Source organism: Pelobates fuscus, chromosome 3 (assembly GCF_036172605.1).
Source record: "Pelobates fuscus isolate aPelFus1 chromosome 3, aPelFus1.pri, whole genome shotgun sequence".
Classification (NCBI taxonomy): Eukaryota; Metazoa; Chordata; class Amphibia; order Anura; family Pelobatidae; genus Pelobates; species Pelobates fuscus.
Genome location: NC_086319.1, coordinates 359,800,452 through 359,917,441, shown reverse-complemented (window position 1 = coordinate 359,917,441; position 116,990 = coordinate 359,800,452). Strand labels below are relative to the sequence as shown.

The 116,990-nt window shown below is 46.1% G+C and overlaps 27 protein-coding genes across 27 annotated transcripts; 17 read left to right on the top strand and 10 right to left on the bottom strand.

Annotated features, from left to right (window-relative positions):
- Positions 1 to 9,649: 9,649 nt before the first annotated feature.
- LOC134601375 (histone H1B-like) lies at positions 9,650 to 10,347 on the top strand. The gene has a single exon (XM_063445849.1). It carries the CDS (start codon positions 9,665 to 9,667, stop codon positions 10,304 to 10,306), a length of 642 nt encoding a protein of 213 aa, XP_063301919.1. The 5' UTR covers positions 9,650 to 9,664; the 3' UTR covers positions 10,307 to 10,347.
- An 819-nt stretch (positions 10,348 to 11,166) lies between these two features.
- On the top strand, positions 11,167 to 11,535 carry LOC134601835 (histone H2B 1.1-like). Its single transcript, XM_063446337.1, has one exon. It carries the CDS (start codon positions 11,167 to 11,169, stop codon positions 11,533 to 11,535), a length of 369 nt encoding a protein of 122 aa, XP_063302407.1.
- A 3,044-nt stretch (positions 11,536 to 14,579) lies between these two features.
- On the top strand, positions 14,580 to 14,964 carry LOC134601373 (histone H4). Its single transcript, XM_063445848.1, has one exon. The coding sequence runs from the start codon at positions 14,592 to 14,594 to the stop codon at positions 14,901 to 14,903; it is 312 nt and encodes a 103-aa protein (XP_063301918.1). The 5' UTR covers positions 14,580 to 14,591; the 3' UTR covers positions 14,904 to 14,964.
- Positions 14,965 to 15,683: 719 nt separating this feature from the next.
- On the bottom strand, positions 15,684 to 16,127 carry LOC134601372 (histone H3). Its single transcript, XM_063445847.1, has one exon. The coding sequence runs from the start codon at positions 16,115 to 16,117 to the stop codon at positions 15,707 to 15,709; it is 411 nt and encodes a 136-aa protein (XP_063301917.1). The 5' UTR covers positions 16,118 to 16,127; the 3' UTR covers positions 15,684 to 15,706.
- A 967-nt stretch (positions 16,128 to 17,094) lies between these two features.
- Positions 17,095 to 17,509, bottom strand: LOC134601371 (histone H2A type 2-C). Its single transcript, XM_063445846.1, has one exon. It carries the CDS (start codon positions 17,496 to 17,498, stop codon positions 17,109 to 17,111), a length of 390 nt encoding a protein of 129 aa, XP_063301916.1. The 5' UTR covers positions 17,499 to 17,509; the 3' UTR covers positions 17,095 to 17,108.
- Positions 17,510 to 17,767: 258 nt separating this feature from the next.
- Positions 17,768 to 18,213, top strand: LOC134601370 (histone H2B-like). Its single transcript, XM_063445845.1, has one exon. It carries the CDS (start codon positions 17,783 to 17,785, stop codon positions 18,161 to 18,163), a length of 381 nt encoding a protein of 126 aa, XP_063301915.1. The 5' UTR covers positions 17,768 to 17,782; the 3' UTR covers positions 18,164 to 18,213.
- A 10,279-nt stretch (positions 18,214 to 28,492) lies between these two features.
- Positions 28,493 to 29,190, top strand: LOC134601369 (histone H1B-like). The gene has a single exon (XM_063445844.1). The coding sequence runs from the start codon at positions 28,508 to 28,510 to the stop codon at positions 29,147 to 29,149; it is 642 nt and encodes a 213-aa protein (XP_063301914.1). The 5' UTR covers positions 28,493 to 28,507; the 3' UTR covers positions 29,150 to 29,190.
- An 804-nt stretch (positions 29,191 to 29,994) lies between these two features.
- On the top strand, positions 29,995 to 30,378 carry LOC134601834 (histone H2B 1.1-like). The gene has a single exon (XM_063446336.1). It carries the CDS (start codon positions 30,010 to 30,012, stop codon positions 30,376 to 30,378), a length of 369 nt encoding a protein of 122 aa, XP_063302406.1. The 5' UTR covers positions 29,995 to 30,009.
- Positions 30,379 to 33,418: 3,040 nt separating this feature from the next.
- On the top strand, positions 33,419 to 33,803 carry LOC134601368 (histone H4). Its single transcript, XM_063445843.1, has one exon. It carries the CDS (start codon positions 33,431 to 33,433, stop codon positions 33,740 to 33,742), a length of 312 nt encoding a protein of 103 aa, XP_063301913.1. The 5' UTR covers positions 33,419 to 33,430; the 3' UTR covers positions 33,743 to 33,803.
- Positions 33,804 to 34,522: 719 nt separating this feature from the next.
- LOC134601367 (histone H3) lies at positions 34,523 to 34,966 on the bottom strand. Its single transcript, XM_063445842.1, has one exon. The coding sequence runs from the start codon at positions 34,954 to 34,956 to the stop codon at positions 34,546 to 34,548; it is 411 nt and encodes a 136-aa protein (XP_063301912.1). The 5' UTR covers positions 34,957 to 34,966; the 3' UTR covers positions 34,523 to 34,545.
- A 961-nt stretch (positions 34,967 to 35,927) lies between these two features.
- On the bottom strand, positions 35,928 to 36,338 carry LOC134601366 (histone H2A type 2-C). The gene has a single exon (XM_063445840.1). It carries the CDS (start codon positions 36,330 to 36,332, stop codon positions 35,943 to 35,945), a length of 390 nt encoding a protein of 129 aa, XP_063301910.1. The 5' UTR covers positions 36,333 to 36,338; the 3' UTR covers positions 35,928 to 35,942.
- A 272-nt stretch (positions 36,339 to 36,610) lies between these two features.
- LOC134601365 (histone H2B-like) lies at positions 36,611 to 37,022 on the top strand. The gene has a single exon (XM_063445839.1). The coding sequence runs from the start codon at positions 36,618 to 36,620 to the stop codon at positions 36,996 to 36,998; it is 381 nt and encodes a 126-aa protein (XP_063301909.1). The 5' UTR covers positions 36,611 to 36,617; the 3' UTR covers positions 36,999 to 37,022.
- Positions 37,023 to 55,060: 18,038 nt separating this feature from the next.
- On the top strand, positions 55,061 to 55,745 carry LOC134601364 (histone H1B-like). The gene has a single exon (XM_063445838.1). The coding sequence runs from the start codon at positions 55,061 to 55,063 to the stop codon at positions 55,700 to 55,702; it is 642 nt and encodes a 213-aa protein (XP_063301908.1). The 3' UTR covers positions 55,703 to 55,745.
- Positions 55,746 to 56,495: 750 nt separating this feature from the next.
- LOC134601363 (histone H4) lies at positions 56,496 to 56,880 on the top strand. Its single transcript, XM_063445837.1, has one exon. It carries the CDS (start codon positions 56,508 to 56,510, stop codon positions 56,817 to 56,819), a length of 312 nt encoding a protein of 103 aa, XP_063301907.1. The 5' UTR covers positions 56,496 to 56,507; the 3' UTR covers positions 56,820 to 56,880.
- A 679-nt stretch (positions 56,881 to 57,559) lies between these two features.
- LOC134601362 (histone H3) lies at positions 57,560 to 57,993 on the bottom strand. Its single transcript, XM_063445836.1, has one exon. The coding sequence runs from the start codon at positions 57,991 to 57,993 to the stop codon at positions 57,583 to 57,585; it is 411 nt and encodes a 136-aa protein (XP_063301906.1). The 3' UTR covers positions 57,560 to 57,582.
- A 978-nt stretch (positions 57,994 to 58,971) lies between these two features.
- LOC134601361 (histone H2A type 2-C) lies at positions 58,972 to 59,382 on the bottom strand. The gene has a single exon (XM_063445835.1). The coding sequence runs from the start codon at positions 59,374 to 59,376 to the stop codon at positions 58,987 to 58,989; it is 390 nt and encodes a 129-aa protein (XP_063301905.1). The 5' UTR covers positions 59,377 to 59,382; the 3' UTR covers positions 58,972 to 58,986.
- Positions 59,383 to 59,660: 278 nt separating this feature from the next.
- On the top strand, positions 59,661 to 60,092 carry LOC134601360 (histone H2B-like). Its single transcript, XM_063445834.1, has one exon. It carries the CDS (start codon positions 59,661 to 59,663, stop codon positions 60,039 to 60,041), a length of 381 nt encoding a protein of 126 aa, XP_063301904.1. The 3' UTR covers positions 60,042 to 60,092.
- Positions 60,093 to 76,729: 16,637 nt separating this feature from the next.
- LOC134601359 (histone H1B-like) lies at positions 76,730 to 77,414 on the top strand. Its single transcript, XM_063445832.1, has one exon. The coding sequence runs from the start codon at positions 76,730 to 76,732 to the stop codon at positions 77,369 to 77,371; it is 642 nt and encodes a 213-aa protein (XP_063301902.1). The 3' UTR covers positions 77,372 to 77,414.
- A 750-nt stretch (positions 77,415 to 78,164) lies between these two features.
- LOC134601358 (histone H4) lies at positions 78,165 to 78,549 on the top strand. The gene has a single exon (XM_063445831.1). The coding sequence runs from the start codon at positions 78,177 to 78,179 to the stop codon at positions 78,486 to 78,488; it is 312 nt and encodes a 103-aa protein (XP_063301901.1). The 5' UTR covers positions 78,165 to 78,176; the 3' UTR covers positions 78,489 to 78,549.
- A 679-nt stretch (positions 78,550 to 79,228) lies between these two features.
- LOC134601357 (histone H3) lies at positions 79,229 to 79,662 on the bottom strand. The gene has a single exon (XM_063445830.1). The coding sequence runs from the start codon at positions 79,660 to 79,662 to the stop codon at positions 79,252 to 79,254; it is 411 nt and encodes a 136-aa protein (XP_063301900.1). The 3' UTR covers positions 79,229 to 79,251.
- Positions 79,663 to 80,633: 971 nt separating this feature from the next.
- LOC134601355 (histone H2A type 2-C) lies at positions 80,634 to 81,044 on the bottom strand. The gene has a single exon (XM_063445829.1). The coding sequence runs from the start codon at positions 81,036 to 81,038 to the stop codon at positions 80,649 to 80,651; it is 390 nt and encodes a 129-aa protein (XP_063301899.1). The 5' UTR covers positions 81,039 to 81,044; the 3' UTR covers positions 80,634 to 80,648.
- A 278-nt stretch (positions 81,045 to 81,322) lies between these two features.
- On the top strand, positions 81,323 to 81,754 carry LOC134601354 (histone H2B-like). Its single transcript, XM_063445828.1, has one exon. The coding sequence runs from the start codon at positions 81,323 to 81,325 to the stop codon at positions 81,701 to 81,703; it is 381 nt and encodes a 126-aa protein (XP_063301898.1). The 3' UTR covers positions 81,704 to 81,754.
- Positions 81,755 to 98,400: 16,646 nt separating this feature from the next.
- On the top strand, positions 98,401 to 99,085 carry LOC134601353 (histone H1B-like). The gene has a single exon (XM_063445827.1). It carries the CDS (start codon positions 98,401 to 98,403, stop codon positions 99,040 to 99,042), a length of 642 nt encoding a protein of 213 aa, XP_063301897.1. The 3' UTR covers positions 99,043 to 99,085.
- A 750-nt stretch (positions 99,086 to 99,835) lies between these two features.
- LOC134601352 (histone H4) lies at positions 99,836 to 100,220 on the top strand. The gene has a single exon (XM_063445826.1). The coding sequence runs from the start codon at positions 99,848 to 99,850 to the stop codon at positions 100,157 to 100,159; it is 312 nt and encodes a 103-aa protein (XP_063301896.1). The 5' UTR covers positions 99,836 to 99,847; the 3' UTR covers positions 100,160 to 100,220.
- A 679-nt stretch (positions 100,221 to 100,899) lies between these two features.
- Positions 100,900 to 101,333, bottom strand: LOC134601351 (histone H3). Its single transcript, XM_063445825.1, has one exon. It carries the CDS (start codon positions 101,331 to 101,333, stop codon positions 100,923 to 100,925), a length of 411 nt encoding a protein of 136 aa, XP_063301895.1. The 3' UTR covers positions 100,900 to 100,922.
- Positions 101,334 to 102,302: 969 nt separating this feature from the next.
- Positions 102,303 to 102,713, bottom strand: LOC134601350 (histone H2A type 2-C). The gene has a single exon (XM_063445824.1). It carries the CDS (start codon positions 102,705 to 102,707, stop codon positions 102,318 to 102,320), a length of 390 nt encoding a protein of 129 aa, XP_063301894.1. The 5' UTR covers positions 102,708 to 102,713; the 3' UTR covers positions 102,303 to 102,317.
- A 279-nt stretch (positions 102,714 to 102,992) lies between these two features.
- On the top strand, positions 102,993 to 103,424 carry LOC134601349 (histone H2B-like). Its single transcript, XM_063445823.1, has one exon. The coding sequence runs from the start codon at positions 102,993 to 102,995 to the stop codon at positions 103,371 to 103,373; it is 381 nt and encodes a 126-aa protein (XP_063301893.1). The 3' UTR covers positions 103,374 to 103,424.
- Positions 103,425 to 116,990: the final 13,566 nt, after the last annotated feature.

Below are 116,990 nucleotides of genomic sequence, written 5' to 3'. Positions count from 1 at the left end.
AATATACACACACACATTCACTGACAGAAACACACACACTAACAGACACACTCACAAACAGACAAACACACAGTCACTAACAGACACAAACTAGCACACACACACACTCACTAACAGACACACACACAGTCAGACACACACACTAACAGACACACTCACAGGCTAACACACACACACACACACACTAACAGACATACAAACACACACACACACACACACACTAACAGACATAAACACACATACACACTCACTGACAGACACACACTCACTCATCTCACTCATACTAACACATTTTTTTTTTTTTTTAATTCTTTATTTTTGTTGTGCACAAAAGTAACAAAAAGCCTTGGTGCGCCACAACAGCGACATCAAGAAAAATTGATAGACATTTGCAGTACAAGTCGTGGCATTCGTTTGTCAAGGCACATTTTTAGATTAATGAGATCAATATTTTGACAGCTTAGGTTCTCGTTTAGTTTAAATGATTTACCAAGATTTAACAAGATGCACACGTCAGGTAGGTGTCAGGGTACCTGAAGCCTCTACCTCCGAAATAGGTAGAGACTTAGTAGTTTACTCCTCCAGCAGGTCGGCTTCCTCCATCCCTCGCGGCTCCCCTAGACACTCTCACGCCGGCCGCGAGGGATCCGTCTCATTTTATGACGTCACGCACGCTGCCCGACGTCATGACGTCAGTCCGGACCGATCTGTCACTCAAGTGACTGGAAGCCACTCAGGACTCGTCGGAGGCGGGTATACTCACTGTAACCAGGGTATTTAAACCTGTTTCTCCCATTCACTCATTGCCCTGTCGTGGTTCTAGCCTGTCTAGTCACACAGTGCTCTGGCGATTTCAGTTATTCCTTTGGTTCCGACCCGGCTAGTTTGACTTACTCTGTTTCCCTCTGGTATCCTTGACCCGGCTTGTTCCTCGCTCACCTGTCCTCTCGTTCCCTCGACCTCGGCTTGTTTCTGACCATTCTCTTTACTCTCCGTACGTTAGTCCGGCCATTCTAAGGTCCGGTATACGTACCCTGTCCTGTTTGTACTTTGCGTGTTGGATCCCTGTCCCGATCCTGACATTACGACAGGGCCAATGGATCCTGCAGGTACAAACAGTCAGGTTGGTCCCTCTGATTCCAGGTTTGACGCCATGGAACACAGAATGGACCAGATGGCACTAGCACTACAGGCGCTATTATCTCGTGCCAATAACCCACCTGAGGAGACCCGTACTACTTCCATCTCTCCTGTAAGTTCTGGTCTAGAGGTAGCCACTGTAGGTGCCTCTTCCCGTATTACCCCACCTGTACGTTATGGTGGTTCACCGGAGAAGTGTTGTGGTTTTTTGAACCAGATTAATATCCACTTCGAACTACAACCCCGCTCCTATCCCACAGATAGGGCAAAAGTTGGATTTATTATCACCCTACTCATTGAGAAAGCTCTGAGATGGGCCAACCCACTATGGGAGAATGATAACCCATTGGTATATAATTATAATGCCTTTGTAGCTGCATTTAGAAGAACTTTTGACCCTCCTGGTAGGAAGGTTAATGCAGCCAGATTACTGTTGCGCCTGAGACAGGAGAACCGAACACTTGTGGATTATGCACTAGAGTTCAGGTCTCTGGCGGCAGAAGTCAAGTGGAATGAGCAGGCTTATATAGATGTATTTTTGAATGGGCTATCAGATATTATCCTTGATGAGGTTGCTACTAGAGAGCTTCCTGAGAATTTAGAGGACTTAATTTCGTTCATTTCTCGTATTGATGAGCGTTTAAGAGAGAGACAGAACACTAGAGAGAGGAACTTCAGACCTGCCTTTAAATTAGCTCCTACATTTCAAAGTCCTGATTCCAATACCTCACTGTATCCTGAACCTATGCAGATAGGCAATACTCGCCTCTCTGAGGAGGAGAGGCAGTACAGGAGAAGGGAGGGTTTATGTATGTATTGTGGAGCCAGAGGTCATTTGTGTCTGAATTGTCCTACTCGCTCGGGAAACGCCCGCACCTAAGTTTCTCTAGAGGACAGGCCTTGGGTGTTTCTATTTTGTCCTCTACGCATAATTATAAAGATCACAGGCTTCTGCTACCAATTTCTTTAACGTGGGAGAAGGGAATGCTAAAGACCATGGCCTTGATAGATTCCGGAGCTGCTGAGAATTTTATCGACCAAGTCTTTGCTACTAAACACACTATCCCATCCCAGTTAAGGGATACACCCTTGGCCGTTGAGGCCATAGATGGTAGACCTTTACTTGAGCCTGTTATCTCTCGTGAGACTATACCCATTAACTTAACTATTGGTATCTTACACGAGGAGAACTTATCACTTATGCTCATTTCATCTCCTTCTGTTCCATAGTCCTGGGTTACCCATGGTTAAAGAGACATAACCCTATTATCGATTGGGAATTAGGGGAGATAATCTCATGGGGCCAGGGTTGTCAGGAGAGGTGTTTACGCAGGGTGTCTCCATTGGCTATGATTAACACACCAGATAGTTCTACCCAGTCTACAGGGAGACAGATACCTCCTCTGTACATAGACTTAAAAGCAGTGTTCGATAAGAAGAACGCTGATACCCTACCCCCACACAGGACCTTTGATTGTAAAATTAATCTTTTGCCCGGCACCATGCCCCCCAGGGGTAATGTATATCCTCTACCCATTAAAGAGAATTCTGTTTTAGAGGAGTATATTCAGGAGAATTTAGACAAGGGATTCATTAGGAGATCCTCTTCTCTCGCCGGGGCTGGATTTTTTTTTTGTTAAAAAGAAGGATGGCTCACTCAGACCATGTATTGATTACCGAGGTTTGAATAAAATAATCATTAGGAATGCCTATCCGATCCCCTTGATTACCGAGCTCTTTGATCGGCTAAAAGGTTCTAAGATTTTCACCAAGTTGGACCTCAGAGGGGCATATAACTTGGTGAGAATTCAACAAGGTCACGAGTGGAAGACTGTGTTTAATACCCGCTACGGGCATTATGAGTACACGGTCATGCCTTTTGGCCTTTGTAACGCACCGGCAGTATTCCAGGATCTGATTAACGAAGTTCTTAGGGAATTTCAACAGGATTGTGTTATTGTATACCTGGATGACATTCTCATACACTCTAGAGAGATTGAGACCCACCATAGACAAGTCAGAAAGGTATTACACAAACTTCTACAACACGGCTTATACTGCAAATTGGAGAAATGCAGCTTTGACCAGACCCAGATAGATTTTCTTGGATACGTGATTTCTGGGGAAGGCTTTAAGATGGATCCTGACAAACTCCAGTCTATTCTAGATTGGCCATTGCCTAAGGGACTCAAGGCTATCCAGAGGTTTATTGGGTTCTCCAATTATTATAGGCGCTTCATTAAGGGTTACTCTTCTATTATTGCACCTATTACCAATATGGCCAAACAAGGGGCTGATACTAAGACTTGGTCTACTGAAGCTCTCGTTGCTTTCAAAAATCTCAAAGAACTTTTTGCTTCTGCTCCAATATTAGTCCATCCTGATACGTCCTTGCCGTTCCTACTTGAGGTCGATGCCTCTGAGACAGGAGTAGGTGCCGTTCTCTCACAAAGGTTGGGGGTGGATAAACCGTTACATCCTTGTGGTTTTTTTTCCAAGAAACTTTCTGGGCCTGAAAGCAGGTATGACATCGGAGACAGGGAATTGTTAGCAGTCATTAAAGCCTTGAAAGAGTGGAGACATCTATTGGAGGGCACCTTACATCCGGTTACTATTTTGACGGACCACAAGAACTTGTCCTATATTGGGGAGGCCAAGCGTTTGTCCTCTAGGCAAGCTCGTTGGTCCTTATTCCTGACTCATTTCAATTATGTGCTTACTTACAGACCTGGCTCTAAGAACTCTAAGGCCGATGCTTTGTCTCGACAATATGAACCTTTCACTGTATCTGAACCGATTCTTTCTTCTATAGTTCCTAAATGCAAGATTGTTGCTAATACGAATCTCAGGATTCATTCCCCGTTACTGGCCGAGATCATTAAGCTGCAACATCTAGCACCTAAACAGACTCCTGAGGGTCGACATTTCGTTCCTCCTACTCTTCAACTGGAGCTGTTGCAATGTTTCCATAACAGCAAGATGGCGGGACATCCTGGTATCCGCAAGACGTATGCTTTAATTTCTAAAGACTTCTGGTGGCCTGCTTTACGTAAGGATACTAAAGATTTCATCGCTGCGTGTGAAGTGTGTACTAAGACCAAACAACCTCATACGCTCCCAAGTGAATTCCTGCATCCCTTAGAGGTACCAGAGAAACCATGGTCTTGTTTGGCCATGGACTTTATTGTCGATCTACCTATCTCTAAAAAACAGACTGTTATCCTCACCGTGGTTGACAGATTCACCAAGATGGCCCACTTCATTCCCTTGCCTAAGCTTCCATCCTCCCCAGAGTTGGCAGAGATATTCGCGAGGGAGATTTTTCGCTTACATGGGATACCTTCCCAAATCGTATCTGACAGAGGGTCCCAATTTGTTTCCCGTTTTTGGAGATCCTTTTGTTCTCAACTAGGTATTAAATTAAATTTTTAACACTGCTCTCCTCTCCCTGTATTTCCCATTGCCTTCCTGGCATACCACTTGCTGCTGGGGGGCAGGAACAACTACCTCTGCCCCCTGTAACTCAGCCTGCCGCTGGGGAGGGAGGACGCTGCTCTCCTCTCCCTGCACTTCACATTGCCCTCCTGGCATATCACTCTGCTGCTGGGGGGCAGGAACAACTACCTCTGCCCCCTGTAACTCAGCCTGCCGCTGGGGAGGGAGGACACTGCTCTCCTCTCCCTGTACTTCACACTGCCTTCCTGGCATATCACTCTGCTGCTGGGGGGCAGGAACAACTACCTCTGCCCCTGTAACTCAGCCTGCCGCTGAGGAGGGAGGACGCTGCTCTCCTCTCCCTGCACTTCACACTGCCGCTGGGGAATGGAGACTGGGCTCCCAATTCCCTGCAGGACCGGTGGAGAGACCTCGCTCCCATCTCCACTGGCCACCTGGGGTTCTTCCCAGTAAAACTGTACAATATCTTCCCAGCTGAAGGGGTCTGGATCTGGGTCTGCGCTTCCCTGCTGAGCCTTCTCACTGGAGTGGAACAGATTTTGGTAGCCCTGTTCCAGCTCCATCTCCCGGGTCACCAGGTGGACCAGGTCTTGCTCAATCTTATGAGTGTCGTCCCAGTCATACCTGCTATCCCTCCACTCAAAGAGATCCTGGAACCGGGCTTGTGTAGCGCTCCCAAACTCAGGCTCTGCAAAAGTCTCCCATAACAAGCCAGGACCATCAAACTCCTCTCCCTCTGGCTTGTCATGCTCGGCTGTCCAGGGCAGGTACTGTGCAACATACCACCAAAGCGCTTGGTAGGCATCCTCCAGCCACATCTCCTGCCATACTAGGTGTTCCAATTCTCTCACCCATTCCTCCAGGGGCTGCTCTCCCAGGAAGGGCATCCGCAGGGCTACTCGCTTCTGCAACCGCTGCTCTTCCTTGGGGAATCTCCCGTCCTGCTGGTATTCCACAATACCCAGTGCCTGGTACCAGATGCCTTTGCGTACTGCATCTCGGTCATCCATGTCAGCCTCATCGAACTCCACTGCTGGTTCCATGCTGGTGCTGTCAGGGTCGCTGTACTGAGACATGCGTTGCCCTCAAATTGTAAAATCCAGAGCAATGGTGTCTCCTGTAGCTGTCCTTCTGGCTGTAGGAACGATCCCGCCGCTTGCCACCAATTGTAACGGACCGTTTCAGCAGACAAGGGGTTAAAATCTGTTTAGGCGATATGCCCCTTTCTGAGAGACAGGCACAGCTACTGTAAAATCACCAAACCTAACAAATTGGATATAGGTAAATGCATCAAACTCCCGAACTACATACAAGGGAATAAGGTAGCACTCCAAACTGGAACCTCACGAATAGCTGCTAGCAGACGAACAGGAAAAGCATATATCAGCTTACACTCCTAGCAATCAATCTCCAACAGCATACAGTGAATCCCCCCCAAGAACGAGACAAGGCTCCGTGTTGAGGGTCAAGCAGTGGTCTGTTTATTCAGGGCTACCTGCCCCTGTATTTATGCAGGTCTCCCACCTGGTGGACACTCCCCTAGGGGACCAGATGGAAGACTGTAACAGCACACAGACATGTATCATTTTCGTACACTCAGCCACAATACTTTCCCACAATGCATCCTGGTTTCCTCCTCTCTGTCCTGGAGATAATTAATGAAGTAATTCAATTATCTCCCAGGACAAAGGCAAGACTCCATTATGCACGTGGTGACACAGAAACAGACTATAACTTTAAAATACATAAAGACACATTTTATACACAAAACACAGACATGTAACATATCCCCAGATAGCTCAGGTCTGGGTGCACATTATTAGGTGAATGGCACCCAGACCACCCGAATACAGTTTAAGTGCCATGGAGCTAAAGTCTTTAATTATACGAACAGGCTCCATGGCATTGCTATCTGGGTTAAAGGATTCACATAAAACATAAAACACCGAATTTCCCTGCATTCACCAAATCCATACGAATTAGAACCAGGGGCTGGAGGTTCAGCGGTGCCTGCACGTAAAAGTGTCCGATTTTGGTGCATGAAAGCCGGGCAGAAAAGCGCTGGCTGCCCGGGGAGCTCCAGAACACCGCCACCTAGCGGCCGCAAAGTGTAACGGCAGGCACAAAGTTAAAGGGAAACTCCAGTGCCAGAAAAACGATCCGTTTTTCTGGCACTGGAGGGTCCCTCTCCCTCCCACCCACCAATCCCCGGTTACTGAAGGGGTGAAAACCCCTTCAGTCACTTACCAGGGACAGCGGCGATGTCCCTCGCCGCTGTCTCCGCCTCCGCGACGCTCCTCCTAGTGATTACGTCGGCCGGTGGGCGAGACTAATCTCGCTCACCGGCCGAGGAGACCTAATGCGCATGCGCGGAAATGCCGCGCATGCGCATTACGTCTCCCCATAGGAAAGCATTGAAAAATCATTTCAATGCTTTCCTATGGGGTTTTGAGCGACGCTGGAGGTCCTCACACAGCGTGAGGACGTCCAGCGACGCTCGAGCACAGGAAACCTGTGCTAGAACCCAGGAAGTGACCTCTAGTGGCTGTCTAATAGACAGCCACTAGAGGTGGAGTTAACCCTGCAATGTAAATATTGCAGTTTATAAAAAACTGCAATAATTACACTTGCAGGGTTAAGGGTAGTGGGAGTTGGCACCCAGACCACTCCAATGAGCAGAAGTGGTCTGGGTGCCTGGAGTGTCCCTTTAACAAGCAATTAAGCTGCGGTTAACCGCAGCTTCAGGGAGGTAAATAGGAGGCACACTCCAGCTCCTGGGTGGCCAATTAACAACGCCGGCCGGCTTCCCACGGCTCTGGGAAGGTTGGTGAACGGCTGTTTGATCGGTATATGAAATCTACCGAACTGCTGTGCAGAAAGGGAGAAATAAATCCTTCTGCACAGTAAAATTAACCCTTTAGCTGCCGGTCCATAATCCAAAGGCAGCAGGCGGGTGTTCTATCAAAAAACCCTACCCCGTGAAAATTCCCTACCCTCGTCACTTCCGGTGACGCGGCCGCACCGGAAGTGACCCTCATCCAATGGAGGAGGAGGGTGTGCGCCGCCGCGCAGGCGCACAACAACTAGGCTAGGTAGGGATTTTTCACGGGGTAGGGGAAATTAACGCCACCGTGCGCACGCGCGGCAAAGTACTCCCGTCGGAGGTACAGCGCGCGTGCGCACTAGTGGCAAGGGAGAGAGGCTTTAATCCGACGATCAGAGTTCGCGCGTGCGCAGTATAGGGGTAGGGAATTTTGATGGCTATTAGCCCTGTGAGATCTCCCTACCCCTATACTGCGCATGCGCGAACTCTGATCGTCGGATTAAAGCCTATCCCTGCTCCCAACACTCTCAGCCATCCAAGATTGAGGGTGAATTATGGTGGGACGGTGGGTGTTTATGTGCATTATATTGGGGGGGTTCTGAGCAGAATTGGGGGGTCTGTGCAGAATTGGGGGTCTGCACAGACCCCCCAATATAATGCACATAAACACCCACCGTCCCACCATAATTCACCCTCAATCTTGGATGGCTGAGAGTGTTGGGAGCAGGGAGAGGCTTTAATCTGATGATGAGTCCGCGCATGCGCAGTATAGGGGTAGGGAGATTTCACAGGGCTAATAGCCATCAAATTTCCCTACCCCTATACTGCGCATGCGCGGTTTGTGAAGTGCTCCCTTGCAACTCGTGCGCACGTGCGCTGTACCTCCGACGGGAGTACTTTGCCGCGCGTGCGCACTGTTGCATTCATTTCCCCTACCCCGTGAAAAATCCCTACCTAGTTTGTGTGCGCTTGCGCGGCGGCGCACGCCCTCCTCCTCCATTGGATGAGGGTCACTTCCGGTGCGGCTGCGTCACCGGAAGTGACGAGGGTAGGGAATTTTCACGGGGTAGGGTTTTTTGATAGAACACGGGCAACCAGGCTCCTCCAATACAATGTGGCGAGATTGGTTTCGTCACATGTGCATACAGTGCCCATCCAAGCACCTGACCGCTAAACTGATTATCTCCCGAATACAAAGTACTTAAGACAAAAACACCCCCATAATACAATAAAACCACACAGGCACCCCACATATCATACAACCCTGGATAGCTGTCATCCGAATTGGTAAAATAGTGCCAGGATCCATGAAAAAATGTTGAATCTCCACCGGGTTACATTTTGACTGGCCGCACACGAGGGCCAAGCCCAAAATAGTTCCAGCATAATTGTGTCTTGGTCTTGGGCCAATCAAAGAGTGGGAGTTCCTGCAGTCAAATGGAAGGGAGCTCCCCCTGGCTCTCAGGAAGCAATTTCTCCAATAAGTCTGAACCTTCCCTCCAAAAAGCGCTCTACTGGCAGGTCGGCAAGGGGGTCATCACACTACCTCAAGATGACCAAGGGACGCAAATTCACAGAGCAGAGTTTCCTTCCAGAGCATATAGAACTGGTTTTAGTTGCTGTTAGACTCAGAGGATAATGAATAAATAGATAGAATAAAGATTATGCAAATTAAATATCAACTATATGCTATGATCTTACTACATACTGCCTGAGTTTACTGTCTGAACAAACGAGGTGCAACATCCCTCTTCTCTGTTTCTTTATGACATGAGCTACAACACACCTTGATAACACAGGTCCCTTCCCTTCCCTGAATAAGATTGAGAAAGAAAGCCTTCAAATATATCATTTAAATAGTTCTGGAAATAATGTTTCTGGAAAACATCAAGCTGATCACAAACGAGTTGTGTCTGCTTTCCCCAGCTCTACTACATTGTGACAGCCCTCGGGAGCCATGAGACTGCTAATAAATTCTAGATTAGATAGTTTAGTACATTTCACGATGGATGACATCGACATCCGTTCTCTTATTTCAGTAAAATCTATTAGTTGTATCCACTCGGAAACACAGAGTGAGAGCAGTGTGTGAAAAGCAGGAGAAGGGAAAGTGAAGGGTGTGTCATAAGACTGTATCCAATCAGAGCAGGCTTAGATCAGCCTATAGGATGCCAGCTTGAGATCTATAAATGAGAGCCGGCAGTGGATGGAATTATTGACTGATCGGTATAGTGAATAGTGATCATGGCTGAAACTGCTCCTGCTGCCGCTCCTGCGGTTGAAATCGATTCTAAGAAGAAGCAGCCCAAGAAGGCATCCAGCGCCAAGAAAGCCGCCAAGCCGTCCGGTCCCAGCGTGTCTGAACTCCTTGTTAAAGCTGTGTCCGCCTCTAAAGAGCGCAGCGGGGTGTCCCTGGCAGCCCTGAAGAAGGCTTTGACCGCCGCTGGCTACGATGTGGAGAAGAATAACAGCCGCCTCAAGCTGGCTCTCAAGGGCTTGGTGACTAAAGAGACTCTCGTCCAGGTCAAAGGTAGCGGAGCCTCCGGCTCCTTCAAGCTCAACAAGAAGCAGGCGGAGAGCAAAGACAAGGCTGCAAAGCCCAAGAAGGCACCGGCTAAAGTCAAGAAGCCCGCCCCAAAGAAAGCCTCCAAGTCTCCGGCTAAAGTGAAGAAGGTAGCCGCGAAGAGCCCTAAGAAGGCCAAGAAGCCGGCAGCCTCCGCTAAAAAAGTCACCAAGAGCCCCAAGAAAGTCAAAGCCGCCAAGCCCAAGAAGGCAGTGAAGAGTCCGGCTAAAAAAGCAACAAAGAGCCCGGCTAAAAAGGCAGCCAAGCCCAAAGCCGCTAAGAGTCCAGCAAAGGCTAAAAAGGCAGCTCCCAAGAAAAAATAAGCCCTGCTCGTATCTTGTTTTAATTTATATTTAAAAGCCCCAACGGCTCTTCTAAGAGCCACCACCTTGTCCTTTAAGAGCTATATTTGTGATAGGCACGTGTTTATTTTATAGAATGTCACACACACCATTTCTCATTCGTAAAGCAGGATCTAGTGCTAGAAAATACCTCGTTGGGATGTAAATAGAAAGTACCTTGTCAGTGCTACTCTTTATAAAATGTTTTTATTATTTTTTGTGGGAAGTTGAAATTCCCTCCTTGCTAAGATATTGTGGGAGATTCATTAAACTGCAAAAGGCCAACTTTAGTCAGAATTGAGTGAGAAACGCATATAATCTATAGAATATCACCATCCAAAGTAGCCATACTGGCTTTATTTCCTGTTCAGTAAGATGATAAAGCAGAGACTAATTAAGGCTGTTGTCGAGCTGAATATTTACATGGTGATAATAAAGGGACTGCCATCGCCCTCTCTCACTTGGGAACCGGGCGCTTATTTAGATGATCAAACCGTAGGAAATAAGTGATTCCGTGTGCTGTGAATAAGCCGACTTTCAAAGCAACACTAAATACATGATTTAAAAAAAATAAAAATAAAAGTCACGATCTTGTTTCATCCTTCGTGTTTACACAACTTTATGTTCAAGAGACAGAACCATTTCAGGGAAGAGGGGGGAAAAAAAAAATGTGAATGAGGGCGCGACTTAACTCCGCCCCATGTGCTGCAGTTCTCCATTCGGTCCGCCTGTGGTGTATATAAGGAGAGCGTTGCAGTGTATCCCGTATCATTCCGGCAGATAGAAAAACAGAACCAATGACGCGCAGACCGTCATTGTATTTCCAGCAAACAGCGTAGATCATGCCTGATCCAGCCAAGTCCGCACCAGCCGCCAAGAAAGGCTCTAAGAAAGCCGTGACCAAGACTCAGAAGAAAGATGGCAAGAAGCGTAGGAAGACCAGGAAGGAGAGCTATGCCATCTACGTGTACAAGGTGCTGAAGCAGGTCCACACCGACACCGGTATCTCCTCCAAGGCCATGGGGATCATGAACTCCTTTGTCAATGATATCTTTGAGCGCATCGCAGGAGAAGCCTCTCGCCTGGCTCACTACAACAAGCGCTCCACCATCACTTCCCGGGAGATCCAGACCGCCGTGCGCCTGCTGCTACCCGGAGAGCTGGCAAAGCACGCGTGTCTTATAAGAGCCTTTGGGTTTATAGTAAAGTAGAAGAATGCCATTACTTGGCGCTGGTGTACTTGGTGACAGCCTTGGAGGGCACCAAGGCTGTCACCAAGTACACCAGCGCCAAGTAATGGCATTCTTCTACTTTACTATAAACCCAAAGGCTCTTATAAGAGCCACACACACTGTCTGTCAGAGCTCTAATCCTCGTGATAAACCCACTAGTATCATCTCTGCTGCTCTCGGTATTCACTGTTTAGTGAATCTCACATATTGCTCAGATTGTCTTGTACCACTAGGTCTGAATTGCCTTCCCCTGCTAGATGGATCGTAAACTGAAATCCGTCTTTAGAAAACCTGCTCCATTCATGGAAACCTGCCCAAATAGACCCCTTACTTAATATTCCTAGATCGTCGGGTAGCAATATAAAATATATATATACACTACAATAGTTAAAACTGGCTTTCCATAGACTATGTGCCAAATAAGTGATAAATGTAAGGACTGCTCCTGAAAACAATCAAACCTTAAGCGCTATGACAATACTAACTGTTGAACAGGCTAGTGAGTTACACAGCAGATCGTATCTGGAATGAATCTTCAATTCTGTTTATGAATATAACAAAGTATCTAAGTTTGGGCTCATACATTCTGGATAGCTATTTTGGATTACTTTATCCTACCAGCTAGCACTGTCTTGTGACATACATTTATAGTGATTACCCAGTGAAATTTTAATTTACTAGCAATATTTAGAAGACAATCCATTTCTTGCTATATTGTTTTTTATTTATTTTTATGGGTTGAGATTCTATGTGTGGCAATTCTATATCAGATAAATAGATTGTATGTAGATTGCTCTGGCTTTACGATTAGCCCTTAAAGGAACACTATAGTCGCCTAAATTACTTTAGCTAAATAAAGCAGTTTTAGTGTATAGATCATTCCCCTGCAGTCTCACTGCTCAATTCTCTGTCATCTAGGAGTTAAATCACTTTGTTTATGTTTATGCAGCCCTAGCCATACCTCCACTGGCTATGATTGACAGAGCCTGCATGAAAGGAACAAAAACGAAAATCTTAATTAAACAGAACTTGCAATAAAGAAAGCCTAAATAGGGCTCTCTTTACAGGAAGTGTTTATGGAAGGCTGTGCAAGTCACATGCAGGGAGGTGTGACTTGACAGGGAGCTACAACAAAACTTGTCTGCAACTCCTAATCGGATCGGGCAACCACCGTGATCCGATAAAACTTTGAACAGAGTGCTCTCACTCCCAGGCAGTGGTGTATCCTGGTTTTGTGCTGCCCAAGGCAGGACAAAACTCAGGCGCCCCCCTCCTCCCCCCCGCCACCCACACCCAACCCTTCCCTCCGCCCCGCATTCTAAATATACACACACACATTCACTGACAGAAACACACACACTAACAGACACACTCACAAACAGACAAACACACAGTCACTAACAGACACAAACTAGCACACACACACACTCACTAACAGACACACACACAGTCAGACACACACACTAACAGACACACTCACAGGCTAACACACACACACACACACACACACACTAACAGACATACAAACACACACACACACACACACACACACTAACAGACATAAACACACATACACACTCACTGACAGACACACACTCACTCATCTCACTCATACTAACACATTTTTTTTTTTTTTTTAATTCTTTATTTTTGTTGTGCACAAAAGTAACAAAAAGCCTTGGTGCGCCACAACAGCGACATCAAGAAAAATTGATAGACATTTGCAGTACAAGTCGTGGCATTCGTTTGTCAAGGCACATTTTTAGATTAATGAGATCAATATTTTGACAGCTTAGGTTCTCGTTTAGTTTAAATGATTTACCAAGATTTAACAAGATGCACACGTCAGGTAGGTGTCAGGGTACCTGAAGCCTCTACCTCCGAAATAGGTAGAGACTTAGTAGTTTACTCCTCCAGCAGGTCGGCTTCCTCCATCCCTCGCGGCTCCCCTAGACACTCTCACGCCGGCCGCGAGGGATCCGTCTCATTTTATGACGTCACGCACGCTGCCCGACGTCATGACGTCAGTCCGGACCGATCTGTCACTCAAGTGACTGGAAGCCACTCAGGACTCGTCGGAGGCGGGTATACTCACTGTAACCAGGGTATTTAAACCTGTTTCTCCCATTCACTCATTGCCCTGTCGTGGTTCTAGCCTGTCTAGTCACACAGTGCTCTGGCGATTTCAGTTATTCCTTTGGTTCCGACCCGGCTAGTTTGACTTACTCTGTTTCCCTCTGGTATCCTTGACCCGGCTTGTTCCTCGCTCACCTGTCCTCTCGTTCCCTCGACCTCGGCTTGTTTCTGACCATTCTCTTTACTCTCCGTACGTTAGTCCGGCCATTCTAAGGTCCGGTATACGTACCCTGTCCTGTTTGTACTTTGCGTGTTGGATCCCTGTCCCGATCCTGACATTACGACAGGGCCAATGGATCCTGCAGGTACAAACAGTCAGGTTGGTCCCTCTGATTCCAGGTTTGACGCCATGGAACACAGAATGGACCAGATGGCACTAGCACTACAGGCGCTATTATCTCGTGCCAATAACCCACCTGAGGAGACCCGTACTACTTCCATCTCTCCTGTAAGTTCTGGTCTAGAGGTAGCCACTGTAGGTGCCTCTTCCCGTATTACCCCACCTGTACGTTATGGTGGTTCACCGGAGAAGTGTTGTGGTTTTTTGAACCAGATTAATATCCACTTCGAACTACAACCCCGCTCCTATCCCACAGATAGGGCAAAAGTTGGATTTATTATCACCCTACTCATTGAGAAAGCTCTGAGATGGGCCAACCCACTATGGGAGAATGATAACCCATTGGTATATAATTATAATGCCTTTGTAGCTGCATTTAGAAGAACTTTTGACCCTCCTGGTAGGAAGGTTAATGCAGCCAGATTACTGTTGCGCCTGAGACAGGAGAACCGAACACTTGTGGATTATGCACTAGAGTTCAGGTCTCTGGCGGCAGAAGTCAAGTGGAATGAGCAGGCTTATATAGATGTATTTTTCCGGCAGATAGAAAAACAGAACCATGTCTGGCAGAGGTAAAGGCGGAAAGGGTCTCGGGAAAGGCGGCGCTAAGCGGCACAGAAAGGTCCTGCGTGACAACATCCAGGGCATTACCAAGCCTGCAATCCGCCGCCTGGCTCGCAGAGGAGGAGTGAAACGTATCTCCGGCCTCATCTACGAAGAGACTCGCGGGGTGTTGAAGGTCTTCCTGGAGAATGTTATCCGGGACGCCGTCACCTACACCGAGCATGCCAAGAGGAAGACTGTGACCGCCATGGACGTAGTCTATGCCCTTAAACGCCAGGGCCGCACTCTCTATGGCTTCGGAGGTTAAAACCCTGACTCGGCCTTACCGCATACCCCACTAACCCAAAGGCCCTTTTTAGGGCCACCCACCTTTTCACTGAAAGAGTAAATCTAATCATTTCAACCCTATATCTGACAAACTGCCTTCTACTGCTCAAACACATCGGAAAGTACAAACATGGTATTGGTAGAGCGAGATCTGAGTTTATAACATTCTCCTATGTAGAGTCAATGGTTATTGAGATCGTGTCATTATCTAGTTACACATCGATTTGTCTGCAGTTAGCACTCGATTTCTAGTAATTGTAGCGCTATATCACTCAACATTGCGATCTAGTGCAGTGCATTTAGATTAGACAGACTGCCAAGATTTTAGAAGTATTGAATATAGTTACTGTTGCTTACATTTTATAACATGCTTGCAGTTTAAAGCCATTTCATTAGAAACATTATGACCAGCTGTATATAAATACACATGTATTCTTTTCCTCTAAGCAAGCCGTAGCAAATATAAAGTACTCCTTTACCTGCTGCCAATTCACATGATCGCTTGTAAATAGAGTAATTCGCTTCTACTGTCTACTAGATGAGTTTATTCACTGAAAATCTGTGAAGGTAAAATTCCGAGTAAAATAGCCAAGCAGCTACTATATCTACCCGGGGGGCATTGTTTGTTGATTTATAAAAGAAAGAAACTGAATACGTCTAGATATTTAGTGATGTGCAGAGGATACAAAGACCGTGCATATAAAAGTGTTTAAACTCATTCCAGTGCAGATTTGGGGGCTCTTAAAAGAGCCTTTGTGGTGTTTGTGTGAGCACGTTAAGAGTTTAAGCTCTCTCTCCTCGGATCCTACGGGCCAGCTGGATGTCTTTGGGCATGATGGTGACCCTCTTGGCGTGGATGGCACACAAGTTTGTATCCTCAAAGAGACCCACCAGGTAAGCCTCGCTAGCCTCTTGCAGAGCCATGACGGCAGAGCTCTGGAAGCGCAGATCAGTCTTGAAATCCTGAGCGATCTCACGGACAAGGCGCTGGAAAGGCAGCTTGCGGATGAGCAGCTCGGTGGACTTCTGATAACGTCGGATCTCCCGGAGAGCCACAGTTCCCGGCCGGTAACGGTGAGGCTTCTTCACTCCGCCGGTAGCTGGAGCGCTCTTCCTGGCAGCTTTGGTGGCTAGCTGCTTGCGAGGAGCCTTGCCTCCGGTGGATTTACGGGCGGTCTGCTTAGTTCTGGCCATCGTAACAAAACGAGCGCGAATGAAGTCTGCGCTTACAAGACCGAGCTTTTATAGCCAGGCACGGCGTTTCCATTGGTTCATCAGGTGGGTGGAGTATTCTGATTGGCTGAACACAAATAGTTACTCATTTTAAAATACCCGCTCAAATCAACTGCTTATCCCCTCCCCCTCATTCAAAATACCCGCTCAAATCATCTGCTTCAAAGAAGGGATCTAGTCCTTCAGTGAGTCCTCCTGTCCTGACAGCATTTATTATAGACGCTACTAGTTGATAGGATTGGCAGTGGGCAGTAATGGCCGTATTACTCCCAATAGAATTATTAACTAGTGTGTAGGCTTTACCAAGGGGAGATGGGACATACACCTCTAACACATGCAGAGAGCCCGCTTCTTTACATGGGATTCTTAGTGTGATCACGTCTGATAAAGGACTCACAGTACGCCCAGCCGCCTTATAACCGAGCTACATGAGACAGAGCAGGGAATGTTACCAGGCAGCCACTCATTGAAACAATAATCCCCTTGTGCGGCCGTGAGTCCATGCTGTTGAGGCAGAGCTAACGCATCCAGCAGCCAGAGATCGGATCTGTAGAGCTGAATCTTATCCTAAGTTTCACGCAGCATGTTCAGACAGGGAGGGGGACGACCCTAAGTAAGCGAGATTCCCCCCCCCCCCCCCCTTAGCAATAGAGGCTCATGCAAACTATATACACTTGACCCAATGTTTAACTCGATGCTGCTGCACGTATCATGGGTATACATTGATTCTAGCTCGCGTTCTAGAGTTGGAATGTTGTATACAGAATGGGACTGAGTGCAGGACGAGAACGCTTCCTATTTGACTTGTTACACGTTCATGGGGTGTGTGTGTGTGTGTGTGTGTGAGAGAGAGTAGATACAGGAAGATGGTTGCGCTCTTTGTGGAGACTGTGGGCGGCTCTTAGAAGAGCCTTTGTGTTTTTAGTCTAGACCGGTGGAGCAGCTGTCCGCTTTACTTGCTCTTTGATTTATGACTTTCGGTTTTCTTGGGCAGCAGCACAGCCTGGATGTTGGGCAAAACACCTCCCTGGGCGATAGTCACTCCTCCCAGCAGTTTGTTGAGCTCTTCGTCGTTACGGACAGCGAGCTGGAGATGGCGGGGAATGATGCGGGTTTTCTTGTTATCTCTGGCGGCATTCCCTGCCAGCTCCAGGATCTCAGCAGTCAGGTACTCCAGCACTGCAGCCAGATAGACGGGGGCACCGGCTCCAACACGCTCTGCATAATTCCCCTTCCTCAGCAGACGGTGGACTCTGCCGACTGGGAACTGAAGACCAGCGCGGGATGAGCGAGTCTTCGCCTTTGCACGGGTCTTTCCTCCTTGCTTTCCACGGCCTGACATGTTGGTTCTAGAATTTCGCTGATAATAAAACCTCACCCCCCTTTACACGGGCTATTTATAGACACACTCTGCTCTGGGATTGGATGGCTTTGCAAGCAGCCAATTAGACACGCGCTGTACAGGATACCAATCAATTGCTGAAACTATGACATCGTTTCGTCACCTGTCTGTGTTGACCAATCCCATCACGGAAAGCGGAAGGGCTTAATTTGCATGGCCTGCCTATAAATAAAGCCGTCGGAGCGCGCAGACCGTCATTGTATTTCCAGCAAACAGCGTAGATCATGCCTGATCCAGCCAAGTCCGCACCAGCCGCCAAGAAAGGCTCTAAGAAAGCCGTGACCAAGACTCAGAAGAAAGATGGCAAGAAGCGTAGGAAGACCAGGAAGGAGAGCTATGCCATCTACGTGTACAAGGTGCTGAAGCAGGTCCACCCCGACACCGGTATCTCCTCCAAGGCCATGGGGATCATGAACTCCTTTGTCAATGATATCTTTGAGCGCATCGCAGGAGAAGCCTCTCGCCTGGCTCACTACAACAAGCGCTCCACCATCACTTCCCGGGAGATCCAGACCGCCGTGCGCCTGCTGCTACCCGGAGAGCTGGCAAAGCACGCCGTGTCCGAGGGCACCAAGGCTGTCACCAAGTACACCAGCGCCAAGTAATGGCATTCTTCTACTTTACTATAAACCCAAAGGCTCTTATAAGAGCCACCCACACTGTCTGTCAGAGCTCTAATCCTCGTGATAAACCCACTAGTATCATCTCTGCTGCTCTCGGTATTCACTGTTTAGTGAATCTCACATATTGCTCAGATTGTCTTGTACCACTAGGTCTGAATTGCCTTCCCCTGCTAGATGGATCGTAAACTGAAATCCGTCTTTAGAAAACCTGCTCCATTCATGGAAACCTGCCCAAATAGACCCCTTACTTAATATTCCTAGATCGTCGGGTAGCAATATAAAATATATATATACACTACAATAGTTAAAACTGGCTTTCCATAGACTATGTGCCAAATAAGTGATAAATGTAAGGACTGCTCCTGAAAACAATCAAACCTTAAGCGCTATGACAATACTAACTGTTGAACAGGCTAGTGAGTTACACAGCAGATCGTATCTGGAATGAATCTTCAATTCTGTTTATGAATATAACAAAGTATCTAAGTTTGGGCTCATACATTCTGGATAGCTATTTTGGATTACTTTATCCTACCAGCTAGCACTGTCTTGTGACATACATTTATAGTGATTACCCAGTGAAATTTTAATTTACTAGCAATATTTAGAAGACAATCCATTTCTTGCTATATTGTTTTTTATTTATTTTTATGGGTTGAGATTCTATGTGTGGCAATTCTATATCAGATAAATAGATTGTATGTAGATTGCTCTGGCTTTACGATTAGCCCTTAAAGGAACACTATAGTCGCCTAAATTACTTTAGCTAAATAAAGCAGTTTTAGTGTATAGATCATTCCCCTGCAGTCTCACTGCTCAATTCTCTGTCATCTAGGAGTTAAATCACTTTGTTTATGTTTATGCAGCCCTAGCCATACCTCCACTGGCTATGATTGACAGAGCCTGCATGAAAGGAACAAAAACGAAAATCTTAATTAAACAGAACTTGCAATAAAGAAAGCCTAAATAGGGCTCTCTTTACAGGAAGTGTTTATGGAAGGCTGTGCAAGTCACATGCAGGGAGGTGTGACTTGACAGGGAGCTACAACAAAACTTGTCTGCAACTCCTAATCGGATCGGGCAACCACCGTGATCCGATAAAACTTTGAACAGAGTGCTCTCACTCCCAGGCAGTGGTGTATCCTGGTTTTGTGCTGCCCAAGGCAGGACAAAACTCAGGCGCCCCCCTCCTCCCCCCCGCCACCCACACCCAACCCTTCCCTCCGCCCCGCATTCTAAATATACACACACACATTCACTGACAGAAACACACACACTAACAGACACACTCACAAACAGACAAACACACAGTCACTAACAGACACAAACTAGCACACACACACACTCACTAACAGACACACACACAGTCAGACACACACACTAACAGACACACTCACAGGCTAACACACACACACACACACACACACTAACAGACATACAAACACACACACACACACACACACTAACAGACATAAACACACATACACACTCACTGACAGACACACACTCACTCATCTCACTCATACTAACACATTTTTTTTTTTTTTTTAATTCTTTATTTTTGTTGTGCACAAAAGTAACAAAAAGCCTTGGTGCGCCACAACAGCGACATCAAGAAAAATTGATAGACATTTGCAGTACAAGTCGTGGCATTCGTTTGTCAAGGCACATTTTTAGATTAATGAGATCAATATTTTGACAGCTTAGGTTCTCGTTTAGTTTAAATGATTTACCAAGATTTAACAAGATGCACACGTCAGGTAGGTGTCAGGGTACCTGAAGCCTCTACCTCCGAAATAGGTAGAGACTTAGTAGTTTACTCCTCCAGCAGGTCGGCTTCCTCCATCCCTCGCGGCTCCCCTAGACACTCTCACGCCGGCCGCGAGGGATCCGTCTCATTTTATGACGTCACGCACGCTGCCCGACGTCATGACGTCAGTCCGGACCGATCTGTCACTCAAGTGACTGGAAGCCACTCAGGACTCGTCGGAGGCGGGTATACTCACTGTAACCAGGGTATTTAAACCTGTTTCTCCCATTCACTCATTGCCCTGTCGTGGTTCTAGCCTGTCTAGTCACACAGTGCTCTGGCGATTTCAGTTATTCCTTTGGTTCCGACCCGGCTAGTTTGACTTACTCTGTTTCCCTCTGGTATCCTTGACCCGGCTTGTTCCTCGCTCACCTGTCCTCTCGTTCCCTCGACCTCGGCTTGTTTCTGACCATTCTCTTTACTCTCCGTACGTTAGTCCGGCCATTCTAAGGTCCGGTATACGTACCCTGTCCTGTTTGTACTTTGCGTGTTGGATCCCTGTCCCGATCCTGACATTACGACAGGGCCAATGGATCCTGCAGGTACAAACAGTCAGGTTGGTCCCTCTGATTCCAGGTTTGATGCCATGGAACACAGAATGGACCAGATGGCACTAGCACTACAGGCGCTATTATCTCGTGCCAATAACCCACCTGAGGAGACCCGTACTACTTCCATCTCTCCTGTAAGTTCTGGTCTAGAGGTAGCCACTGTAGGTGCCTCTTCCCGTATTACCCCACCTGTACGTTATGGTGGTTCACCGGAGAAGTGTTGTGGTTTTTTGAACCAGATTAATATCCACTTCGAACTACAACCCCGCTCCTATCCCACAGATAGGGCAAAAGTTGGATTTATTATCACCCTACTCATTGAGAAAGCTCTGAGATGGGCCAACCCACTATGGGAGAATGATAACCCATTGGTATATAATTATAATGCCTTTGTAGCTGCATTTAGAAGAACTTTTGACCCTCCTGGTAGGAAGGTTAATGCAGCCAGATTACTGTTGCGCCTGAGACAGGAGAACCGAACACTTGTGGATTATGCACTAGAGTTCAGGTCTCTGGCGGCAGAAGTCAAGTGGAATGAGCAGGCTTATATAGATGTATTTTTGAACGGGCTATCAGATATTATCCTTGATGAGGTTGCTACTAGGGAGCTTCCTGAGAATTTAGAGGACTTAATTTCGTTCATTTCTCGTATTGATGAGCGTTTAAGAGAGAGACAGAACACTAGAGAGAGGAACTTCAGACCTGCCTTTAAATTAGCTCCTACATTTCAAAGTCCTGATTCCAATACCTCACTGTATCCTGAACCTATGCAGATAGGCAATACTCGCCTCTCTGAGGAGGAGAGGCAGTACAGGAGAAGGGAGGGTTTATGTATGTATTGTGGAGCCAGAGGTCATTTGTGTCTGAATTGTCCTACTCGCTCGGGAAACGCCCGCACCTAAGTTTCTCTAGAGGACAGGCCTTGGGTGTTTCTATTTTGTCCTCTACGCATAATTATAAAGATCACAGGCTTCTGCTACCAATTTCTTTAACGTGGGAGAAGGGAATGCTAAAGACCATGGCCTTGATAGATTCCGGAGCTGCTGAGAATTTTATCGACCAAGTCTTTGCTACTAAACACACTATCCCATCCCAGTTAAGGGATACACCCTTGGCCGTTGAGGCCATAGATGGTAGACCTTTACTTGAGCCTGTTATCTCTCGTGAGACTATACCCATTAACTTAACTATTGGTATCTTACACGAGGAGAACTTATCACTTATGCTCATTTCATCTCCTTCTGTTCCATAGTCCTGGGTTACCCATGGTTAAAGAGACATAACCCTATTATCGATTGGGAATTAGGGGAGATAATCTCATGGGGCCAGGGTTGTCAGGAGAGGTGTTTACGCAGGGTGTCTCCATTGGCTATGATTAACACACCAGATAGTTCTACCCAGTCTACAGGGAGACAGATACCTCCTCTGTACATAGACTTAAAAGCAGTGTTCGATAAGAAGAACGCTGATACCCTACCCCCACACAGGACCTTTGATTGTAAAATTAATCTTTTGCCCGGCACCATGCCCCCCAGGGGTAATGTATATCCTCTACCCATTAAAGAGAATTCTGTTTTAGAGGAGTATATTCAGGAGAATTTAGACAAGGGATTCATTAGGAGATCCTCTTCTCCCGCCGGGGCTGGATTTTTTTTTGTTAAAAAGAAGGATGGCTCACTCAGACCATGTATTGATTACCGAGGTTTGAATAAAATAATCATTAGGAATGCCTATCCGATCCCCTTGATTACCGAGCTCTTTGATCGGCTAAAAGGTTCTAAGATTTTCACCAAGTTGGACCTCAGAGGGGCATATAACTTGGTGAGAATTCAACAAGGTCACGAGTGGAAGACTGTGTTTAATACCCGCTACGGGCATTATGAGTACACGGTCATGCCTTTTGGCCTTTGTAACGCACCGGCAGTATTCCAGGATCTGATTAACAAAGTTCTTAGGGAATTTCAACAGGATTGTGTTATTGTATACCTGGATGACATTCTCATACACTCTAGAGAGATTGAGACCCACCATAGACAAGTCAGAAAGGTATTACACAAACTTCTACAACACGGCTTATACTGCAAATTGGAGAAATGCAGCTTTGACCAGACCCAGATAGATTTTCTTGGATACGTGATTTCTGGGGAAGGCTTTAAGATGGATCCTGACAAACTCCAGTCTATTCTAGATTGGCCATTGCCTAAGGGACTCAAGGCTATCCAGAGGTTTATTGGGTTCTCCAATTATTATAGGCGCTTCATTAAGGGTTACTCTTCTATTATTGCACCTATTACCAATATGACCAAACAAGGGGCTGATACTAAGACTTGGTCTACTGAAGCTCTCGTTGCTTTCAAAAATCTCAAAGAACTTTTTGCTTCTGCTCCAATATTAGTCCATCCTGATACGTCCTTGCCGTTCCTACTTGAGGTCGATGCCTCTGAGACAGGAGTAGGTGCCGTTCTCTCACAAAGGTTGGGGGTGGATAAACCGTTACATCCTTGTGGTTTTTTTTCCAAGAAACTTTCTGGGCCTGAAAGCAGGTATGACATCGGAGACAGGGAATTGTTAGCAGTCATTAAAGCCTTGAAAGAGTGGAGACATCTATTGGAGGGCACCTTACATCCGGTTACTATTTTGACGGACCACAAGAACTTGTCCTATATTGGGGAGGCCAAGCGTTTGTCCTCTAGGCAAGCTCGTTGGTCCTTATTCCTGACTCATTTCAATTATGTGCTTACTTACAGACCTGGCTCTAAGAACTCTAAGGCCGATGCTTTGTCTCGACAATATGAACCTTTCACTGTATCTGAACCGATTCTTTCTTCTATAGTTCCTAAATGCAAGATTGTTGCTAATACGAATCTCAGGATTCATTCCCCGTTACTGGCCGAGATCATTAAGCTGCAACATCTAGCACCTAAACAGACTCCTGAGGGTCGACATTTCGTTCCTCCTACTCTTCAACTGGAGCTGTTGCAATGTTTCCATAACAGCAAGATGGCGGGACATCCTGGTATCCGCAAGACGTATGCTTTAATTTCTAAAGACTTCTGGTGGCCTGCTTTACGTAAGGATACTAAAGATTTCATCGCTGCGTGTGAAGTGTGTACTAAGACCAAACAACCTCATACGCTCCCAAGTGAATTCCTGCATCCCTTAGAGGTACCAGAGAAACCATGGTCTTGTTTGGCCATGGACTTTATTGTCGATCTACCTATCTCTAAAAAACAGACTGTTATCCTCACCGTGGTTGACAGATTCACCAAGATGGCCCACTTCATTCCCTTGCCTAAGCTTCCATCCTCCCCAGAGTTGGCAGAGATATTCGCGAGGGAGATTTTTCGCTTACATGGGATACCTTCCCAAATCGTATCTGACAGAGGGTCCCAATTTGTTTCCCGTTTTTGGAGATCCTTTTGTTCTCAACTAGGTATTAAATTAAATTTTTAACACTGCTCTCCTCTCCCTGTATTTCCCATTGCCTTCCTGGCATACCACTTGCTGCTGGGGGGCAGGAACAACTACCTCTGCCCCCTGTAACTCAGCCTGCCGCTGGGGAGGGAGGACGCTGCTCTCCTCTCCCTGCACTTCACATTGCCCTCCTGGCATATCACTCTGCTGCTGGGGGGCAGGAACAACTACCTCTGCCCCCTGTAACTCAGCCTGCCGCTGGGGAGGGAGGACACTGCTCTCCTCTCCCTGTACTTCACACTGCCTTCCTGGCATATCACTCTGCTGCTGGGGGGCAGGAACAACTACCTCTGCCCCTGTAACTCAGCCTGCCGCTGAGGAGGGAGGACGCTGCTCTCCTCTCCCTGCACTTCACACTGCCGCTGGGGAATGGAGACTGGGCTCCCAATTCCCTGCAGGACCGGTGGAGAGACCTCGCTCCCATCTCCACTGGCCACCTGGGGTTCTTCCCAGTAAAACTGTACAATATCTTCCCAGCTGAAGGGGTCTGGATCTGGGTCTGCGCTTCCCTGCTGAGCCTTCTCACTGGAGTGGAACAGATTTTGGTAGCCCTGTTCCAGCTCCATCTCCCGGGTCACCAGGTGGACCAGGTCTTGCTCAATCTTATGAGTGTCGTCCCAGTCATACCTGCTCTCCCTCCACTCAAAGAGATCCTGGAACCGGGCTTGTGTAGCGCTCCCAAACTCAGGCTCTGCAAAAGTCTCCCATAACAAGCCAGGACCATCAAACTCCTCTCCCTCTGGCTTGTCATGCTCGGCTGTCCAGGGCAGGTACTGTGCAACATACCACCAAAGCGCTTGGTAGGCATCCTCCAGCCACATCTCCTGCCATACTAGGTGTTCCAATTCTCTCACCCATTCCTCCAGGGGCTGCTCTCCCAGGAAGGGCATCCGCAGGGCTACTCGCTTCTGCAACCGCTGCTCTTCCTTGGGGAATCTCCCGTCCTGCTGGTATTCCACAATACCCAGTGCCTGGTACCAGATGCCTTTGCGTACTGCATCTCGGTCATCCATGTCAGCCTCATCGAACTCCACTGCTGGTTCCATGCTGGTGCTGTCAGGGTCGCTGTACTGAGACATGCGTTGCCCTCAAATTGTAAAATCCAGAGCAATGGTGTCTCCTGTAGCTGTCCTTCTGGCTGTAGGAACGATCCCGCCGCTTGCCACCAATTGTAACGGACCGTTTCAGCAGACAAGGGGTTAAAATCTGTTTAGGCGATATGCCCCTTTCTGAGAGACAGGCACAGCTACTGTAAAATCACCAAACCTCACAAATTGGATATAGGTAAATGCATCAAACTCCCGAACTACATACAAGGGAATAAGGTAGCACTCCAAACTGGAACCTCACGAATAGCTGCTAGCAGACGAACAGGAAAAGCATATATCAGCTTACACTCCTAGCAATCAATCTCCAACAGCATACAGTGAATCCCCCCCAAGAACGAGACAAGGCTCCGTGTTGAGGGTCAAGCAGTGGTCTGTTTATTCAGGGCTACCTGCCCCTGTATTTATGCAGGTCTCCCACCTGGTGGACACTCCCCTAGGGGACCAGATGGAAGACTGTAACAGCAGACAGACATGTATCATTTTCGTACACTCAGCCACAATACTTTCCCACAATGCATCCTGGTTTCCTCCTCTCTGTCCTGGAGATAATTAATGAAGTAATTAAATTATCTCCCAGGACAAAGGCAAGACTCCATTATGCACGTGGTGACACAGAAACAGACTATCACTTTAAAATACATAAAGACACATTTTATACACAAAACACAGACATGTAACATATCCCCAGATAGCTCAGGTCTGGGTGCACATTATTAGGTGAATGGCACCCAGACCACCCGAATACAGTTTAAGTGCCATGGAGCTAAAGTCTTTAATTATACGAACAGGCTCCATGGCATTGCTATCTGGGTTAAAGGATTCACATAAAACATAAAACACCGAATTTCCCTGCATTCACCAAATCCATACGAATTAGAACCAGGGGCTGGAGGTTCAGCGGTGCCTGCACGTAAAAGTGTCCGATTTTGGTGCATGAAAGCCGGGCAGAAAAGCGCTGGCTGCCCGGGGAGCTCCAGAACACCGCCACCTAGCGGCCGCAAAGTGTAACGGCAGGCACAAAGTTAACAAGCAATTAAGCTGCGGTTAACCGCAGCTTCAGGGAGGTAAATAGGAGGCACACTCCAGCTCCTGGGTGGCCAATTAACAACGCCGGCCGGCTTCCCACGGCTCTGGGAAGGTTGGTGAACGGCTGTTTGATCGGTATATGAAATCTACCGAACTGCTGTGCAGAAAGGGAGAAATAAATCCTTCTGCACAGTAAAATTAACCCTTTAGCTGCCGGTCCATAATCCAAAGGCAGCAGGCGGGTGTTCTATCAAAAAACCCTACCCCGTGAAAATTCCCTACCCTCGTCACTTCCGGTGACGCGGCCGCACCGGAAGTGACCCTCATCCAATGGAGGAGGAGGGTGTGCGCCGCCGCGCAGGCGCACAACAACTAGGCTAGGCAGGGATTTTTCACAGGGTAGGGGAAATTAACGCCACCGTGCGCACGCGCGGCAAAGTACTCCCGTCGGAGGTACAGCGCGCGTGCGCACTAGTGGCAAGGGAGAGAGGCTTTAATCCGACGATCAGAGTTCGCGCGTGCGCAGTATAGGGGTAGGGAATTTTGATGGCTATTAGCCCTGTGAGATCTCCCTACCCCTATACTGCGCATGCGCGAACTCTGATCGTCGGATTAAAGCCTATCCCTGCTCCCAACACTCTCAGCCATCCAAGATTGAGGGTGAATTATGGTGGGACGGTGGGTGTTTATGTGCATTATATTGGGGGGGTTCTGAGCAGAATTGGGGGGTCTGTGCAGAATTGGGGGTCTGCACAGACCCCCAATATAATGCACATAAACACCCACCGTCCCACCATAATTCACCCTCAATCTTGGATGGCTGAGAGTGTTGGGAGCAGGGAGAGGCTTTAATCTGATGATGAGTCCGCGCATGCGCAGTATAGGGGTAGGGAGATTTCACAGGGCTAATAGCCATCAAATTTCCCTACCACTATACTGCGCATGCGCGGTTTGTGAAGTGCTCCCTTGCAACTCGTGCGCACGTGCGCTGTACCTCCGACGGGAGTACTTTGCCGCGCGTGCGCACTGTTGCATTCATTTCCCCTACCCCGTGAAAAATCCCTACCTAGTTTGTGTGCGCTTGCGCGGCGGCGCACGCCCTCCTCCTCCATTGGATGAGGGTCACTTCCGGTGCGGCTGCGTCACCGGAAGTGACGAGGGTAGGGAATTTTCACGGGGTAGGGTTTTTTGATAGAACACGGGCAACCAGGCTCCTCCAATACAATGTGGCGAGATTGGTTTCGTCACATGTGCATACAGTGCCCATCCAAGCACCTGACCGCTAAACTGATTATCTCCCGAATACAAAGTACTTAAGACAAAAACACCCCCATAATACAATAAAACCACACAGGCACCCCACATATCATACAACCCTGGATAGCTGTCATCCGAATTGATAAAATAGTGCCAGGATCCATGAAAAAATGTTGAATCTCCACCGGGTTACATTTTGACTGGCCGCACACGAGGGCCAAGCCCAAAATAGTTCCAGCATAATTGTGTCTTGGTCTTGGGCCAATCAAAGAGTGGGAGTTCCTGCAGTCAAATGGAAGGGAGCTCCCCCTGGCTCTCAGGAAGCAATTTCTCCAATAAGTCTGAACCTTCCCTCCAAAAAGCGCTCTACTGGCAGGTCGGCAAGGGGGTCATCACACTACCTCAAGATGACCAAGGGACGCAAATTCACAGAGCAGAGTTTCCTTCCAGAGCATATAGAACTGGTTTTAGTTGCTGTTAGACTCAGAGGATAATGAATAAATAGATAGAATAAAGATTATGCAAATTAAATATCAACTATATGCTATGATCTTACTACATACTGCCTGAGTTTACTGTCTGAACAAACGAGGTGCAACATCCCTCTTCTCTGTTTCTTTATGACATGAGCTACAACACACCTTGATAACACAGGTCCCTTCCCTTCCCTGAATAAGATTGAGAAAGAAAGCCTTCAAATATATCATTTAAATAGTTCTGGAAATAATGTTTCTGGAAAACATCAAGCTGATCACAAACGAGTTGTGTCTGCTTTCCCCAGCTCTACTACATTGTGACAGCCCTCGGGAGCCATGAGACTGCTAATAAATTCTAGATTAGATAGTTTAGTACATTTCACGATGGATGACATCGACATCCGTTCTCTTATTTCAGTAAAATCTATTAGTTGTATCCACTCGGAAACACAGAGTGAGAGCAGTGTGTGAAAAGCAGGAGAAGGGAAAGTGAAGGGTGTGTCATAAGACTGTATCCAATCAGAGCGCGCTTAGATCAGCCTATAGGATGCCAGCTTGAGATCTATAAATGAGAGCCGGCAGTGGATGGAATTATTGACTGATCGGTATAGTGAATAGTGATCATGGCTGAAACTGCTCCTGCTGCCGCTCCTGCGGTTGAAATCGATTCTAAGAAGAAGCAGCCCAAGAAGGCATCCAGCGCCAAGAAAGCCGCCAAGCCGTCCGGTCCCAGCGTGTCTGAACTCCTTGTTAAAGCTGTGTCCGCCTCTAAAGAGCGCAGCGGGGTGTCCCTGGCAGCCCTGAAGAAGGCTTTGACCGCCGCTGGCTACGATGTGGAGAAGAATAACAGCCGCCTCAAGCTGGCTCTCAAGGGCTTGGTGACTAAAGAGACTCTCGTCCAGGTCAAAGGTAGCGGAGCCTCCGGCTCCTTCAAGCTCAACAAGAAGCAGGCGGAGAGCAAAGACAAGGCTGCAAAGCCCAAGAAGGCACCGGCTAAAGTCAAGAAGCCCGCCCCAAAGAAAGCCTCCAAGTCTCCAGCTAAAGTGAAGAAGGTAGCCGCGAAGAGCCCTAAGAAGGCCAAGAAGCCGGCAGCCTCCGCTAAAAAAGTCACCAAGAGCCCCAAGAAAGTCAAAGCCGCCAAGCCCAAGAAGGCAGTGAAGAGTCCGGCTAAAAAAGCAACAAAGAGCCCGGCTAAAAAGGCAGCCAAGCCCAAAGCCGCTAAGAGTCCAGCAAAGGCTAAAAAGGCAGCTCCCAAGAAAAAATAAGCCCTGCTCGTATCTTGTTTTAATTTATATTTAAAAGCCCCAACGGCTCTTCTAAGAGCCACCACCTTGTCCTTTAAGAGCTATATTTGTGATAGGCACGTGTTTATTTTATAGAATGTCACACACACCATTTCTCATTCGTAAAGCAGGATCTAGTGCTAGAAAATACCTCGTTGGGATGTAAATAGAAAGTACCTTGTCAGTGCTACTCTTTATAAAATGTTTTTATTATTTTTTGTGGGAAGTTGAAATTCCCTCCTTGCTAAGATATTGTGGGAGATTCATTAAACTGCAAAAGGCCAACTTTAGTCAGAATTGAGGGAGAAACGCATATAATCTATAGAATATCACCATCCAAAGTAGCCATACTGGCTTTATTTCCTGTTCAGTAAGATGATAAAGCAGAGACTAATTAAGGCTGTTGTCGAGCTGAATATTTACATGGTGATAATAAAGGGACTGCCATCGCCCTCTCTCACTTGGGAACCGGGCGCTTATTTAGATGATCAAACCGTAGGAAATAAGTGATACCGTGTGCTGTGAATAAGCCGACTTTCAAAGCAACACTAAATACATGATTTAAAAAAAATAAAAATAAAAGTCACGATCTTGTTTCATCCTTCGTGTTTACACAACTTTATGTTCAAGAGACAGAACCATTTCAGGGAAGAGGGGGGAAAAAAAAAATGTGAATGAGGGCGCGACTTAACTCCGCCCCATGTGCTGCAGTTCTCCATTCGGTCCGCCTGTGGTGTATATAAGGAGAGCGTTGCAGTGTATCCCGTATCATTCCGGCAGATAGAAAAACAGAACCAATGACGCGCAGACCGTCATTGTATTTCCAGCAAACAGCGTAGATCATGCCTGATCCAGCCAAGTCCGCACCAGCCGCCAAGAAAGGCTCTAAGAAAGCCGTGACCAAGACTCAGAAGAAAGATGGCAAGAAGCGTAGGAAGACCAGGAAGGAGAGCTATGCCATCTACGTGTACAAGGTGCTGAAGCAGGTCCACCCCGACACCGGTATCTCCTCCAAGGCCATGGGGATCATGAACTCCTTTGTCAATGATATCTTTGAGCGCATCGCAGGAGAAGCCTCTCGCCTGGCTCACTACAACAAGCGCTCCACCATCACTTCCCGGGAGATCCAGACCGCCGTGCGCCTGCTGCTACCCGGAGAGCTGGCAAAGCACGCGTGTCTTATAAGAGCCTTTGGGTTTATAGTAAAGTAGAAGAATGCCATTACTTGGCGCTGGTGTACTTGGTGACAGCCTTGGAGGGCACCAAGGCTGTCACCAAGTACACCAGCGCCAAGTAATGGCATTCTTCTACTTTACTATAAACCCAAAGGCTCTTATAAGAGCCACCCACACTGTCTGTCAGAGCTCTAATCCTCGTGATAAACCCACTAGTATCATCTCTGCTGCTCTCGGTACTCACTGTTTAGTGAATCTCACATATTGCTCAGATTGTCTTGTACCACTAGGTCTGAATTGCCTTCCCCTGCTCGATGGATCGTAAACTGAAATCCGTCTTTAGAAAACCTGCTCCATTCATGGAAACCTGCCCAAATAGACCCCTTACTTAATATTCCTAGATCGTCGGGTAGCAATATAAAATATATATATACACTACAATAGTTAAAACTGGCTTTCCATAGACTATGTGCCAAATAAGTGATAAATGTAAGGACTGCTCCTGAAAACAATCAAACCTTAAGCGCTATGACAATACTAACTGTTGAACAGGCTAGTGAGTTACACAGCAGATCGTATCTGGAATGAATCTTCAATTCTGTTTATGAATATAACAAAGTATCTAAGTTTGGGCTCATACATTCTGGATAGCTATTTTGGATTACTTTATCCTACCAGCTAGCACTGTCTTGTGACATACATTTATAGTGATTACCCAGTGAAATTTTAATTTACTAGCAATATTTAGAAGACAATCCATTTCTTGCTATATTGTTTTTTATTTATTTTTATGGGTTGAGATTCTATGTGTGGCAATTCTATATCAGATAAATAGATTGTATGTAGATTGCTCTGGCTTTACGATTAGCCCTTAAAGGAACACTATAGTCGCCTAAATTACTTTAGCTAAATAAAGCAGTTTTAGTGTATAGATCATTCCCCTGCAGTCTCACTGCTCAATTCTCTGTCATCTAGGAGTTAAATCACTTTGTTTATGTTTATGCAGCCCTAGCCATACCTCCACTGGCTATGATTGACAGAGCCTGCATGAAAGGAACAAAAACGAAAATCTTAATTAAACAGAACTTGCAATAAAGAAAGCCTAAATAGGGCTCTCTTTACAGGAAGTGTTTATGGAAGGCTGTGCAAGTCACATGCAGGGAGGTGTGACTTGACAGGGAGCTACAACAAAACTTGTCTGCAACTCCTAATCGGATCGGGCAACCACCGTGATCCGATAAAACTTTGAACAGAGTGCTCTCACTCCCAGGCAGTGGTGTATCCTGGTTTTGTGCTGCCCAAGGCAGGACAAAACTCAGGCGCCCCCCTCCTCCCCCCCGCCACCCACACCCAACCCTTCCCTCCGCCCCGCATTCTAAATATACACACACACATTCACTGACAGAAACACACACACTAACAGACACACTCACAAACAGACAAACACACAGTCACTAACAGACACAAACTAGCACACACACACACTCACTAACAGACACACACACAGTCAGACACACACACTAACAGACACACTCACAGGCTAACACACACACACACACACACACACACACTAACAGACATACAAACACACACACACACACACACTAACAGACATAAACACACATACACACTCACTGACAGACACACACTCACTCATCTCACTCATACTAACACATTTTTTTTTTTTTTTTAATTCTTTATTTTTGTTGTGCACAAAAGTAACAAAAAGCCTTGGTGCGCCACAACAGCGACATCAAGAAAAATTGATAGACATTTGCAGTACAAGTCGTGGCATTCGTTTGTCAAGGCACATTTTTAGATTAATGAGATCAATATTTTGACAGCTTAGGTTCTCGTTTAGTTTAAATGATTTACCAAGATTTAACAAGATGCACACGTCAGGTAGGTGTCAAGGTACCTGAAGCCTCTACCTCCGAAATAGGTAGAGACTTAGTAGTTTACTCCTCCAGCAGGTCAGCTTCCTCCATCCCTCGCGGCTCCCCTAGACACTCTCACGCCGGCCGCGAGGGATCCGTCTCATTTTATGACGTCACGCACGCTGCCCGACGTCATGACGTCAGTCCGGACCGATCTGTCACTCAAGTGACTGGAAGCCACTCAGGACTCGTCGGAGGCGGGTATACTCACTGTAACCAGGGTATTTAAACCTGTTTCTCCCATTCACTCATTGCCCTGTCGTGGTTCTAGCCTGTCTAGTCACACAGTGCTCTGGCGATTTCAGTTATTCCTTTGGTTCCGACCCGGCTAGTTTGACTTACTCTGTTTCCCTCTGGTATCCTTGACCCGGCTTGTTCCTCGCTCACCTGTCCTCTCGTTCCCTCGACCTCGGCTTGTTTCTGACCATTCTCTTTACTCTCCGTACGTTAGTCCGGCCATTCTAAGGTCCGGTATACGTACCCTGTCCTGTTTGTACTTTGCGTGTTGGATCCCTGTCCCGATCCTGACATTACGACAGGGCCAATGGATCCTGCAGGTACAAACAGTCAGGTTGGTCCCTCTGATTCCAGGTTTGACGCCATGGAACACAGAATGGACCAGATGGCACTAGCACTACAGGCGCTATTATCTCGTGCCAATAACCCACCTGAGGAGACCCGTACTACTTCCATCTCTCCTGTAAGTTCTGGTCTAGAGGTAGCCACTGTAGGTGCCTCTTCCCGTATTACCCCACCTGTACGTTATGGTGGTTCACCGGAGAAGTGTTGTGGTTTTTTGAACCAGATTAATATCCACTTCGAACTACAACCCCGCTCCTATCCCACAGATAGGGCAAAAGTTGGATTTATTATCACCCTACTCATTGAGAAAGCTCTGAGATGGGCCAACCCACTATGGGAGAATGATAACCCATTGGTATATAATTATAATGCCTTTGTAGCTGCATTTAGAAGAACTTTTGACCCTCCTGGTAGGAAGGTTAATGCAGCCAGATTACTGTTGCGCCTGAGACAGGAGAACCGAACACTTGTGGATTATGCACTAGAGTTCAGGTCTCTGGCGGCAGAAGTCAAGTGGAATGAGCAGGCTTATATAGATGTATTTTTCCGGCAGATAGAAAAACAGAACCATGTCTGGCAGAGGTAAAGGCGGAAAGGGTCTCGGGAAAGGCGGCGCTAAGCGGCACAGAAAGGTCCTGCGTGACAACATCCAGGGCATTACCAAGCCTGCAATCCGCCGCCTGGCTCGCAGAGGAGGAGTGAAACGTATCTCCGGCCTCATCTACGAAGAGACTCGCGGGGTGTTGAAGGTCTTCCTGGAGAATGTTATCCGGGACGCCGTCACCTACACCGAGCATGCCAAGAGGAAGACTGTGACCGCCATGGACGTAGTCTATGCCCTTAAACGCCAGGGCCGCACTCTCTATGGCTTCGGAGGTTAAAACCCTGACTCGGCCTTACCGCATACCCCACTAACCCAAAGGCCCTTTTTAGGGCCACCCACCTTTTCACTGAAAGAGTAAATCTAATCATTTCAACCCTATATCTGACAAACTGCCTTCTACTGCTCAAACACATCGGAAAGTACAAACATGGTATTGGTAGAGCGAGATCTGAGTTTATAACATTCTCCTATGTAGAGTCAATGGTTATTGAGATCGTGTCATTATCTAGTTACACATCGATTTGTCTGCAGTTAGCACTCGATTTCTAGTAATTGTAGCGCTATATCACTCAACATTGCGATCTAGTGCAGTGCATTTAGATTAGACAGACTGCCAAGATTTTAGAAGTATTGAATATAGTTACTGTTGCTTACATTTTATAACATGCTTGCAGTTTAAAGCCATTTCATTAGAAACATTATGACCAGCTGTATATAAATACACATGTATTCTTTTCCTCTAAGCAAGCCGTAGCAAATATAAAGTACTCCTTTACCTGCTGCCAATTCACATGATCGCTTGTAAATAGAGTAATTCGCTTCTACTGTCTACTAGATGAGTTTATTCACTGAAAATCTGTGAAGGTAAAATTCCGAGTAAAATAGCCAAGCAGCTACTATATCTACCCGGGGGGCATTGTTTGTTGATTTATAAAAGAAAGAAACTGAATACGTCTAGATATTTAGTGATGTGCAGAGGATACAAAGACCGTGCATATAAAAGTGTTTAAACTCATTCCAGTGCAGATTTGGGGGCTCTTAAAAGAGCCTTTGTGGTGTTTGTGTGAGCACGTTAAGAGTTTAAGCTCTCTCTCCTCGGATCCTACGGGCCAGCTGGATGTCTTTGGGCATGATGGTGACCCTCTTGGCGTGGATGGCACACAAGTTTGTATCCTCAAAGAGACCCACCAGGTAAGCCTCGCTAGCCTCTTGCAGAGCCATGACGGCAGAGCTCTGGAAGCGCAGATCAGTCTTGAAATCCTGAGCGATCTCACGGACAAGGCGCTGGAAAGGCAGCTTGCGGATGAGCAGCTCGGTGGACTTCTGATAACGTCGGATCTCCCGGAGAGCCACAGTTCCCGGCCGGTAACGGTGAGGCTTCTTCACTCCGCCGGTAGCTGGAGCGCTCTTCCTGGCAGCTTTGGTGGCTAGCTGCTTGCGAGGAGCCTTGCCTCCGGTGGATTTACGGGCGGTCTGCTTAGTTCTGGCCATCGTAACAAAACGAGCGCGAATGAAGTCTGCGCTTACAAGACCGAGCTTTTATAGCCAGGCACGGCGTTTCCATTGGTTCATCAGGTGGGTGGAGTATTCTGATTGGCTGAACACAAATAGTTACTCATTTTAAAATACCCGCTCAAATCAACTGCTTATCCCCTCCCCCTCATTCAAAATACCCGCTCAAATCATCTGCTTCAAAGAAGGGATCTAGTCCTTCAGTGAGTCCTCCTGTCCTGACAGCATTTATTATAGACGCTACTAGTTGATAGGATTGGCAGTGGGCAGTAATGGCCGTATTACTCCCAATAGAATTATTAACTAGTGTGTAGGCTTTACCAAGGGGAGATGGGACATACACCTCTAACACATGCAGAGAGCCCGCTTCTTTACATGGGATTCTTAGTGTGATCACGTCTGATAAAGGACTCACAGTACGCCCAGCCGCCTTATAACCGAGCTACATGAGACAGAGCAGGGAATGTTACCAGGCAGCCACTCATTGAAACAATAATCCCCTTGTGCGGCCGTGAGTCCATGCTGTTGAGGCAGAGCTAACGCATCCAGCAGCCAGAGATCGGATCTGTAGAGCTGAATCTTATCCTAAGTTTCACGCAGCATGTTCAGACAGGGAGGGGGACGACCCTAAGTAAGCGAGATCCCCCCCCCCTTAGCAATAGAGGCTCATGCAAACTATATACACTTGACCCAATGTTTAACTCGATGCTGCTGCACGTATCATGGGTATACATTGATTCTAGCTCGCGTTCTAGAGTTGGAATGTTGTATACAGAATGGGACTGAGTGCAGGACGAGAACGCTTCCTATTTGACTTGTTACACGTTCATGGGGTGTGTGTGTGTGTGTGTGTGTGTGAGAGAGAGTAGATACAGGAAGATGGTTGCGCTCTTTGTGGAGACTGTGGGCGGCTCTTAGAAGAGCCTTTGTGTTTTTAGTCTAGACCGGTGGAGCAGCTGTCCGCTTTACTTGCTCTTTGATTTATGACTTTCGGTTTTCTTGGGCAGCAGCACAGCCTGGATGTTGGGCAAGACACCTCCCTGGGCGATAGTCACTCCTCCCAGCAGTTTGTTGAGCTCTTCGTCGTTACGGACAGCGAGCTGGAGATGGCGGGGAATGATGCGGGTTTTCTTGTTATCTCTGGCGGCATTCCCTGCCAGCTCCAGGATCTCAGCAGTCAGGTACTCCAGCACTGCAGCCAGATAAACGGGGGCACCGGCTCCAACACGCTCTGCATAATTCCCCTTCCTCAGCAGACGGTGGACTCTGCCGACTGGGAACTGAAGACCAGCGCGGGATGAGCGAGTCTTCGCCTTTGCACGGGTCTTTCCTCCTTGCTTTCCACGGCCTGACATGTTGGTTCTAGAATTTCGCTGATAATAAAACCTCACCCCCCCTTTACACGGGCTATTTATAGAAACACTCTGCTCTGTGATTGGATGGCTTTGCAAGCAGCCAATTAGACACGCGCTGTACAGGATACCAATCAATTGCTGAAACTATGACATCGTTTCGTCACCTGTCTGTGTTGACCAATCCCATCACAGAAAGTGGAAGGGCTTAATTTGCATGGCCTGCCTATAAATAGAGCCGCCGGAGCGCGCAGACCGTCATTGTATTTCCAACAAACAGCGTAGATCATGCCTGATCCAGCCAAGTCCGCACCAGCCGCCAAGAAAGGCTCTAAGAAAGCCGTGACCAAGACTCAGAAGAAAGATGGCAAGAAGCGTAGAAAGACCAGGAAGGAGAGCTATGCCATCTACGTGTACAAGGTGCTGAAACAGGTCCACCCCGACACCGGTATCTCCTCCAAGGCCATGGGGATCATGAACTCCTTTGTCAATGATATCTTTGAGCGCATCGCAGGAGAAGCCTCTCGCCTGGCTCACTACAACAAGCGCTCCACCATCACTTCCCGGGAGATCCAGACCGCCGTGCGCCTGCTGCTACCCGGAGAGCTGGCAAAGCACGCCGTGTCCGAGGGCACCAAGGCTGTCACCAAGTACACCAGCGCCAAGTAATGGCATTCTTCTACTTTACTATAAACCCAAAGGCTCTTATAAGAGCCACACTGTCTGTCAGAGCTCTAATCCTCGTGATAAACCCACTAGTATCATCTCTGCTGCTCTCGGTATTCACTGTTTAGTGAATCTCACATATTGCTCAGATTGTCTTGTACCACTAGGTCTGAATTGCCTTCCCCTGCTAGATGGATCTTAAACTGAAATCCGTCTTTAGAAAACCTGCTCCATTCATGGAAACCTGCCCAAATAGACCCCTTACTTAATATTCCTAGATCGTCGGGTAGCAATATAAAATATATATATATACACTACAATAGTTAAAACTGGCTTTCCATAGACTATGTGCCAAATAAGTGATAAATGTAAGGACTGCTCCTGAAAACAATCAAACCTTAAGCGCTATGACAATACTAACTGTTGAACAGGCTAGTGAGTTACACAGCAGATCGTATCTGGAATGAATCTTCAATTCTGTTTATGAATATAACAAAGTATCTAAGTTTGGGCTCATACATTCTGGATAGCTATTTTGGATTACGTTATCCTACCAGCTAGTACGGTCTTGTGACATACATTTATAGTGATTACCCAGTGAAATTTCCATTTACTAGCAATATTTAGAAGACAATCCATTTCTTGCTATATTGTTTTTTATTTATTTTTATGGGTTGAGATTCTATGTGTGGCAATTCTATATCAGATAAATAGATTGTATGTAGATTGCTCTGGCTTTACGATTAGCCCTTAAAGGAACACTATAGTCGCCTAAATTACTTTAGCTAAATAAAGCAGTTTTAGTGTATAGATCATTCCCCTGCAGTCTCACTGCTCAATTCTCTGTCATCTAGGAGTTAAATCACTTTGTTTCTGTTTATGCAGCCCTAGCCATACCTCCACTGGCTATGATTGACAGAGCCTGCATGAAAGGAACAAAAAAACAAAAAAAAAAAACTGTTTTCACTTTCAAACAGATGTAATTTACCTTAAATAATTGTATCTCAATCTCTAAATTGAACTTCAATCACATACAGGAGGCTCTTACAGGGTCTAGCAAGCTATTAACATAGCAGGGGATACGAAAATCTTAATTAAACGGAACTTGCAATAAAGAAAGCCTAAATAGGGCTCTCTTTACAGGAAGTGTTTATGAAAGGCTGTGTAAGTCACATGCAGGGAGGTGTGACTTGACAGGGAGCTACAACAAAACTTGTCTGCAACTCCTAATCGGATCGGGCAACCACCGTGATCCGATAAAACTTTGAACAGAGTGCTCTCACTCCCAGGCAGTGGTGTATCCTGGTTTTGTGCTGCCCTAGGCAGGACAAAACTCAGGCGCCCCCCTCCTCCCCCCCCGCCACCCACACCCAACCCTTCCCTCCACCCCGCATTCTAAATATACACACACACACACACACACACTAACAGACACACTCACAGACAAACAAACACACAGTCACTAACAGACACAAACTAGCACACACACACACTCACTAACAGACACACACACTCACTAACAGACACACACACAGTCAGACACACACACTAACAGACACACTCACAGGCTAACACACACACACACACACTAACAGACATACAAACACACACACACACACACACACACTAACAGACATACACACACATACACACTCACTGACAGACACACACTCACTCATCTCACTCATACTAACACATTTTTATTTTTTTTTAAATTCTTTATTTTTGTTGTGCACAAAAGTAACAAAAAGCCTTGGTGCGCCACAACAGCGACATCAAGAAAAATTGATAGACATTTGCAGTACAAGTCGTGGCATTCGTTTGTCAAGGCACTTTTTTAGATTAATGAGATCAATATTTTGACAGCTTAGGTTCTCGTTTAGTTTAAATGATTTACCAAGATTTAACAAGATGCACACGTCAGGTAGGAATATTCAGAGGAGTGACAAAGAAGGAAGGTGCAAGGTAAGTTATAGGCATAAACAAAGACTCGTTCGACAGATTAGGTCGTCATAGACATTTGGTATGGGTAGCAAGATATGCAATTGTTAACATATAGGTAACCAAGTGTGTCAGGTTTAAGCTATGCTAAAGCAGGTAACAGGTGTGGTGAAACCAACTTCGCCACTGTGAACTGGAGAAGCCTGGTTGCTCGCCTGCTGCCTTTAGATTATGGACCGTCAGCTAAAGGGTTAATTTTGATGTGCAGAAGGATTGATTTCTCCCTTTCTGCACAGCAGTTCGGTAGATTCCATCTACCAAACAAACAGCCGTTTACCAACCTCCCCAGAGCCGTGGGAAGCCGGCCGGCGTTGTTAATGGGCCACCCAGAAGCTGGAGTGTGCCTCCAATTTACCTCCCTGAAGCTGCGGTTAACCGCAGCTTAATTGAATGTTACTGGGCGGCCGCTGTTACACTTAGCGGCCGCTAGGGGGCGGTGTTCTGGAGCTCCCCGGGCAGTCAACGCTTTTCTGCCCAGCTTTCATGCACCAAAATCAGACACTTTTTTTTTTTATGTAATTTCTTTTTATTAGGTTTTACATATATAATAAACAGTTTCACATTTCAGTATTAATATAAATAATATAATAAAGGTTTAGCAGTGTACAATCAAGATTCTTAGATGTGATAATAGTACAAAAAGTTTTGCAATGTAGCATACTGGTGTTGTGTTACAATTTCCTACAGTTGTTAATGAACGTACAGAATAAAACTGTCAACAACATAACAAGGCATTTCCTATCGACATGTGTATATGTGTGATTTCTGGGAGGGGAGCGCAGTTAAGCTATTCTTGATCAATCAGAACCCAAGAATGAGCCATTTTACACTACTAGCTGCATTCTGTGATTGGATTATTTTACATAAAGTTTAGTGTAATTAACTGGGGTTCCTTAGATAGGAGTTCCATGGGTCCCAAATTGTGTAATAAGTTAGGTATTTGTCTAGTGCTGACAATCTCAATTCCTCCATTTTATGAATGTGTTCAATTTTTTGAAACCACTCCCGTCTCGAGGGTCTAACATCTGTTTTCCATAGCCCTGCTATTACCAGTTTGGCCGCGGTTAAAAGGTAGAGTATTATTGAGTTTTTAAATTGTTTCAAGGATAGTGGGATGTGGAAGAAAAGGAGTGCCTCTGGGGTGAGTGGTAGTGGGGTTTTGCTTACTAGATCTGTGATTCTTTGTACTTCTTTCCAGAATCCCTTTATTCTGCCACAATCCCACCATAAGTGGCATAAGTGCCTAGTGCCTTCATACATCTCCAGCAGGTTGTTAGTGCATTGGCATCGTATTTGTTGACGTCTATTGGGGTGGTGTACCACTGGGATAAAAATTTATAATTAATTTCTTGGATTGTTACGCTGGGGTGGGCTTTTAACATTTTCATAAAGATCCCCCTCCAAGTCTTTTCCTCCACTGGGGAGGGAAACCATGAGTTGTTTCTGATTGTATACCAAGGGAGTGCGCCATTTGTGTTATCTTGTAGTAACTTGTAACATATGGAAATAGTTTTAGTTTTTGGCGGGCGTGTGAACAGTTTCTCAAATCTAGTGGTCTCTCTGGGTTGCCAGTGTAACAAGCCTTCCTTGGATAGGAAGTGAGTGAGTTGGTGATATTGGAACGATTGTGACAGCGTAGGCTTGTGTACTCCAGTAATGTCAGTTAGTGATAGGAGTCCTTCTGGTGTGATTATATCTTTTAACATAACTTCCCTGTTTGCTGGTCTGAGTTGGAGTTTATTTAATAGTGTGTTATTCTTGCCTGGGGGGAATCTGTGATTGTGGGATATTGGGAAGAGGGGTGAAGGTGTCGGGACAAAGTCTTCGTTCGTGCAAATGTTTTTCCAGACTTGAAGGGTGGTTGAGACGGTTGGTAGGTCTTTTGTTGGGGTCTCTTTGTCTATGGGTAGAGACCATGGGAGTGATCGTAATGGAGTTTGCACTTGTGCTTGTTCAATGTGCACCCAGGCTTTCCTAGATTTCCCCTCTCGTGACCACTCCAAAATCCTTCCCAGGTGTATTGCTTTGTGGTATCTGTGTATATTGGGGCATCCCAGCCCACCTCCCTCTTTAGGTTTGGTCAGTAGGTTGAAGGCAATTCTCGGCCGTTTATGGGCCCATATGAATTTGGTGAGCAGCGATTGTATATTTCTGAAGAATATCCCTGGGATGTGTATAGGGATGGCGTTCAGGAGGTAAAGGATGCGTGGGAGGACATTCATCGATATAATGCTAATCCTGCCCGTCCATCTGAAATGTGGTTTGTCCCATCTATGTAAATCTTTTTGGATTGCTGCTAATAGGTCTGGGAAATTCGCTTTATAGAGGGTTTTATGCGTATTGGTGACTTTGATCCCTAGGTATTTGATAGAGTGGTTGGCCCATTGGAAGGGGAATTTTTGTTTTAGTTTCTTTGTTTGATCTAGAGGTGTGTTGAGATTGAGGATTTCACACTTGTCTGTGTTGATTTTGAAATTAGAGTGTGTACTGTAGTCTTCTATAATTTGGATTAATTTGGGTAGGCTGCTGACGGGGTGTTCAATGGTGAAGAGTAGGTCATCTGCAAACGCAGATACTTTATATTCAGTTTGTTGAACTGTGATGCCTTTAATGTCGGGGTGGTTTCTTACCGCTTGTAGAAGAGGTTCTAATGTCAGGATGAATAGTAATGGGGATAATGGGCATCCCTGGCGTGTGCCATTGCTTATCGTGAATGGTCTGGAAAGCTGTCCATTCACCTTTAGTCTGGCTGTTGGGACGGAATAGATTGCCTTAATCCATTTTATCCATCTTTGTCCGAAGCCCAGCATTTCTAGAGTATTGAACATGAAGGACCAATCAACTCTATCAAATGCTTTTTCAGCATCAATTGCTAGGAGCAGTGTTGGGTTTTTGGTGTATTTCGTGGTATGTATTAAGTTTATGATTTTTGATGTATTATCTTTTGCTTCTCTAGTTGGGACGAAGCCTGCTTGGTCTGGGTGGATGAGGTTTTGTAGGAATGGTTTGAGTCTAGTCGCTAGCATTTTGGTGAATATTTTTATGTCCACATTGATTAGGGATATTGGTCTATAGCTGGTGCATTTCTCACTGTCTTTCCCTGGTTTGGGTATGAGGGTTATTGTCGCTTCTAAGGCCTGTCTTGGAATATGTTCTTTTTGTGGGATGGAGTTAATTGCTTCTAATAGGTGTGGGGTTAGGTCCGTTTGGAACAGTTTATAATAAGAGGCTGAGAACCCATCTGGGCCTGGGCTTTTATTATGTGGGGTCTGTTTTATAGCTATGTTAATTTCGTCTATAGTGAATGGTTCTTCTAGGGACCTCGTGGCAGCTGTTGGGAGGATAGTGTCGAATTTGGTTTCTAGGTATGATTTGATCTCTTCTGTATTACCTTCCTTGTCTTTTAGGTTATATAGAGATGTATAATAGCTATGAAAAGTGTCAGCTATGTCCTCTGTAGTGTGTGCGTAGGTCTCATCTGGGCGTTTGACTTTAGGGATGTATGTGAGCATTTGTTTTTGTTTTAAGGCTTGTGCTAGAAATTTACCACTTCTGTCTCCTTGAGCGTAGTGGAGCTGTTTTGTCCACAGAATCGCTTTTTTCGCTTTGTCTTGGAGGAGTGATTTTAGGTCGGCTCTAAGGGCTAGAAGTTTGCAATAGGCTTTGTCTGTCATGTATAGTTTGTGTTCTTCCTCTAGTTGTGAGATTTCTTTATGTAGGTCATTGATTTTTTGGTTTTTTTCCCTTTTGAGTTGGGCTCCCCACTTGATCAGTTCCCCTCTGATTACTGCTTTGTGGGCTTCCCATTGTGTGAAGGCGGAGGTGTCTGGGGTTTTGTTTTCGTGGAAGTATTGTTTTATCGATTTTTCTATTGAGTCCTTCACTTTTGGTGCCTGTAATAGGAAGGGGTTTAATTTCCATGTTCCTTTAGGGCGTGGGAGTGAGGGGATGGATATAGTAAGATATATTGGCGAGTGGTCAGACCATGTCATTGGGCCTATCGAAGTGTCTGATATCAGCCCTAAGTCTCTGTGTTCTATGAGGAAGAAGTCTATTCTGGAATATGATTTGTTTGGGATGGAATAGTGAGTATAATCTTTTGTTGTCGGGTGGAATATTCTCCAGCAGTCTGATAGTTGGTGGGTTTTGATGATGTGTTGCATTTGGACTCTGGTGGCGTTAAGGTGGGTGCTATGTGTTGAGGTGCTGTCTCTAGTGGCATCTAGTGATACATTAAAATCCCCTCCGATTATGAGAATGCCATTAGTATTTTGCTTTATTTTTGCCATTATCTTCCTCATTGTCCCGCATTGATGTTTATTGGGTAAGTAGATCGCTACTAGGGTAATAGGTTCTGACCCCACTGTGCCCTGCAGGATAATGAATCTGCCTGATTCGTCTGTGAGATGTGTCGAGTACGTGAATGGGACTTTTTTCCCAATTAATATTGCTACGCCTCGTGACTTGCTTTGGTTATAGTTATTGTAATATACATGAGGGAATTGATGATGTTTGAGTTTTGGGGCTTCTGCACCTTTCAGATGTGTTTCTTCTAAGAATACTATGTCTGCTTTGTTTTTTGCTAAGTCCGTTAGGACCATCTTCCTTTTCTCTGGTGTGTTCAGCCCCCTTACATTAATGGAGCATATTTTCAGTGAGCCCATTGCGGAGTGTAGTATTGATATTTTATCTGTTTGATAGGTGGGATGACTTTTTGGGAGTTTAGTACTATTTAAGTACGTTGGGTGTGATCGGGAGGTGGATTAATTGGTTGTGGATGCTTGTGTGTGAATGTAACACTGCTAGTGTACAGGCATACAAATCAAGTAAATAAACAATTAAACAATATAACATTAACTATTTACAGGTATCTTGCGATAAAGTTGTGGGTAGAGAGTATCACGAAGGGGGGGGTTCTGGGCGAACTTTGGACCCTTCGTGTGGGTATAGAAATCTCCCTTTCGGTAGGTTGCGTGCAATTGAGAGAAATTATTATGGGTAGATTTCTAAATAGGAGACGGTACTTTCCTCTGGGTTCGTCTAGCGCTAGGGGCTAGCCCAGATGCTGCTTAGATTTGCGGTTGAGTAATGAGGTAGGTGTTTGTACCGCTCTTGGCCGTTAAGGCCTGTGGGTTATGTCCTAAGTGAACTGGAGCACTATATTACTATGTAAAGTGCTTCTATTTCTTTGCCTCCGTAGCTGAGTAAACTCTCCGGTAGGCGGCCATTTGACGCTTGTCGTCTGTAACTGGCTATGTATATGTGTAGTTTGGGTGGGCATCTTAAATGGGTATGTCTGTGGCAAGTACTAAAAATAGTATGGTGTTTTGAACCTTCTGTTTGATAGCATTCAGCATTTCTTTAACGTAATAACATCATGTCTATTGTATGCTTTTCAGTCTATGTACTCGTGAGTTATCAGATATCACTTTGATCATAATGTCGTTACATATACAATCATGTGTAACAGGTAAGCGTAGATATTATATACATTGATTTATCACAATACTATTCGGCATTTACAGAGTATAGTTACCCTTCCCTTAGTTGGTGATTAGGCGAGTGAGTTAGTTCAATATTGCTTTAGTCAATGATATGTCTCTTTAAGCGTTAGAGGTTTTGTCTCCTTCGCTTCTTGGAGTTGTTTCAGTTTATTTTCCTAGGAGTCATTGGATTTTTCCTTGATCTTAAGAAAGGTGAGGCTGGCGGGGTCTTCCATGACGTTCTCTTTCGCGTGTCCATCGCTTGTCCCATCTGTCTCGTGGTTTGTGGTTTGGTCTTTTCAGGTTCTGAGATGTCGTACCAGTCCGGTATCTCCATGTTAGGAATGCCTAGGCGTTGGGTGAAAGCTTCTACTTCATCTGCTGAAGTTAAGGTGGCTTGTATTCCTTGGTGGGAGGCCGTGAGAGCGAAGGGGAATCCCCATCTATATTTTATATTGGCTTGTTGCAGGGCTAATGTTAGTGGTCTCAGCGCCCGTCTGCCCCTCAGGGTCAGCCATGCCAGGTCAGGGAGGATTAGTATTTTCGCGTTGTTAAACAGTATGTCAGAAGAGTCCCTGGCGTTTCTCATAATGTCTTCTTTTACAGTATAGTAGTGAACTCTGCATATAATGTCTCTGGGGGAGTCTTGTGGGAGGCCTTTGGGTCTTAAAGCCCTGTGTGCTCTATCTAATAGAATTGGGGTGTCTTCTGGCCTCTGTAGGATCTTGTTAAACAAAGATTGTAGAGTATTATGGAGATTTTCAGGGTTTTCCTGTGATTCTGGGATCCCTCTTATCCTAATGTTGTTTCGTCTGCCTCTATTATCGAGGTCTTCAGTGTTTCTCATAATGTAGTGGGTTCTGTTGTCTCTGTTTTTTGTTGATGTTCTAGGGTGAGGAGTCTGTCTAAAATTTGGTCTCTGTCCTCTTCCAGGTCTCCCACCCTCGTGTTTACTTGCCTGATGTCTGCAGAAATGGCGGAGACTTGGTCTTGTACTGAGGATTCTAGCTTCGCTATCATGCTAGCCAGCTCGTCCCTGGAAGGTAAATGTGCAAGGGTTTCCCTTATGTTTGCTAGCCCATCTGCAATGCTGGTAGTTGGGGAGATCTCTTCTCCTGTCGTGCTGGGGTCGGGCGTTTTGCGCGGGCAAGATGGCGTCGCCATGTTGTCAGTTAGGCCTCCTCCGAGCACTTTCACTGTATCTCGGAAATATTTGTCGAGACCGTTCGAGTTTCTTGGCGTGCCTGATTCTTGGGTGTATGAGGGCTGAGTCTGTTTCCTTTTGTTGCCCATTAAGTAGGTATTTTCAGTTGTTTATGCCAGTTTTACTGCCGCCGGCCGGGAGCTCTCAGTATTTGCGACCGTTCACATCGGATGTCAGGACCCGCCCCCTCAAAAAATCAGACACTTTTACGTGCAGGCGCCACTGAACCTCCAGCCCCTGGTTCCAATTCGTATGGATTTGGTGAATGCAGGGAAATTCTGTATTTTATGTTTTATGTGAATGTTTTAACCCAGATAGCAACAGGGCCGGCGCTACCAGAAGGCGGCCTTAGGGCGCACCGGCCCTGGGGACGCAAAATCAGGCTGACCGGAAGGAGGGAAGCGCACTGCGCTCCCCTCCAACCGACGACCTATTGTAGCGTGGCCGAGCGCCCGGTTCTGCGGGCGCGCGAGGGAGCACTCTCCCATGTGTGCTTCCTCTTCAGCTCCCTCGCGCGCCGCATACTGATAACGGAGCCGGAAGATGATGTCATCTTACGGCGCCGGCATCCCTACACGGTGCGCGAGGGAGCTGAAGAGGAAGCACACATGGGAGAGTGCTCCCTCGCGTCCGCCCGCCAGCCCGGGAGCCAGCCAGCCTGGGAGTCAGCCAGCCAGGGAGCCAGCCAGCCAGCCAGGGAGCAAGCCAGCCAGCCAGGGAGCCAGCCAGGGAGCCAGCCAGCCAGGGAGGGAGCCAGCCAAGGAGCCCAGGAGCCCAGCAGCACCACTGGACCCCAGGGAATCCCTTCAGCACTCCAAAAAGGTAAGGAGACTGGGGGATTAAATTAATAAAAAAAAACATGTGTTAGTGTGAGTTTTAGTGTGTGTGTTTGTGTCTGCTAGTGAGTGTCAGTGAGTGTCAATGTGTGTGTCTGCTAGTGAGTGTCAGTGAGTGTCAATGCGTGTGTCTGCTAGTGAGTGTCAGTGAGTGTGTCTGCTAGTGAGTGTCAGTGTGTGTGTGTGTCTGCTAGTGAGTGTCAGTGAGTGTCAATGAGTGTCTGCTAGTGAGTGTCAGAGTGAGTGTCAGTGTGTGTGTCTGCTAGTGAGTGTCAGTGAGTGTGTCTGCTAGTGAGTGTCAGTGAGTGTGTCTGCTAGTGAGTGTCAATGAGTGTCTGCTAGTGAGTGTCAGAGTGAGTGTCAGTGTGTGTGTCTGCTAGTGAGTGTCAGTGAGTGTGTCTGCTAGTGAGTGTCAGTGAGTGTCTGCTAGTGAGTGTCAGTGAGTGTGTCTGCTAGTATCAGTGTGTGTGTCTGCTAGTGTCAGTGAGTGTGTCTGCTAATGTCAGTGAGTGTGTCTGCTAGTTTCAGTGAGTGTGTATGCTAGTGTCAGTGAGTGCTAGTGAGTGTCAGTGTGTGTCTGCTAGTGAGTGTCAGTGTGTGTCTGCTAGTGTGTCAGTGAGTGTGTCTGCTAGTGAGTGTCAGTGAGTGTGTCTGCTAGTGAGTGTCAGTGAGTGTGTCTGCTAGTGAGTGTCAGTGTGTGTGTCTGCTAGTGAGTGTCAATGAGTTTCTGCTAGTGAGTGTCAGTGTGTGTGTCTGCTAGTGTCAGTGTGTGTGTCTGCTAGTGTCAGTGAGTGTGTCTGCTAATGTCAGTGAGTGTGTCCGCTAGTTTCAGTGAGTGTGTCTGCTAGTGTCAGTGAGTGTGTCTGCTAGTGAGTGTCAGTGTGTGTCTGCTAGTGAGTGTCAGTGTGTGTCTGCTAATGAGTGTAAGTGTGTGTCTGCTAGTGAGTGTCAGTGAGTGTGTCTGCTAGTGTGTCAGTGAGTGTGTCTGCTAGTGAGTGTCAGTAAGTGTGTTACTGTGTGTCTCTTACTGAGTGTGTTTGTGTGTGTATTTGTGAGTGTGTGTTTGTCAGTGAGAGTGTATGTTTTGTAAGTGAGTGTGTATGTATGTCTGTCGCTGAGTGTGTCTGTCAGTAAATGTGTGTGTCTGTTAGCTGGTGTGTATGCATCTGTTCGTGAGAGTGTGTGTGTGTCTTCAGCACTTACCTTTCTCTAGCACCGGACTCCCTTGGCACTGGGGATCCCTCCGCCTCTCAGCTCTGAATGCTCTTGCAGCGCACGCATTCAAACCGCCCATAGGAAAGCATTACTCAATGCTTTCCTATGGACGTTCAGTGTTTTAGAATAGCGGAAGCTCCTCTAGCGGCTGTCAGTGAGACATCCACTATAGGCTGGATTAACCCTCGGTGAAACATAGCAGTTTCTCTGAAACTGCTATGTTTTCAGCTGCAGGGTTAAAACTAGAGGGACCTGACACCCAGACCACTTCATTGAGCTGATGTGATCTGGGTGTCTGTAGTGGTCCTTTAATTGTGTGTGCATCTCCATGCACTGGCGTACATACCACGGTCGCAGGGGTCATAGCCCTGCAACCCCTGCGACCAGGTGCCCGCCACCATGAGTTGCGGCCCCGGCCCGCGCAGAGTAAGAGCGAGGGGGGGGGGCACGGATCAATTTGCGCACTGGGGCCCCATGGGTCATGTGTACGCCACTGCACCTACCCTGGTGTCTGCCACAGGCTGTGTGGAGGGGGCGAGGATATGGATGACATCATATCCCTGCTCCCTGTGTACCACACAGCGCGGCTGGCGCCCTGTGATGGGGCTGGGCTGCAGGGCAGGACTCCAAGGAGCCAGACAGCATGCATCCAGGGGACAAGATTTAACTGATGTAAGTATGTAATTGTGTATGTCTCTGTATGTACATATGTATGTGTCCGTATGCCTGTATGTCTCTGTATGTACAAATGTATGTGTCTGTATGCCTGTATGTCTTTGTACGTATGTGTCTGTATGACGGTATGTCTCTGTATGCGTGTATGTCTTTGTATGCCTGTATGTATGTATGTGTCTGTATGCCTGGATGTCTCTGTATGTTTGTTTCTGTATGTCTATGTATGTATGTATGTATGTATGTATGGTATGCCTCTGTATGTATGTCTATATGCTTGCATGTATGTCTCTGTCTGTGTGTGTATGTCTCTGTATGATTATTTCTGTGTTTGTATGAACCTTATTTTAAACAAAATGCATCTTCGCCTGTGTAACTAAAAATCCTAGCACCGGTCCTGGATAGCATTGCCATGGAGCCTGTTCATATAATTAAAGACTTTGGCTCCATGGCAATTAAACTGTATTTGGGTGGTCTGGGTGCCATTCACCTAATAATGTGCACTCAGACCTGAGCTATCTGGGGATATGTTACATGTCTGTGTTTTATGTATAAAATGTGTCTTTATGTATTTTAAAGTGATAGTCTGTTTTGTGTCCCCACATGTATAATGGAGTTTTGCCTTTGTCCTGGGAGATAATTGAATTACTTCACTAATTATCTCCAGGACAGAGAGGAGGAAGCCAGGATGCATTGTGGGAAAGTATTGTGGCTGTATGTACTAAAGTGATACATGCCTGTCTGCTGTTTCAGTCTTCCATTTGGTCCCTTAGGGGAGTGTCCACCAAGTGGGAGACCCGCATAAATACTGGGCAGGTAGCCCTCAGTAAACCAGTTCCTGCTTAACCCTCAAAGCGATGTGTCGTCTCGTTCTTTGGGGGAATTGGATTGTATGCTGACTGCCAGGAGTGTAAGCAGATTGTATGCTTTTCCTGTTCGGCTGATTCCAGGGTTCGTGTTTTTGCAGTTCGGGAGTTGGTGAATTTGTACAGTTTGGAATTCGGGAGATTGGTGATTGCTGTAGTTGCTGGTCTATGAAAAAGGGGATTATCGCCTAAACAATTTTTATCCCCTTCTGAGCGAAACGGTCCGTTACACCAGGTCTTCACTAACTATACCCTAAGAACAAGATATGGCGGTATGCCGTGTCACATTCTGCATTTTTATGGTAGTTAAACCAACAAATAATAAACATCTGGATCAAAGCAGTTAAGGCATGTGTTATAAAAATAAAAAAACATACAAGGCGTGTTACTGCCTTTTCAACCAATAGTAAAACAGTAAAACTGTACAATATCTTCCCAGCTTAAGGGGTCTGGATCTGGGTCTGCGCTTCCCTACTGAGCCTTCTCACTGGAGTGGAACAGATTTTGGTAGCCCTGTTCCAGCTCCATCTCCCGGGTCACCAGATGGACCAGGTCTTGCTCAATCTTATGAGTGTCGTCCCAGTCATACCTGCTCTCCCTCCACTCAAAGAGATCCTGGAACTGGGCTTGTGTAGCGCTCCCAAACTCAGGCTCTGCAAAAGTCTCCCATAACAAGCCAGGACCATCAAACTCCTCTCCCTCTGGCTTGTCATGCTCGGCTGTCCAGGGCAGGTACTGTGCAACATACCACCAAAGCGCCTGGTAGGCATCCTCCAGCCACATCTCCTGCCATACTAGGTGTTCCAATTCTCTCACCCATTCCTCCAGGGGCTGCTCTCCCAGGAAGGGCATCCGCAGGGCTACTCGCTTCTGCAACCGCTGCTCTTCCTTGGGGAATCTCCCGTCCTGCTGGTATTCCACAATACCCAGTGCCTGGTACCAGATGCCTTTGCGTACTGCATCTCGGTCATCCATGTCAGCCTCATCGAACTCCACTGCTGGTTCCATGCTGGTGCTGTCAGGGTCGCTGTACTGAGACATGCGTTGCCCTCAAATTGTAAAATCCAGAGCAATGGTGTCTCCTGTAGCTGTCCTTCTGGCTGTAGAAACGATCTCGCCGCTTGCCACCAATTGTAACGGACCGTTTCAGCAGACAAGGGGTTAAAATCTGTTTAGGCGATATGCCCCTTTCTGAGAGACAGGCACAGCTACTGTAAAATCACCAAACCTCACAAATTGGATATAGGTGAATGCATCAAACTCCCGAACTACATACAAGGGAATAAGGTAGCACTCCAAACTGGAACCTCACGAATAGTTGCTAGCAGACGAACAGGAAAAGCATATATCAGATTACACTCCTAGCAATCAATCTCCAACAGCATACAGTGAATCCCCCAAAGAACGAGACAAGGCTCCGTGTTGAGGGTCAAGCAGTGGTCTGTTTATTCAGGGCTACCTGCCCCTGTATTTATGCAGGTCTCCCACTTGGTGGACACTCCCCTAGGGGACCAGATGGAAGACTGTAACAGCAGACAGACATGTATCATTTTCGTACACTCAGCCACAATACTTTCCCACAATGCATCCTGGTTTCCTCCTCTCTGTCCTGGAGATAATTAATTAAGTAATTAAATTATCTCCCAGGACAAAGGCAAGACTCCATTATGCACGTGGTGACACAGAAACAGACTATCACTTTAAAATACATAAAGACACATTTTATACACAAAACACAGACATGTAACATATCCCCAGATAGCTCAGGTCTGGGTGCACATTATTAGGTGAATGGCACCCAGACCACCCAAATACAGTTTAAGTGCCATGGAGCTAAAGTCTTTAATTATACGAACAGGCTCCATGGCATTGCTATCTGGGTTAAAGGATTCACATAAAGCATAAAACACCAAATTTCCCTGCATTCACCAAATCCATACGAATTAGAACCAGGGGCTGGAGGTTCAGCGGTGCCTGCACATAAAAGTGTCCGATTTTGGTGCATGAAAGCCGGGCAGAAAATTGCTGGCTGCCCGGGGAGATCCAGAACAGGACTCCAGGCTGTCCAGGGCAGGTACTGTGCAACATACCACCAAAGCGCCTGGTAGGCATCCTCCAGCCACATCTCCTGCCATACTAGGTGTTCCAATTCTCTCACCCATTCCTCCAGGGGCTGCTCTCCCAGGAAGGGCATCCGCAGGGCTACTTGCTTCTGCAACCGCTGCTCTTCCTTGGGGAATCTCCCGTCCTGCTGGTATTCCACAATACCCAGTGCCTGGTACCAGATGCCTTTGCGTACTGCATCTCGGTCATCCATGTCAGCCTCATCGAACTCCACTGCTGGTTCCATGCTGGTGCTGTCAGGGTCGCTGTACTGAGACATGCATTGCCCTCAAATTGTAAAATCCAGAGCAATGGTGTCTCCTGTAGCTGTCCTTCTGGCTGTAGAAACGATCTCGCCGCTTGCCACCAATTGTAACGGACCGTTTCAGCAGACAAGGGGTTAAAATCTGTTTAGGCGATATGCCCCTTTCTGAGAGACAGGCACAGCTACTGTAAAATCACCAAACCTCACAAATTGGATATAGGTGAATGCATCAAACTCCCGAACTACATACAAGGGAATAAGGTAGCACTCCAAACTGGAACCTCACGAATAGTTGCTAGCAGACGAACAGGAAAAGCATATATCAGCTTACACTCCTAGCAATCAATCTCCAACAGCATACAGTGAATCCCCCCAAGAACGAGACAAGGCTCCGTGTTGAGGGTCAAGCAGTGGTCTGTTTATTCAGGGCTACCTGCCCCTGTATTTATGCAGGTCTCCCACCTGGTGGACACTCCCCTAGGGGACCAGATGGAAGACTGTAACAGCAGACAGACATGTATCATTTTCGTACACTCAGCCACAATACTTTCCCACAATGCATCCTGGTTTCCTCCTCTCTGTCCTGGAGATAATTAATGAGGTAATTAAATTATCTCCCAGGACAAAGGCAAGACTCCATTATGCACGTGGTGACACAGAAACAGACTATCACTTTAAAATACATAAAGACACATTTTATACACAAAACACAGACATGTAACATATCCCCAGATAGCTCAGGTCTGGGTGCACATTATTAGGTGAATGGCACCCAGACCACCCAAATACAGTTTAAGTGCCATGGAGCTAAAGTCTTTAATTATACGAACAGGCTCCATGGCATTGCTATCTGGGTTAAAGGATTCACATAAAGCATAAAACACCAAATTTCCCTGCATTCACCAAATCCATACGAATTAGAACCAGGGGCTGGAGGTTCAGCGGTGCCTGCACGTAAAAGTGTCCGATTTTGGTGCATGAAAGCCGGGCAGAAAATCGCTGGCTGCCCGGGGAGATCCAGAACACCGCCACCTAGCGGCCGCAAAGTGTAACAGCAGGCACAAAGTTAACAAGCAATTAAGCTGCGGTTAACCGCAGCTTCAGGGAGGTAAATAGGAGGCACACTCCAGCTCCTGGGTGGCCAATTAACAACGCCGGCCGGCTTCCCACGGCTCTGGGAAGGTTGGTGAACGGCTGTTTGTTCGGTATATGAAATCTACCGAACTGCTGTGCAGAAAGGGAGAAATAAATCCTTCTGCACAGTAAAATTAACCCTTTAGCTGCCGGTCCATAATCCAAAGGCAGTAGGCGGGTGTTCTATCAAAAAACCCTACCCCGTGAAAATTCCCTACCCTCGTCACTTCCGGTGACGCGGCCGCACCGGAAGTGACCCTCATCCAATGGAGGAGGAGGGTGTGCGCCGCCGCGCAGGCGCACAACAACTAGGCTAGGTAGGGATTTTTCACGGGGTAGGGGAAATTAACGCCACAGTGCGCACGCGCGGCAAAGTACTCCCGTCGGAGGTACAGCGCGCGTGCGCACTAGTGGCAAGGGAGAGAGGCTTTAATCCGACGATCAGAGTTCGCGCGTGCGCAGTATAGGGGTAGGGAATTTTGATGGCTATTAGCCCTGTGAGATCTCCCTACCCCTATACTGCGCATGCGCGAACTCTGATCGTCGGATTAAAGCCTCTCCCTGCTCCCAACACTCTCAGCCATCCAAGATTGAGGGTGAATTATGGTGGGACGGTGGGTGTTTATGTGCATTATATTGGGGGGGTCTGCGCAGAATTGGGGGGTCTGTGCAGAATTGGGGGTCTGCACAGACCCCCCAATATAATGCACATAAACACCCACCGTCCCACCATAATTCACCCTCAATCTTGGATGGCTGAGAGTGTTGGGAGCAGGGAGAGGCTTTAATCTGATGATGAGTCCGCGCATGCGCAGTATAGGGGTAGGGAGATTTCACAGGGCTAATAGCCATCAAATTTCCCTACCCCTATACTGCGCATGCGCGGTTTGTGAAGCGCTCCCTTGCAACTCGTGCGCACGCGCGCTGTACCCCCGACGGGAGTACTTTGTCGCGCGTGCGCACTGTTGCATTCATTTCCCCTACCCCGTGAAAAATCCCTACCTATTTGGTGTGCGCTTGCGCGGCGGCGCACACCCTCCTCCTCCATTGGATGAGGGTCACTTCCGGTGCGGCTGCGTCACCGGAAGTGACGAGGGTAGGGAATTTTCACGGGGTAGGGTTTTTTGATAGAACACGGGCAACCAGGCTCCTCCAATACAATGTGGCGAGATTGGTTTCGTCACATGTGCATACAGTGCCCATCCAAGCACCTGACCGCTAAACTGATTATCTCCCAAATACAAAGTACTTAAGACAAAAACACCCCCATAATACAATAAAACCACACAGGCACCCCACATATCATACAACCCTGGATAGCTCTCATCCGAATTGGTAAAATAGTGCCAGGATCCATGAAAAAATGTTGAATCGCCACCGGGTTACATTTTGACTGGCCGCACACGAGGGCCAAGCCCAAAATAGTTCCAGCATAATTGTGTCTTGGGCCAATCAAAGAGTGGGAGTTCCTGCAGTCAAATGGAAGGGAGCTCCCCCTGGCTCTCAGGAAGCAATTGCTCCAATAAGTCTGAACCTTCCCTCCAAAAAGCGCTCTACTGGCAGGTCGGCAAGGGGGTCATCACACTACCTCAAGATGACCAAGGGACGCAAATTCACAGAGCAGAGTTTCCTTCCAGAGTATATATAACTGGTTTTAGTTGCTGTTAGACTCAGAGGATAATGAATAAATAGATAGAATAAAGATTATGCAAATTAAATATCAACTATATGCTATGATCTTACTACATACTGCCTGAGTTTACTGTCTGAACAAACGAGGTGCAACATCCCTCTTCTCTGTTTCTTTATGACATGAGCTACAACACACCTTGATAACACAGGTCCCTTCCCTTCCCTGAATAAGAGTGAGAAAGAAAGCCTTCAAATATATCATTTAAATAGTTCTGGAAATAATGTTTCTGGAGAACATCAAGCTGATCACAAACGAGTTGTGTCTGCTTTCCCCAGCTCTACTACATTGTGACAGCCCTCGGGAGCCATGAGACTGCTAATAAACTCTAGATAAGATAGTTTAGTACATTTCACGATGGATGACATCGACATCCGTTCTCTTATTTCAGTAAAATCTATTAGTTGTATCCACTCGGAAACACAGAGTGAGAGCAGTGTGTGAAAAGCAGGAGAAGGGAAAGTGAAGGGTGTGTCATAAGACTGTATCCAATCAGAGCGCGCTTAGATCAGCCTATAGGATGCCAGCTTGAGATCTATAAATGAGAGCCGGCTGTGAACGGAATTATTGACTGATCGGTATAGTGAATAGTGATCATGGCTGAAACTGCTCCTGCTGCCGCTCCTGCGGTTGAAATCGATTCTAAGAAGAAGCAGCCGAAGAAGGCATCCAGCGCCAAGAAAGCTGCCAAGCCGTCCGGTCCCAGCGTGTCCGAGCTCCTTGTTAAAGCTGTGTCCGCCTCTAAAGAGCGCAGCGGGGTGTCCCTGGCAGCCTTGAAGAAGGCTTTGACCGCCGCTGGTTACGATGTGGAGAAGAATAACAGCCGCCTCAAGCTGGCTCTCAAGGGCTTGGTGACTAAAGAGACTCTCGTCCAGGTCAAAGGTAGCGGAGCCTCCGGCTCCTTCAAGCTCAACAAGAAGCAGGCGGAGAGCAAAGACAAGGCTGCAAAGCCCAAGAAGGCACCGGCTAAAGTCAAGAAGCCCGCCCCAAAGAAAGCCTCCAAGTCTCCGGCTAAAGTGAAGAAGGTAGCCGCGAAGAGCCCGAAGAAGGCCAAGAAGCCGGCAGCCTCCGCTAAAAAAGTCACCAAGAGCCCCAAGAAAGTCAAAGCCGCCAAGCCCAAGAAGGCAGTGAAGAGTCCGGCTAAAAAAGCAACAAAGAGCCCGGCTAAAAAGGCAGCCAAGCCCAAAGCCGCTAAGAGTCCAGCAAAGGCTAAAAAGGCAGCTCCCAAGAAAAAATAAGCCCTGCTCGTATCTTGTTTTAATTTATATTTAAAAGTCCAAACGGCTCTTCTAAGAGCCACCACCTTGTCCTTTAAGAGCTATATTTGTGATAGGCACGTGTTTATTTTATAGAATGTCACACACACCATTTCTCATTCGTAAAGCAGGATCTAGTGCTAGAAAATACCTCGTTGGGATGTAAATAGAAAGTACCTTGTCAGTGCTACTCTTTATAAAATGTTTTTATTATTTTTTTGTGGGAAGTTGAAATTCCCTCCTTGCCAAGATATTGTGGGAGATTCATTAAACTGCAAAAGGCCAACTTTAGTCAGAATTGAGTGAGAAACGCATATAATCTATAGAATATCACCATCCAAAGTAGCCATACTGGCTTTATTTCCTGTTCAGTAAGATGATAAAGCAGAGACTAATTAAGGCTGTTGTCGAGCTGAATATTTACATGGTGATAATAAAGGGACTGCCATCGCCCTCTCTCACTTGGGAACCGGGCGCTTATTTAGATGATCAAACCGTAGGAAATAAGTGATACCGTGTGCTGTGAATAAGCCGACTTTCAAAGCAACACTAAATACATGATTTAAAAAAAAATCACGATCTTGTTTCATCCTTCGTGTTTACACAACTTTATGTTCAAGAGACAGAACCATTTCAGGAAAGAGGGGGAAAAAAAAAAAATGTGAATGAGGGCGGGACTTAACTCCGCCCCATGTGCTGCAGTTCTCCATTCGGTCCACCCGTGGTGTATATAAGGAGAGCGTTGCAGTGTATCCCGTATCATTGCGGCAGATAGTAAAACAGAACCATGTCTGGCAGAGGTAAAGGCGGAAAGGGTCTCGGGAAAGGCGGCGCTAAGCGGCACAGAAAGGTCCTGCGTGACAACATCCAGGGCATTACCAAGCCTGCAATCCGCCGCCTGGCTCGCAGAGGAGGAGTGAAGCGTATCTCCGGCCTCATCTACGAAGAGACTCGCGGGGTGCTGAAGGTCTTCCTGGAGAATGTTATCCGGGACGCCGTCACCTACACCGAGCATGCCAAGAGGAAGACTGTGACCGCCATGGACGTAGTCTATGCCCTTAAACGCCAGGGCCGCACTCTCTATGGCTTCGGAGGTTAAAACCCTGACTCGGCCTTACCGCATACCCCACTAACCCAAAGGCCCTTTTTAGGGCCACCCACCTTTTCACTGAAAGAGTCAATCTAATCACTTCAACCCTATATCTGACAAACTGCCTTCTACTGCTCAAACACATCGAGTTCTGAGTTTATAACATTCTCCTATGTAGAGTCAATGGTTATTGAGATCGTGTCATTCTCTAGTTACACATCGATTTGTCTGCACAGTTAGCACTCGATTTCTAGTAATTGTAGCGCTATATCACTCAACATTGCGATCTAGTGCAGTGCATTTAGATTAGACAGACTACCAAGATTTTAGAAGTATTGAATATAGTTACTGTTGCTTACATTTTATAACATGCTTGCAGTTTAAAGCCATTTCATTAGAAACATTATGACTAGCTGTATATAAATACACATGTATTCTTTTCCTCTAAGCAAGCCGTAGCAAATATAAAGTACTCCTTTACCTGCTGCCAATTCACATGATCGCTTGTAAATAGAGTAATTCGCTTCTACTGTCTACTAGATGAGTTTATTCACTGAAAATCTGTGAAGGTAAAATAGCCAAGCAGCTACTATAGCTACCCGGGGGGCATTGTTTATAAATTAGAAAAGAAAGAAACTGAATACGTCTAGATATTTAGTGATGTGCAGAGGATACAAAGACCGTGCATATAAAAGTGTTTAAACTCATTCCAGTGCAGATTTGGGGGCTCTTAAAAGAGCCTTTGTGGTGTTTGTGTGAACAAGTTAAGAGTTTAAGCTCTCTCTCCTCGGATCCTACGGGCCAGCTGGATGTCTTTGGGCATGATGGTGACCCTCTTGGCGTGGATGGCACACAAGTTTGTATCCTCAAAGAGACCCACCAGGTAAGCCTCGCTAGCCTCTTGCAGAGCCATGACGGCAGAGCTCTGGAAGCGCAGATCAGTCTTGAAATCCTGAGCGATCTCACGGACAAGGCGCTGGAAAGGCAGCTTGCGGATGAGCAGCTCGGTGGATTTCTGATAACGGCGGATTTCCCGGAGAGCCACAGTTCCCGGCCGGTAACGGTGAGGCTTCTTCACTCCCCCGGTAGCTGGAGCGCTCTTCCTGGCAGCTTTGGTGGCTAGCTGCTTGCGGGGAGCCTTGCCTCCGGTGGATTTACGGGCGGTCTGCTTAGTTCTGGCCATCGTAACAAAACGAGCGCGAATGAAGTCTGCGCTTACAAGACCGAGCTTTTATAGCCAGGCACGGCGTTTCCATTGGTTCATCAGGTGGGTGGAGTATTCTGATTGGCTGAACACAAATAGTTACTCATTTTAAAATACCCGCTCAAATCAACTGCTTATCCCCTCCCCCTCATTCAAAATACCCGCTCAAATCATCTGCTTCAAAGAAGGGATCTAGTCCTTCAGTGAGTCCTCCTGTCCTGACAGCATTTATTATAGACGCTACTAGTTGATAGGATTGGCAGTGGGCAGTAATGGCCGTATTACTCCCAATAGAATTATTAACTAGTGTGTAGGCTTTACCGAGGGGAGATGGGACATACACCTCTAACACATGCAGAGAGCCCGCTTCTTTACATGGGATTCTTAGTGTGATCACGTCTGATAAAGGACTCACAGTACGCCCAGCCGCCTTATAACCGAGCTACATGAGACAGAGCAGGGAATGTTACCAGGCAGCCACTCATTGAAACAATAATCCCCTTGTGCGGCCGTGAGTCCATGCTGTTGAGGCAGAGCTAACGCATCCAGCAGCCAGAGATCGGATCTGTAGAGCTGAATCTTATCCAAAGTTTCACGCAGCATGTTCAGACAGGGAGGGGGACAACCGTAAGTAAGCGAGATTCTCCCCCCCCCTCCCCCCTTAGCAATAGAGGCTCAGGCACACTATATACACTTGACCCAATGTTTAACTCGATGCTGCTGCACGTATCATGGGTATACATTGATTCTAGCTCGCGTTCTAGAGTTGAAATGTTGTATACAGAATGGGACTGAGTGCAGGACGAGAACGCTTCCTATTTGACTTGTTACACGTTCATGGGGTGTGTGTGTGTGTGTGTGTGTGTGAGAGAGTAGATACAGGAAGATGGTTGCGCTCTTTGTGGAGACTGTGGGCGGCTCTTAGAAGAGCCTTTGTGTTTTTAGTCTAGACCGGTGGAGCAGCTGTCCGCTTTACTTGCTCTTTGATTTATGACTTTCGGTTTTCTTGGGCAGCAGCACAGCCTGGATGTTGGGCAAGACACCTCCCTGGGCGATAGTCACTCCTCCCAGCAGTTTGTTGAGCTCTTCGTCGTTACGGACAGCGAGCTGGAGATGGCGGGGAATGATGCGGGTTTTCTTGTTATCTCTGGCGGCATTCCCTGCCAGCTCCAGGATCTCAGCAGTCAGGTACTCCAGCACTGCAGCCAGATAAACGGGGGCACCGGCTCCAACACGCTCTGCATAATTCCCCTTCCTCAGCAGACGGTGGACTCTGCCGACTGGGAACTGAAGACCAGCGCGGGATGAGCGAGTCTTCGCCTTTGCACGGGTCTTTCCTCCTTGCTTTCCACGGCCTGACATGTTGGTTCTAGAATTTCGCTGATAATAAAACCTCACCCCCCTTTACACGGGCTATTTATAGACACACTCTGCTCTGTGATTGGATGGCTTTGCAAGCAGCCAATTAGACACGCGCTGTATAGGATACCAATCAATTGCTGAAACTATGACATCGTTTCGTCACCTGTCTGTGTTGACCAATCCCATCACAGAAAGTGGAAGGGCTTAATTTGCATGGCCTGCCTATAAATAGAGCCGCCGGAGCGCGCAGACCGTCATTGTATTTCCAGCAAACAGCGTAGATCATGCCTGATCCAGCCAAGTCCGCACCAGCCGCCAAGAAAGGCTCTAAGAAAGCCGTGACCAAGACTCAGAAGAAAGATGGCAAGAAGCGTAGGAAGACCAGGAAGGAGAGCTATGCCATCTACGTGTACAAGGTGCTGAAACAGGTCCACCCCGACACCGGTATCTCCTCCAAGGCCATGGGGATCATGAACTCCTTTGTCAATGATATCTTTGAGCGCATCGCAGGAGAAGCCTCTCGCCTGGCTCACTACAACAAGCGCTCCACCATCACTTCCCGGGAGATCCAGACCGCCGTGCGCCTGCTGCTACCCGGAGAGCTGGCAAAGCACGCCGTGTCCGAGGGCACCAAGGCTGTCACCAAGTACACCAGCGCCAAGTAATGGCATTCTTCTACTTTACTATAAACCCAAAGGCTCTTATAAGAGCCACCCACACTGTCTGTCAGAGCTCTAATCCTCGTGATAAACCCACTAGTATCATCTCTGCTGCTCTCGGTATTCACTGTTTAGTGAATCTCGCATATTGCTCAGATTGTCTTGTACCACTAGGTCTGAATTGCCTTCCCCTGCTAGATGGATCTTAAACTGAAATCCGTCTTTAGAAAACCTGCTCCATTCATGGAAACCTGCCCAAATAGACCCCTTACTTAATATTCCTAGATCGTCGGGTAGCAATATAAAATATATATATATACACTACAATAGTTAAAACTGGCTTTCCATAGACTATGTGCCAAATAAGTGATAAATGTAAGGACTGCTCCTGAAAACAATCAAACCTTAAGCGCTATGACAATACTAACTGTTGAACAGGCTAGTGAGTTACACAGCAGATCGTATCTGGAATGAATCTTCAATTCTGTTTATGAATATAACAAAGTATCTAAGTTTGGGCTCATACATTCTGGATAGCTATTTTGGATTACGTTATCCTACCAGCTAGTACGGTCTTGTGACATACATTTATAGTGATTACCCAGTGAAATTTCCATTTACTAGCAATATTTAGAAGACAATCCATTTCTTGCTATATTGTTTTTTATTTATTTTTATGGGTTGAGATTCTATGTGTGGCAATTCTATATCAGATAAATAGATTGTATGTAGATTGCTCTGGCTTTACGATTAGCCCTTAAAGGAACACTATAGTCGCCTAAATTACTTTAGCTAAATAAAGCAGTTTTAGTGTATAGATCATTCCCCTGCAGTCTCACTGCTCAATTCTCTGTCATCTAGGAGTTAAATCACTTTGTTTCTGTTTATGCAGCCCTAGCCATGCCTCCACTGGCTATGATTGACAGAGCCTGCATGAAAGGAACAAAAAAACAAAAAAAAAAACTGTTTTCACTTTCAAACAGATGTAATTTACCTTAAATAATTGTATCTCAATCTCTAAATTGAACTTCAATCACATACAGGAGGCTCTTACAGGGTCTAGCAAGCTATTAACATAGCAGGGGATACGAAAATCTTAATTAAACGGAACTTGCAATAAAGAAAGCCTAAATAGGGCTCTCTTTACAGGAAGTGTTTATGGAAGGCTGTGTAAGTCACATGCAGGGAGGTGTGACTTGACAGGGAGCTACAACAAAACTTGTCTGCAACTCCTAATCGGATCGGGCAACCACCGTGATCCGATAAAACTTTGAACAGAGTGCTCTCACTCCCAGGCAGTGGTGTATCCTGGTTTTGTGCTGCCCTAGGCAGGACAAAACTCAGGCGCCCCCCTCCTCCCCCCCCGCCACCCACACCCAACCCTTCCCTCCACCCCGCATTCTAAATATACACACACACACACACACTAACAGACACACTCACAGACAAACAAACACACAGTCACTAACAGACACAAACTAGCACACACACACACTCACTAACAGACACACACACTCACTAACAGACACACACACAGTCAGACACACACACTAACAGACACACTCACAGGCTAACACACACACACACACACACTAACAGACATACAAACACACACACACACACTAACAGACATACACACACATACACACTCACTGACAGACACACACTCACTCATCTCACTCATACTAACACATTTTTATTTTTTTTTAAATTCTTTATTTTTGTTGTGCACAAAAGTAACAAAAAGCCTTGGTGCGCCACAACAGCGACATCAAGAAAAATTGATAGACATTTGCAGTACAAGTCGTGGCATTCGTTTGTCAAGGCACTTTTTTAGATTAATGAGATCAATATTTTGACAGCTTAGGTTCTCGTTTAGTTTAAATGATTTACCAAGATTTAACAAGATGCACACGTCAGGTAGGAATATTCAGAGGAGTGACAAAGAAGGAAGGTGCAAGGTAAGTTATAGGCATAAACAAAGACTCGTTCGACAGATTAGGTCGTCATAGACATTTGGTATGGGTAGCAAGATATGCAATTGTTAACATATAGGTAACCAAGTGTGTCAGGTTTAAGCTATGCTAAAGCAGGTAACAGGTGTGGTGAAACCAACTTCGCCACTGTGAACTGGAGAAGCCTGGTTGCTCGCCTGCTGCCTTTAGATTATGGACCGTCAGCTAAAGGGTTAATTTTGATGTGCAGAAGGATTGATTTCTCCCTTTCTGCACAGCAGTTCGGTAGATTCCATCTACCAAACAAACAGCCGTTTACCAACCTCCCCAGAGCCGTGGGAAGCCGGCCGGCGTTGTTAATGGGCCACCCAGAAGCTGGAGTGTGCCTCCAATTTACCTCCCTGAAGCTGCGGTTAACCGCAGCTTAATTGAATGTTACTGGGCGGCCGCTGTTACACTTAGCGGCCGCTAGGGGGCAGTGTTCTGGAGCTCCCCGGGCAGTCAACGCTTTTCTGCCCAGCTTTCATGCACCAAAATCAGACACTTTTTTTTTTTATGTAATTTCTTTTTATTAGGTTTTACATATATAATAAACAGTTTCACATTTCAGTATTAATATATATAATATAATAAAGGTTTAGCAGTGTACAATCAAGATTCTTAGATGTGATAATAGTACAAAAAGTTTTGCAATGTAGCATACTGGTGTTGTGTTACAATTTCCTACAGTTGTTAATGAACGTACAGAATAAAACTGTCAACAACATAACAAGGCATTTCCTATCGACATGTGTATATGTGTGATTTCTGGGAGGGGAGCGCAGTTAAGCTATTCTTGATCAATCAGAACCCAAGAATGAGCCATTTTACACTACTAGCTGCATTCTGTGATTGGATTATTTTACATAAAGTTTAGTGTAATTAACTGGGGTTCCTTAGATAGGAGTTCCATGGGTCCCAAATTGTGTAATAAGTTAGGTATTTGTCTAGTGCTGACAATCTCAATTCCTCCATTTTATGAATGTGTTCAATTTTTTGAAACCACTCCCGTCTCGAGGGTCTAACATCTGTTTTCCATAGCCCTGCTATTACCAGTTTGGCCGCGGTTAAAAGGTAGAGTATTATTGAGTTTTTAAATTGTTTCAAGGATAGTGGGATGTGGAAGAAAAGGAGTGCCTCTGGGGTGAGTGGTAGTGGGGTTTTGCTTACTAGATCTGTGATTCTTTGTACTTCTTTCCAGAATCCCTTTATTCTGCCACAATCCCACCATAAGTGGCATAAGTGCCTAGTGCCTTCATACATCTCCAGCAGGTTGTTAGTGCATTGGCATCGTATTTGTTGACGTCTATTGGGGTGGTGTACCACTGGGATAAAAATTTATAATTAATTTCTTGGATTGTTACGCTGGGGTGGGCTTTTAACATTTTCATAAAGATCCCCCTCCAAGTCTTTTCCTCCACTGGGGAGGGAAACCATGAGTTGTTTCTGATTGTATACCAAGGGAGTGCGCCATTTGTGTTATCTTGTAGTAACTTGTAACATATGGAAATAGTTTTAGTTTTTGGCGGGCGTGTGAACAGTTTCTCAAATCTAGTGGTCTCTCTGGGTTGCCAGTGTAACAAGCCTTCCTTGGATAGGAAGTGAGTGAGTTGGTGATATTGGAACGATTGTGACAGCGTAGGCTTGTGTACTCCAGTAATGTCAGTTAGTGATAGGAGTCCTTCTGGTGTGATTATATCTTTTAACATAACTTCCCTGTTTGCTGGTCTGAGTTGGAGTTTATTTAATAGTGTGTTATTCTTGCCTGGGGGGAATCTGTGATTGTGGGATATTGGGAAGAGGGGTGAAGGTGTCGGGACAAAGTCTTCGTTCGTGCAAATGTTTTTCCAGACTTGAAGGGTGGTTGAGACGGTTGGTAGGTCTTTTGTTGGGGTCTCTTTGTCTATGGGTAGAGACCATGGGAGTGATCGTAATGGAGTTTGCACTTGTGCTTGTTCAATGTGCACCCAGGCTTTCCTAGATTTCCCCTCTCGTGACCACTCCAAAATCCTTCCCAGGTGTATTGCTTTGTGGTATCTGTGTATATTGGGGCATCCCAGCCCACCTCCCTCTTTAGGTTTGGTCAGTAGGTTGAAGGCAATTCTCGGCCGTTTATGGGCCCATATGAATTTGGTGAGCAGCGATTGTATATTTCTGAAGAATATCCCTGGGATGTGTATAGGGATGGCGTTCAGGAGGTAAAGGATGCGTGGGAGGACATTCATCGATATAATGCTAATCCTGCCCGTCCATCTGAAATGTGGTTTGTCCCATCTATGTAAATCTTTTTGGATTGCTGCTAATAGGTCTGGGAAATTCGCTTTATAGAGGGTTTTATGCGTATTGGTGACTTTGATCCCTAGGTATTTGATAGAGTGGTTGGCCCATTGGAAGGGGAATTTTTGTTTTAGTTTCTTTGTTTGATCTAGAGGTGTGTTGAGATTGAGGATTTCACACTTGTCTGTGTTGATTTTGAAATTAGAGTGTGTACTGTAGTCTTCTATAATTTGGATTAATTTGGGTAGGCTGCTGACGGGGTGTTCAATGGTGAAGAGTAGGTCATCTGCAAACGCAGATACTTTATATTCAGTTTGTTGAACTGTGATGCCTTTAATGTCGGGGTGGTTTCTTACCGCTTGTAGAAGAGGTTCTAATGTCAGGATGAATAGTAATGGGGATAATGGGCATCCCTGGCGTGTGCCATTGCTTATCGTGAATGGTCTGGAAAGCTGTCCATTCACCTTTAGTCTGGCTGTTGGGACGGAATAGATTGCCTTAATCCATTTTATCCATCTTTGTCCGAAGCCCAGCATTTCTAGAGTATTGAACATGAAGGACCAATCAACTCTATCAAATGCTTTTTCAGCATCAATTGCTAGGAGCAGTGTTGGGTTTTTGGTGTATTTCGTGGTATGTATTAAGTTTATGATTTTTGATGTATTATCTTTTGCTTCTCTAGTTGGGACGAAGCCTGCTTGGTCTGGGTGGATGAGGTTTTGTAGGAATGGTTTGAGTCTAGTCGCTAGCATTTTGGTGAATATTTTTATGTCCACATTGATTAGGGATATTGGTCTATAGCTGGTGCATTTCTCACTGTCTTTCCCTGGTTTGGGTATGAGGGTTATTGTCGCTTCTAAGGCCTGTCTTGGAATATGTTCTTTTTGTGGGATGGAGTTAATTGCTTCTAATAGGTGTGGGGTTAGGTCCGTTTGGAACAGTTTATAATAAGAGGCTGAGAACCCATCTGGGCCTGGGCTTTTATTATGTGGGGTCTGTTTTATAGCTATGTTAATTTCGTCTATAGTGAATGGTTCTTCTAGGGACCTCGTGGCAGCTGTTGGGAGGATAGTGTCGAATTTGGTTTCTAGGTATGATTTGATCTCTTCTGTATTACCTTCCTTGTCTTTTAGGTTATATAGAGATGTATAATAGCTATGAAAAGTGTCAGCTATGTCCTCTGTAGTGTGTGCGTAGGTCTCATCTGGGCGTTTGACTTTAGGGATGTATGTGAGCATTTGTTTTTGTTTTAAGGCTTGTGCTAGAAATTTACCACTTCTGTCTCCTTGAGCGTAGTGGAGCTGTTTTGTCCACAGAATCGCTTTTTTCGCTTTGTCTTGGAGGAGTGATTTTAGGTCGTCTCTAAGGGCTAGAAGTTTGCAATAGGCTTTGTCTGTCATGTATAGTTTGTGTTCTTCCTCTAGTTGTGAGATTTCTTTATGTAGGTCATTGATTTTTTGGTTTTTTTCCCTTTTGAGTTGGGCTCCCCACTTGATCAGTTCCCCTCTGATTACTGCTTTGTGGGCTTCCCATTGTGTGAAGGCGGAGGTGTCTGGGGTTTTGTTTTCGTGGAAGTATTGTTTTATCGATTTTTCTATTGAGTCCTTCACTTTTGGTGCCTGTAATAGGAAGGGGTTTAATTTCCATGTTCCTTTAGGGCGTGGGAGTGAGGGGATGGATATAGTAAGATATATTGGCGAGTGGTCAGACCATGTCATTGGGCCTATCGAAGTGTCTGATATCAGCCCTAAGTCTCTGTGTTCTATGAGGAAGAAGTCTATTCTGGAATATGATTTGTTTGGGATGGAATAGTGAGTATAATCTTTTGTTGTCGGGTGGAATATTCTCCAGCAGTCTGATAGTTGGTGGGTTTTGATGATGTGTTGCATTTGGACTCTGGTGGCGTTAAGGTGGGTGCTATGTGTTGAGGTGCTGTCTCTAGTGGCATCTAGTGATACATTAAAATCCCCTCCGATTATGAGAATGCCATTAGTATTTTGCTTTATTTTTGCCATTATCTTCCTCATTGTCCCGCATTGATGTTTATTGGGTAAGTAGATCGCTACTAGGGTAATAGGTTCTGACCCCACTGTGCCCTGCAGGATAATGAATCTGCCTGATTCGTCTGTGAGATGTGTCGAGTACGTGAATGGGACTTTTTTCCCAATTAATATTGCTACGCCTCGTGACTTGCTTTGGTTATAGTTATTGTAATATACATGAGGGAATTGATGATGTTTGAGTTTTGGGGCTTCTGCACCTTTCAGATGTGTTTCTTCTAAGAATACTATGTCTGCTTTGTTTTTTGCTAAGTCCGTTAGGACCATCTTCCTTTTCTCTGGTGTGTTCAGCCCCCTTACATTAATGGAGCATATTTTCAGTGAGCCCATTGCGGAGTGTAGTATTGATATTTTATCTGTTTGATAGGTGGGATGACTTTTTGGGAGTTTAGTACTATTTAAGTACGTTGGGTGTGATCGGGAGGTGGATTAATTGGTTGTGGATGCTTGTGTGTGAATGTAACACTGCTAGTGTACAGGCATACAAATCAAGTAAATAAACAATTAAACAATATAACATTAACTATTTACAGGTATCTTGCGATAAAGTTGTGGGTAGAGAGTATCACGAAGGGGGGGGTTCTGGGCGAACTTTGGACCCTTCGTGTGGGTATAGAAATCTCCCTTTCGGTAGGTTGCGTGCAATTGAGAGAAATTATTATGGGTAGATTTCTAAATAGGAGACGGTACTTTCCTCTGGGTTCGTCTAGCGCTAGGGGCTAGCCCAGATGCTGCTTAGATTTGCGGTTGAGTAATGAGGTAGGTGTTTGTACCGCTCTTGGCCGTTAATGCCTGTGGGTTATGTCCTAAGTGAACTGGAGCACTATATTACTATGTAAAGTGCTTCTATTTCTTTGCCTCCGTAGCTGAGTAAACTCTCCGGTAGGCGGCCATTTGACGCTTGTCGTCTGTAACTGGCTATGTATATGTGTAGTTTGGGTGGGCATCTTAAATGGGTATGTCTGTGGCAAGTACTAAAAATAGTATGGTGTTTTGAACCTTCTGTTTGATAGCATTCAGCATTTCTTTAACGTAATAACATCATGTCTATTGTATGCTTTTCAGTCTATGTACTCGTGAGTTATCAGATATCACTTTGATCATAATGTCGTTACATATACAATCATGTGTAACAGGTAAGCGTAGATATTATATACATTGATTTATCACAATACTATTCGGCATTTACAGAGTATAGTTACCCTTCCCTTAGTTGGTGATTAGGCGAGTGAGTTAGTTCAATATTGCTTTAGTCAATGATATGTCTCTTTAAGCGTTAGAGGTTTTGTCTCCTTCGCTTCTTGGAGTTGTTTCAGTTTATTTTCCTAGGAGTCATTGGATTTTTCCTTGATCTTAAGAAAGGTGAGGCTGGCGGGGTCTTCCATGACGTTCTCTTTCGCGTGTCCATCGCTTGTCCCATCTGTCTCGTGGTTTGTGGTTTGGTCTTTTCAGGTTCTGAGATGTCGTACCAGTCCGGTATCTCCATGTTAGGAATGCCTAGGCGTTGGGTGAAAGCTTCTACTTCATCTGCTGAAGTTAAGGTGGCTTGTATTCCTTGGTGGGAGGCCGTGAGAGCGAAGGGGAATCCCCATCTATATTTTATATTGGCTTGTTGCAGGGCTAATGTTAGTGGTCTCAGCGCCCGTCTGCCCCTCAGGGTCAGCCATGCCAGGTCAGGGAGGATTAGTATTTTCGCGTTGTTAAACAGTATGTCAGAAGAGTCCCTGGCGTTTCTCATAATGTCTTCTTTTACAGTATAGTAGTGAACTCTGCATATAATGTCTCTGGGGGAGTCTTGTGGGAGGCCTTTGGGTCTTAAAGCCCTGTGTGCTCTATCTAATAGAATTGGGGTGTCTTCTGGCCTCTGTAGGATCTTGTTAAACAAAGATTGTAGAGTATTATGGAGATTTTCAGGGTTTTCCTGTGATTCTGGGATCCCTCTTATCCTAATGTTGTTTCGTCTGCCTCTATTATCGAGGTCTTCAGTGTTTCTCATAATGTAGTGGGTTCTGTTGTCTCTGTTTTTTTGTTGATGTTCTAGGGTGAGGAGTCTGTCTAAAATTTGGTCTCTGTCCTCTTCCAGGTCTCCCACCCTCGTGTTTACTTGCCTGATGTCTGCAGAAATGGCGGAGACTTGGTCTTGTACTGAGGATTCTAGCTTCGCTATCATGCTAGCCAGCTCGTCCCTGGAAGGTAAATGTGCAAGGGTTTCCCTTATGTTTGCTAGCCCATCTGCAATGCTGGTAGTTGGGGAGATCTCTTCTCCTGTCGTGCTGGGGTCGGGCGTTTTGCGCGGGCAAGATGGCGTCGCCATGTTGTCAGTTAGGCCTCCTCCGAGCACTTTCACTGTATCTCGGAAATATTTGTCGAGACCGTTCGAGTTTCTTGGCGTGCCTGATTCTTGGGTGTATGAGGGCTGAGTCTGTTTCCTTTTGTTGCCCATTAAGTAGGTATTTTCAGTTGTTTATGCCAGTTTTACTGCCGCCGGCCGGGAGCTCTCAGTATTTGCGACCGTTCACATCGGATGTCAGGACCCGCCCCCTCAAAAAATCAGACACTTTTACGTGCAGGCGCCACTGAACCTCCAGCCCCTGGTTCCAATTCGTATGGATTTGGTGAATGCAGGGAAATTCTGTATTTTATGTTTTATGTGAATGTTTTAACCCAGATAGCAACAGGGCCGGCGCTACCAGAAGGCGGCCTTAGGGCGCACCGGCCCTGGGGACGCAAAATCAGGCTGACCGGAAGGAGGGAAGCGCACTGCGCTCCCCTCCAACCGACGACCTATTGTAGCGTGGCCGAGCGCCCGGTTCTGCGGGCGCGCGAGGGAGCACTCTCCCATGTGTGCTTCCTCTTCAGCTCCCTCGCGCGCCGCATACTGATAACGGAGCCGGAAGATGATGTCATCTTACGGCGCCGGCATCCCTACACGGTGCGCGAGGGAGCTGAAGAGGAAGCACACATGGGAGAGTGCTCCCTCGCGTCCGCCCGCCAGCCCGGGAGCCAGCCAGCCTGGGAGTTAGCCAGCCAGGGAGCCAGCCAGCCAGCCAGGGAGCAAGCCAGCCAGCCAGGGAGCCAGCCAGGGAGCCAGCCAGCCAGGGAGGGAGCCAGCCAAGGAGCCCAGGAGCCCAGCAGCACCACTGGACCCCAGGGAATCCCTTCAGCACTCCAAAAAGGTAAGGAGACTGGGGGATTAAATTAATAAAAAAAAACATGTGTTAGTGTGAGTTTTAGTGTGTGTGTTTGTGTCTGCTAGTGAGTGTCAGTGAGTGTCAATGTGTGTGTCTGCTAGTGAGTGTCAGTGAGTGTCAATGCGTGTGTCTGCTAGTGAGTGTCAGTGAGTGTGTCTGCTAGTGAGTGTCAGTGTGTGTGTGTGTCTGCTAGTGAGTGTCAGTGAGTGTCAATGAGTGTCTGCTAGTGAGTGTCAGAGTGAGTGTCAGTGTGTGTGTCTGCTAGTGAGTGTCAGTGAGTGTGTCTGCTAGTGAGTGTCAGTGAGTGTGTCTGCTAGTGAGTGTCAATGAGTGTCTGCTAGTGAGTGTCAGAGTGAGTGTCAGTGTGTGTGTCTGCTAGTGAGTGTCAGTGAGTGTGTCTGCTAGTGAGTGTCAGTGAGTGTCTGCTAGTGAGTGTCAGTGAGTGTGTCTGCTAGTATCAGTGTGTGTGTCTGCTAGTGTCAGTGAGTGTGTCTGCTAATGTCAGTGAGTGTGTCTGCTAGTTTCAGTGAGTGTGTATGCTAGTGTCAGTGAGTGCTAGTGAGTGTCAGTGTGTGTCTGCTAGTGAGTGTCAGTGTGTGTCTGCTAGTGTGTCAGTGAGTGTGTCTGCTAGTGAGTGTCAGTGAGTGTGTCTGCTAGTGAGTGTCAGTGTGTGTGTCTGCTAGTGAGTGTCAATGAGTTTCTGCTAGTGAGTGTCAGTGTGTGTGTCTGCTAGTGTCAGTGTGTGTGTCTGCTAGTGTCAGTGAGTGTGTCTGCTAATGTCAGTGAGTGTGTCCGCTAGTTTCAGTGAGTGTGTCTGCTAGTGTCAGTGAGTGTGTCTGCTAGTGAGTGTCAGTGTGTGTCTGCTAGTGAGTGTCAGTGTGTGTCTGCTAATGAGTGTAAGTGTGTGTCTGCTAGTGAGTGTCAGTGAGTGTGTCTGCTAGTGTGTCAGTGAGTGTGTCTGCTAGTGAGTGTCAGTAAGTGTGTTACTGTGTGTCTCTTACTGAGTGTGTTTGTGTGTGTATTTGTGAGTGTGTGTTTGTCAGTGAGAGTGTATGTTTTGTAAGTGAGTGTGTATGTATGTCTGTCGCTGAGTGTGTCTGTCAGTAAATGTGTGTGTCTGTTAGCTGGTGTGTATGCATCTGTTCGTGAGAGTGTGTGTGTGTCTTCAGCACTTACCTTTCTCTAGCACCGGACTCCCTTGGCACTGGGGATCCCTCCGCCTCTCAGCTCTGAATGCTCTTGCAGCGCACGCATTCAAACCGCCCATAGGAAAGCATTACTCAATGCTTTCCTATGGACGTTCAGTGTTTTAGAATAGCGGAAGCTCCTCTAGCGGCTGTCAGTGAGACATCCACTATAGGCTGGATTAACCCTCGGTGAAACATAGCAGTTTCTCTGAAACTGCTATGTTTTCAGCTGCAGGGTTAAAACTAGAGGGACCTGACACCCAGACCACTTCATTGAGCTGATGTGATCTGGGTGTCTGTAGTGGTCCTTTAATTGTGTGTGCATCTCCATGCACTGGCGTACATACCACGGTCGCAGGGGTCATAGCCCTGCAACCCCTGCGACCAGGTGCCCGCCACCATGAGTTGCGGCCCCGGCCCGCGCAGAGTAAGAGCGAGGGGGGGGGGCACGGATCAATTTGCGCACTGGGGCCCCATGGGTCATGTGTACGCCACTGCACCTACCCTGGTGTCTGCCACAGGCTGTGTGGAGGGGGCGAGGATATGGATGACATCATATCCCTGCTCCCTGTGTACCACACAGCGCGGCTGGCGCCCTGTGATGGGGCTGGGCTGCAGGGCAGGACTCCAAGGAGCCAGACAGCATGCATCCAGGGGACAAGATTTAACTGATGTAAGTATGTAATTGTGTATGTCTCTGTATGTACATATGTATGTGTCCGTATGCCTGTATGTCTCTGTATGTACAAATGTATGTGTCTGTATGCCTGTATGTCTTTGTACGTATGTGTCTGTATGACGGTATGTCTCTGTATGCGTGTATGTCTTTGTATGCCTGTATGTATGTATGTGTCTGTATGCCTGGATGTCTCTGTATGTTTGTTTCTGTATGTCTATGTATGTATGTATGTATGTATGTATGGTATGCCTCTGTATGTATGTCTATATGCTTGCATGTATGTCTCTGTCTGTGTGTGTATGTCTCTGTATGATTATTTCTGTGTTTGTATGAACCTTATTTTAAACAAAATGCATCTTCGCCTGTGTAACTAAAAATCCTAGCACCGGTCCTGGATAGCATTGCCATGGAGCCTGTTCATATAATTAAAGACTTTGGCTCCATGGCAATTAAACTGTATTTGGGTGGTCTGGGTGCCATTCACCTAATAATGTGCACTCAGACCTGAGCTATCTGGGGATATGTTACATGTCTGTGTTTTATGTATAAAATGTGTCTTTATGTATTTTAAAGTGATAGTCTGTTTTGTGTCCCCACATGTATAATGGAGTTTTGCCTTTGTCCTGGGAGATAATTGAATTACTTCACTAATTATCTCCAGGACAGAGAGGAGGAAGCCAGGATGCATTGTGGGAAAGTATTGTGGCTGTATGTACTAAAGTGATACATGCCTGTCTGCTGTTTCAGTCTTCCATTTGGTCCCTTAGGGGAGTGTCCACCAAGTGGGAGACCCGCATAAATACTGGGCAGGTAGCCCTCAGTAAACCAGTTCCTGCTTAACCCTCAAAGCGATGTGTCGTCTCGTTCTTTGGGGGAATTGGATTGTATGCTGACTGCCAGGAGTGTAAGCAGATTGTATGCTTTTCCTGTTCGGCTGATTCCAGGGTTCGTGTTTTTGCAGTTCGGGAGTTGGTGAATTTGTACAGTTTGGAATTCGGGAGATTGGTGATTGCTGTAGTTGCTGGTCTATGAAAAAGGGGATTATCGCCTAAACAATTTTTATCCCCTTCTGAGCGAAACGGTCCGTTACACCAGGTCTTCACTAACTATACCCTAAGAACAAGATATGGCGGTATGCCGTGTCACATTCTGCATTTTTATGGTAGTTAAACCAACAAATAATAAACATCTGGATCAAAGCAGTTAAGGCATGTGTTATAAAAATAAAAAAACATACAAGGCGTGTTACTGCCTTTTCAACCAATAGTAAAACAGTAAAACTGTACAATATCTTCCCAGCTGAAGGGGTCTGGATCTGGGTCTGCGCTTCCCTACTGAGCCTTCTCACTGGAGTGGAACAGATTTTGGTAGCCCTGTTCCAGCTCCATCTCCCGGGTCACCAGATGGACCAGGTCTTGCTCAATCTTATGAGTGTCGTCCCAGTCATACCTGCTCTCCCTCCACTCAAAGAGATCCTGGAACTGGGCTTGTGTAGCGCTCCCAAACTCAGGCTCTGCAAAAGTCTCCCATAACAAGCCAGGACCATCAAACTCCTCTCCCTCTGGCTTGTCATGCTCGGCTGTCCAGGGCAGGTACTGTGCAACATACCACCAAAGCGCCTGGTAGGCATCCTCCAGCCACATCTCCTGCCATACTAGGTGTTCCAATTCTCTCACCCATTCCTCCAGGGGCTGCTCTCCCAGGAAGGGCATCCGCAGGGCTACTCGCTTCTGCAACCGCTGCTCTTCCTTGGGGAATCTCCCGTCCTGCTGGTATTCCACAATACCCAGTGCCTGGTACCAGATGCCTTTGCGTACTGCATCTCGGTCATCCATGTCAGCCTCATCGAACTCCACTGCTGGTTCCATGCTGGTGCTGTCAGGGTCGCTGTACTGAGACATGCGTTGCCCTCAAATTGTAAAATCCAGAGCAATGGTGTCTCCTGTAGCTGTCCTTCTGGCTGTAGAAACGATCTCGCCGCTTGCCACCAATTGTAACGGACCGTTTCAGCAGACAAGGGGTTAAAATCTGTTTAGGCGATATGCCCCTTTCTGAGAGACAGGCACAGCTACTGTAAAATCACCAAACCTCACAAATTGGATATAGGTGAATGCATCAAACTCCCGAACTACATACAAGGGAATAAGGTAGCACTCCAAACTGGAACCTCACGAATAGTTGCTAGCAGACGAACAGGAAAAGCATATATCAGCTTACACTCCTAGCAATCAATCTCCAACAGCATACAGTGAATCCCCCCAAGAACGAGACAAGGCTCCGTGTTGAGGGTCAAGCAGTGGTCTGTTTATTCAGGGCTACCTGCCCCTGTATTTATGCAGGTCTCCCACCTGGTGGACACTCCCCTAGGGGACCAGATGGAAGACTGTAACAGCAGACAGACATGTATCATTTTCGTACACTCAGCCACAATACTTTCCCACAATGCATCCTGGTTTCCTCCTCTCTGTCCTGGAGATAATTAATGAAGTAATTAAATTATCTCCCAGGACAAAGGCAAGACTCCATTATGCACGTGGTGACACAGAAACAGACAATCACTTTAAAATACATAAAGACACATTTTATACACAAAACACAGACATGTAACATATCCCCAGATAGCTCAGGTCTGGGTGCACATTATTAGGTGAATGGCACCCAGGCCACCCAAATACAGTTTAAGTGCCATGGAGCTAAAGTCTTTAATTATACGAACAGGCTCCATGGCATTGCTATCTGGGTTAAAGGATTCACATAAAACATAAAACACCGAATTTCCCTGTATTCACCAAATCCATACGAATTAGAACCAGGGGCTGGAGGTTCAGCGGTGCCTGCACGTAAAAGTGTCCGATTTTGGTGCATGAAAGCCGGGCAGAAAATCGCTGGCTGCCCGGGGAGATCAAGAACACCAACACCTAGCGGCCGCAAAGTGTAACAGCAGGCACAAAGTTAACAAGCAATTAAGCTGCGGTTAACCGCAGCTTCAGGGAGGTAAATAGGAGGCACACTCCAGCTCCTGGGTGGCCAATTAACAACGCCGGCCGGCTTCCCACGGCTCTGGGAAGGTTGGTGAACGGCTGTTTGTTCGGTATATGAAATCTACCGAACTGCTGTGCAGAAAGGGAGAAATAAATCCTTCTGCACAGTAAAATTAACCCTTTAGCTGCCGGTCCATAATCCAAAGGCAGTAGGCGGGTGTTCTATCAAAAAACCCTACCCCGTGAAAATTCCCTACCCTCGTCACTTCCGGTGACGCGGCCGCACCGGAAGTGACCCTCATCCAATGGAGGAGGAGGGTGTGCGCCGCCGCGCAGGCGCACAACAACTAGGCTAGGTAGGGATTTTTCACGGGGTAGGGGAAATTAACGCCACAGTGCGCACGCGCGGCAAAGTACTCCCGTCGGAGGTACAGCGCGCGTGCGCACTAGTGGCAAGGGAGAGAGGCTTTAATCCGACGATCAGAGTTCGCGCGTGCGCAGTATAGGGGTAGGGAATTTTGATGGCTATTAGCCCTGTGAGATCTCCCTACCCCTATACTGCGCATGCGCGAACTCTGATCGTCGGATTAAAGCCTCTCCCTGCTCCCAACACTCTCAGCCATCCAAGATTGAGGGTGAATTATGGTGGGACGGTGGGTGTTTATGTGCATTATATTGGGGGGGTCTGCGCAGAATTGGGGGGTCTGTGCAGAATTGGGGGTCTGCACAGACCCCCCAATATAATGCACATAAACACCCACCGTCCCACCATAATTCACCCTCAATCTTGGATGGCTGAGAGTGTTGGGAGCAGGGAGAGGCTTTAATCTGATGATGAGTCCGCGCATGCGCAGTATAGGGGTAGGGAGATTTCACAGGGCTAATAGCCATCAAATTTCCCTACCCCTATACTGCGCATGCGCGGTTTGTGAAGCGCTCCCTTGCAACTCGTGCGCACGCGCGCTGTACCCCCGACGGGAGTACTTTGTCGCGCGTGCGCACTGTTGCATTCATTTCCCCTACCCCGTGAAAAATCCCTACCTATTTGGTGTGCGCTTGCGCGGCGGCGCACACCCTCCTCCTCCATTGGATGAGGGTCACTTCCGGTGCGGCTGCGTCACCGGAAGTGACGAGGGTAGGGAATTTTCACGGGGTAGGGTTTTTTGATAGAACACGGGCAACCAGGCTCCTCCAATACAATGTGGCGAGATTGGTTTCGTCACATGTGCATACAGTGCCCATCCAAGCACCTGACCGCTAAACTGATTATCTCCCAAATACAAAGTACTTAAGACAAAAACACCCCCATAATACAATAAAACCACACAGGCACCCCACATATCATACAACCCTGGATAGCTCTCATCCGAATTGGTAAAATAGTGCCAGGATCCATGAAAAAATGTTGAATCGCCACCGGGTTACATTTTGACTGGCCGCACACGAGGGCCAAGCCCAAAATAGTTCCAGCATAATTGTGTCTTGGGCCAATCAAAGAGTGGGAGTTCCTGCAGTCAAATGGAAGGGAGCTCCCCCTGGCTCTCAGGAAGCAATTGCTCCAATAAGTCTGAACCTTCCCTCCAAAAAGCGCTCTACTGGCAGGTCGGCAAGGGGGTCATCACACTACCTCAAGATGACCAAGGGACGCAAATTCACAGAGCAGAGTTTCCTTCCAGAGTATATATAACTGGTTTTAGTTGCTGTTAGACTCAGAGGATAATGAATAAATAGATAGAATAAAGATTATGCAAATTAAATATCAACTATATGCTATGATCTTACTACATACTGCCTGAGTTTACTGTCTGAACAAACGAGGTGCAACATCCCTCTTCTCTGTTTCTTTATGACATGAGCTACAACACACCTTGATAACACAGGTCCCTTCCCTTCCCTGAATAAGAGTGAGAAAGAAAGCCTTCAAATATATCATTTAAATAGTTCTGGAAATAATGTTTCTGGAGAACATCAAGCTGATCACAAACGAGTTGTGTCTGCTTTCCCCAGCTCTACTACATTGTGACAGCCCTCGGGAGCCATGAGACTGCTAATAAACTCTAGATAAGATAGTTTAGTACATTTCACGATGGATGACATCGACATCCGTTCTCTTATTTCAGTCAAATCTATTAGTTGTATCCACTCGGAAACACAGAGTGAGAGCAGTGTGTGAAAAGCAGGAGAAGGGAAAGTGAAGGGTGTGTCATAAGACTGTATCCAATCAGAGCGCGCTTAGATCAGCCTATAGGATGCCAGCTTGAGATCTATGAATGAGAGCCGGCTGTGAACGGAATTATTGACTGATCGGTATAGTGAATAGTGATCATGGCTGAAACTGCTCCTGCTGCCGCTCCTGCGGTTGAAATCGATTCTAAGAAGAAGCAGCCGAAGAAGGCATCCAGCGCCAAGAAAGCTGCCAAGCCGTCCGGTCCCAGCGTGTCCGAGCTCCTTGTTAAAGCTGTGTCCGCCTCTAAAGAGCGCAGCGGGGTGTCCCTGGCAGCCCTGAAGAAGGCTTTGACCGCCGCTGGTTACGATGTGGAGAAGAATAACAGCCGCCTCAAGCTGGCTCTCAAGGGCTTGGTGACTAAAGAGACTCTCGTCCAGGTCAAAGGTAGCGGAGCCTCCGGCTCCTTCAAGCTCAACAAGAAGCAGGCGGAGAGCAAAGACAAGGCTGCAAAGCCCAAGAAGGCACCGGCTAAAGTCAAGAAGCCCGCCCCAAAGAAAGCCTCCAAGTCTCCGGCTAAAGTGAAGAAGGTAGCCGCGAAGAGCCCGAAGAAGGCCAAGAAGCCGGCAGCCTCCGCTAAAAAAGTCACCAAGAGCCCCAAGAAAGTCAAAGCCGCCAAGCCCAAGAAGGCAGTGAAGAGTCCGGCTAAAAAAGCAACAAAGAGCCCGGCTAAAAAGGCAGCCAAGCCCAAAGCCGCTAAGAGTCCAGCAAAGGCTAAAAAGGCAGCTCCCAAGAAAAAATAAGCCCTGCTCGTATCTTGTTTTAATTTATATTTAAAAGTCCAAACGGCTCTTCTAAGAGCCACCACCTTGTCCTTTAAGAGCTATATTTGTGATAGGCACGTGTTTATTTTATAGAATGTCACACACACCATTTCTCATTCGTAAAGCAGGATCTAGTGCTAGAAAATACCTCGTTGGGATGTAAATAGAAAGTACCTTGTCAGTGCTACTCTTTATAAAATGTTTTTATTATTTTTTTGTGGGAAGTTGAAATTCCCTCCTTGCCAAGATATTGTGGGAGATTCATTAAACTGCAAAAGGCCAACTTTAGTCAGAATTGAGTGAGAAACGCATATAATCTATAGAATATCACCATCCAAAGTAGCCATACTGGCTTTATTTCCTGTTCAGTAAGATGATAAAGCAGAGACTAATTAAGGCTGTTGTCGAGCTGAATATTTACATGGTGATAATAAAGGGACTGCCATCGCCCTCTCTCACTTGGGAACCGGGCGCTTATTTAGATGATCAAACCGTAGGAAATAAGTGATACCGTGTGCTGTGAATAAGCCGACTTTCAAAGCAACACTAAATACATGATTTAAAAAAAAATCACGATCTTGTTTCATCCTTCGTGTTTACACAACTTTATGTTCAAGAGACAGAACCATTTCAGGAAAGAGGGGGAAAAAAAAAAAATGTGAATGAGGGCGGGACTTAACTCCGCCCCATGTGCTGCAGTTCTCCATTCGGTCCACCCGTGGTGTATATAAGGAGAGCGTTGCAGTGTATCCCGTATCATTGCGGCAGATAGTAAAACAGAACCATGTCTGGCAGAGGTAAAGGCGGAAAGGGTCTCGGGAAAGGCGGCGCTAAGCGGCACAGAAAGGTCCTGCGTGACAACATCCAGGGCATTACCAAGCCTGCAATCCGCCGCCTGGCTCGCAGAGGAGGAGTGAAGCGTATCTCCGGCCTCATCTACGAAGAGACTCGCGGGGTGCTGAAGGTCTTCCTGGAGAATGTTATCCGGGACGCCGTCACCTACACCGAGCATGCCAAGAGGAAGACTGTGACCGCCATGGACGTAGTCTATGCCCTTAAACGCCAGGGCCGCACTCTCTATGGCTTCGGAGGTTAAAACCCTGACTCGGCCTTACCGCATACCCCACTAACCCAAAGGCCCTTTTTAGGGCCACCCACCTTTTCACTGAAAGAGTCAATCTAATCACTTCAACCCTATATCTGACAAACTGCCTTCTACTGCTCAAACACATCGAGTTCTGAGTTTATAACATTCTCCTATGTAGAGTCAATGGTTATTGAGATCGTGTCATTCTCTAGTTACACATCGATTTGTCTGCACAGTTAGCACTCGATTTCTAGTAATTGTAGCGCTATATCACTCAACATTGCGATCTAGTGCAGTGCATTTAGATTAGACAGACTACCAAGATTTTAGAAGTATTGAATATAGTTACTGTTGCTTACATTTTATAACATGCTTGCAGTTTAAAGCCATTTCATTAGAAACATTATGACTAGCTGTATATAAATACACATGTATTCTTTTCCTCTAAGCAAGCCGTAGCAAATATAAAGTACTCCTTTACCTGCTGCCAATTCACATGATCGCTTGTAAATAGAGTAATTCGCTTCTACTGTCTACTAGATGAGTTTATTCACTGAAAATCTGTGAAGGTAAAATAGCCAAGCAGCTACTATAGCTACCCGGGGGGCATTGTTTATAAATTAGAAAAGAAAGAAACTGAATACGTCTAGATATTTAGTGATGTGCAGAGGATACAAAGACCGTGCATATAAAAGTGTTTAAACTCATTCCAGTGCAGATTTGGGGGCTCTTAAAAGAGCCTTTGTGGTGTTTGTGTGAACAAGTTAAGAGTTTAAGCTCTCTCTCCTCGGATCCTACGGGCCAGCTGGATGTCTTTGGGCATGATGGTGACCCTCTTGGCGTGGATGGCACACAAGTTTGTATCCTCAAAGAGACCCACCAGGTAAGCCTCGCTAGCCTCTTGCAGAGCCATGACGGCAGAGCTCTGGAAGCGCAGATCAGTCTTGAAATCCTGAGCGATCTCACGGACAAGGCGCTGGAAAGGCAGCTTGCGGATGAGCAGCTCGGTGGATTTCTGATAACGGCGGATTTCCCGGAGAGCCACAGTTCCCGGCCGGTAACGGTGAGGCTTCTTCACTCCCCCGGTAGCTGGAGCGCTCTTCCTGGCAGCTTTGGTGGCTAGCTGCTTGCGGGGAGCCTTGCCTCCGGTGGATTTACGGGCGGTCTGCTTAGTTCTGGCCATCGTAACAAAACGAGCGCGAATGAAGTCTGCGCTTACAAGACCGAGCTTTTATAGCCAGGCACGGCGTTTCCATTGGTTCATCAGGTGGGTGGAGTATTCTGATTGGCTGAACACAAATAGTTACTCATTTTAAAATACCCGCTCAAATCAACTGCTTATCCCCTCCCCCTCATTCAAAATACCCGCTCAAATCATCTGCTTCAAAGAAGGGATCTAGTCCTTCAGTGAGTCCTCCTGTCCTGACAGCATTTATTATAGACGCTACTAGTTGATAGGATTGGCAGTGGGCAGTAATGGCCGTATTACTCCCAATAGAATTATTAACTAGTGTGTAGGCTTTACCGAGGGGAGATGGGACATACACCTCTAACACATGCAGAGAGCCCGCTTCTTTACATGGGATTCTTAGTGTGATCACGTCTGATAAAGGACTCACAGTACGCCCAGCCGCCTTATAACCGAGCTACATGAGACAGAGCAGGGAATGTTACCAGGCAGCCACTCATTGAAACAATAATCCCCTTGTGCGGCCGTGAGTCCATGCTGTTGAGGCAGAGCTAACGCATCCAGCAGCCAGAGATCGGATCTGTAGAGCTGAATCTTATCCAAAGTTTCACGCAGCATGTTCAGACAGGGAGGGGGACAACCGTAAGTAAGCGAGATTCTCCCCCCCCCCTCCCCCCTTAGCAATAGAGGCTCAGGCACACTATATACACTTGACCCAATGTTTAACTCGATGCTGCTGCACGTATCATGGGTATACATTGATTCTAGCTCGCGTTCTAGAGTTGAAATGTTGTATACAGAATGGGACTGAGTGCAGGACGAGAACGCTTCCTATTTGACTTGTTACACGTTCATGGGGTGTGTGTGTGTGTGTGAGAGAGTAGATACAGGAAGATGGTTGCGCTCTTTGTGGAGACTGTGGGCGGCTCTTAGAAGAGCCTTTGTGTTTTTAGTCTAGACCGGTGGAGCAGCTGTCCGCTTTACTTGCTCTTTGATTTATGACTTTCGGTTTTCTTGGGCAGCAGCACAGCCTGGATGTTGGGCAAGACACCTCCCTGGGCGATAGTCACTCCTCCCAGCAGTTTGTTGAGCTCTTCGTCGTTACGGACAGCGAGCTGGAGATGGCGGGGAATGATGCGGGTTTTCTTGTTATCTCTGGCGGCATTCCCTGCCAGCTCCAGGATCTCAGCAGTCAGGTACTCCAGCACTGCAGCCAGATAAACGGGGGCACCGGCTCCAACACGCTCTGCATAATTCCCCTTCCTCAGCAGACGGTGGACTCTGCCGACTGGGAACTGAAGACCAGCGCGGGATGAGCGAGTCTTCGCCTTTGCACGGGTCTTTCCTCCTTGCTTTCCACGGCCTGACATGTTGGTTCTAGAATTTCGCTGATAATAAAACCTCACCCCCCTTTACACGGGCTATTTATAGACACACTCTGCTCTGTGATTGGATGGCTTTGCAAGCAGCCAATTAGACACGCGCTGTATAGGATACCAATCAATTGCTGAAACTATGACATCGTTTCGTCACCTGTCTGTGTTGACCAATCCCATCACAGAAAGTGGAAGGGCTTAATTTGCATGGCCTGCCTATAAATAGAGCCGCCGGAGCGCGCAGACCGTCATTGTATTTCCAGCAAACAGCGTAGATCATGCCTGATCCAGCCAAGTCCGCACCAGCCGCCAAGAAAGGCTCTAAGAAAGCCGTGACCAAGACTCAGAAGAAAGATGGCAAGAAGCGTAGGAAGACCAGGAAGGAGAGCTATGCCATCTACGTGTACAAGGTGCTGAAACAGGTCCACCCCGACACCGGTATCTCCTCCAAGGCCATGGGGATCATGAACTCCTTTGTCAATGATATCTTTGAGCGCATCGCAGGAGAAGCCTCTCGCCTGGCTCACTACAACAAGCGCTCCACCATCACTTCCCGGGAGATCCAGACCGCCGTGCGCCTGCTGCTACCCGGAGAGCTGGCAAAGCACGCCGTGTCCGAGGGCACCAAGGCTGTCACCAAGTACACCAGCGCCAAGTAATGGCATTCTTCTACTTTACTATAAACCCAAAGGCTCTTATAAGAGCCACCCACACTGTCTGTCAGAGCTCTAATCCTCGTGATAAACCCACTAGTATCATCTCTGCTGCTCTCGGTATTCACTGTTTAGTGAATCTCGCATATTGCTCAGATTGTCTTGTACCACTAGGTCTGAATTGCCTTCCCCTGCTAGATGGATCTTAAACTGAAATCCGTCTTTAGAAAACCTGCTCCATTCATGGAAACCTGCCCAAATAGACCCCTTACTTAATATTCCTAGATCGTCGGGTAGCAATATAAAATATATATATATACACTACAATAGTTAAAACTGGCTTTCCATAGACTATGTGCCAAATAAGTGATAAATGTAAGGACTGCTCCTGAAAACAATCAAACCTTAAGCGCTATGACAATACTAACTGTTGAACAGGCTAGTGAGTTACACAGCAGATCGTATCTGGAATGAATCTTCAATTCTGTTTATGAATATAACAAAGTATCTAAGTTTGGGCTCATACATTCTGGATAGCTATTTTGGATTACGTTATCCTACCAGCTAGTACGGTCTTGTGACATACATTTATAGTGATTACCCAGTGAAATTTCCATTTACTAGCAATATTTAGAAGACAATCCATTTCTTGCTATATTGTTTTTTATTTATTTTTATGGGTTGAGATTCTATGTGTGGCAATTCTATATCAGATAAATAGATTGTATGTAGATTGCTCTGGCTTTACGATTAGCCCTTAAAGGAACACTATAGTCGCCTAAATTACTTTAGCTAAATAAAGCAGTTTTAGTGTATAGATCATTCCCCTGCAGTCTCACTGCTCAATTCTCTGTCATCTAGGAGTTAAATCACTTTGTTTCTGTTTATGCAGCCCTAGCCATGCCTCCACTGGCTATGATTGACAGAGCCTGCATGAAAGGAACAAAAAAACAAAAAAAAAAACTGTTTTCACTTTCAAACAGATGTAATTTACCTTAAATAATTGTATCTCAATCTCTAAATTGAACTTCAATCACATACAGGAGGCTCTTACAGGGTCTAGCAAGCTATTAACATAGCAGGGGATACGAAAATCTTAATTAAACGGAACTTGCAATAAAGAAAGCCTAAATAGGGCTCTCTTTACAGGAAGTGTTTATGGAAGGCTGTGTAAGTCACATGCAGGGAGGTGTGACTTGACAGGGAGCTACAACAAAACTTGTCTGCAACTCCTAATCGGATCGGGCAACCACCGTGATCCGATAAAACTTTGAACAGAGTGCTCTCACTCCCAGGCAGTGGTGTATCCTGGTTTTGTGCTGCCCTAGGCAGGACAAAACTCAGGCGCCCCCCTCCTCCCCCCCCGCCACCCACACCCAACCCTTCCCTCCACCCCGCATTCTAAATATACACACACACACACACACTAACAGACACACTCACAGACAAACAAACACACAGTCACTAACAGACACAAACTAGCACACACACACACTCACTAACAGACACACACACTCACTAACAGACACACACACAGTCAGACACACACACTAACAGACACACTCACAGGCTAACACACACACACACACACACTAACAGACATACAAACACACACACACACACACACACACTAACAGACATACACACACATACACACTCACTGACAGACACACACTCACTCATCTCACTCATACTAACACATTTTTATTTTTTTTTAAGTTCTTTATTTTTGTTGTGCACAAAAGTAACAAAAAGCCTTGGTGCGCCACAACAGCGACATCAAGAAAAATTGATAGACATTTGCAGTACAAGTCGTGGCATTCGTTTGTCAAGGCACTTTTTTAGATTAATGAGATCAATATTTTGACAGCTTAGGTTCTCGTTTAGTTTAAATGATTTACCAAGATTTAACAAGATGCACACGTCAGGTAGGAATATTCAGAGGAGTGACAAAGAAGGAAGGTGCAAGGTAAGTTATAGGCATAAACAAAGACTCGTTCGACAGATTAGGTCGTCATAGACATTTGGTATGGGTAGCAAGATATGCAATTGTTAACATATAGGTAACCAAGTGTGTCAGGTTTAAGCTATGCTAAAGCAGGTAACAGGTGTGGTGAAACCAACTTCGCCACTGTGAACTGGAGAAGCCTGGTTGCTCGCCTGCTGCCTTTAGATTATGGACCGTCAGCTAAAGGGTTAATTTTGATGTGCAGAAGGATTGATTTCTCCCTTTCTGCACAGCAGTTCGGTAGATTCCATCTACCAAACAAACAGCCGTTTACCAACCTCCCCAGAGCCGTGGGAAGCCGGCCGGCGTTGTTAATGGGCCACCCAGAAGCTGGAGTGTGCCTCCAATTTACCTCCCTGAAGCTGCGGTTAACCGCAGCTTAATTGAATGTTACTGGGCGGCCGCTGTTACACTTAGCGGCCGCTAGGGGGCAGTGTTCTGGAGCTCCCCGGGCAGTCAACGCTTTTCTGCCCAGCTTTCATGCACCAAAATCAGACACTTTTTTTTTTTATGTAATTTCTTTTTATTAGGTTTTACATATATAATAAACAGTTTCACATTTCAGTATTAATATATATAATATAATAAAGGTTTAGCAGTGTACAATCAAGATTCTTAGATGTGATAATAGTACAAAAAGTTTTGCAATGTAGCATACTGGTGTTGTGTTACAATTTCCTACAGTTGTTAATGAACGTACAGAATAAAACTGTCAACAACATAACAAGGCATTTCCTATCGACATGTGTATATGTGTGATTTCTGGGAGGGGAGCGCAGTTAAGCTATTCTTGATCAATCAGAACCCAAGAATGAGCCATTTTACACTACTAGCTGCATTCTGTGATTGGATTATTTTACATAAAGTTTAGTGTAATTAACTGGGGTTCCTTAGATAGGAGTTCCATGGGTCCCAAATTGTGTAATAAGTTAGGTATTTGTCTAGTGCTGACAATCTCAATTCCTCCATTTTATGAATGTGTTCAATTTTTTGAAACCACTCCCGTCTCGAGGGTCTAACATCTGTTTTCCATAGCCCTGCTATTACCAGTTTGGCCGCGGTTAAAAGGTAGAGTATTATTGAGTTTTTAAATTGTTTCAAGGATAGTGGGATGTGGAAGAAAAGGAGTGCCTCTGGGGTGAGTGGTAGTGGGGTTTTGCTTACTAGATCTGTGATTCTTTGTACTTCTTTCCAGAATCCCTTTATTCTGCCACAATCCCACCATAAGTGGCATAAGTGCCTAGTGCCTTCATACATCTCCAGCAGGTTGTTAGTGCATTGGCATCGTATTTGTTGACGTCTATTGGGGTGGTGTACCACTGGGATAAAAATTTATAATTAATTTCTTGGATTGTTACGCTGGGGTGGGCTTTTAACATTTTCATAAAGATCCCCCTCCAAGTCTTTTCCTCCACTGGGGAGGGAAACCATGAGTTGTTTCTGATTGTATACCAAGGGAGTGCGCCATTTGTGTTATCTTGTAGTAACTTGTAACATATGGAAATAGTTTTAGTTTTTGGCGGGCGTGTGAACAGTTTCTCAAATCTAGTGGTCTCTCTGGGTTGCCAGTGTAACAAGCCTTCCTTGGATAGGAAGTGAGTGAGTTGGTGATATTGGAACGATTGTGACAGCGTAGGCTTGTGTACTCCAGTAATGTCAGTTAGTGATAGGAGTCCTTCTGGTGTGATTATATCTTTTAACATAACTTCCCTGTTTGCTGGTCTGAGTTGGAGTTTATTTAATAGTGTGTTATTCTTGCCTGGGGGGAATCTGTGATTGTGGGATATTGGGAAGAGGGGTGAAGGTGTCGGGACAAAGTCTTCGTTCGTGCAAATGTTTTTCCAGACTTGAAGGGTGGTTGAGACGGTTGGTAGGTCTTTTGTTGGGGTCTCTTTGTCTATGGGTAGAGACCATGGGAGTGATCGTAATGGAGTTTGCACTTGTGCTTGTTCAATGTGCACCCAGGCTTTCCTAGATTTCCCCTCTCGTGACCACTCCAAAATCCTTCCCAGGTGTATTGCTTTGTGGTATCTGTGTATATTGGGGCATCCCAGCCCACCTCCCTCTTTAGGTTTGGTCAGTAGGTTGAAGGCAATTCTCGGCCGTTTATGGGCCCATATGAATTTGGTGAGCAGCGATTGTATATTTCTGAAGAATATCCCTGGGATGTGTATAGGGATGGCGTTCAGGAGGTAAAGGATGCGTGGGAGGACATTCATCGATATAATGCTAATCCTGCCCGTCCATCTGAAATGTGGTTTGTCCCATCTATGTAAATCTTTTTGGATTGCTGCTAATAGGTCTGGGAAATTCGCTTTATAGAGGGTTTTATGCGTATTGGTGACTTTGATCCCTAGGTATTTGATAGAGTGGTTGGCCCATTGGAAGGGGAATTTTTGTTTTAGTTTCTTTGTTTGATCTAGAGGTGTGTTGAGATTGAGGATTTCACACTTGTCTGTGTTGATTTTGAAATTAGAGTGTGTACTGTAGTCTTCTATAATTTGGATTAATTTGGGTAGGCTGCTGACGGGGTGTTCAATGGTGAAGAGTAGGTCATCTGCAAACGCAGATACTTTATATTCAGTTTGTTGAACTGTGATGCCTTTAATGTCGGGGTGGTTTCTTACCGCTTGTAGAAGAGGTTCTAATGTCAGGATGAATAGTAATGGGGATAATGGGCATCCCTGGCGTGTGCCATTGCTTATCGTGAATGGTCTGGAAAGCTGTCCATTCACCTTTAGTCTGGCTGTTGGGACGGAATAGATTGCCTTAATCCATTTTATCCATCTTTGTCCGAAGCCCAGCATTTCTAGAGTATTGAACATGAAGGACCAATCAACTCTATCAAATGCTTTTTCAGCATCAATTGCTAGGAGCAGTGTTGGGTTTTTGGTGTATTTCGTGGTATGTATTAAGTTTATGATTTTTGATGTATTATCTTTTGCTTCTCTAGTTGGGACGAAGCCTGCTTGGTCTGGGTGGATGAGGTTTTGTAGGAATGGTTTGAGTCTAGTCGCTAGCATTTTGGTGAATATTTTTATGTCCACATTGATTAGGGATATTGGTCTATAGCTGGTGCATTTCTCACTGTCTTTCCCTGGTTTGGGTATGAGGGTTATTGTCGCTTCTAAGGCCTGTCTTGGAATATGTTCTTTTTGTGGGATGGAGTTAATTGCTTCTAATAGGTGTGGGGTTAGGTCCGTTTGGAACAGTTTATAATAAGAGGCTGAGAACCCATCTGGGCCTGGGCTTTTATTATGTGGGGTCTGTTTTATAGCTATGTTAATTTCGTCTATAGTGAATGGTTCTTCTAGGGACCTCGTGGCAGCTGTTGGGAGGATAGTGTCGAATTTGGTTTCTAGGTATGATTTGATCTCTTCTGTATTACCTTCCTTGTCTTTTAGGTTATATAGAGATGTATAATAGCTATGAAAAGTGTCAGCTATGTCCTCTGTAGTGTGTGCGTAGGTCTCATCTGGGCGTTTGACTTTAGGGATGTATGTGAGCATTTGTTTTTGTTTTAAGGCTTGTGCTAGAAATTTACCACTTCTGTCTCCTTGAGCGTAGTGGAGCTGTTTTGTCCACAGAATCGCTTTTTTCGCTTTGTCTTGGAGGAGTGATTTTAGGTCGTCTCTAAGGGCTAGAAGTTTGCAATAGGCTTTGTCTGTCATGTATAGTTTGTGTTCTTCCTCTAGTTGTGAGATTTCTTTATGTAGGTCATTGATTTTTTGGTTTTTTTCCCTTTTGAGTTGGGCTCCCCACTTGATCAGTTCCCCTCTGATTACTGCTTTGTGGGCTTCCCATTGTGTGAAGGCGGAGGTGTCTGGGGTTTTGTTTTCGTGGAAGTATTGTTTTATCGATTTTTCTATTGAGTCCTTCACTTTTGGTGCCTGTAATAGGAAGGGGTTTAATTTCCATGTTCCTTTAGGGCGTGGGAGTGAGGGGATGGATATAGTAAGATATATTGGCGAGTGGTCAGACCATGTCATTGGGCCTATCGAAGTGTCTGATATCAGCCCTAAGTCTCTGTGTTCTATGAGGAAGAAGTCTATTCTGGAATATGATTTGTTTGGGATGGAATAGTGAGTATAATCTTTTGTTGTCGGGTGGAATATTCTCCAGCAGTCTGATAGTTGGTGGGTTTTGATGATGTGTTGCATTTGGACTCTGGTGGCGTTAAGGTGGGTGCTATGTGTTGAGGTGCTGTCTCTAGTGGCATCTAGTGATACATTAAAATCCCCTCCGATTATGAGAATGCCATTAGTATTTTGCTTTATTTTTGCCATTATCTTCCTCATTGTCCCGCATTGATGTTTATTGGGTAAGTAGATCGCTACTAGGGTAATAGGTTCTGACCCCACTGTGCCCTGCAGGATAATGAATCTGCCTGATTCGTCTGTGAGATGTGTCGAGTACGTGAATGGGACTTTTTTCCCAATTAATATTGCTACGCCTCGTGACTTGCTTTGGTTATAGTTATTGTAATATACATGAGGGAATTGATGATGTTTGAGTTTTGGGGCTTCTGCACCTTTCAGATGTGTTTCTTCTAAGAATACTATGTCTGCTTTGTTTTTTGCTAAGTCCGTTAGGACCATCTTCCTTTTCTCTGGTGTGTTCAGCCCCCTTACATTAATGGAGCATATTTTCAGTGAGCCCATTGCGGAGTGTAGTATTGATATTTTATCTGTTTGATAGGTGGGATGACTTTTTGGGAGTTTAGTACTATTTAAGTACGTTGGGTGTGATCGGGAGGTGGATTAATTGGTTGTGGATGCTTGTGTGTGAATGTAACACTGCTAGTGTACAGGCATACAAATCAAGTAAATAAACAATTAAACAATATAACATTAACTATTTACAGGTATCTTGCGATAAAGTTGTGGGTAGAGAGTATCACGAAGGGGGGGGTTCTGGGCGAACTTTGGACCCTTCGTGTGGGTATAGAAATCTCCCTTTCGGTAGGTTGCGTGCAATTGAGAGAAATTATTATGGGTAGATTTCTAAATAGGAGACGGTACTTTCCTCTGGGTTCGTCTAGCGCTAGGGGCTAGCCCAGATGCTGCTTAGATTTGCGGTTGAGTAATGAGGTAGGTGTTTGTACCGCTCTTGGCCGTTAATGCCTGTGGGTTATGTCCTAAGTGAACTGGAGCACTATATTACTATGTAAAGTGCTTCTATTTCTTTGCCTCCGTAGCTGAGTAAACTCTCCGGTAGGCGGCCATTTGACGCTTGTCGTCTGTAACTGGCTATGTATATGTGTAGTTTGGGTGGGCATCTTAAATGGGTATGTCTGTGGCAAGTACTAAAAATAGTATGGTGTTTTGAACCTTCTGTTTGATAGCATTCAGCATTTCTTTAACGTAATAACATCATGTCTATTGTATGCTTTTCAGTCTATGTACTCGTGAGTTATCAGATATCACTTTGATCATAATGTCGTTACATATACAATCATGTGTAACAGGTAAGCGTAGATATTATATACATTGATTTATCACAATACTATTCGGCATTTACAGAGTATAGTTACCCTTCCCTTAGTTGGTGATTAGGCGAGTGAGTTAGTTCAATATTGCTTTAGTCAATGATATGTCTCTTTAAGCGTTAGAGGTTTTGTCTCCTTCGCTTCTTGGAGTTGTTTCAGTTTATTTTCCTAGGAGTCATTGGATTTTTCCTTGATCTTAAGAAAGGTGAGGCTGGCGGGGTCTTCCATGACGTTCTCTTTCGCGTGTCCATCGCTTGTCCCATCTGTCTCGTGGTTTGTGGTTTGGTCTTTTCAGGTTCTGAGATGTCGTACCAGTCCGGTATCTCCATGTTAGGAATGCCTAGGCGTTGGGTGAAAGCTTCTACTTCATCTGCTGAAGTTAAGGTGGCTTGTATTCCTTGGTGGGAGGCCGTGAGAGCGAAGGGGAATCCCCATCTATATTTTATATTGGCTTGTTGCAGGGCTAATGTTAGTGGTCTCAGCGCCCGTCTGCCCCTCAGGGTCAGCCATGCCAGGTCAGGGAGGATTAGTATTTTCGCGTTGTTAAACAGTATGTCAGAAGAGTCCCTGGCGTTTCTCATAATGTCTTCTTTTACAGTATAGTAGTGAACTCTGCATATAATGTCTCTGGGGGAGTCTTGTGGGAGGCCTTTGGGTCTTAAAGCCCTGTGTGCTCTATCTAATAGAATTGGGGTGTCTTCTGGCCTCTGTAGGATCTTGTTAAACAAAGATTGTAGAGTATTATGGAGATTTTCAGGGTTTTCCTGTGATTCTGGGATCCCTCTTATCCTAATGTTGTTTCGTCTGCCTCTATTATCGAGGTCTTCAGTGTTTCTCATAATGTAGTGGGTTCTGTTGTCTCTGTTTTTTTGTTGATGTTCTAGGGTGAGGAGTCTGTCTAAAATTTGGTCTCTGTCCTCTTCCAGGTCTCCCACCCTCGTGTTTACTTGCCTGATGTCTGCAGAAATGGCGGAGACTTGGTCTTGTACTGAGGATTCTAGCTTCGCTATCATGCTAGCCAGCTCGTCCCTGGAAGGTAAATGTGCAAGGGTTTCCCTTATGTTTGCTAGCCCATCTGCAATGCTGGTAGTTGGGGAGATCTCTTCTCCTGTCGTGCTGGGGTCGGGCGTTTTGCGCGGGCAAGATGGCGTCGCCATGTTGTCAGTTAGGCCTCCTCCGAGCACTTTCACTGTATCTCGGAAATATTTGTCGAGACCGTTCGAGTTTCTTGGCGTGCCTGATTCTTGGGTGTATGAGGGCTGAGTCTGTTTCCTTTTGTTGCCCATTAAGTAGGTATTTTCAGTTGTTTATGCCAGTTTTACTGCCGCCGGCCGGGAGCTCTCAGTATTTGCGACCGTTCACATCGGATGTCAGGACCCGCCCCCTCAAAAAATCAGACACTTTTACGTGCAGGCGCCACTGAACCTCCAGCCCCTGGTTCCAATTCGTATGGATTTGGTGAATGCAGGGAAATTCTGTATTTTATGTTTTATGTGAATGTTTTAACCCAGATAGCAACAGGGCCGGCGCTACCAGAAGGCGGCCTTAGGGCGCACCGGCCCTGGGGACGCAAAATCAGGCTGACCGGAAGGAGGGAAGCGCACTGCGCTCCCCTCCAACCGACGACCTATTGTAGCGTGGCCGAGCGCCCGGTTCTGCGGGCGCGCGAGGGAGCACTCTCCCATGTGTGCTTCCTCTTCAGCTCCCTCGCGCGCCGCATACTGATAACGGAGCCGGAAGATGATGTCATCTTACGGCGCCGGCATCCCTACACGGTGCGCGAGGGAGCTGAAGAGGAAGCACACATGGGAGAGTGCTCCCTCGCGTCCGCCCGCCAGCCCGGGAGCCAGCCAGCCTGGGAGTTAGCCAGCCAGGGAGCCAGCCAGCCAGCCAGGGAGCAAGCCAGCCAGCCAGGGAGCCAGCCAGGGAGCCAGCCAGCCAGGGAGGGAGCCAGCCAAGGAGCCCAGGAGCCCAGCAGCACCACTGGACCCCAGGGAATCCCTTCAGCACTCCAAAAAGGTAAGGAGACTGGGGGATTAAATTAATAAAAAAAAACATGTGTTAGTGTGAGTTTTAGTGTGTGTGTTTGTGTCTGCTAGTGAGTGTCAGTGAGTGTCAATGTGTGTGTCTGCTAGTGAGTGTCAGTGAGTGTCAATGCGTGTGTCTGCTAGTGAGTGTCAGTGAGTGTGTCTGCTAGTGAGTGTCAGTGTGTGTGTGTGTCTGCTAGTGAGTGTCAGTGAGTGTCAATGAGTGTCTGCTAGTGAGTGTCAGAGTGAGTGTCAGTGTGTGTGTCTGCTAGTGAGTGTCAGTGAGTGTGTCTGCTAGTGAGTGTCAGTGAGTGTGTCTGCTAGTGAGTGTCAATGAGTGTCTGCTAGTGAGTGTCAGAGTGAGTGTCAGTGTGTGTGTCTGCTAGTGAGTGTCAGTGAGTGTGTCTGCTAGTGAGTGTCAGTGAGTGTCTGCTAGTGAGTGTCAGTGAGTGTGTCTGCTAGTATCAGTGTGTGTGTCTGCTAGTGTCAGTGAGTGTGTCTGCTAATGTCAGTGAGTGTGTCTGCTAGTTTCAGTGAGTGTGTATGCTAGTGTCAGTGAGTGCTAGTGAGTGTCAGTGTGTGTCTGCTAGTGAGTGTCAGTGTGTGTCTGCTAGTGTGTCAGTGAGTGTGTCTGCTAGTGAGTGTCAGTGAGTGTGTCTGCTAGTGAGTGTCAGTGTGTGTGTCTGCTAGTGAGTGTCAATGAGTTTCTGCTAGTGAGTGTCAGTGTGTGTGTCTGCTAGTGTCAGTGTGTGTGTCTGCTAGTGTCAGTGAGTGTGTCTGCTAATGTCAGTGAGTGTGTCCGCTAGTTTCAGTGAGTGTGTCTGCTAGTGTCAGTGAGTGTGTCTGCTAGTGAGTGTCAGTGTGTGTCTGCTAGTGAGTGTCAGTGTGTGTCTGCTAATGAGTGTAAGTGTGTGTCTGCTAGTGAGTGTCAGTGAGTGTGTCTGCTAGTGTGTCAGTGAGTGTGTCTGCTAGTGAGTGTCAGTAAGTGTGTTACTGTGTGTCTCTTACTGAGTGTGTTTGTGTGTGTATTTGTGAGTGTGTGTTTGTCAGTGAGAGTGTATGTTTTGTAAGTGAGTGTGTATGTATGTCTGTCGCTGAGTGTGTCTGTCAGTAAATGTGTGTGTCTGTTAGCTGGTGTGTATGCATCTGTTCGTGAGAGTGTGTGTGTGTCTTCAGCACTTACCTTTCTCTAGCACCGGACTCCCTTGGCACTGGGGATCCCTCCGCCTCTCAGCTCTGAATGCTCTTGCAGCGCACGCATTCAAACCGCCCATAGGAAAGCATTACTCAATGCTTTCCTATGGACGTTCAGTGTTTTAGAATAGCGGAAGCTCCTCTAGCGGCTGTCAGTGAGACATCCACTATAGGCTGGATTAACCCTCGGTGAAACATAGCAGTTTCTCTGAAACTGCTATGTTTTCAGCTGCAGGGTTAAAACTAGAGGGACCTGACACCCAGACCACTTCATTGAGCTGATGTGATCTGGGTGTCTGTAGTGGTCCTTTAATTGTGTGTGCATCTCCATGCACTGGCGTACATACCACGGTCGCAGGGGTCATAGCCCTGCAACCCCTGCGACCAGGTGCCCGCCACCATGAGTTGCGGCCCCGGCCCGCGCAGAGTAAGAGCGAGGGGGGGGGGGCACGGATCAATTTGCGCACTGGGGCCCCATGGGTCATGTGTACGCCACTGCACCTACCCTGGTGTCTGCCACAGGCTGTGTGGAGGGGGCGAGGATATGGATGACATCATATCCCTGCTCCCTGTGTACCACACAGCGCGGCTGGCGCCCTGTGATGGGGCTGGGCTGCAGGGCAGGACTCCAAGGAGCCAGACAGCATGCATCCAGGGGACAAGATTTAACTGATGTAAGTATGTAATTGTGTATGTCTCTGTATGTACATATGTATGTGTCCGTATGCCTGTATGTCTCTGTATGTACAAATGTATGTGTCTGTATGCCTGTATGTCTTTGTACGTATGTGTCTGTATGACGGTATGTCTCTGTATGCGTGTATGTCTTTGTATGCCTGTATGTATGTATGTGTCTGTATGCCTGGATGTCTCTGTATGTTTGTTTCTGTATGTCTATGTATGTATGTATGTATGTATGTATGGTATGCCTCTGTATGTATGTCTATATGCTTGCATGTATGTCTCTGTCTGTGTGTGTATGTCTCTGTATGATTATTTCTGTGTTTGTATGAACCTTATTTTAAACAAAATGCATCTTCGCCTGTGTAACTAAAAATCCTAGCACCGGTCCTGGATAGCATTGCCATGGAGCCTGTTCATATAATTAAAGACTTTGGCTCCATGGCAATTAAACTGTATTTGGGTGGTCTGGGTGCCATTCACCTAATAATGTGCACTCAGACCTGAGCTATCTGGGGATATGTTACATGTCTGTGTTTTATGTATAAAATGTGTCTTTATGTATTTTAAAGTGATAGTCTGTTTTGTGTCCCCACATGTATAATGGAGTTTTGCCTTTGTCCTGGGAGATAATTGAATTACTTCACTAATTATCTCCAGGACAGAGAGGAGGAAGCCAGGATGCATTGTGGGAAAGTATTGTGGCTGTATGTACTAAAGTGATACATGCCTGTCTGCTGTTTCAGTCTTCCATTTGGTCCCTTAGGGGAGTGTCCACCAAGTGGGAGACCCGCATAAATACTGGGCAGGTAGCCCTCAGTAAACCAGTTCCTGCTTAACCCTCAAAGCGATGTGTCGTCTCGTTCTTTGGGGGAATTGGATTGTATGCTGACTGCCAGGAGTGTAAGCAGATTGTATGCTTTTCCTGTTCGGCTGATTCCAGGGTTCGTGTTTTTGCAGTTCGGGAGTTGGTGAATTTGTACAGTTTGGAATTCGGGAGATTGGTGATTGCTGTAGTTGCTGGTCTATGAAAAAGGGGATTATCGCCTAAACAATTTTTATCCCCTTCTGAGCGAAACGGTCCGTTACACCAGGTCTTCACTAACTATACCCTAAGAACAAGATATGGCGGTATGCCGTGTCACATTCTGCATTTTTATGGTAGTTAAACCAACAAATAATAAACATCTGGATCAAAGCAGTTAAGGCATGTGTTATAAAAATAAAAAAACATACAAGGCGTGTTACTGCCTTTTCAACCAATAGTAAAACAGTAAAACTGTACAATATCTTCCCAGCTGAAGGGGTCTGGATCTGGGTCTGCGCTTCCCTACTGAGCCTTCTCACTGGAGTGGAACAGATTTTGGTAGCCCTGTTCCAGCTCCATCTCCCGGGTCACCAGATGGACCAGGTCTTGCTCAATCTTATGAGTGTCGTCCCAGTCATACCTGCTCTCCCTCCACTCAAAGAGATCCTGGAACTGGGCTTGTGTAGCGCTCCCAAACTCAGGCTCTGCAAAAGTCTCCCATAACAAGCCAGGACCATCAAACTCCTCTCCCTCTGGCTTGTCATGCTCGGCTGTCCAGGGCAGGTACTGTGCAACATACCACCAAAGCGCCTGGTAGGCATCCTCCAGCCACATCTCCTGCCATACTAGGTGTTCCAATTCTCTCACCCATTCCTCCAGGGGCTGCTCTCCCAGGAAGGGCATCCGCAGGGCTACTCGCTTCTGCAACCGCTGCTCTTCCTTGGGGAATCTCCCGTCCTGCTGGTATTCCACAATACCCAGTGCCTGGTACCAGATGCCTTTGCGTACTGCATCTCGGTCATCCATGTCAGCCTCATCGAACTCCACTGCTGGTTCCATGCTGGTGCTGTCAGGGTCGCTGTACTGAGACATGCGTTGCCCTCAAATTGTAAAATCCAGAGCAATGGTGTCTCCTGTAGCTGTCCTTCTGGCTGTAGAAACGATCTCGCCGCTTGCCACCAATTGTAACGGACCGTTTCAGCAGACAAGGGGTTAAAATCTGTTTAGGCGATATGCCCCTTTCTGAGAGACAGGCACAGCTACTGTAAAATCACCAAACCTCACAAATTGGATATAGGTGAATGCATCAAACTCCCGAACTACATACAAGGGAATAAGGTAGCACTCCAAACTGGAACCTCACGAATAGTTGCTAGCAGACGAACAGGAAAAGCATATATCAGCTTACACTCCTAGCAATCAATCTCCAACAGCATACAGTGAATCCCCCCAAGAACGAGACAAGGCTCCGTGTTGAGGGTCAAGCAGTGGTCTGTTTATTCAGGGCTACCTGCCCCTGTATTTATGCAGGTCTCCCACCTGGTGGACACTCCCCTAGGGGACCAGATGGAAGACTGTAACAGCAGACAGACATGTATCATTTTCGTACACTCAGCCACAATACTTTCCCACAATGCATCCTGGTTTCCTCCTCTCTGTCCTGGAGATAATTAATGAAGTAATTAAATTATCTCCCAGGACAAAGGCAAGACTCCATTATGCACGTGGTGACACAGAAACAGACAATCACTTTAAAATACATAAAGACACATTTTATACACAAAACACAGACATGTAACATATCCCCAGATAGCTCAGGTCTGGGTGCACATTATTAGGTGAATGGCACCCAGACCACCCAAATACAGTTTAAGTGCCATGGAGCTAAAGTCTTTAATTATACGAACAGGCTCCATGGCATTGCTATCTGGGTTAAAGGATTCACATAAAACATAAAACACCGAATTTCCCTGTATTCACCAAATCCATACGAATTAGAACCAGGGGCTGGAGGTTCAGCGGTGCCTGCACGTAAAAGTGTCCGATTTTGGTGCATGAAAGCCGGGCAGAAAATCGCTGGCTGCCCGGGGAGATCAAGAACACCAACACCTAGCGGCCGCAAAGTGTAACAGCAGGCACAAAGTTAACAAGCAATTAAGCTGCGGTTAACCGCAGCTTCAGGGAGGTAAATAGGAGGCACACTCCAGCTCCTGGGTGGCCAATTAACAACGCCGGCCGGCTTCCCACGGCTCTGGGAAGGTTGGTGAACGGCTGTTTGTTCGGTATATGAAATCTACCGAACTGCTGTGCAGAAAGGGAGAAATAAATCCTTCTGCACAGTAAAATTAACCCTTTAGCTGCCGGTCCATAATCCAAAGGCAGTAGGCGGGTGTTCTATCAAAAAACCCTACCCCGTGAAAATTCCCTACCCTCGTCACTTCCGGTGACGCGGCCGCACCGGAAGTGACCCTCATCCAATGGAGGAGGAGGGTGTGCGCCGCCGCGCAGGCGCACAACAACTAGGCTAGGTAGGGATTTTTCACGGGGTAGGGGAAATTAACGCCACAGTGCGCACGCGCGGCAAAGTACTCCCGTCGGAGGTACAGCGCGCGTGCGCACTAGTGGCAAGGGAGAGAGGCTTTAATCCGACGATCAGAGTTCGCGCGTGCGCAGTATAGGGGTAGGGAATTTTGATGGCTATTAGCCCTGTGAGATCTCCCTACCCCTATACTGCGCATGCGCGAACTCTGATCGTCGGATTAAAGCCTCTCCCTGCTCCCAACACTCTCAGCCATCCAAGATTGAGGGTGAATTATGGTGGGACGGTGGGTGTTTATGTGCATTATATTGGGGGGGTCTGCGCAGAATTGGGGGGTCTGTGCAGAATTGGGGGTCTGCACAGACCCCCCAATATAATGCACATAAACACCCACCGTCCCACCATAATTCACCCTCAATCTTGGATGGCTGAGAGTGTTGGGAGCAGGGAGAGGCTTTAATCTGATGATGAGTCCGCGCATGCGCAGTATAGGGGTAGGGAGATTTCACAGGGCTAATAGCCATCAAATTTCCCTACCCCTATACTGCGCATGCGCGGTTTGTGAAGCGCTCCCTTGCAACTCGTGCGCACGCGCGCTGTACCCCCGACGGGAGTACTTTGTCGCGCGTGCGCACTGTTGCATTCATTTCCCCTAGCCCGTGAAAAATCCCTACCTATTTGGTGTGCGCTTGCGCGGCGGCGCACACCCTCCTCCTCCATTGGATGAGGGTCACTTCCGGTGCGGCTGCGTCACCGGAAGTGACGAGGGTAGGGAATTTTCACGGGGTAGGGTTTTTTGATAGAACACGGGCAACCAGGCTCCTCCAATACAATGTGGCGAGATTGGTTTCGTCACATGTGCATACAGTGCCCATCCAAGCACCTGACCGCTAAACTGATTATCTCCCAAATACAAAGTACTTAAGACAAAAACACCCCCATAATACAATAAAACCACACAGGCACCCCACATATCATACAACCCTGGATAGCTCTCATCCGAATTGGTAAAATAGTGCCAGGATCCATGAAAAAATGTTGAATCGCCACCGGGTTACATTTTGACTGGCCGCACACGAGGGCCAAGCCCAAAATAGTTCCAGCATAATTGTGTCTTGGGCCAATCAAAGAGTGGGAGTTCCTGCAGTCAAATGGAAGGGAGCTCCCCCTGGCTCTCAGGAAGCAATTGCTCCAATAAGTCTGAACCTTCCCTCCAAAAAGCGCTCTACTGGCAGGTCGGCAAGGGGGTCATCACACTACCTCAAGATGACCAAGGGACGCAAATTCACAGAGCAGAGTTTCCTTCCAGAGTATATATAACTGGTTTTAGTTGCTGTTAGACTCAGAGGATAATGAATAAATAGATAGAATAAAGATTATGCAAATTAAATATCAACTATATGCTATGATCTTACTACATACTGCCTGAGTTTACTGTCTGAACAAACGAGGTGCAACATCCCTCTTCTCTGTTTCTTTATGACATGAGCTACAACACACCTTGATAACACAGGTCCCTTCCCTTCCCTGAATAAGAGTGAGAAAGAAAGCCTTCAAATATATCATTTAAATAGTTCTGGAAATAATGTTTCTGGAGAACATCAAGCTGATCACAAACGAGTTGTGTCTGCTTTCCCCAGCTCTACTACATTGTGACAGCCCTCGGGAGCCATGAGACTGCTAATAAACTCTAGATAAGATAGTTTAGTACATTTCACGATGGATGACATCGACATCCGTTCTCTTATTTCAGTAAAATCTATTAGTTGTATCCACTCGGAAACACAGAGTGAGAGCAGTGTGTGAAAAGCAGGAGAAGGGAAAGTGAAGGGTGTGTCATAAGACTGTATCCAATCAGAGCGCGCTTAGATCAGCCTATAGGATGCCAGCTTGAGATCTATAAATGAGAGCCGGCTGTGAACGGAATTATTGACTGATCGGTATAGTGAATAGTGATCATGGCTGAAACTGCTCCTGCTGCCGCTCCTGCGGTTGAAATCGATTCTAAGAAGAAGCAGCCGAAGAAGGCATCCAGCGCCAAGAAAGCTGCCAAGCCGTCCGGTCCCAGCGTGTCCGAGCTCCTTGTTAAAGCTGTGTCCGCCTCTAAAGAGCGCAGCGGGGTGTCCCTGGCAGCCCTGAAGAAGGCTTTGACCGCCGCTGGTTACGATGTGGAGAAGAATAACAGCCGCCTCAAGCTGGCTCTCAAGGGCTTGGTGACTAAAGAGACTCTCGTCCAGGTCAAAGGTAGCGGAGCCTCCGGCTCCTTCAAGCTCAACAAGAAGCAGGCGGAGAGCAAAGACAAGGCTGCAAAGCCCAAGAAGGCACCGGCTAAAGTCAAGAAGCCCGCCCCAAAGAAAGCCTCCAAGTCTCCGGCTAAAGTGAAGAAGGTAGCCGCGAAGAGCCCGAAGAAGGCCAAGAAGCCGGCAGCCTCCGCTAAAAAAGTCACCAAGAGCCCCAAGAAAGTCAAAGCCGCCAAGCCCAAGAAGGCAGTGAAGAGTCCGGCTAAAAAAGCAACAAAGAGCCCGGCTAAAAAGGCAGCCAAGCCCAAAGCCGCTAAGAGTCCAGCAAAGGCTAAAAAGGCAGCTCCCAAGAAAAAATAAGCCCTGCTCGTATCTTGTTTTAATTTATATTTAAAAGTCCAAACGGCTCTTCTAAGAGCCACCACCTTGTCCTTTAAGAGCTATATTTGTGATAGGCACGTGTTTATTTTATAGAATGTCACACACACCATTTCTCATTCGTAAAGCAGGATCTAGTGCTAGAAAATACCTCGTTGGGATGTAAATAGAAAGTACCTTGTCAGTGCTACTCTTTATAAAATGTTTTTATTATTTTTTTGTGGGAAGTTGAAATTCCCTCCTTGCCAAGATATTGTGGGAGATTCATTAAACTGCAAAAGGCCAACTTTAGTCAGAATTGAGTGAGAAACGCATATAATCTATAGAATATCACCATCCAAAGTAGCCATACTGGCTTTATTTCCTGTTCAGTAAGATGATAAAGCAGAGACTAATTAAGGCTGTTGTCGAGCTGAATATTTACATGGTGATAATAAAGGGACTGCCATCGCCCTCTCTCACTTGGGAACCGGGCGCTTATTTAGATGATCAAACCGTAGGAAATAAGTGATACCGTGTGCTGTGAATAAGCCGACTTTCAAAGCAACACTAAATACATGATTTAAAAAAAAATCACGATCTTGTTTCATCCTTCGTGTTTACACAACTTTATGTTCAAGAGACAGAACCATTTCAGGAAAGAGGGGGAAAAAAAAAAAATGTGAATGAGGGCGGGACTTAACTCCGCCCCATGTGCTGCAGTTCTCCATTCGGTCCACCCGTGGTGTATATAAGGAGAGCGTTGCAGTGTATCCCGTATCATTGCGGCAGATAGTAAAACAGAACCATGTCTGGCAGAGGTAAAGGCGGAAAGGGTCTCGGGAAAGGCGGCGCTAAGCGGCACAGAAAGGTCCTGCGTGACAACATCCAGGGCATTACCAAGCCTGCAATCCGCCGCCTGGCTCGCAGAGGAGGAGTGAAGCGTATCTCCGGCCTCATCTACGAAGAGACTCGCGGGGTGCTGAAGGTCTTCCTGGAGAATGTTATCCGGGACGCCGTCACCTACACCGAGCATGCCAAGAGGAAGACTGTGACCGCCATGGACGTAGTCTATGCCCTTAAACGCCAGGGCCGCACTCTCTATGGCTTCGGAGGTTAAAACCCTGACTCGGCCTTACCGCATACCCCACTAACCCAAAGGCCCTTTTTAGGGCCACCCACCTTTTCACTGAAAGAGTCAATCTAATCACTTCAACCCTATATCTGACAAACTGCCTTCTACTGCTCAAACACATCGAGTTCTGAGTTTATAACATTCTCCTATGTAGAGTCAATGGTTATTGAGATCGTGTCATTCTCTAGTTACACATCGATTTGTCTGCACAGTTAGCACTCGATTTCTAGTAATTGTAGCGCTATATCACTCAACATTGCGATCTAGTGCAGTGCATTTAGATTAGACAGACTACCAAGATTTTAGAAGTATTGAATATAGTTACTGTTGCTTACATTTTATAACATGCTTGCAGTTTAAAGCCATTTCATTAGAAACATTATGACTAGCTGTATATAAATACACATGTATTCTTTTCCTCTAAGCAAGCCGTAGCAAATATAAAGTACTCCTTTACCTGCTGCCAATTCACATGATCGCTTGTAAATAGAGTAATTCGCTTCTACTGTCTACTAGATGAGTTTATTCACTGAAAATCTGTGAAGGTAAAATAGCCAAGCAGCTACTATAGCTACCCGGGGGGCATTGTTTATAAATTAGAAAAGAAAGAAACTGAATACGTCTAGATATTTAGTGATGTGCAGAGGATACAAAGACCGTGCATATAAAAGTGTTTAAACTCATTCCAGTGCAGATTTGGGGGCTCTTAAAAGAGCCTTTGTGGTGTTTGTGTGAACAAGTTAAGAGTTTAAGCTCTCTCTCCTCGGATCCTACGGGCCAGCTGGATGTCTTTGGGCATGATGGTGACCCTCTTGGCGTGGATGGCACACAAGTTTGTATCCTCAAAGAGACCCACCAGGTAAGCCTCGCTAGCCTCTTGCAGAGCCATGACGGCAGAGCTCTGGAAGCGCAGATCAGTCTTGAAATCCTGAGCGATCTCACGGACAAGGCGCTGGAAAGGCAGCTTGCGGATGAGCAGCTCGGTGGATTTCTGATAACGGCGGATTTCCCGGAGAGCCACAGTTCCCGGCCGGTAACGGTGAGGCTTCTTCACTCCCCCGGTAGCTGGAGCGCTCTTCCTGGCAGCTTTGGTGGCTAGCTGCTTGCGGGGAGCCTTGCCTCCGGTGGATTTACGGGCGGTCTGCTTAGTTCTGGCCATCGTAACAAAACGAGCGCGAATGAAGTCTGCGCTTACAAGACCGAGCTTTTATAGCCAGGCACGGCGTTTCCATTGGTTCATCAGGTGGGTGGAGTATTCTGATTGGCTGAACACAAATAGTTACTCATTTTAAAATACCCGCTCAAATCAACTGCTTATCCCCTCCCCCTCATTCAAAATACCCGCTCAAATCATCTGCTTCAAAGAAGGGATCTAGTCCTTCAGTGAGTCCTCCTGTCCTGACAGCATTTATTATAGACGCTACTAGTTGATAGGATTGGCAGTGGGCAGTAATGGCCGTATTACTCCCAATAGAATTATTAACTAGTGTGTAGGCTTTACCGAGGGGAGATGGGACATACACCTCTAACACATGCAGAGAGCCCGCTTCTTTACATGGGATTCTTAGTGTGATCACGTCTGATAAAGGACTCACAGTACGCCCAGCCGCCTTATAACCGAGCTACATGAGACAGAGCAGGGAATGTTACCAGGCAGCCACTCATTGAAACAATAATCCCCTTGTGCGGCCGTGAGTCCATGCTGTTGAGGCAGAGCTAACGCATCCAGCAGCCAGAGATCGGATCTGTAGAGCTGAATCTTATCCAAAGTTTCACGCAGCATGTTCAGACAGGGAGGGGGACAACCGTAAGTAAGCGAGATTCTCCCCCCCCTCCCCCCTTAGCAATAGAGGCTCAGGCACACTATATACACTTGACCCAATGTTTAACTCGATGCTGCTGCACGTATCATGGGTATACATTGATTCTAGCTCGCGTTCTAGAGTTGAAATGTTGTATACAGAATGGGACTGAGTGCAGGACGAGAACGCTTCCTATTTGACTTGTTACACGTTCATGGGGTGTGTGTGTGTGTGTGAGAGAGTAGATACAGGAAGATGGTTGCGCTCTTTGTGGAGACTGTGGGCGGCTCTTAGAAGAGCCTTTGTGTTTTTAGTCTAGACCGGTGGAGCAGCTGTCCGCTTTACTTGCTCTTTGATTTATGACTTTCGGTTTTCTTGGGCAGCAGCACAGCCTGGATGTTGGGCAAGACACCTCCCTGGGCGATAGTCACTCCTCCCAGCAGTTTGTTGAGCTCTTCGTCGTTACGGACAGCGAGCTGGAGATGGCGGGGAATGATGCGGGTTTTCTTGTTATCTCTGGCGGCATTCCCTGCCAGCTCCAGGATCTCAGCAGTCAGGTACTCCAGCACTGCAGCCAGATAAACGGGGGCACCGGCTCCAACACGCTCTGCATAATTCCCCTTCCTCAGCAGACGGTGGACTCTGCCGACTGGGAACTGAAGACCAGCGCGGGATGAGCGAGTCTTCGCCTTTGCACGGGTCTTTCCTCCTTGCTTTCCACGGCCTGACATGTTGGTTCTAGAATTTCGCTGATAATAAAACCTCACCCCCCCTTTACACGGGCTATTTATAGACACACTCTGCTCTGTGATTGGATGGCTTTGCAAGCAGCCAATTAGACACGCGCTGTACAGGATACCAATCAATTGCTGAAACTATGACATCGTTTCGTCACCTGTCTGTGTTGACCAATCCCATCACAGAAAGTGGAAGGGCTTAATTTGCATGGCCTGCCTATAAATAGAGCCGCCGGAGCGCGCAGACCGTCATTGTATTTCCAGCAAACAGCGTAGATCATGCCTGATCCAGCCAAGTCCGCACCAGCCGCCAAGAAAGGCTCTAAGAAAGCCGTGACCAAGACTCAGAAGAAAGATGGCAAGAAGCGTAGGAAGACCAGGAAGGAGAGCTATGCCATCTACGTGTACAAGGTGCTGAAACAGGTCCACCCCGACACCGGTATCTCCTCCAAGGCCATGGGGATCATGAACTCCTTTGTCAATGATATCTTTGAGCGCATCGCAGGAGAAGCCTCTCGCCTGGCTCACTACAACAAGCGCTCCACCATCACTTCCCGGGAGATCCAGACCGCCGTGCGCCTGCTGCTACCCGGAGAGCTGGCAAAGCACGCCGTGTCCGAGGGCACCAAGGCTGTCACCAAGTACACCAGCGCCAAGTAATGGCATTCTTCTACTTTACTATAAACCCAAAGGCTCTTATAAGAGCCACCCACACTGTCTGTCAGAGCTCTAATCCTCGTGATAAACCCACTAGTATCATCTCTGCTGCTCTCGGTATTCACTGTTTAGTGAATCTCACATATTGCTCAGATTGTCTTGTACCACTAGGTCTGAATTGCCTTCCCCTGCTAGATGGATCTTAAACTGAAATCCGTCTTTAGAAAACCTGCTCCATTCATGGAAACCTGCCCAAATAGACCCCTTACTTAATATTCCTAGATCGTCGGGTAGCAATATAAAATATATATATATACACTACAATAGTTAAAACTGGCTTTCCATAGACTATGTGCCAAATAAGTGATAAATGTAAGGACTGCTCCTGAAAACAATCAAACCTTAAGCGCTATGACAATACTAACTGTTGAACAGGCTAGTGAGTTACACAGCAGATCGTATCTGGAATGAATCTTCAATTCTGTTTATGAATATAACAAAGTATCTAAGTTTGGGCTCATACATTCTGGATAGCTATTTTGGATTACGTTATCCTACCAGCTAGTACGGTCTTGTGACATACATTTATAGTGATTACCCAGTGAAATTTCCATTTACTAGCAATATTTAGAAGACAATCCATTTCTTGCTATATTGTTTTTTATTTATTTTTATGGGTTGAGATTCTATGTGTGGCAATTCTATATCAGATAAATAGATTGTATGTAGATTGCTCTGGCTTTACGATTAGCCCTTAAAGGAACACTATAGTCGCCTAAATTACTTTAGCTAAATAAAGCAGTTTTAGTGTATAGATCATTCCCCTGCAGTCTCACTGCTCAATTCTCTGTCATCTAGGAGTTAAATCACTTTGTTTCTGTTTATGCAGCCCTAGCCATACCTCCACTGGCTATGATTGACAGAGCCTGCATGAAAGGAACAAAAAAACAAAAAAAAAAAACTGTTTTCACTTTCAAACAGATGTAATTTACCTTAAATAATTGTATCTCAATCTCTAAATTGAACTTTAATCACATACAGGAGGCTCTTACAGGGTCTAGCAAGCTATTAACATAGCAGGGGATACGAAAATCTTAATTAAACGGAACTTGCAATAAAGAAAGCCTAAATAGGGCTCTCTTTACAGGAAGTGTTTATGGAAGGCTGTGTAAGTCACATGCAGGGAGGTGTGACTTGACAGGGAGCTACAACAAAACTTGTCTGCAACTCCTAATCGGATCGGGCAACCACCGTGATCCGATAAAACTTTGAACAGAGTGCTCTCACTCCCAGGCAGTGGTGTATCCTGGTTTTGTGCTGTCCTAGGCAGGACAAAACTCAGGCGCCCCCCTCCTCCCCCCCCCGCCACCCACACCCAACCCTTCCCTCCACCCCGCATTCTAAATATACACACACACACACACACACTAACAGACACACTCACAAACAGACAAACACACAGTCACTAACAGACACAAACTAGCACACACACACACTCACTAACAGACACACACACTCACTAACAGACACACACACAGTCAGACACACACACTAACAGACACACTCACAGGCTAACACACACACACACACACACACTAACAGACATACAAACACACACACACACACACACTAACAGACATACACACACTCACTCATCTCACTCATACTAACACATTTTTATTTTTTTTTAAATTCTTTATTTTTGTTGTGCACAAAAGTAACAAAAAGCCTTGGTGCGCCACAACAGCGACATCAAGAAAAATTGATAGACATTTGCAGTACAAGTCGTGGCATTCGTTTGTCAAGGCACTTTTTTTAGATTAATGAGATCAATATTTTGACAGCTTAGGTTCTCGTTTAGTTTAAATGATTTACCAAGATTTAACAAGATGCACACGTCAGGTAGGAATATTCAGAGGAGTGACAAAGAAGGAAGGTGCAAGGTAAGTTATAGGCATAAACAAAGACTCGTTCGACAGATTAGGTCGTCATAGACATTTGGTATGGGTAGCAAGATATGCAATTGTTAACATATAGGTAACCAAGTGTGTCAGGTTTAAGCTATGCTAAAGCAGGTAACAGGTGTGGTGAAACCAACTTCGCCACTGTGAACTGGAGAAGCCTGGTTGCTCGCCTGCTGCCTTTAGATTATGGACCGTCAGCTAAAGGGTTAATTTTGATGTGCAGAAGGATTGATTTCTCCCTTTCTGCACAGCAGTTCGGTAGATTCCATCTACCAAACAAACAGCCGTTTACCAACCTCCCCAGAGCCGTGGGAAGCCGGCCGGCGTTGTTAATGGGCCACCCAGAAGCTGGAGTGTGCCTCCAATTTACCTCCCTGAAGCTGCGGTTAACCGCAGCTTAATTGAATGTTACTGGGCGGCCACTGTTACACTTAGCGGCCGCTAGGGGGCGGTGTTCTGGAGCTCCCCGGGCAGTCAACGCTTTTCTGCCCAGCTTTCATGCACCAAAATCGGACACTTTTACGTGCAGGCGCCACTGAACCTCCAGCCCCTGGTTCCAATTCGTATGGATTTGGTGAATGCAGGGAAATTCTGTATTTTATGTTTTATGTGAATGTTTTAACCCAGATAGCAACAGGGCCGGCGCTACCATAAGGCGGCCCAGGCGGCCGCCTTAGGGCGCACCGGCCCTGGGGGCGCAAAATCAGGCTGACCGGAAGGAGGGAAGCGCACTGCGCTCCCCTCCAACCGACGACCTATTGTAGCGTGGCCGAGCGCCCGGTTCTGCGGGCGCGCGAGGGAGCACTCTCCCATGTGTGCTTCCTCTTCAGCTCCCTCGCGCGCCGCATACTGATAACGGAGCCGGAAGATGATGTCATCTTACGGCGCCGGCATCCCTACACGGTGCGCGAGGGAGCTGAAGAGGAAGCACACATGGGAGAGTGCTCCCTCGCGTCCGCCCGCCAGCCCGGGAGCCAGCCAGCCTGGGAGTCAGCCAGCCAGGGAGCAAGCCAGCCAGCCAGGGAGCCAGCCAGGGAGCCAGCCAGCCAGGGAGGGAGCCAGCCAAGGAGCCCAGGAGCCCAGCAGCACCACTGGACCCCAGGGAATCCCTTCAGCACTCCAAAAAGGTAAGGAGACTGGGGGATTAAATTAATAAAAAAAAACATGTGTTAGTGTGAGTTTTAGTGTGTGTGTTTGTGTCTGCTAGTGAGTGTCAGTGAGTGTCAATGTGTGTGTCTGCTAGTGAGTGTCAGTGAGTGTCAATGCGTGTGTCTGCTAGTGAGTGTCAGTGAGTGTGTCTGCTAGTGAGTGTCAGTGTGTGTGTGTGTCTGCTAGTGAGTGTCAGTGAGTGTCAATGAGTGTCTGCTAGTGAGTGTCAGAGTGAGTGTCAGTGTGTGTGTCTGCTAGTGAGTGTCAGTGAGTGTGTCTGCTAGTGAGTGTCAGTGAGTGTGTCTGCTAGTGAGTGTCAATGAGTGTCTGCTAGTGAGTGTCAGAGTGAGTGTCAGTGTGTGTGTCTGCTAGTGAGTGTCAGTGAGTGTGTCTGCTAGTGAGTGTCAGTGAGTGTCTGCTAGTGAGTGTCAGTGAGTGTGTCTGCTAGTATCAGTGTGTGTGTCTGCTAGTGTCAGTGAGTGTGTCTGCTAATGTCAGTGAGTGTGTCTGCTAGTTTCAGTGAGTGTGTATGCTAGTGTCAGTGAGTGCTAGTGAGTGTCAGTGTGTGTCTGCTAGTGAGTGTCAGTGTGTGTCTGCTAGTGAGTGTCAGTGTGTGTCTGCTAGTGTGTCAGTGAGTGTGTCTGCTAGTGAGTGTCAGTGAGTGTGTCTGCTAGTGAGTGTCAGTGAGTGTGTCTGCTAGTGAGTGTCAGTGTGTGTGTCTGCTAGTGAGTGTCAATGAGTTTCTGCTAGTGAGTGTCAGTGTGTGTGTCTGCTAGTGTCAGTGTGTGTGTCTGCTAGTGTCAGTGAGTGTGTCTGCTAATGTCAGTGAGTGTGTCCGCTAGTTTCAGTGAGTGTGTCTGCTAGTGTCAGTGAGTGTGTCTGCTAGTGAGTGTCAGTGTGTGTCTGCTAGTGAGTGTCAGTGTGTGTCTGCTAATGAGTGTAAGTGTGTGTCTGCTAGTGAGTGTCAGTGAGTGTGTCTGCTAGTGTGTCAGTGAGTGTGTCTGCTAGTGAGTGTCAGTAAGTGTGTTACTGTGTGTCTCTTACTGAGTGTGTTTGTGTGTGTATTTGTGAGTGTGTGTTTGTCAGTGAGAGTGTATGTTTTGTAAGTGAGTGTGTATGTATGTCTGTCGCTGAGTGTGTCTGTCAGTAAATGTGTGTGTCTGTTAGCTGGTGTGTATGCATCTGTTCGTGAGAGTGTGTGTGTGTCTTCAGCACTTACCTTTCTCTAGCACCGGACTCCCTTGGCACTGGGGATCCCTCCGCCTCTCAGCTCTGAATGCTCTTGCAGCGCACGCATTCAAACCGCCCATAGGAAAGCATTACTCAATGCTTTCCTATGGACGTTCAGTGTTTTAGAATAGCGGAAGCTCCTCTAGCGGCTGTCAGTGAGACATCCACTATAGGCTGGATTAACCCTCGGTGAAACATAGCAGTTTCTCTGAAACTGCTATGTTTTCAGCTGCAGGGTTAAAACTAGAGGGACCTGACACCCAGACCACTTCATTGAGCTGATGTGATCTGGGTGTCTGTAGTGGTCCTTTAATTGTGTGTGCATCTCCATGCACTGGCGTACATACCACGGTCGCAGGGGTCATAGCCCTGCAACCCCTGCGACCAGGTGCCCGCCACCATGAGTTGCGGCCCCGGCCCGCGCAGAGTAAGAGCGAGGGGGGGGGGCACGGATCAATTTGCGCACTGGGGCCCCATGGGTCATGTGTACGCCACTGCACCTACCCTGGTGTCTGCCACAGGCTGTGTGGAGGGGGCGAGGATATGGATGACATCATATCCCTGCTCCCTGTGTACCACACAGCGCGGCTGGCGCCCTGTGATGGGGCTGGGCTGCAGGGCAGGACTCCAAGGAGCCAGACAGCATGCATCCCGGGGACAAGATTTAACTGATGTAAGTATGTAATTGTGTATGTCTCTGTATGTACATATGTATGTGTCCGTATGCCTGTATGTCTCTGTATGTACAAATGTATGTGTCTGTATGCCTGTATGTCTTTGTACGTATGTGTCTGTATGACGGTATGTCTCTGTATGCGTGTATGTCTTTGTATGCCTGTATGTATGTATGTGTCTGTATGCCTGGATGTCTCTGTATGTTTGTTTCTGTATGTATGTATGTATGTATGTATGTACGGTATGCCTCTGTATGTATGTCTATATGCTTGCATGTATGTCTCTGTCTGTGTGTGTATGTCTCTGTATGATTATTTCTGTGTTTGTATGAACCTTATTTTAAATAAAATGCATCTTCGCCTGTGTAACTAAAAATCCTAGCACCGGTCCTGGATAGCATTGCCATGGAGCCTGTTCGTATAATTAAAGACTTTGGCTCCATGGCAATTAAACTGTATTTGGGTGGTCTGGGTGCCATTCACCTAATAATGTGCACTCAGACCTGAGCTATCTGGGGATATGTTACATGTCTGTGTTTTATGTATAAAATGTGTCTTTATGTATTTTAAAGTGATAGTCTGTTTTGTGTCCCCACATGTATAATGGAGTTTTGCCTTTGTCCTGGGAGATAATTGAATTACTTCACTATTTTTTTTTTTTTTTTAATGTTTAATGTTTTATTGTTTTGTATTTTATACATAACAAGTTTACATTTAGATATAGCGAAATAACAGAAAATTGTACGCTTATTTAACATGTTCCTAGAAAAACAGTATGATGGTTATAATAGAGAAGAAATAATGTCATAGTACTTTTTACATAACACTAATACATAATGTTAGAATGAAAGCTTGAGGATATTATGATAAAATATGTAACTAAACAGTGATGCTTAAATAATAATAAAGCAATAATGTAATTATCTCGTTAAACTGAGGGTAGTCAACATTTCTAAACTTACAGTTTGTCCAGTTATCAATCCCGTGACAATTGGAATAGAACTTTAGGTTAACAACACTCTGTATATGATAAATATCATCCCAAGTAACACATATTAATAGTAAAAGTAAAATTATGAAAAACATTGTCATTGTACATCTATATAACAACGTGTATTATGTGTGTATAAATAGGAATCGGAAGATCAAGAGAATATAGGGGTAGTTATGACTTATATAAAAGGGTGCAAGTAATTTGGTATATGTTTTATGCTAATGGTTTATATCATCAGTTGGTAGTGACCTAGGAGTAGTTTTTTAGTATGTTGGAAGCTTTTTATTCGGTAGCCTGAAGTTTAATGGAGTTGTATGTATTCCATTGATTCCAAATAGAGTGAAATTTGGATAGTCTGCCTAGTTTAGCTGATGTGATTTTTTCCATCAATTTGATATCTTCGACTCTTAACACCCACTCCCGAATTGTAGGGGGTTGAATTTGTTTCCAATATTTAGGTAGGAGCTGCGATGCCGCCATTGCTAGATGACAGAAAAGTGCGTGTTCTAGTTTGGTAAATTCTTTCGGTTTGATAAGAAAGATATAGTGTTCAGGTGTGCATTGGAATGTTTTTCGGAATATAAGTATAATAATCTTGTGGATTCTTACCCAGTATTTGTGTATTATTGGACATTGCCACCATATGTGAGAGTGGTGTGCTCCTGGGGCATTGCATCTCCAGCACAGGTCTATGGAGTCGTGATAATATTTGTGTAAGTTAACTGGCGAGTTGTGCCAGCGGGTCAATTTTTTGTAGTTACATTCTTGTGCGTGAGTGGAGATCGATGTTTTGTGGATTAATGTAAAGACTTGTTTCCATTGTGTGTTGTTCAGGGTAAGTTTGAGCTCCTCTTTCCATCTTTGTGTGAAAGCGGGAAGGTTTTGTGATTGCGCTTCTTTAATGATTGAATTCATGGCTGAGAGTGTTTTGAGTTTTGGCGGGTGCTCGATGCAAAGGCCTTCGAATTTGGTAAGAGATCTTGTACCCCTCGGCAAGAGATCATTAGAGTTTATGAAATGTTTCAGTTGGTTATAGAAAAACAATTGAATCCCAGAGTGTTCGTCTGTGTCTATAAGTTCTTTTATGGGCTTTAGTTTGTTCTTTATCGTTGCTTCGCATAGTTTCAGGAAGGGGCCTTCGTATTGTAGACCCCATTGTTTCCCATGAGTTCCGTTAAGTAAGTGGGGATTTGATGTTAAAGGGTATATTGGTGACGGATATGGAGCTACCTCTGTTTGGGATCTCATTTTGAGCCAAATATGTAAGGAAACCGAAATCGTTGGGTGTTTGTTGAGTTTTCTCATAAGTTGATTGTCGATTTGAATCCAAGGGAGTATGTGGAGTGGAACTTCTGAGAAGCTATTTTCCAACTTTACCCATTGGAGCTTGCTAGAAGTATTCGACCATTCATAAATCCTCTGTAGATGGGTCGCTTTATAGAAATCGTGTAAATCTGGTAGATTTAAACCTCCCTGTTCTCGAGTTTTAATCAGCGTCTGGTAGGCTAGGCGTGGAGGTTTGCGCGCCCATATGAATTCCGAGAGTAATGACTTGATAGTAGAGAAAAATTTTGATGGAATTAATAGCGGGATTGTTTGTAATAGGTAGAGGATACGAGGGAGGATATTCATTTTAATAATGTTTACACGACAAAGTAACCCAAAGCAGGGTTTATGCCATCTGGATAGGTCTTTAGTTATTGACTCAATCAGAGGTGGGAAATTCATCGAGTATATGGAGTTTAATTTGTGTGGTATGTGTATTCCCAGATATTTAATAGAAGTTGTAGTCCATTGGAATGCAAAGTTGGATTTAATTTTTTGACAAATGGAGTCAGGGAGATAGATTGGCATCAAGTCACATTTTGTGAGGTTGGCTTGAAAAAATGAAATTTTTCCGTAATATTGCATTTCTGTGATGATGTTTGGTATAGTTTTGTGTGGGTCTGATATTGTGAAAAGGAGATCGTCTGCGAAAGCAGTAATTTTGTAGGTTTGGTTTTTGATTTGAATTCCCTTAATTGAGTTGTTGTCGCGGATGCCTTGCAGGAAGGGCTCCAACACTAGTATGAAGAGGAGTGGCGATAAAGGGCATCCTTGTCTTGTGCCGTTCGAGATCATTACTGGGTCTGATAGTTGACCATTGATTCTTAGTTTCGCAGTTGGTTTCGAGTATATGGTATCAATCCATTCGATCCATCTAGGACCAAAGTTGAGGTATTGTAAGGTATGTTTTAGTAGTGTCCAATTAACTCTGTCAAAAGCCTTTTCGGCATCAATGGCAAGCAGGGCGCTCTGTGTTTTGTGTATTTGGGCCCAATGGATAATATTTAGAATTTTCGTTGTGTTGTTTTTAGATTCTCTGCCAGGAACAAAACCAGCTTGGTCTGAATGGATTAGTGAAGGCATGAATGGTTTGAGCCTAGTAGCCATTATCTTGGTCAGAATTTTTAAGTCGATATTGATTAGTGAGATAGGTCTGTAATTCCCGCATTGAGTTGCGTCTTTACCTGGTTTAGGTATAATAGCGATTATTGCCTCAAGAGCTGAACTAGGTATGGAGGATGAAAGTTTCTTCATATTGTAAGCTTCGATGAAGGGTTGTGCCAAGATGTTAGCTAATTCCTTATAATATTTCCCAGTGTAGCCATCAGGGCCTGGGCTCTTGCCGATGGGCAAAGATTTGACTGTGTTTATGAATTCTTCTGTAGTTAAGGGATTGTCTAAGAATTTAATTTCGTTTGTGGGGATAGAGCGTTTAATTCTAGTTTGAAGGAATTCCATTATTTCCTCTGAAGTAGGTTTCGTGTTTGTGAGGTTGTAAAGCTGAGTGTAGAATTCATGGAAGGAAGATAGTATTTCCGGCATGCGACACGTTAGATTTCCATCTTTTTTCTTAATCTCGGATATGAAAGAGGATTGTCTTTCTGTTTGTATCGATTTTGCTAGAAGTTTGCCCTCTTTTCCGCTTTGAGTGTAGTATAGGTTTTTCGTTAGCGATATTTTTTTCCTAGCATGTAGATGTAAAATGGTCGATAATTCTGTGCGTTTACTAGATAGCGTTTTGTGGTCATCCCATGATAGAGAGGTTTTATGTTTACTTTCTAGGGATACAATGTCTTTGGTTAGTTGGTTTACTTGTTTTTCTCTATTTTTTTTGAGTGTTGCTGCTGCTTTGATAAGTTCCCCTCTTATAACTGCTTTATGAGCTTCCCAGGTCATGATGGAGGAAGTGTCGGGATTCGTGTTTTCTGAGAAGTATTGAGTGGTTGCCTCTTTTATCCTGTGCAATGTAGTTTTGTCATTTAGAATTAAATCATTAAGTTTCCATTGTGAGAATGGATTAGGGGAGGCTGGCAGTGAGATTGACAATGTCATAGGGGCATGGTCTGACCAGGTAATAGGACCCTATGTTGCGCCTTTAATTAGCGAGAGATATCTATGTTGTAAAAAAATTGTATCGATTCGAGAGTAAGTGCCTGCAGGGGCGGAGTAAAAAGAATAGTCTCGTTTGGTAGGGTTGATGGATCTCCAACTGTCGTATAGTTGAGCCTCATAGAGGGAGTTTTTAATTTGAGAACGTGTTAGGGACTGATAATCTCTAGATTGAGATGTAGAGTCTAATGTTTCATCTAGAGTTATGTTCATATCTCCCCCCACAATGAGGATGCCTTCCCTGAATATGGAAAGTTTGCTAAGTATTTTTTTGAGAGAGAGATTTTGTTTCTTATTTGGCAGGTATATATTGGCTAGAGTAACTTGAGTATTACAAATTTTGCCTTTAACAAATATAAATCTCCCTGAGTCGTCTACCAGTTGTTCCTGGAATGTGAATTGTATATGTTGACTTAGGAGAATTGCTACTCCTCTAGATTTTGTTTCTGAGTAATGACTGAAGTAGCCAAGAGGGTAATCTTTATTACGGAGTTTGGGGGCATAATTTTTTCTAAAGTGTGTTTCTTGAATATATATTATGTGTGCTTTATGCCTTTTAAAGTCATTTAGGGCTATAGATCTTTTTTCTGGAGAGTTTAATCCCCTTGCGTTTTGAGTGAGGATATTGATCGTAGTCATATTTGTCAATTCGTGTGTATGGTGAATGATCTATTTGGATGTGGGAATGCCGTGGTAAGTGTAGATCCTGTATTAAGTCAGTGAGTTTATCTGGGTAAGATTATGAAGTCGACCTGTTGAATATTAAGTTTCTTCCGTAGGATAATTGAGGAAAGCTTTAAGGTAGGAGTGTTTTTGTGAGGTATAATTGGTACGTTTTGTTTTATAGGGTTTTGTTTACCTGCTGCCAAGTAAAAAAGTCCCTGATCCTCCAATTCCTAAGTTAGGAATCTAAGGTGTAAGATGTAGCGTTGCTAACAGTTTAGCACAGTCAGTACTAAGATAATTTACGTAAATTAAGCAGTAATCAATAATGGAACAGAACAGTAATAAATAATTAATGATATACAATTAGCAATAGAAAAAAGAAAACCGTAACCAGAGGGTCTATTAGTTGCTGGTGAATCAATACTACAGTTTCTTCCGGTTACAAAGTTTAAATGTTTTGAGTAGCGTTAAGAATATAGTTAGATTGCTCGCTAATCTAGGTTTCGGGGAAACCCGTACTTTAGAAATAGAAGGTGGGAAGGGGGTAGGGAGTTGAAGAGGGAGAGGGGGTGGAAGGAGAAGATGAGGAGAGAAGACAGAAGTCTAGGGGAAGCAGGGATGGAGGTGGGGCAGGTTAAGGTTGAGGTGTTGTTGGAGTTAAAAGGGAGCAAAGGAAAGGAATTAATCCCTTGAGGGAACTTTTGATTCTAACTTGACGTTGAAGCTAGAACCTAAAAATTATTGGGGTCGTGAGCTCAGACTTGGGCTGGGAGCTCAAAGTACAATCCTATATTTTGGGGTTTTTTAGTGGAGAAGAGATAGTTTGTGAGTTTTCTCCTTTGTCCGGTGAGATTCGTAAAGTGTATATTCCCTAGTTAACTATTGCTTGTTTGTTAATTATGTAAGTTACTAGGTTTTTAGTCGGGAATATATTGTAATTACCCTTCTAAGAGATTTGGGAATGATTTTTAGAGAGTGCCTGCTTTGGGTCGTTTAAATTCTTCAAAGCCATGTCTATATGGTGACAGAAATTTGTTTAACAATTATTGTCCCCTTTGAGAATGTGAACTGTCGCTGTGAAAGTTTAGCGATTTGGAGGTAAATTGCTATAGAGATAAAGTAAATATGTAATAATATTATAGGCTTAAAGTCATATATTCGTTTACATTTCTCATATTGTTTGTGGGCGCAGCTTAATTTTGAAAGGTATGATACACGCAAAGAGATAGAAGAAAAAGGGATAGAAAAATGATTCGGTCGCTGGCCCTGTCTAAGCAGCCTTTCACTTATGAACTAAAGTATTTAACTTTTCTAAATGCGAATTCACATATTAACACAGCATATGAGATAACTAATTCCGGATATACAATATTTAAATATGCACAAGTAACACATTGCAAAAATTAATTATACGACCTGAATGGAAAGGACGCGTATGTCTCTGTTTGTAGAAGAAATAGATAATTGTGCACATAAGTCCCGGAAAATTTAAGAGGACAACAAAAGTCACTTGTGTGATGTCAGGTATCAGTCGATCTCACCGGTATGGAGGATTAGTTGATGTCTTGGAGTAACGGGTTTGATGTTTATGCTGGGAGGTTGTCTTTCAGATTTTGTCTTTGTGGAGTAACTTCCATGGGAGGCTTGTTTAGTCTCTGATCTGGAGATTGGAATCTTCTGTCTTGACGTCTTTTCCTCGCAGGTGTGAGCCATCTAGGCCTATGTGAAGGTTGTATTAGTTCCTGGTTTGATGGAGGGGTGTTCCAGTCCACGACTGGTGTATTTGGGAGATCCAAAGCACGAAGAAAAGGAATTACATCCATGAATGTCGTGATGGAGTAAATTGTGGTTTTTGCTGCTACTATTAGAGCAAAGGGGAATCCCCAACGGTATCTAATATTTATTTGGCGTAGAAGTTCAGTAATGGGCTTCAGCGCTCTTCTCGCTTGGAGAGTATACCAGGAGAGATCAGGGTATATTTGAATAGGTGTGCCATGGAATAAGAGAGGTTGGCTTGTTTCTCTTAGTATTTTCACTATGTTGTCTTTTATATTAAAGTAGTGGAGCCTGCAGATTATATCTCTTGGGGATTCTTGAGTTAGACCTCTTGGTCGTATTGATCTTTGAGCTCTATCCATTAAAATTGGATCATCTATGGCGTTCCCCAGAATTAAATTAAAAAGCTCCGTGAGCAGCCCTGTTATATTTTCCCCTTGAGATTCTGGCATACCTCTGATCCTCAGATTGTTCCTTCGGCTCCTATTGTCTAGATCATCTATATGGCGTTGAGTGGATGACCAGTTTATAATTTGTGAGTCTAACGTTGTCGAGATGTTAGTTATTTGTGTTTGCATTAAATCTTTTTCTTCTTCCAGGTCCGTGATTCGGAGGTTCAGTTGCTGGATGCCTGTGTCCATTTTCTCCATTCTGGATTGGAAGGACGACTCCATTTTGTTAAGCATTTGCTGGATATCGGCTTTCGATGGTAAATTTTTAATAATTTGTTTTAAATCCAGATCCTCTTGTATGTCAACATTTTGGGAGCTGTCAGAGAGGCAGGGGCTTCGAGGTTGTGAATCCGATGGAGATTCAGTTTCCATGATACTCGAGGTCGCGGCCGCGGCCTCGTGGGATCTGTCTGGATTCTCTTTAAAGTAACGGGTTAGGGAGCCCGATTTTGTGGTTGGAGTCTTCCCTGGTTGTCCCAGATTACTATTATTCTTTTTATGGTTACCCATTCTTCTTAGTTTTCTCCGATTGCTTTGGATTGTAATTGAGTCCGGAGCTGGAGGCTTAGTGTGCGTCCATTAGGTTCGCCGGTCAGCCACGCCCCATAAAGACACATTTTATACACAAAACACAGACATGTAACATATCCCCAGATAGCTCAGGTCTGGGTGCACATTATTAGGTGAATGGCACCCAGACCACCCAAATACAGTTTAAGTGCCATGGAGCTAAAGTCTTTAATTATACGAACAGGCTCCATGGCATTGCTATCTGGGTTAAAGGATTCACATAAAACATAAAACACCGAATTTCCCTGCATTCACCAAATCCATACGAATTAGAACCAGGGGCTGGAGGTTCAGCGGTGAGTGCACGTAAAAGTGTCCGATTTTGGTGCATGAAAGCCGGGCAGAAAATTGCTGGCTGCCCGGGGAGATCCAGAACAGGACTCCAGGCTGTCCAGGGCAGGTACTGTGCAACATACCACCAAAGCGCCTGGTAGGCATCCTCCAGCCACATCTCCTGCCATACTAGGTGTTCCAATTCTCTCACCCATTCCTCCAGGGGCTGCTCTCCCAGGAAGGGCATCCGCAGGGCTACTTGCTTCTGCAACCGCTGCTCTTCCTTGGGGAATCTCCCGTCCTGCTGGTATTCCACAATACCCAGTGCCTGGTACCAGATGCCTTTGCATACTGCATCTCGGTCATCCATGTCAGCCTCATCGAACTACACTGCTGGTTCCATGCTGGTGCTGTCAGGGTCGCTGTACTGAGACATG

Excerpts from the sequence above, each read along its gene's own strand:
- LOC134601375 (XM_063445849.1), top strand. The coding sequence starts at position 9,665 with ATGGCTGAAACTGCTCCTGCTGCCGCTCCTGCGGTTGAAATCGATTCT.
- LOC134601835 (XM_063446337.1), top strand. The coding sequence starts at position 11,167 with ATGCCTGATCCAGCCAAGTCCGCACCAGCCGCCAAGAAAGGCTCTAAG.
- LOC134601373 (XM_063445848.1), top strand. The coding sequence starts at position 14,592 with ATGTCTGGCAGAGGTAAAGGCGGAAAGGGTCTCGGGAAAGGCGGCGCT.
- LOC134601372 (XM_063445847.1), bottom strand. The coding sequence starts at position 16,117 with ATGGCCAGAACTAAGCAGACCGCCCGTAAATCCACCGGAGGCAAGGCT.
- LOC134601371 (XM_063445846.1), bottom strand. The coding sequence starts at position 17,498 with ATGTCAGGCCGTGGAAAGCAAGGAGGAAAGACCCGTGCAAAGGCGAAG.
- LOC134601370 (XM_063445845.1), top strand. The coding sequence starts at position 17,783 with ATGCCTGATCCAGCCAAGTCCGCACCAGCCGCCAAGAAAGGCTCTAAG.
- LOC134601369 (XM_063445844.1), top strand. The coding sequence starts at position 28,508 with ATGGCTGAAACTGCTCCTGCTGCCGCTCCTGCGGTTGAAATCGATTCT.
- LOC134601834 (XM_063446336.1), top strand. The coding sequence starts at position 30,010 with ATGCCTGATCCAGCCAAGTCCGCACCAGCCGCCAAGAAAGGCTCTAAG.
- LOC134601368 (XM_063445843.1), top strand. The coding sequence starts at position 33,431 with ATGTCTGGCAGAGGTAAAGGCGGAAAGGGTCTCGGGAAAGGCGGCGCT.
- LOC134601367 (XM_063445842.1), bottom strand. The coding sequence starts at position 34,956 with ATGGCCAGAACTAAGCAGACCGCCCGTAAATCCACCGGAGGCAAGGCT.
- LOC134601366 (XM_063445840.1), bottom strand. The coding sequence starts at position 36,332 with ATGTCAGGCCGTGGAAAGCAAGGAGGAAAGACCCGTGCAAAGGCGAAG.
- LOC134601365 (XM_063445839.1), top strand. The coding sequence starts at position 36,618 with ATGCCTGATCCAGCCAAGTCCGCACCAGCCGCCAAGAAAGGCTCTAAG.
- LOC134601364 (XM_063445838.1), top strand. The coding sequence starts at position 55,061 with ATGGCTGAAACTGCTCCTGCTGCCGCTCCTGCGGTTGAAATCGATTCT.
- LOC134601363 (XM_063445837.1), top strand. The coding sequence starts at position 56,508 with ATGTCTGGCAGAGGTAAAGGCGGAAAGGGTCTCGGGAAAGGCGGCGCT.
- LOC134601362 (XM_063445836.1), bottom strand. The coding sequence starts at position 57,993 with ATGGCCAGAACTAAGCAGACCGCCCGTAAATCCACCGGAGGCAAGGCT.
- LOC134601361 (XM_063445835.1), bottom strand. The coding sequence starts at position 59,376 with ATGTCAGGCCGTGGAAAGCAAGGAGGAAAGACCCGTGCAAAGGCGAAG.
- LOC134601360 (XM_063445834.1), top strand. The coding sequence starts at position 59,661 with ATGCCTGATCCAGCCAAGTCCGCACCAGCCGCCAAGAAAGGCTCTAAG.
- LOC134601359 (XM_063445832.1), top strand. The coding sequence starts at position 76,730 with ATGGCTGAAACTGCTCCTGCTGCCGCTCCTGCGGTTGAAATCGATTCT.
- LOC134601358 (XM_063445831.1), top strand. The coding sequence starts at position 78,177 with ATGTCTGGCAGAGGTAAAGGCGGAAAGGGTCTCGGGAAAGGCGGCGCT.
- LOC134601357 (XM_063445830.1), bottom strand. The coding sequence starts at position 79,662 with ATGGCCAGAACTAAGCAGACCGCCCGTAAATCCACCGGAGGCAAGGCT.
- LOC134601355 (XM_063445829.1), bottom strand. The coding sequence starts at position 81,038 with ATGTCAGGCCGTGGAAAGCAAGGAGGAAAGACCCGTGCAAAGGCGAAG.
- LOC134601354 (XM_063445828.1), top strand. The coding sequence starts at position 81,323 with ATGCCTGATCCAGCCAAGTCCGCACCAGCCGCCAAGAAAGGCTCTAAG.
- LOC134601353 (XM_063445827.1), top strand. The coding sequence starts at position 98,401 with ATGGCTGAAACTGCTCCTGCTGCCGCTCCTGCGGTTGAAATCGATTCT.
- LOC134601352 (XM_063445826.1), top strand. The coding sequence starts at position 99,848 with ATGTCTGGCAGAGGTAAAGGCGGAAAGGGTCTCGGGAAAGGCGGCGCT.
- LOC134601351 (XM_063445825.1), bottom strand. The coding sequence starts at position 101,333 with ATGGCCAGAACTAAGCAGACCGCCCGTAAATCCACCGGAGGCAAGGCT.
- LOC134601350 (XM_063445824.1), bottom strand. The coding sequence starts at position 102,707 with ATGTCAGGCCGTGGAAAGCAAGGAGGAAAGACCCGTGCAAAGGCGAAG.
- LOC134601349 (XM_063445823.1), top strand. The coding sequence starts at position 102,993 with ATGCCTGATCCAGCCAAGTCCGCACCAGCCGCCAAGAAAGGCTCTAAG.